This window comes from Peromyscus californicus, unplaced genomic scaffold, assembly GCF_007827085.1.
Source record: "Peromyscus californicus insignis strain IS unplaced genomic scaffold, ASM782708v3 Scaffold_4__1_contigs__length_199733344, whole genome shotgun sequence".
Lineage (NCBI taxonomy): Eukaryota > Metazoa > Chordata > Mammalia > Rodentia > Cricetidae > Peromyscus > Peromyscus californicus.
The window spans coordinates 55,056,824-55,193,453 of NW_026294562.1; the positions used below are offsets into that span (position 1 = coordinate 55,056,824).

The 136,630-nt window shown below is 52.1% G+C and overlaps 8 protein-coding genes across 15 annotated transcripts; 5 read left to right on the forward strand and 3 right to left on the reverse strand.

Moving 5' to 3' along the window:
- The first annotated feature begins 11,478 nt into the window (after nucleotides 1-11,478).
- On the forward strand, nucleotides 11,479-12,932 carry Znrd2 (zinc ribbon domain containing 2). The gene is made up of 4 exons (XM_052761271.1): nucleotides 11,479-11,612; nucleotides 11,705-11,856; nucleotides 11,975-12,059; nucleotides 12,524-12,932. The coding sequence occupies exons 1-4, from the start codon at nucleotides 11,594-11,596 to the stop codon at nucleotides 12,868-12,870; spliced, it is 603 nt and encodes a 200-aa protein (XP_052617231.1). The 5' UTR covers nucleotides 11,479-11,593; the 3' UTR covers nucleotides 12,871-12,932.
- Fam89b (family with sequence similarity 89 member B) lies at nucleotides 12,918-15,120 on the forward strand. The gene is made up of 2 exons (XM_052761272.1): nucleotides 12,918-13,990; nucleotides 14,382-15,120. The coding sequence occupies exons 1-2, from the start codon at nucleotides 13,700-13,702 to the stop codon at nucleotides 14,658-14,660; spliced, it is 570 nt and encodes a 189-aa protein (XP_052617232.1). The 5' UTR covers nucleotides 12,918-13,699; the 3' UTR covers nucleotides 14,661-15,120.
- Nucleotides 15,121-16,878: 1,758 nt separating this feature from the next.
- Ehbp1l1 (EH domain binding protein 1 like 1) lies at nucleotides 16,879-33,572 on the forward strand. The gene is given in 20 exon segments (XM_052711761.1): nucleotides 16,879-17,250; nucleotides 20,406-20,463; nucleotides 20,667-20,762; nucleotides 21,472-21,525; nucleotides 21,617-21,795; nucleotides 21,874-22,016; nucleotides 22,597-22,665; nucleotides 22,748-22,873; nucleotides 22,876-22,909; nucleotides 23,065-25,900; nucleotides 26,395-26,552; nucleotides 26,636-26,684; nucleotides 27,099-27,797; nucleotides 31,340-31,409; nucleotides 31,530-31,585; nucleotides 31,679-31,802; nucleotides 32,041-32,140; nucleotides 32,742-32,815; nucleotides 32,897-33,011; nucleotides 33,145-33,572. Coding segments are annotated over 20 exon segments (5,244 nt in total). The 5' UTR covers nucleotides 16,879-17,146; the 3' UTR covers nucleotides 33,245-33,572.
- A 774-nt stretch (nucleotides 33,573-34,346) lies between these two features.
- Kcnk7 (potassium two pore domain channel subfamily K member 7) lies at nucleotides 34,347-38,627 on the reverse strand. The gene is made up of 3 exons (XM_052714743.1): nucleotides 36,597-38,627; nucleotides 34,939-35,337; nucleotides 34,347-34,732 (listed from the first exon to the last, which is right to left on the reverse strand). Exons 1-3 carry the CDS (start codon nucleotides 36,913-36,915, stop codon nucleotides 34,506-34,508), a joined length of 945 nt encoding a protein of 314 aa, XP_052570703.1. The 5' UTR covers nucleotides 36,916-38,627; the 3' UTR covers nucleotides 34,347-34,505.
- Nucleotides 38,628-38,756: 129 nt separating this feature from the next.
- On the reverse strand, nucleotides 38,757-53,239 carry Map3k11 (mitogen-activated protein kinase kinase kinase 11). Of its 2 annotated transcripts, none has more exons than XM_052714741.1 (10): nucleotides 51,981-53,239; nucleotides 47,169-47,349; nucleotides 46,855-47,003; nucleotides 46,593-46,768; nucleotides 46,250-46,493; nucleotides 45,670-45,783; nucleotides 44,742-44,877; nucleotides 44,563-44,651; nucleotides 40,813-41,193; nucleotides 38,757-39,622 (listed from the first exon to the last, which is right to left on the reverse strand). In XM_052714741.1, the coding sequence occupies exons 1-10, from the start codon at nucleotides 52,720-52,722 to the stop codon at nucleotides 39,285-39,287; spliced, it is 2,550 nt and encodes an 849-aa protein (XP_052570701.1). In that variant the 5' UTR covers nucleotides 52,723-53,239; the 3' UTR covers nucleotides 38,757-39,284. The 2 variants fall into 2 exon arrangements, with proteins under 2 accessions (XP_052570701.1, XP_052570700.1); XM_052714740.1 differs by having other exon boundaries at nucleotides 44,563-44,654; nucleotides 51,981-53,236.
- Nucleotides 53,240-53,284: 45 nt separating this feature from the next.
- Nucleotides 53,285-78,523, forward strand: Pcnx3 (pecanex 3). Of its 6 annotated transcripts, XM_052714731.1 has the most exons (36): nucleotides 53,285-53,392; nucleotides 53,787-55,009; nucleotides 55,350-55,537; nucleotides 55,766-55,865; nucleotides 55,970-56,009; nucleotides 56,108-56,203; nucleotides 56,394-57,521; nucleotides 57,975-58,098; nucleotides 58,178-58,356; nucleotides 58,782-58,872; nucleotides 59,259-59,394; nucleotides 61,556-61,716; nucleotides 62,962-63,115; nucleotides 63,354-63,386; nucleotides 63,597-63,768; nucleotides 63,873-63,983; nucleotides 64,308-64,399; nucleotides 64,558-64,667; nucleotides 64,878-64,983; nucleotides 65,098-65,190; nucleotides 65,276-65,426; nucleotides 67,578-67,722; nucleotides 68,035-68,212; nucleotides 69,388-69,496; nucleotides 69,622-69,751; nucleotides 70,174-70,232; nucleotides 70,332-70,547; nucleotides 71,199-71,452; nucleotides 75,444-75,674; nucleotides 75,841-75,944; nucleotides 76,168-76,315; nucleotides 76,401-76,631; nucleotides 76,715-76,989; nucleotides 77,333-77,466; nucleotides 77,546-77,844; nucleotides 77,921-78,523. In XM_052714731.1, exons 2-36 carry the CDS (start codon nucleotides 54,857-54,859, stop codon nucleotides 78,113-78,115), a joined length of 6,126 nt encoding a protein of 2,041 aa, XP_052570691.1. In that variant the 5' UTR covers nucleotides 53,285-53,392; nucleotides 53,787-54,856; the 3' UTR covers nucleotides 78,116-78,523. The 6 variants fall into 6 exon arrangements, with proteins under 6 accessions (XP_052570691.1, XP_052570695.1, XP_052570697.1 ...); XM_052714735.1 differs by lacking the exon at nucleotides 53,285-53,392 and having other exon boundaries at nucleotides 54,333-55,009; nucleotides 61,574-61,716; XM_052714737.1 differs by lacking the exon at nucleotides 53,285-53,392 and having other exon boundaries at nucleotides 54,333-55,009; nucleotides 61,595-61,716.
- A 112-nt stretch (nucleotides 78,524-78,635) lies between these two features.
- On the forward strand, nucleotides 78,636-91,629 carry Sipa1 (signal-induced proliferation-associated 1). The gene is made up of 16 exons (XM_052714739.1): nucleotides 78,636-79,360; nucleotides 81,818-82,625; nucleotides 83,198-83,325; nucleotides 83,411-83,587; nucleotides 85,724-85,898; nucleotides 86,360-86,463; nucleotides 86,727-86,884; nucleotides 86,993-87,602; nucleotides 87,909-88,183; nucleotides 89,906-90,127; nucleotides 90,229-90,340; nucleotides 90,422-90,530; nucleotides 90,613-90,714; nucleotides 90,803-90,857; nucleotides 91,093-91,171; nucleotides 91,249-91,629. The coding sequence occupies exons 2-16, from the start codon at nucleotides 81,947-81,949 to the stop codon at nucleotides 91,393-91,395; spliced, it is 3,132 nt and encodes a 1,043-aa protein (XP_052570699.1). The 5' UTR covers nucleotides 78,636-79,360; nucleotides 81,818-81,946; the 3' UTR covers nucleotides 91,396-91,629.
- A 3,121-nt stretch (nucleotides 91,630-94,750) lies between these two features.
- Nucleotides 94,751-106,329, reverse strand: Rela (RELA proto-oncogene, NF-kB subunit). 2 transcript variants are annotated; one of them, XM_052712301.1, is made up of 11 exons: nucleotides 106,180-106,329; nucleotides 105,544-105,570; nucleotides 105,301-105,452; nucleotides 104,998-105,146; nucleotides 103,994-104,085; nucleotides 103,560-103,691; nucleotides 102,700-102,804; nucleotides 102,304-102,516; nucleotides 97,465-97,545; nucleotides 97,286-97,357; nucleotides 94,751-96,086 (listed from the first exon to the last, which is right to left on the reverse strand). In XM_052712301.1, the coding sequence occupies exons 1-11, from the start codon at nucleotides 106,184-106,186 to the stop codon at nucleotides 95,467-95,469; spliced, it is 1,650 nt and encodes a 549-aa protein (XP_052568261.1). In that variant the 5' UTR covers nucleotides 106,187-106,329; the 3' UTR covers nucleotides 94,751-95,466. The 2 variants fall into 2 exon arrangements, with proteins under 2 accessions (XP_052568261.1, XP_052568262.1); XM_052712302.1 differs by lacking the exons at nucleotides 103,994-104,085; nucleotides 105,544-105,570; nucleotides 106,180-106,329 and having other exon boundaries at nucleotides 105,301-105,428.
- Between the last annotated feature and the right edge of the window lie 30,301 nt (nucleotides 106,330-136,630).

Consider the following 136,630-nt stretch of genomic DNA (forward strand, 5'->3'; position numbering starts at 1 on the left):
CAGTGGTGGGCTGTGAGAAGCCTTCTTTCAAACAGGCTTTTCCACCAGCCGCTGAAGGGAAACCCCGGGAAACTGGGGAAGGTGAAAAGGAGGGGCGGCAGAGGGCCAGCCATGCCACCGAGGCAAGAGTGGGAAAGAAAATCTGTCCTTTATCCATCCCAAGTCTGAGCAAAGGCCGGAACAACAGGGCCGGAAGGGGAGAGGGCAGGGCAGTCTGGGTCCATGTAGGTCGTGGTGAGGAATTTGGGCTTAATTTTCATCAGCGGGCACTGAATCAGGGCAATCGGGGGCTGCTGACTTCACCTCTGGGAGGAATGTGACTGCTTGGATTTGGGCGTGTAATGTTAGAGATTTTGTGAGAGGCAGGTGATATGAATGAGTCTCAGGGTTTGGCCTGATCCCCTGGCTGGGTGGGAGAAAAGAGAGGAGAGGGGAACACTGGGAGGTCCGCTTCGAGTCTTCTCCTTTTTTTTTTTTTTTTTCTGAGACAGTTTCTGTGTGTAGTTTTGGTGCCTGTCCTGGATCTGGCTCTGTAGCCCAGGCTGGCCTCGAACTCGCAGAGATCCGTCTGGCTCTACCTCCCGAGTGCTGGGATTAAAGGCGTGCGCCACCACCGCCAGGCCACTTCAAGTTTTCTAAGCAGAGCCACCAGAGCCCAAGGAAGACAGGACAGAGGCTCAGTCTTCAGCACACAGGGAACAGTTACACTATGGGAAAGGGTGACTCGGTTGGTGTGAGGAAAGGGCCCAGAGAAACCAGGTAAGTCACCATTCCTGTGCACCAGGGAGGAGAGAGAGCCACTAAAAGACCCAGAAGGCATCAGAGTGACTGGAAAGGAGTTTGGTGTGGAAAAGCCCAGAGGAATGTTTTACAAGGGGGGCATGACCAGTAGAGCCTGGCGTTGTGAGAGTGGAGACAACCCTTGTCCGGGCTGCTGCAGGGACTCAGGGACAAGGGACAACGAGAGCAGCAGCTTAGACCAGCCGGCCCAGACGGTCCACACGTGATCACGGCCAGCCTCTTTAGGCTCCCAGGCCCTTAGCAAGAAGTGACTGGCACCCTTCAAGCAGGTGAGTGGAGCAGGGTGGAGGAACCGTCCAGGAAAGACCCCTTTCCCCTGCTGACTAATAACAGAGGGAAGAGCTTCTCGCCACCACCACCACCGAGGAGACTATGAGAAGAGCCTTTACATCCCCAAGCTAACCGAAGAGAACCCTGGAGGGCAACACTCAGACACGGTGGGTCTTCAACAGACACCTAAAGCTCCTGAGGCGCTGCAGTTAGTCAGAAAGGAACTTGAGAAATGAATCGGATCTCGTCTCCTCCTGTCCAGTTCCAGCTGATCCTGGGGGTGCAATACCCAGTTGTGACCACCCATCATGCTGTATGGAGATGGAGCAGACCTGCAGGATAAACTGAGACGGTTCAACATGGCATCCTGCTCTACCTGTCTTTTCTAGCCTCCTCAGCCTCCACGGCCGCCCGTCTTCCTAGAACACAAATTCTCCTGTAAGTCAGAGGAGATCAAGTTCATTCCAGACCATTATGGCTGCTAGCAGATCTTCCCAAAACTACTGTCCCTCCCGATTTGTTCTCCACTCAGTGTCAGAGCCACCTTTTATTTTATTTATTTTCTGTGTATATGTCTGTGTACTTCTGTGTATATGTCTGTGTACTTCTGTGTATATGTCTGTGTACTTCTGTGTATATGTCTGTGTACTTCTGTGTATATGTCTGTGTACTTCTGTGTATATGTCTGTGTACTTCTGTGTATATGTCTGTGTACTTCTGTGTATATGTCTGTGTACTTCTGTGTATATGTCTGTGTACTTCTGTGTATATGTCTGTGTACTGCTGTGTATATGTCTGTGTACTGCTGTGTATATGTCTGTGTACTGCTGTGTATATGTCTGTGTACTGCTGTGTATATGTCTGTGTACTGCTGTGTATATGTCTGTGTACTGCTGTGTATATGTCTGTGTACTTCTGTGTATATGTCTGTGTACTTCTGTGTATATGTCTGTGTACTTCTGTGTATATGTCTGTGTACTTCTGTGTATATGTCTGTGTACTTCTGTGTATATGTCTGTGTACTTCTGTGTATATGTCTGTGTACTTCTGTGTATATGTCTGTGTACTTCTGTGTATATGTCTGTGTACTTCTGTGTATATGTCTGTGTACTTCTGTGTATATGTCTGTGTACTTCTGTGTATATGTCTGTGTACTTCTGTGTATATGTCTGTGTACTTCTGTGTATATGTCTGTGTACTTCTGTGTATATGTCTGTGTACTTCTGTGTATATGTCTGTGTACTTCTGTGTATATGTCTGTGTACTTCTGTGTATATGTCTGTGTACTTCTGTGTATATGTCTGTGTACTTCTGTGTATATGTCTGTGTACTTCTGTGTATATGTCTGTGTACTTCTGTGTATATGTCTGTGTACTTCTGTGTATATGTCTGTGTACTTCTGTGTATATGTCTGTGTACTTCTGTGTATATGTCTGTGTACTTCTGTGTATATGTCTGTGTACTTCTGTGTATATGTCTGTGTACTTCTGTGTATATGTCTGTGTACTTCTGTGTATATGTCTGTGTACTGCTGTGTATATGTCTGTGTACTGCTGTGTATATGTCTGTGTACTTCTGTGTATATGTCTGTGTACTGCTGTGTATATGTCTGTGTACTTCTGTGTATATGTCTGTGTACTTCTGTGTATATGTCTGTGTACTTCTGTGTATATGTCTGTGTACTTCTGTGTATATGTCTGTGTACTTCTGTGTATATGTCTGTGTACTTCTGTGTATATGTCTGTGTACTTCTGTGTATATGTCTGTGTACTTCTGTGTATATGTCTGTGTACTTCTGTGTATATGTCTGTGTACTTCTGTGTATATGTCTGTGTACTTCTGTGTATATGTCTGTGTACTTCTGTGTATATGTCTGTGTACTTCTGTGTATATGTCTGTGTACTTCTGTGTATATGTCTGTGTACTTCTGTGTATATGTCTGTGTACTTCTGTGTATATGTCTGTGTACTTCTGTGTATATGTCTGTGTACTTCTGTGTATATGTCTGTGTACTTCTGTGTATATGTCTGTGTACTTCTGTGTATATGTCTGTGTACTTCTGTGTATATGTCTGTGTACTTCTGTGTATATGTCTGTGTACTTCTGTGTATATGTCTGTGTACTTCTGTGTATATGTCTGTGTACTTCTGTGTATATGTCTGTGTACTTCTGTGTATATGTCTGTGTACTTCTGTGTATATGTCTGTGTACTTCTGTGTATATGTCTGTGTACTTCTGTGTATATGTCTGTGTACTTCTGTGTATATGTCTGTGTACTTCTGTGTATATGTCTGTGTACTTCTGTGTATATGTCTGTGTACTTCTGTGTATATGTCTGTGTACTTCTGTGTATATGTCTGTGTACTTCTGTGTATATGTCTGTGTACTTCTGTGTATATGTCTGTGTACTTCTGTGTATATGCAGGGAACTTGTGGGGGTGAACGGGTATATGTGTGTTCACTTGCCAGTGGAGACCAGCAATAACTTCAGCTGTCATCCTCAGGATGGCTGTCCACCTATTTTTTTTTTTAAGAAATACTTTTGCCAGGTGGTAGTGGTGCATGCCTTTAATCCCAGCACTCAGGAGGCAGAGGCAGGCGGATCTCTGTGAGTTCGAGGCCAGCCTGGTCTACAGAGCTAGTTCCAGACAGCCAAGGCTACAAAAAGAAACCTTGTCTCCAAAAAAAAAAAAAAAAAAAAAAAGTAAATAAATTGTAAAAATTTATTTGGAGACAGGGTCTCACTATGTAGCCCTGGCTGGCCTTGAACTCACAGAGATCTATGTGCCTCTGCCTCCCAAGTGCTGGGATTAAATGCATGCACCACCATGCTTGGCTATGTTTGTTTATTTTTATTTGTGTGCATGTTGTATCTGTGTGTATGTCTGTGCGCCATGTGCATACCTGGTACTTTCAGAGGCTAGAAGAGGGCATTGGATCACTGGAGCTACAGATGGTTGTGAGTGCTATGTGGGTGCTGAGAACTGAACCTGGGTCTTTTGCAAGAGAAGCAAGTGTACTTTTTGTTTTTTTGAGACATTTTTTCTCTGTGCAGCCCTGGCTTTCTTGGAACTTAGATATCTGGCTGCATCTGCCTCCTAACTGCTGGGACTAAAGGTGTGGGCCACCATCACCCGGCTGCCTCTTGTTTTTAGAGTCTCTGGCCTCAAACTGCAGGTGTAGCGGAGGGTGACCTCTACCCTATCTGCAGGTGTAGCGGAGGGTGACCTCTACCCTATCTGCAGGTGTAGCCGAGGGTGACCTCTACCCTATCTGCAGGTGTAGTCAAGGGTGACTTCTACCCTATCTCCACCTCCCCAGTGCTGGGCTTGCACTCACCACACCAGGCTCGTGAAGCGCTGGGATCCAACACATCACACACGCTACGTGAGTTCACTTCCAACCCTGAAACCTTTCAGGATCGGCATGTTCACTTGCTCATTGTCTGTCTCCCCACCCTCTAAAGAAGGCGCAGCTTTGTCTCCAGATCCCAGAGCGATGATAGACAACCATGGGTGCTGTGGTTTGTTGACTGACTACATGAAGAGTGACGAGACCATCTGTCACTTACAATATACACAGCTAGGTAGTTCAGTCACTTCATCCATTCAGTGACAATGCACAGGGGAAAATCTCTGAAAGGTGAAACAATTTGACTCAGGTTACCCAGTGAGTTAGCTGCAGAAACCAAACAGAGCATGCCTGATTTTAAGGTTACTCATGATTCTAGAATGAAGAATGAGAAGGGAAACCCCACAAATGTCCTGAAGATAGGTGGGTGGGACTCACAGGTCAACAAGATGAAGCAGCAGCACAGAACCGGGTTCAGAGAATGTGTGGATTACTCAACTTCTTGAGCTAAGAGAAGGCAAGGGATTTGACTAAGGTTACACAGGCCACCATGGGGACATGACTGGAACCCTTGGTGTGTAGACTCCTGATGCCTGTAAGGACTGGCTAGAGAGAGATGAAGACAGGAGAGTCAAGGAGAAAGCCAACCACCGAGGCTACAGCCTTCGTTATCCTGGCTGCATGGGGCCAGGTGTGTCAATTAGAAAAATCCTTCAGGTTCTCCACGCCTCTGCTTCCTCAGTTTTGTTTATTTTTTTTTTTCAATTTTTTGAGACAGGTTTCTCTGTGCAGCTCTGGTTGTCTGGGTTTCAATCTGTAGACCAGGCTGGCCTCAAACTCAGAGATCCACATGCTTCTGCCTCTCATGTGCTGGGATTAAACTTGTGAGTTCCACCCACTTTCCTCAGTTTTCAACAGAGATCAGTGAATTAATATCTCTGTTAATATTCATGTTAGCTAGAGCTGGGCATATGTTATTTCTGTATTTTTATCTGGCTCTAGGAGCTACAATGAGCTGGGTGGTATTGGACAATTCAATAGGACTGACACATGCCTGGCTTTGTCTCTGGGAAGCTTCTAGACTGTGAGGAAAGACATGGTTCTGGGGATGGTGTGGGGGTGACAGAGATGGGGACTGTTCATCACATCATTTTTTTTTTTTGAAGCAGGGTCTCTTTACATAGTCCTGGCTGTCCTGAAACTCACTATGTACCCCAGGCTGGTCTTGAACTCACAGAGATCCCCCTGCCTCTCACTTCCGAGTGCTGGGATTGAAGGCATGTGCCACCACACCTGGCTGCTCATCAAATCTAAAGAAAAAGGATGACATTACAGGGGCCTGCAGGGAGACAACTCAGTCCTGAAGATCTCTCTCCAAAGATGGTACACTAAATGTGCCTGCCATTCTCTGTTGGTGATGTTTTTTGGTGGTACTAGGGGTCAAACCCAGGCCTTTGAACATAATAGGCAAGCAAGCTACCATTGAGCCACATTCCCAGCAGATTTTTATATTTTGAGCTAGAGTTTCATAATGTATCTGATTGGCTTTGAACTCAAAGCAATCCTCCTGCCTTAGCCTCCTGAATGCTGGGATTACAGATGCATGCTACCATGGCTAGCTCAGATGTATCACTTACTGTGGCTACTAAAATAATGAACACTGCTAAGATTTGATGATGAAATGAAATGAACTGTGGATTGGACTCAGAGCCTTAGCATCCTCAGCAAGTTCTTCCCAGCTGAGCTACACTCCCAGTCCTCTTCACACTGGAAGAACTGAAGCTGAGCCACACCCCAGGCCTCTTCACACTGGATGAACTGAAGCTGAACCACACCCCAGTCCTCTCCACACTGGATGAACTGAAGCTGAGTCACACCCCAGTCCTCTTCACACTGGATGAACTGAAGCTGAGTCACACCCCAGGCCTCTTCACACTGGATGAACTGAAGCTGAACCACACCCCAGTTCTCCTCTGCTGCACCATTCCTCTCCCTCTTCACATGCAGGAAAAGGCTGTTGATGAGAACTAGAGGAGCACAGTTCTCAGAATGGAGGCATGGACCATCCCAGCCAGGTGACCATGGAAACAGCTTATCTACCCCAAGCCTCAGTTTCCTTATCGGCAAGTGGAAATGATATGACCTAACTCAGTGTCCTCCAGAGAATTAAGAAGGATAGACAAGGCATGGTGGTGCACACCTGTGATCCTCGCACTTGAGAGGTGGAGGCAGGGGGACCCAAAGTTCAAAGTCAGTCTCCATTCCATAATGAGTTACAGCTGATCCTGAGAAATACCAGACCCTGGCAACAAAATTAACTGAGATACTTTCCTGAGAAGCACTTAGCTCAATGCCTGCTCTAAAGAAGACACACCATCAAGTGGCTGGGATGCAGCTTACTGGTAGAGTACTTGCCTAGCACATCCAGGGTTCTGGGTTCCACTCACATACTCCAAAAGTCGAGTATAACTCCTTATTTCAGTCCCATCAACTCCTGGCCTGTTTAGCAGAAAGGTCAGGTGAATTCATGTTGCAGGGAACAAGAAAAAGCAGGGTCAGGTGTGGTAGCCCATACCTTTAATTCCAGAGGCAAGGGAAATCTGAGTTTGAGGACAGCCTGGGCTCCATGGCAAGTTCTAGGCCAGCCAGGATTATGTAGTAAGAACCCATCACCAAAAGTAAATGAAAGAGAGGGCTCATCAGTTAAACGCACCTGCTGCTTTGCCAAAGGACCTTCGTTTCCTTTCCAGCACCCACATGGTGGCTCTCAACCATCTGTAACTCCAGTGCCAGGGAATCTGATGCCCTCTTCTGGCCTCCATGGGCATCAAGCACTCACATAGGGCACAGTCATGCACACATGCAAAACACACATACACATAAAATAAAAATAGTCAAATGAAGACAACTGCAAAGACGGTCCTGATCCACAAAGAAGGCCTAGCGAGTCTATGACCACACCAGCCTTGGTCAGTGATTTGGAGCTGACCGAAATGACCCTTCCGAGGACAACCCCTGCTGTTTCCCACCTCCTTGGAAGGTTGCTTAGAACAGCAGCCAATCAACTAGCTATCGAGGCACAACAGGCCCAGAAACTGGTTAAATCTAATGAATTTCTGATACCTCTAGGAGCAGTAGAATAAAGTACTTTCCTTGGTAAGGAATGGTCTGGGGAAAAGGGTTAAGGACACAAAGCTCATTTACGTCTTTCCTGCCATATCTTCTTAAGGCATCCCTTTCTTGGTAACAAGGTGATTGCTCTCCCTGCTCTCTCACAAAATCCACAAATTCCTTTCTCCCCGCCCCCTTGAAACAGTGTCTTACTACATATAGCCCTGGCTAACCTGGAACTTACTGTGGATCAGACTAGCTTCAAACTCATAGTCATCCAACTTCCTCTGGTTCATATATTCCTATTAGAACGTCACCATTTGACCCAAGCACCCCCAACCCAGACATTTCAACTGGGAGATTCAGGTGGGAGAGGGATAAGGGCATTTTTATTAGATGCCCCACTCTGCAAGTGGGCCGCCATTGAGGGACTCAAAGACAGAAGGGAACAAAACTCAGTACAGCAGTTATTGCCATGGTCCAGAGCCCATGTTGGTCCAACAAGAGAGTCCTGGTACCTAGCTCATCATTAAACTCCAATCTCCTGGGCACTCTTTGGGTCGTACTGCCACCTGAGATGATGCCAACCAGACTGGCCAGGGGTCACTGTGAGGCAAAAGAAGCAGCATACATGGGAATGGTAAATTCGAAGCCTGGAATTTTCTAAATTGCTCCAGATAAATCTACATGTCTCTCTTTTTTTTTTTTTTTTTTTTTTTTTTGGTTTTTCGAGACAGGGTTTCTCTGTAGTTTTGCGCCTTTCCTGGAACTCACTTTGTAGACCAGGCTGGCCTCGAACTCACAGAGATCCACCTGGCTCTGCCTCCCGAGTGCTGGGATTAAAGGCGTGCGCCACCACCGCCCGGCTACATGTCTCTTTTTATAATCATTACAAAGGATGTGGCTGAGAGGAGATTGTCCCTTTCTTGGGACAGCTAAATGCAGTGATGAGGCTTCCTCACTAAGGTACATGGATGAGGAGAAAAATCAGAAATCTTTCTGTGTTGATTTGAGGAAGTCATTTCAGCACTCAGCAATACAGTATCACAGAGCAATGACAGGCTGAACACCAGACTATACAGTATCACAGAGCAATGACAGGCTGAACACCAGACTATACAGTATCACAGAGCAATGACAGGCTGAACACCCGGACTATACAGTATCACAGAGCAATGACAGGCTGAACACCAGACTATACAGTATCACAGAGCAATGACAGGCTGAACACCCGGACTATACAGTATCATAGAGCAATGACAGGCTGAACACCAGACTATCAGCTATGGTTGAATGGTTTGTTGTTGGATATTTGTACACTGTGATGATGTATTGCTGTTATTGGTGTAATAAAAAACTAAACAGCCAGGCCGGACAGTGGCAGGGGCTGATGCCTTTAGTTCCAGCAATCGGGAGGCAGAGCCAGGTGGATCTCTGTGAGTTTGAGGCCAGCCTGGTCTACAGATCGAGATCCAGGACAGGCACCAAAAACTACACAGAGAAACCCTGTCTTGAAAAACAAAACAAGGCTGGGCGGTGGTGGCGCACGTCTTGAATTCCAGCACTTGGGAGCCAGGTGGATCTTTGTGAGTTCGAGGCCAGGCTGGTCTACAGAGCGAGATCCAGGAAAGACGCAAAGCTACACAGAGAAACCCTATCTCAAAAACAAAAACAAAAAACAAAACAAAACAACAACAACAAAAAAGACAAACCCTAAACAGCTAATAGCTAGGCAGGGAAGATAGGTGGGATTTCTGGGGACAGAGTGGAAGAAGAGGAGGAATCTAGGTTAGAGAATTATGCCAGTAAGATGCCAATGAGACACCAACGAGACACAGAGGGAGTCAGTCATATAAAATGAAAGAAAGGTAAAAAGCCACATGGTAAAATGTAGATTAATAGAAGCAGGTTAGTTTAAGTTATAAGAGCTAGTGGAACAAGTCTAAGCTAAGGCCAAGCTTTTATAATTAATAAGAAGTCTCCATGTAGTATTTTGGGAGCTGGCTGAACAGAAAAAGACTCATTACAGTGGCTTTTGGGATAAAAGACCCACCACTGTTAGCTGTAAATGGCATGTTCTGTGACATAGGTTCATCTCAAGAACTACAGTGGTATGGTTAGGGTTGTCAGACTGTTGCCGAAATAAAACCACTCAACCCAATACTGTGAGTTATCACCATAGCCTGCCAATGGGGAGCCGAAGGAACCATTCATCTCTCCGGAGTGGCAAGGGCAATGCAATATATATTGCGGTTCTCTCATCACAAGGTCATCTTCTGGAAAGTGCCACAAGTCTGGCATGGAGTGGTAGCCTGAGCACCATAAGCTTAGTATACTTTGTGTCTATATGTTTCCCTGTTTGCTACAATGATAGATCAGGCAGAAATGGAGACAATCTCAGAAGAGCAACCAGCAGTGAACGGAAAGCAGAAGCCTCATTTAAGACAGTCTCTGCAGAGAATGGGCATCTACTTAAGTGATACACAGTTTCTAGGTAGCTTAAAACATCATTATCTATAGCCATACATTTTTGAAGGGTTCTCTTTATTGACATTCTCTATTTCACATTTGGGAAACTGTATGACTTAGCTACTACACCATGACACTTTTCTTTCTTCTCACAAAAATCTACCTGCCTCTGCCTCCTGAGTGCTGGGATTAAAGGCATGCACCACCCCGCCCGACTCTTTTTTTTTTTTTTTAATTACTCGTTGCTCTCACAAAGAACCCGGAATTATGAGGAGGAATGGTAATTTATCTGCAATCCACCCAGACATGAGTATAAGCCATTCTCACAGGCAGGCACAGCTGAAGCTGGAATTGGAACCCTAGCGTCAGGCACAGCAATTTTCACTAAGACAAAATACTCCTGCAGGTATGCTGGCTAGATTTGTGTCAACTTGGCACAAACTATAGTCATTTGAGAGGGGGAAGCCTGGACTGACAAAATGCCTCCGTAAGATCCGGCTGTGGGCCAGCCTATAATTTTCTTAATTAGTGATTGATTAGGGGGAAGGCCCAGCCCATTGTGGATGGTACCACCCCCTCCCCCCCCCCCCAGGGTGATGGTCCTGGGTTCTCTAAGACAGCAGGTTGAAGGTCCGGAGAGATGGCTCAGTGGTTAAGAGAATTGGCTGATGCCCTCTTCTGGCATAAAGTTGTACATGTAGCTAGAGCATTCATATACATTGAAAAAAAAAATCTTAAAGAAAAACAGGTTGAGCAAGACAGTAAGCAGCACCCCTCCATGGTCTCAGTTCCTGCCCTTACTACCTTTTCTGGGTTTTTGTTTTGTTTTGTTTTTTGTTTTTTTTTTGGTTTTAGTTTCGAGACAGGGTTTTCCTGTGTAGCCATGACTGTCCTGGAACTCCCTCTGTAGACCAGGCTGGCCTCCAACTCCTCGAACCACCGCCTGGCACCCTCACTGCTTTTGATGGACTGTTATATGGAACTGAGTGAAATAAACCCTTCCCTCCCCAGGTTGTTTTTGTCATGGTGTTTCCAGCAACAGTAATCCTAAGACAGTAGTCTTTATACCAGTTCTAGGCATTGGTAGAGGTGGACAGACAAACGGACACCCGACATACCGATGGGTAGGGGTGTTGAAACAGGCAGTCCCCCGTGTAGCCAGCCTGGTCCGAGAGGCCTAAAGAGGTTCTGCACACTCGCAGAGGACCTTTTATTGCGGCGACTCTAGTGCGGACGCCACTGTCCAGCCTGCCTCCTGACCCACCTGTAAAAGGACAACCGCGAAGGAAGTGGGTATTTCTCAGACCAAAGGGCCACTCTATCTGCGGCAGGCAGAAAAGGAGACTATCAAAAGCCACATCCAAGTACCGAACTGTTGCCAGGGAGACGGCGGTCCGCTTCAATACTTCGAGCTAAGAGCCACGCCTCCTGGTCAGGGTCAAATGTGCAGCGGCCACGCCCTCTGTACGGCGACGCCCATGGGCCCCGGTGCGCCACTTCCGCTTTCATTGACCACGTGTGAGAGGCGGAACCGGAGGGGGGCGCGTCTTATTGTGTCACTTCCGGCGAGCCCAACAGTGACCACGGCAACATGGCCTTGAACGGCGCTGGTGAGGGCTCGGGTTGCTTGGGTCGCGGGCGTGGGGTGCGGGAGGCCGTTCTCTCCGCCCTGACTCCATCTCCTTGTGCCTCTTTTCCCCAGAGGTCGACGATTTCGCCTGGGAGCCTCCCACTGAAGCTGAGACGAAGGTGCTGCAGGCGCGACGGGAGCGGCAGGATCGCATCTCCCGTCTCATGGGCGACTACTTGCTCCGTGGTTACCGCATGCTGGGCGACACGTGCGCGGACTGCGGGGTGAGGCGAGTGACGAGGATGAGGCCTCGGACTAGGCCGCACGTCCTTTCCTCAGCTCTCTCCTCTGTGGAGCCTGTCGCTCAGGCTCACCTGTGTCCGTGTGCTTTCTGGTCCCCAGACGATCCTCCTCCAGGATAAACAGCGGAAAATCTACTGCGTGGCTTGTCAGGAGCTCGACTCAGATGTGGATAAAGATAACCCGGGTGAGGGGCCGATTGTGCACTTTGGGGAATGGACCGTGATGGTTGGTTGTGCAGGAATAGTAGGCCCCTGCGTGCGGTGGGATTAAGGTGCCTTCTGGTTTCAGCCCTAGAGAGGAGGGAAAAGACTACCTCAAGCCATCCCCACGTGCCGAGGGGAGGCGCAGCTTTGGGCTTTGCACATGCCAGGGAAGCGCTCTACCACTGGAGCACACATCCCAGCCTTCAGGCGCAGATTTGATGCATAAATGAGGTCAGGGCAGCTGTCAGTCAACTGGTGCTCGGGGTGTCAACTCAGCGGTACATCGCTTGCCTGGCATGTGTAAGAAAGAAGAGGAGGAACTCGATGTAGATGGATTGCCTTACACGGAGAACACCAGAAGCGCGGGAGGGGCAATGAAGGGCAAATGGCTTAGGGCAGCGGTGCAGCAGACCTCCTCACTGTTCCACCTGTTTTCTCCCTTTAGCTCTGAATGCACAGGCGGCCCTCTCTCAAGCTCGGGAACACCAGCTCGCCTCTGCTACAGAGCCTGCCACGGGCTCTCGGGCCACACCCCAGCCCCCTGTACCCCGCCCAGAGCACTGTGAGGGAGCTGCAGCAGGGCTCAAGGCAGCAGCCCAGGGGCCTCCTCTTCCTGCTGCTCCTCCAAATGCAGACGTGGTGGCTTCCACACAGACAGCCCTCCTGCAGAAGCTAACCTGGGCGTCAGTGGAGCTGGGCTCTAGCACCTCCTTGGAGACTAGTGTCCAGCTGTGTGGGCTCATCCGGGCTTGTGCTGAGGCCCTGTGCAGCCTGAAGCAGCTGCAGCACTGAGACCTCTACTCCAACCCGTGTTCCCTTGAGAAAAACCCTCTAGAAAAACAGCGATTCCTCTGTGTGGTTTGTTGCTTTCTTGGTTCGGAGTGCATGCGAGCTCCAGCTCTATTCACGCTTTTTCTTTTGGCATCTTACCTTTTCATGGCCTTTTCTGCCTGAATGGTGAGTTTTTTGCCTTCAGGACAAGGGGTAAATGGTAGAGGGATAAGTGACACCTTATTCCAAGGAGGTAACCTCAGCCTCCTCAAAGGCTTGGGCCGCTGGTATTGTCTGATCCAGTACCCCTTCCTCCACCTTCTGGACCTGAGTGCTGTTTGAAGTTTCAGTTGCCTTGGTGCTTGCTTCCTTCCCTCAGAGCATCTTGATTGCCCACTGGGATGTTGACATGTTGAGGGGCGGCCCAGCGAAGCACTTTTTAGAGCCAGGCACAGTCTTACTCCATTCTCTGGCTGCCACATCCCCACACTTTTAGAATCTTTCCCTTGGGAGAGGAATTGTGTAGAACACATTGTGTAGAAATGAGGCAGCACAAAGAGCAGCCCAAGACCCTTTCCTGACCCTTTCGGCCTCACCCCTCCCGTTCTCCTTTCTTTGGTGGGTTGCTCGGCCCCACAGCCATCGCCGTGTTAAGGGAAGCCCCGCCCATGCGGAGGGGGGTGGAGCATAGGCGGAGTCCGAGGAGTCTGGGAAGGAACAAAGCGCGGCCTGCGGGCGGCGGCTGGGTTCCCTCCGGAGGCTGGGCCACGGGGAGCAGGGCCTGTGGGCCGCAGCCCGAGTGAAACAGTGGAGGGGTCCAGGTGGCCTCGCGGTCCAATTCGACCGGGCCATGAACGGTCTGCCCTCAGCTGAGGCGCCGGGCGCCTCGGGCTGCGCTCTGGCCGGGCTCCCGCCTCTACCGCGGGGCCTCAGCGGCCTCCTTAACGCTAGTGGGGGCTCGTGGAGGGAGCTGGAGCGCGTCTACAGCCAGCGGAGCCGCATCCACGACGAGCTGAGCCGTGCCGCCCGCGCCCCGGACGGTCCCCGGCACGCCGCGGGCGTTGCCAACTCGGGCTCTGCAGCAGGCGCACGCCGCCCGGTTAACCTAGACTCGGCACTGGCCGCGCTGCGCAAGGAGATGGTGAGTAGGTGGGCGCCCCACCAGGGGTGGTGTGCTCTGCGGAAAGGGCAGAGATGAGTCTGGGACGGGTGTCCTAGGTCTCAGGCCAGCAGAAGGCATCCGGTCACAGGGCTTTAGGATAGCTGTGATAGTAACAATGTGTAGCAATTGTTGCATTTTAAAAACTTGCCTGATTTCATCCTGCTGGACGGTGTTGCACCGTTGTATAAATGAATGCCAGCGATTGGCTTCAAGGTTTCACGGTTGGCAAGTGCCATCTGTTGTCCCCAGAACTTCCACGTAAGAAGGTGCAGGAAATTGGATAGGGTTGTGGCTCCTGGTGGGGACTTTGGGTTTGGGGGCTGAGGGTGGCCTGGACCCCCAACTCCAGCCCACTGTCAGTTGTCTGCAGGTGGGGCTGCGGCAGTTGGATATGTCCCTGCTGTGCCAGCTGTGGGGCCTGTATGAGTCGATCCAGGACTACAAGCATCTGTGCCAAGACCTGAGCTTGTGCCAGGACCTGTCATCCTCCCTCCACTCGGACAGCTCCTACCCACCTGATGCCGGCCTGTCTGATGATGATGAGCCTCCTGATGCCAGCCTGCCCCCAGACCCTCCACCTCTCACCGTGCCCCAGACACACAATGCCCGTGACCAGTGGTTGCAGGATGCCTTCCAAATCAGCCTCTGAAATGCTGAGGTGTGGATAGGAATGCACCCATACAAAAGGCTCCAAACTTGCCCTTCAGCAAGTCCTTAGTCGACAGTGCCTGCTCTTTTACCAATACCACCTCACTTCACTTCAGGAGGGCAAGGCATATATATACCCTTCAGGCCAAGATTGCAGCCAATGCCCAGTGCACTGGGCTTCCCATTTGTCCCACACGTGTGCACCCTAGCTTGGCCAGCCCTTAGTCTGACCGTGGGGTCCAAAGCGTCTTGCACTCCCGTTGGCATCTCTGGGACTGGGAGCTGCTGGCTCAGGGGCATCCCTACCTGTGGCCCCAGGGTTTCACTGCCTGGGACAAGGGCTCCAGGACCTATCCCGGCAGCCACTCACAAGCCAGAAAGGCTAAGGTCTCTATGCCGGATACTTAAGTTTAGGGGTCAGTTCCTGGATGAGAAAATAAATAAATACTTTGAACATTGTATTCTGACTGCCTGGTTGATTGGTACTGGTTTGGGAATAGTGTTTTCTGGCAAGTGTGGCTGCCGGCAGGTGGCGCCCAAGACCCCCTAGTGAAAAGTTTAGAGGGCGCAGGGTGTGAAACTTCCCTCTCCGGGCAAGGTTGGAAGGTTTCCAGGCTGCTGGGGCTTGGCTCTGCAGCGTATGACAGCAGTCAAGTCTTGTCCCCTGGCCTCTAAGCTTTGGGTCCCAGCATCCCCTTCCCCCTTGCTTTGAGCCTTCCGGGAAGGAAGGAGCCGCCCATCTTGAGGAGAGAAACTTTCCACCTCCAGTGAGGGGCGGGGTTGCAGCGGCACAGGAAATGGGTGGGCCAGATCTGGCCGACCCAGGGGCCCATTGGCCTGAGTGGGGAAAGCTACAAGACTCTTGGAGTGGGTGCCCCGTGGGCTGTAGGGGGCGGTCGTGAGAGGGAGGGGTGTGGAGGCCGAAGGGAGTGAAGTTTGTCTGTAGACAAGCCCTGGAAGTGAGACTGCAGCAGGGCTCAGAGCTCCATTTCTAGAGACGCAGAGGAGAAAGTTGGGGTCGGTTGCAGTCTCGGGCCACTCAGCACTAAGGACTTGTAGCGGTGTACACAAAGGGCCTCCTCGAGGAAGCAGAGGACCACACCGATGGGGTGGAGAGGCAAAACCGGGTGTCCAGCCCACAGGAAGCCCGCACATTCTCCAGGTTGCACCCGGGCACCTCATCCCCGTTCCCTACCACAGTCACTTGCCTGCAGGAGATGCACCCAGCTGGCACTCCTGGAAGACCAGACGTCCTTTCCCACGTGAGGGTTTGCCAGACACTGGGGAGGGAGAGAACACATAGATGTGTTGCTCTAGGACACTTCTCTAACTGGCTGTAAGACACCTTGCAGAGGCTCATTACCATTCGAGTTGGATGGGTGAGCGATAAGGAGTAATCTAGGCGTTAACACAACAGCTAACGCCCCAGGGACTTCCCAGGGGAGGAGGGAAAACACCCATATACACATTTCCTCTAGCCCTGATAACGGATTGCATTTAATGAGACATGGCAAAATCAGCTTGACCCAATGCTAACCGCTTTCCCAGGTTTCAACCTTCTATGACCATAAAAAAATGGAACTATAATTGGCCCCATTTAACAGGCTTCAAAACTGAGGCTCAGAGTGTCAGTGCTTTGTCCAAGATGGCACTCTTGATTAGAAACTAATATTCGAAACTTTCATCGCTTGTGAGGAGTGAGGACTGTTTCCCCTCCTACCAGCTGGTAAGTCAGGTTTTGAGACTCTAGGTGCATCCCGCCAAGGCTGGCTCCCACCTCTGAACTCTTCTCTGGTTAAGAAGACATGAGTGTTACAAGACTCCCACCTAGAGCTAAGCACCGCTGGCTCTGGCCCAGTAGACACTCCGGACTCTGAGCAAGGCCGTTTTTCTTTCTAGGTCTCAGCTCTACAAGCTTGGGAAATGGGGTACCAAGCACTACCGCAGGGTTGCAGGCAGGAAGGGAGGCGGCTGGGCAAGCTCTTTGGAGGGCAGCACCAAGTTGAGGGTTGTCAACTCTTGGAGCGCACTCGTTTCCCCACCACCACCCTATCCGGCCCGCGGGCGCCCACCAAGCCCGCTTTGCGGTCGGGACTCGTTGCCTCCACCCCCAAGCCGGGTGTCGATGCCCCGGTCGCGACGCTAGGTCCCGGAAGCAAGGTCGCCCCGCCCCGCGCTGCAGCCCCGCCCGCCTTCAGACGGGGGTGCGGCTCCAGGAAACGGCGCGCTCGCAGCTCTGAGCTCCGACCAGCGTTCGACGCGCCGGGACGGCCCCGCAACTCAGCCAGCCCACCCGGCGGACCCCAGCGGCCGCCCCAGCAAGCACGGCCTACATCCAAATTTCACACACCTCTGCACGGACGGGGCGGACAGGACGGGCATAGCAGAAAGGGCGCCCAGAGACCATGGGGAGCCCCTCAGGACCAGCAGTGGCGAGCAAGCGGGATCCCCGAGCCTGAGAAGTGGGCAGCAAGAGCTGCTAGGGCCATGACTTCGGTGTGGAAGCGCCTGCAGCGAGTGGGCAAGCGGGCCGCCAAGTTCCAGTTTGTGGCTTGTTACCATGAACTGGTGTTGGAGTGCACCAAGAAATGGTGAGTAGAAGGGAGGCCTGAGGGAGTCCCCCAAGACTGACGTGGGACTCCATTTAGCTTGACCTGTTTGAGCCTGAGAAAATCGTTCCAAGTCAAACCGCTAAAGGGGTTCTCGTCGTAGGTGTGTCTTGCAGCTTGGGGGACTCCAGGAGTTGAGAGGTGGGGAGAGCCTTGTTGGAGGCAAGACTCAGAGGCAGGAGAAGAATCTGTGCTCACATTTAAATCAGCTGTGGTCAGAACTGAGGGAGGAGGCTTCATTCCTCAAGCCAAGAGCGGTGCAGGGTGGCAGTGGAAATCGGAACAAGTTTTGAGGTCTCCAGGTGGCCAAGGCTGGGGACCGACTTCATGGATCTTAGTCCAGTTCAGAGTGAAGATGTGGCCTTCTCTTTTTCTGCCCTCCCCCTTCAGCCAGAGTGGGCCCCAGAGGCTGAAGATGTTTCCACAATGTCCTTAAAAGGGGAAACTGAGCTTGGAGGGATGAAGGGGGAGGCGGGGAGAGGCTTAAAGGGGCCTGAGGTCCTAGGGATTGGTGGGTCCGGGAGGAGAGGATCTGTATAGGGAAAGGTGGCAGGCTGAGGGGGCAATCGCATGGAGTGCAGGCCTTGTCTTGGGCTGTCAAAGGGCCCTGGGGGCATCTGGCTCACATGCCCCCACGGGGCAGCTGCCCAGGTCCCTGCGTCACACCCTAAATATATGTGCTCGCTGGTGTCAGCTTCCCCTGGCTGGATTAGGGCACAGCTGTGGGGGCCTCACAGGCCAGGCGGGGCTAAATATAGAGTCCCAAGGGGGAAGAGCAGGGGTAGGCCGGAACCAAGGGGTTTAAGGGAGGGGGATGAGCAGAGGCTGGGGTCCTTGGAGCAGCCGCCATTACTCTCCTGAACACGCTGGACCTGCTGGGAAGCCCCTTACGCGATAAAGGCTGAGGGAGAATAGGAGCTAGCTGGGGTAACACAGCAGAGCTGGCACTTGAACTCTGGCCTCTGGCTCCTGCCCCAGCATTCTGGGTGAGGCCAAAGGGACGCTGGGCATGGTTCTGGTGAGTAGACAGAGGGTACAGACAGTGTCAGTGGGCCGAGTCACAAGCAGCAATGGGTAAGGCCTGCTGGATTTCTTAGCCAGGAGCCCAGGACAGGAAGCTGCCCCTGCCTAGGTCATAGCTTCCCAGGAAGGCGTGCCGTCCTGAGTCAGGCTGCCCAACCAGGCCACACCCTCCCTAGGCACCCCTGCTGTTTCCCTTTTCTGGGAAGGCCTTGCTGGGCCATTGCCTGTGGTTTGGGGCAGGGAATGGTTGCTTACTTCTGGGTCAGAGGACTCTAGACTTAGCTGTGTGACCTTATCTGGTCCATTTTTCTGTGTCTCAGAAACCTCAAGGGTTAAGAGCAAGCTGCTTGTCCTGTCTCAGCCTCCAGAGAGGCAGTGAGTTGGGCAGACCTAAGCACGCAGGCATGGGGCTGGAAAAAAGCAGGAAAGGTTCTCAGGCTGCCTTCACCTCGCCCTTTCCTGGACCAAGCCCACCCTCCTGGGCAGTGGTTAGACACTAACCCAAAGAGGCCCTGTCCCCGAGGCCCAGGCACGCATCAGCACCTTGTCAGGCACTAGCTCTGTGCAGCTCTCCTTGCCTGTCGTGCCTGCCTCTCCTGAGTCTGTGCAACACATGCTGCTGTTCAGCTTGGCTGAAGTCTCCTCAGACTTCCCTTGGGCCCCCGCTGTCATTGTCCCTTCAGAGCAATGGTCAGTGGATCTGGATTTAAGGATGTAGGAGTCCTGCCTGACCCTCCTCAGGCCAGTCAATGCCCCGGAGTGCAGCAGACCCTCAGTGTGTGGCGGTTGTCTCGTGAGTGGCTGGCTAACCCTGTGCTTCTCTGGCCTCAGCCCTCCCATTTGGCCTCACTCTGTCTCTGCCACTCCCCTAGCCTCAGATCCTTGCACTTGGCTGGTTCCTCCAGCTGGAGCCTTCTCTGAAGATGAAAACCACCTCCTCTACTCCTGCCTCTGCTCAGATACCCAGCCTCAAAGAGACAGCAGGCAGGCTCTTTCACAGCCCCCTAAAGGTCGTTACTAATTTATTTTCTTTCTTTTTTCTTTTTCTTTCTTTCTTTTTTTTTTTTTTTTTTTTTTTTTTTTTTTTTTTTTTTTTGGTTTTTCCAGACAGGGTTTCTCTGTGTAGCTTTGCGCCTTTTCCTGGAACTCACTTGGTAGCCCAGGCTGGCCTCGAACTCACAGAGATCCGCCTGGCTCTGCCTCCCGAGTGCTGGGATTAAAGGTGTGCGCCACCACTGCCCGGCCTAATTTATTTTCTTACACACACACTTTTTTCTTTTCTTTTTAAGACAGGGTCTCTAAAAAAAGGGGGGGGGGCTGGAGAGATGGCTCAGAGGTTAAGGGCACTGGCTGCTCTTCTAGAGGTCCTGAGTTCAATTCCCAGCAACCACATGGTGGCTCTCAACCATCCATAATGAGATCTGGTGCCCTCTTCTGGCCTGCAGGCATACATGCAAACAGAACACTGCATACATAATAAATAAATTAAAAAAAAAAAAAAAAAAAAGACAGGGTCTCACCATGTAGCCCTTGCTGGCTTGGGATTGCTGTATAGACCAGGCTGCCCTTGAACTCAGACCTGCCTCCATCTGCCTCCCAAGTGCTGGCATCTGTACCACCTTTTTGTCTCTACTTTTCTCCTATCTTCCTTCTACCTCAAAGGGTCTTGCCTCAGCCCCAGGGGGTCTTGCCTCGGCCACTGAGTCTGTCTTCTCCCTCCTTTACTTTGCCCTCAGAACAAACTGAGCCCCAGAGGTACTCCACAAATATTTGTGAATAAATGGACTTCTTTACCACCAAGTCTTCATCTTCCCATGTTCCTGTGTGAGCACACACGTGTGTGCATGTGGCTGTTCCTGTCTGTCACTCGTTTTCAAAGGCCCTGCTGGGCCATGGTGTCCCAATCTCCACTGTCCAGGCCTTTGCCCTTCGCTCCCTGCCCCACCCTGCCTGAACAGCCCCACCCTACAACCTGTGACCCTAGATAAGAAGCTGCCCATGCCCTCTCCTTGGGAAGGGGACCAGGGGAGACCCCCCAGGGAGTTAGGAAAGGAGGAAGAGAAAATGGGGAAGCTAGGTCGGGCCTGGTTAAGCAGCTCTTCCCTTTCTTCCAGGCAGCCAGACAAGTTGGTAGTGGTATGGACTCGGCGGAACCGACGCATCTGCTCCAAGGTAAGAAAGATGGGCAACTAGAACTCCATGTTGGGAGGTGGGACCGAGGGGGAGGTAGATGGGAGTTGAGGGGAGAGTGTAACCAGGTTCATGTCATCTCGGCGTCTGCAGGGAGAAAGGAAAATGGGGTGAAGGAGATAAGGGCCTGATGGTGATGGGGAAGAGTTGAGACTCAGGGGAGGACCCCCTGCTGCCTCTTGCAGGCCCACAGCTGGCAGCCCGGCATCCAGAACCCATACCGTGGCACTGTGGTGTGGATGGTCCCTGAGAACGTGGACATCTCTGTGACCTTGTACAGGGTGAGTCTCTAGAGCTTGGGCATAGACTAGCAATGCTGAGTCTGTGACCCCACTGGTACGCGCCTCACCCACAGGAAAGAACCAAGTGTTGGGACCAGACATTTTGTAGGTTTGTTGCAAGTGGCTGGAGAGGCCTTCTTGTTGGGGAGGGGGGGCAGCATTTACCCAACCTGTAGTAAGGAAGTCACCTGGGATCAGAAGCCAGGGCACAAGGACTGAAGAGCTGGCTCAGCAGTTAAGAGCACTGGCTGTTCTTCCAAAGAACCTGATTCCATTCCTAGCCCACACATGGTAGCTCACAACCATCCACAACTCCAGTTCCAGGGGATCCAACGCCTTCTTCTGTCCTATAGGGGTACTGCACACACACACACACACACACACACACACACACACACACACATACATGGTGCAGAGACATAAATGCTGGCAAAACACCCATACACACAAAATCAAAGTAAATAATCATTTTATAAAGAAAAAGAAAAGAGTCAGAGTACATGGCGGGCTGGAGCTGGGGCTCAGTTGTAGAGCATGCGTGGGGTTTGGGGTTCAATCCAGTACCACATATACATGCTCAGAGAAGCCAAAGCTCATTCCAGGAGGGAACAGCAGGTATGATGGCCCCGCCCCACCCCCAACCAGTGCAGATTGTCTTCTGGCATTGCCCACCTTGAAACCCTGTGCTCACCAGCACTCCCCTCTCCAGGACCCTCACGTGGACCAGTATGAAGCCAAAGAATGGACTTTTATCATTGAAAACGTGAGTGTCTGGGTAGGTTGGACTTCCAATTTCAGGGACCTCAGGACAGCACTGATACTTCTTCTGCTGTTACCCTACCCCCCACCCACAGGAGTCCAAGGGACAGCGGAAGGTACTGGCCACAGTTGATGTAGACTTGGCTCGTCACGCAGGGCCTGTGCCTGCTCAGGTTCCGCTTCGTCTACGACTGAAGCCCAAGTCTGTGAAGGTAGTGCACGCTGAGCTGAGCCTCACCCTTTCTGGGGTGCTGCTGCGTGAGGGCCGTGCCACGTAAGTCTTCACCTGTCCTCCCAGGCCCCGACCTGTGTTCTCTGACTCCAGCCCTTACCCCTGACTTCAAACCCGCAGGGATGATGACATGCAGAGTCTGGCCAGCCTCATGAGTGTGAAGCCTAGTGATGTGGGCAACTTGGATGACTTTGCTGAGAGTGATGAGGATGAAGCCAATGGCCCTGGGGCTCCTGAGGTCCGGGCACGAGGCCCCCAGTCAGGTGGGCTCACAGTTATCTATGGGTGGAGACTGCTAAGACCTAAGATGGATCACGTGTTGGGTGTTCTGGGGTAGGGCCGGCTTGTGCTCACCCAGAGAGGTCCTCATTACAGCAGCTCCAACCTGTCCAGCTGCTCTGATTGTCCAAGCTTGATCTTGGTCGTGTGGGTGCGTCAGTCTTGAGCAGAGTCCTATAGAATGGGTCCCCAGTATTTCCTCCTGTTCCGGGCCATCTCATCCCGGTGTGGATGCCCATTTGGTCCCTGCCAGGCCTGAGAAGCTGGGTCATATGAAGTGTGGGCTCTGTCCAGTCTCTTCCTCCCATCCAGTCTGCCTTCCTCCCTTCTGCTCTCCCTCCCTTCTCCTCCTTAAAGCCTTTTAGCCTTCATTTTTTGTGGTTCTTTCTCACTCTTTCTCTTTCTGCATCTGCGGGCCTCCCTCTTCTCCAAGGCCGGGGCTGTGCCCTGAGACTGGGGCGTTTCCCAGGTAGGCCCTGAACTCTAGTTGGGGGTCATAGTGGGGTTCAAACTGTAGAGTCCTGCCTTGGCCTGACTATGCCCCTCCAATGAATCCCCCTTCAGATCCTTCTCGAGAGCTGAAGACACTCTGTGAGGAAGATGATGAATGCCACACACGGCCCCAGCAGGCAGGTGAGACTTGGCCTGAGACTAGAGTTGGGGACTGGACCTATGTCACAATGCAGCCCTCAGCATCCTCTCCCTTTCCCCCTAGCTGCCAGACCCTTTAGTGCTGAAGATACCAGCCCTGCCCCTGTGAGTGCCCCTGCGCCCCCGGCCAGGGCCTCCCGGGGCCAGGGGTCAGAACCCGCTGCCATAGCCGGGGGCCAGGTGGGGCCTGAAACCCAAGGCCCCCACGGTCCCCACCAGAGGCAAGGTAAGGAACCAGCTCTGTTGCTGCCAGAAGCAGATGCACACCTCCCGGTCTCCACCCTCCTCTCTAATGCTCTCGCATTCTCAAGGGTGGTGGAGAGCTATGTCTGCGTCTCAACAGGAGACCGCCACAACACTTGTTCCTGCTTTTTCCCTCAGGTCCACCAGGCAACCAGGCCAGGACATGGTCCCCACCCCAGCCCCTCGTCTCCGGAAAGGCTCTGATGTATCTCGGTCCCCAGTCCCCTACAGTGGGGATGAGGATCCCAATAACTCAGAGGATCCTCTAACAGGAATGGGTTCTTCTGGGGAGACCCAGGTCCAGATAAGCTCTCAGGAAGGGACAGAGGCCCATGGAGCCAAGCCAGAACCAGACATTGAGGGCAGAGGCTCCAGGGAGGTTTTAGGAGGAGAAAGATCCGAAGTTGAAGAGGGCGACACTGGGGACAGGCCAGAGGCTAGCGGGGCAGGAAACAGAGAGAAGAACACTAAGGAGCCATGCATCACAGCTGGAGAGGCTGAAGAGAGCTCAAAACTTCATCACGTAGCTGCTGAGCAGAAGTCAAAGGTACAACATATAGCCATGGAGGGACCAGAGGCTGCAGGGCTGGTGCCTAAGGCAAGACTTGGGGAAACTCCTGAGGCTCCTCCCAGGAGTGCTCAGAGGAGTATGGGGGTAAGGACCCAGGAAGAGGCTCCCAGGGACCCGAACCAACCTCCAGCTGAGCCTGAAGGGCATCTCGGGCCCCTTAGGGGTACCGGGCCTGCAGACCAGGAGAGAGAAAGCACAGAGGTCAGGGGCAGACCCCCTGTTATTGGGAGGACAGGCCTGGAGCAGGGCTCCTTTGCTGGAGCAGCAAGCACTGGGACCCAGGTGAGCAGCTTTCAGGAAGTCCCCTGCGTTGGCCAGGGGGTAGTATCTGGAGATCTGAGGGCCCAGGAGGCAGAAGTAAGGGAGCCAAGGGTTCTGGAAACAGAGGCTAAGTGGGTACCTTGGAAGGTGATAGGGACACCAAATACAGATGTTGGGAGACCTGAATTTCAAGAAATAGAGACTGGCACATCAGAATCTGAAATATTGGAGGCCCAAGAGTCAGAGGCAGCAAGATCAGAGGCCCTGGAGTCAGAGGCTACTGGAACGGCACAGTCTGAGGTATTGAGGACCCAGGATGAAGAGATTGGGGTTCTGGGGATGCTGAGGACGGGGACTGAGATAAGGGAGTCTAAGGAATTTGGGGTCCAGAAAACAGCTGGGGGTTCTACAGTTCTAGGTACCAAGACAGTGACAGCAGAAACTAAGATATTGGAAGCCCAGGAGATAGCAGATGGGGGGGCTGGTGTACTGAAGATAGAGGCTGAGATCCTGGGAGCCCCAAAGACAGAGGCTGGGGAGGCAGGAGCTGGAATACTGGAGGCCCAGAAGGTAGTGGCCAAGGGTTCAGAGGTTCCAAAGGTGGAGGCCCAGATGGCAAAGTCTGATATATTGGGAATGCAGGAGACAGAGGTGGAGGAGGCTTGGAGTATTCCAAGGATAGAGACTGAAACAGCAGTAACTGAGATATTGGGGATCCACAAAATAGCATTTGAGGGTCCAGGGCACCCACAGATACAATCTAGCGTAGTAGGGACCCAGGCGACAGAGGTGGGGGGTTCAGGTGTTTCAGTGATGCAGACAGCAGAAGACGGTATACTGGGGACCCCGGAGGTATCAGCAGGTCATGGAGTACTTTGGGTAGAAGCTGAGAAACCAGAATCTGAGATTGAAGGGTCCCTGGAGACAGATGAAGGAGACTTGGGGATTCTGGAGGTAGACACTGGGCCAGCGGAAGCCAAGATCTTAGAGACTCCAGAGACAGTAGCTGGGGCTTTTGAGGTGCTCGAAATAGGAACCGAGGGAGCCAGGGTCTTGGATACAGGGACTGGCTCTTCAGATGTCCCAGAGAAAGAAGCCGAAGAGGCTGAGATACTGGAGACCAAGGAGCTACCTGGGGGTTCTGTGGCACTGAGAATAGTGGCTGAGATAACAGAATCTAGGATCTTAGGGGCCCAGAAGACCGAGGTGGGAGGCCCTGGGATATCACAGACAGAAGTTGGAGGGGCAGAGGCTGAAATACTGGGGACCCAGAAAATAGCATCCGAGGGTTCAGGAGATCCAGGGAGGGAAGCTAAGATGGAAGAGTCTGAGATCTTGGTGGCCCAGGAGACAGAAGTGGAGATTTGGGAGATCCCAGAGGTAGAGACAGAAACAGTGGATGCTGAGTTGTTTGGGACCCAGAAGGCAGAAATAGGAGGTTTGGAGACCTCAGAATTAGAAGTTGAGACAGTGAAGTCTGAGATTCTGGAGGCCCAAGAGATGGAAGTAAGGGAGTCGGGGCCTCTGGGGATAGAGGGTAAGATAGCAGAAGCTGAGATGCTGGAAACCCGCGAAATAGAGGCTGAGATAGACAGGGCCCAAGAAATAGAAGCAAGGGATTCTGGGGTCTCCAGACCAGAGGCTGGAACAGCAGAGGCTGAGGGACTGAGGGCCCAGTGGGCAGAAAGTACAGTTTTGGAGTCTGAGGAGGCAAAGGCTGACACTTTGGAGGTCCAGGAGCCTGGAGCTTGGGGGGCTCTCAAGTGTGAGTCCTTAAGAATCGCAGTGAGTAAGCAAAGAGTTTCTGGGGCCGAGGGAGTAGCACCTGAGGTGTCCAGGGTACGAGAGACAGAAACGAAAGTTTTAGGGATAGTAGAGGCCAAGTCTTGGACCTTGGGGCCCCAGGAAGCAGAGAGGGAGGGGTCTGAGTCTTCAGAGAATAAATCTGATATTTTTGAGGCCCAGGAAGCAGAATCTGGGCTCTTGGGAACCGTGAAGGGAAAAGAAGCTGATGAAAGCCTCGGAGGGGCCAGCCTGACTAAGGCACAGGTGGCCAGTGGGGCAGGGGCTGGGGTACCCAGGCCCTCGGGGGCCTCTTCCCCAGAGGAGCCTGAAGAGGACAGGAGGCTGCCGGGCAGCCAGGTAGGGATGGGGGCCACTGATGGCCAGTCTGCTGCTTCCACTAACCTGGGGCTGAGTGAACAGTGACTCTGCATGGACCCACCTGTTGGACCGAGATGTGGTTTTGGGAGGGGAGGGGATTCAGCTTCAAGAAGCTCCCTCCTCCCTCCTCCCTCCTCCCTCCTCCCTCCTCCCTCCTCCCTCAGGATGCCCTGGCCCTTTCACCCTGCTAGGCTGCATGGAGCTGGATCTCCTTAAGCTGATTTTCTGGGCTGACTTTGAGATGTGGCTACTGGTGACCTCTGACCTTGCCTGGGCACCACTGACCTTTTAGGTGACCTTGGCAGATAACGTCCTTACCCCAAGCTGGAAACCTAATGCTCTTGGCCAGTGGTCTCTGGTGATCCTTGCAGACTCAGAGCTGGGGTGGTTTTATGCCAGGCCTGAACTTCCCCAAAGGGCAGAGGATGTAAGTCATCAGAATGCAAACTCTGAATCTACCCTTGTGTTCCCAGGCACCACCTACCCCGGTCAGCTCCAGCCAGTCCCTGCTGGAGTGGTGCCAAGAGGTCACCAAGGGCTACCGTGGTGTCTGCATCACCAATTTCACCACATCCTGGCGCAACGGCCTGGCCTTCTGTGCTATTTTACATCGATTCTACCCAGACAAGATGTGAGCGGCCAGGGACACGGGGATGGGGGGAGCAAGCCTGCGGGGACGCCATTCTGACCAGCTCGCTCTCTCTCTCTCTGCAGTGACTATCTCTCCCTTGACCCACTCGACATCAAACAGAACAACAAGCAGGTGAGATGCGGGGGAGCCACGGCTCAGGAAAGGGTCTAGCTAGAGATCAGGCCGCTGCTGAGAATTGGAGAGCCCGAGGTGCAGGACCCTGGACTGGCTTTTTGGAAACTTTAAAATCTTTTTGGTTACCAAATTGTTTGTTTGCCCTAGATTTGTTTTGGTGTTTTTAATTTTAAAAGCATATTTTCCCTAGAGAGTTTCTTGCCAAAAATCATCCTTTGAGAACTGGGTGGGCGATGTGCAGTTGCTAGGTAACAGTGAAGGCGGGCCTTGTTGCCAGATTACCCTCTGCAGGAGGGTGAAGGCGTTGCTAAGCAAATCTTGGCTCCGGAGTCTCAGGGACCCCCTAGGCTGCCTTGGATCTGTAGTGTTGCTGGATCGCCGCTGCTTCTGACCAGAGTGCACCCTTTCTAGGCTTTTGATGGCTTCGCTGCCCTGGGTGTGTCTCGCTTGTTGGAGCCAGCTGACATGGTTCTTCTGTCTGTACCTGACAAGCTCATCGTCATGACGTACCTGTGCCAGATCCGAGCCTTCTGCACTGGGCAGGAGCTGCAGCTGGTACAGCTGGAAGGCGGTGGTGGCTCTGGCACTTACCGTGTGGGCAACGCCCAGCCGAGCCTGCCCGACGGTCTGGATGCAGGCAACCTGGCGCAGCGGCTACGGGAGCATGGGGCTGAAGCGCCCACAGAGCCCAAGGAGGCTGTGAACCGCGGGGCTGGGGCGGCACCAAAGGTGACCTCTAGGGACATGGACCTGGCCTGCGCCTCCAAGGATGGAGAGGCCGAGGCTACCCAGGAAGCAGTCCCCCCAGAGGCGCCCTCCGACGGCCCCAGAGCCCGGTCATCCACGTCCCCGGTGGCCCCCACAGAGGGGCTGGTAAATGGAGTGGGGGCACCAAGTGGTATGAGTGGTGTGAGACTGAGACGGTCCTCGGTCAATGGGGAGGCCGGGCCGGTACCCCCACCCCGAGCACATGGCTCTTTCTCCCACGTGCGTGACGCTGATTTGCTAAAGAAGAGAAGATCCAGGCTACGGAATAGCAATTCCTTCTCCGTGGACGACCCGGACTCTGGAGCTGCAGTCGGTGCAGGACCTGCAGGAGCTGGGGCTGTGGTGAGTACCCCAACTCTGCAGCTTAGGATAGTAGGGGGCTTTCAGAGAAGAGCCCTGAATGGTCCCAATGTCAGGGCTGGTGCAGGAGTGGCAACTTCAGAGAGGTCACTTCGCGCTGGATGCTGGGATGCACTTAGATCAGATGGACCCTGGTGCTGTGGAAGGTCCCCTGGTATATGGTACTGAGCACCCTGTCGGGGGACAAAGCCCACAGAACACCTAGACCGCCAGTTTTGTATATGTGAGTGGTTTCTAACATTTGGTACCCAGTTTGTAGAAACATGGGCTGTAGCAGGAAGTTCCCAGAAGGCTCCAAGTTCAGCCCCTGCTCTTTGGGCCTTTTCTTTCTCTGTGGGTGGCCTTGGGTGTCACTTAGCAACCACCTGACCCATAGCAAGAGGAAGGGATACTGTTCTCTAGTGGCCCCTATGGCTCCTCCCAGACTCCAGATCTCTGGCTTGAATTTTTAACCCCTGAGGCTTAATGGGAGTTAGGAGGTGGGACTTCTTGCCTGGGAGAGTGTCTCCACCCCTTTGTCTCAGGTCCTATCACACACACACACACACACACACACACACACACACACACACACACACTCCTCCTTGTACTAGAGGAGAGATGGCGATACAGGAAGCTTAGGGACCTGAGGTGAACTCTGGCCACAGGCTTTCAACTGAGAGCGACAGCAGAAGCCACTGAACACCTGCCCCCAGTGATGGTCCGATGGACAGTTCCCTGGTGAAAAACAGAGGACTAAGGAAATAACTCAGTGATAGAACATTTGCCTAAGAGGTCCTGGGTTCAAACCCCAGTGTCCCTACATCACAGCAAAATGCTGAGCGGGTGGCAGATGCCTGTAATCCTAGCACTTGGGAGGTAGAAGCAGAAAAATCATGAGTTCAAGCCATTTCAAAACCAAGCAAAGCATGACAGGGCTGGGGGTGTGCGGCTTAGTAGGTGAAGAGCTTACCGAACACATGAGGACCTCAGTTTGGATCCCCAGCACCATGTAAAAGGCCTGTAGAAATCTGGGTGTGATGGCATGTGCCTGTGATCTCAGTACTGAGAGGTGGGGACAGGAGGCTTGCTGGCCACCCAGTGTAACTTCATTAGTGAGCTCGAGGTTCAGTGAGAGACGATGTCTCAGAAAACAAGGTGGAGGACCGATGACTTCTCAGGTAAAAGTCCTTGTCACCTGAGATCTATGCCTGGGACCCACATGATGGAAGGAGAGAAGCCGTTCATACCAGCTGTCCTCTGACTTCCACACCTGGGCTGTGGCACACAACCTCCTCCCTCAATACGTAAATAAAGCTAAAAAAAAATAGGAAAGAAAACAAGGTGGCGTGTGATAGCGGAAGACAGCAGTTATCCGGCCTCCACACACACACACACACACACAGGCAGTCACACCCTCACACACATGCACACACAAGCATGCAACACACACATATCCATAACAAACAAAAACATAACATGGGAGAAAAAAGAAAAAGAAAATGGGAAGGTATGGTTCTCATGCGAGGAGACCCACACCAGCAAAAGGGGCATCAGGACATTCACACCTCAGATGCCAGTGAGGCCAGCCTGAGAATCGGAGCCCTGAGGGGCGGTCCAGAGACATGTGAAGCTGGGAATGAGAGGCAGAGAGGCATTTCCTGCAGGAGGAGGTAGCGCTAGGACTTGTAGCCCAGCTGGCTTGTAGGTCAGTGGCTCTTTAAGTCACAGAGGGGAGGGCTCAGGAGTCAGGCCGAGTCCCAGCATCTGGTCTTTCCAAAACAGGCCCTCCCCCTGCCCTTGCTGCACAAGAGGTATTTGACCCATGAGACGCGAGGAGGCTCTCTCATTGGCTGACTTTTGCACCTACTGCTTTGGGAGGGTGTTCAGCCTCACCCCACCCTTGGAAGCTCCCCAAGGCCTGGAGTAGGCTGAGGTCAGGCACCTCGAGGCTGAGGTGGGGTAGAGGCAGCGGCGTGAGAAACATGGGTGCTTCTAGGGCAGCCCATCAAAGAAAGTATAAAAAGAGGAATTTAGGTCAGACATGAGGAAGCAGCTTTGGAATTCCCACCAGGGCTGGTGTGAGTAAGCACAAATGCCGCTGACATTTGGTGTTCTCCATCCCCGATTCTGCCTACTCCGTCAGGTGGGCCATCCCCACGATTCCTCAGCTTCCCACGGCGCCCCTCACAGGAAGCCATGATTCCTGCCTTTTAAGGGTGGGAATAGTGAAGTTGAGGGAGATGAAGAGGCAAAGGGGGTGCTGTTGGCTGTGAACGTGGGTTCTGAGCTTGCATTACTAATTGGCGCCCTCTGCTGGGCTCCACACAGCTAACATCCCCCCATCCTCAGCAAGCCACTTAAACCTTTCTGTGCTTTGACCCTGAGGATAAGTATCAAAAGTGTGGACACCCTTTGCAAAGCGACGTGAAGCCACCACTGTATGGTGTCAAAATGGGGCTGAGATGGGGTGTGGAGAAAGCTTCACCGTGAGTGACTGTTCTGATATCTGTTTGGGGAAGACCTCTCTGCTCAAGGGCGAGGTGAATGGCAGGGCATGGTGGTGGCTGGTCTCACCACAACTAATCCAATCCAGACAGGATAGATAGCACCTGAGCCAGGAAGGCTTGTCTGAGAGGTACACACTGGAGTGAGCAGTGAGCGAATCTTATAGATTCCACACCTCTGACCCAGAAGAGGGGCTAGCAGTATCGAGAAAGGAGCCAGGCTGCCTAATGAGTTCAAAGTTAGGCCCCGGGGCTGGGCAGTAGGCTTAGGGGTTAAGAGCACGCTCTTGCAGAGGACTTGGGTTTGGTTCTAAGCACCACACAATGGTTCATAACTCCAGTTCCAAGGGATCTTCAGGCCATCTGACACCCTCTTCTGACCTCTGCAAATACTGGGCACCCATATGCTGCCCATACATACATGCAGGAAAAACACTCAAACACATAAAATAAACAAATCTAAAATATTTGTAAAAATAATTGGGCCCTAGTAACAGGGAATGGGGCACAGTGGGGCCCGACTTGGCCCTTGCAGGATGAAAGTCTTCTGTCAAGAGCGTTGTTACCTCTAGGTATGGGATCCTATCAGGTAGGAGGGTGCCCCCTTCTGGCCGGAAGATAGCTCCTGACTCAGGATAGCAAGGCAGTTCTCTGTCACTTCAGGGGCACTGGCTAAGTGACAAGAGCTAAATGACCCGAGAGGACTCTCTGAAGGAATGGGAAAGAGGGAGAAGACAGGCCTCTGCTGCGTCTTACCCAACCTCTTACCACTGACTTACCCTAAAATAGTTAGCAACTCAACGCCTCTGAAGGAGCGTTTGGTGGGTGGGCCCAGGCCCACAGATGGGAGTGAAGGCGTGGCTTTTCCTTGAGGAAGCCTTTCCCCTGAGGAGGTGCTCGTGGGACTGGAGAAGTAGCTGGAGCAGCTGTGTCTGAGACTAAGGATCCTCCCTCCCCTGTGTGTGAGAGGCTGTGGTTATCTGCACTGATTGGGACTGTTGGAAACCCATCCCAGCTCTCAGCAGACTTTTTCCACAGGAAGACCCGAACCCTGACTCCAGCCTTGACTCAGGCCCACGCACAGCCACAGCCCCGCAGCAGCCTTCCGGTGAGTGGTTTGGGAGATGGGGGTGGTGACCCAGCTTAGCTCTGGGTAATCACAAATCCTTCTGGGGATTCCTGGGGTCTTCTGCTAGCTGGAAGAACCTAGCCTGGTTTCTATCTGCAGGTGGGAAGGAGGCTTCAGAGGAGCCACCCCCCAGTCCAGGGGAAGAGGCTGGCCTGGTAAGGAGGGCTGCGTGGGTGGTACTGCTGCGGTATTTTCTGAGCAGGGCCTGTGATGAGCTCACTGTCCTGTCTTCCCCCCTTCACTCCCAGCAACGGTTCCAGGACACGAGTCAGTATGTGTGTGCAGAGCTCCAGGCCCTGGAACAGGAGCAGAGGCAGATAGATGGGCGGGCTGCTGAGGTGGAGAAGCAGCTGAGGAGCCTCATGGAATCAGGTGGGACAGGCATTTTGGGGTCCACTCCTCAACAGTCTCCCTAGGTCTGCCCAGCCCTGCAGCACTTCTGACCTTGGGAGGAGACACAGCTAGTCTCTCTGGTGGCTGGAGGAAGCCTTTTGGAGGCATTGTAACTCAGGTTTCTGAGGCCACTGGGAAACAAGAAGCCCCCTCCCCGATCCTCAGCCACTCTGCCTCGACAGGAGGCAGCTCTGGTGACTGTCCTGGCCTCATTCAGGTGCCAACAGGCTGCAGGAGGAGGTGCTGATTGAGGAGTGGTTCACCCTGGTCAACAAGAAGAATGCACTCATCCGGAGGCAGGACCAGCTGCAGCTGCTGTGAGTCCCGCCTCCTTAGGCCCCCCGAGCCTCTGCTGGCCCCCCCCAGCTGGCTCAGGACTGCCTCATAGACAGAATGAATCTTAGCTCTGCTTAGGGTTAGTCACGTCTTTCTTCTCTCTGCAAAGATCTTTTGGGAAAGATTTTGCTCAGCAATCTTACTAATATTTTGTCTTATCTAACTTACTGTATAAAAGCATAACACCCCTTTACTCTTTAGTGAGAAAACAGGCCCTCCAATTCGACCCTAGCTTTACAGTAAGAAAAACAGGTTCTGAAGTGGGGCAGCAAGCCGCTTTCCCCACGTTGCCTTTACCATCCTGCATGCCAGAGGCAGCTCTCGTTCCCCAGAACAATGTTAGCTTACTTTTTCATCCAAATATCCTTTTGGGGTATCTTTTGTATAAAAGGGATGTGGGGAAGGAGCGACAAACATCTAGAGTGTAACCGAGGGCAGCTTGAACAACTGGTAGCTCTGAGTGGGCACTGGGACAGAGCCCTGGGGTTCTCCCAGCCCGCCGTGGAAACTGATAGAGATGAAGTGGTCACAGCCTTGGGCGTTCCCATCCCACTCTGCCTGACTTGGCCCCCTCCCCGTCAGCATCGAGGAGCAGGACTTGGAGCGGAGGTTTGAACTGCTGAGCCGAGAGCTGCGGGCCATGCTGGCCATTGAAGGTGGGACATGGGACGGCAGAGGCTGGAGGTAGAACAGGGCTAGGGTGGGCACCCTCCTGACTCGGGCTCCTGGTCTCTTAGACTGGCAGAAAACTGTCGCACAGCAGCACCGGGAACAACTCCTGTTGGAGGAGCTGGTGTCACTAGTGAATCAGAGGGATGAGCTGGTCCGGGACCTGGATCAGAAGGAGCGAATGTGAGTCGGGGACCTGGAGTCGGTTCCGGGAATTGGAGAGGCCTCGGGGCGCACTCCTGGGATGCCATGTCTGGAATCTCAGGGCTTGCAAGTAGGGCCAACTTTGAGACTGACTTGAACCCCTTGTCCCCAGCGCTCTAGAGGAAGATGAGCGCCTGGAACGCGGCCTAGAGCAGAGACGTCGCAAGGTGAGCCGACAGCTGAGCAGACGGGAACGCTGCTTGTTGAGCTGAGCCTCCTGCCTGGTTCTCGCCCTTCTTTTCTCTGGTCATGGACCCGTCCTCGCCAGTCCCCAAGCCTGCACAGCGGAGGACAGGCCCCCCGCCCCATGCTCCTTCAGCGGGCAGAAACAGGGCAGACCAGATCCTAGGACTGGAGCAGTTGAGCCCGCCAGGCAGTATTTATTTATCCGAGTGTGTGTGAATGTTTTGGCGGTGGCCAGGATTCCAGGGGCGCTGCACAGAACTCTTCCCCTGTGTCTACAAAGCGATGGCGCGGAGACTGCCACCTACGTCCTCCTTCCCTTTTGTGTCTGGAGCAATAAAGTTGGACTGGGACAAACCAGCGCCTGCCCTTTCTCAGTAGGACTTCAATAGAAGGAAGAGGGTGGGACTTAGGCTAATAATGCAGTCTCTGTGATTCTAGCCAGCGGTTCACAGATGCAGCCTTCCAAGGATGAGGGCCAGAGGAAAAACTCATTTTGAAAGAAAATCTGAAACCACGGGCATGGTGGTGGTATACACCTATAAATCCAGTGTTTGGGGTGATGGCAGTAGTAAAAAAGATCAGGAGTTCAAGACCAGCTTTGACTGTTGGTGGTGGCTTTTTTTTTTTTTTTTTTTGGAGAGAGGGTTTCTCTTTGTAACCGTCCTGGCTGTCCTGGAATTCGCTTTGTAGACCAGGCTGGGCTCGAACTCAGAGATCTGCCTGCCTCTTCCTCCCGAGTGCTGGGATTAAAGGTGAGGCACATATTTTTAATCCCAGCATTGGGGAGATCGATCTCTGTGGATTCAAGGCCAGCCTGATTTACATTGTTCTAAAGAAAAAAAGTTGAAATGGGTCATTCAGATAGCCCAGTGGATAAAACCATTTGTTGGGCAAGCTTGAGAATCTGAGTTCAATCTCTGGAACCACCTAAAGGCAAACAGGAGTGAAGCAAATCCACAAACTTGTCCTTTGACCTCCAGACATGCTCCATGCCTCCACACGTGAGTGCAAACCCCCCACATCCCTACCCCCACAGTAGATTTTTTTTTTTTTGGTTGATGTACATGTACTCCCACATTTGAATTCTTTTCCTTTCCGGTGTGGGAAGATTGAGCCCAGAGCCTCCTGGTGGGTGTTAAGCAGCCCATTTAATTATTTAAATTAACATTATCCCCTGACATCCTGGTACCCACAACCCCTTCCTGCTGTGCTCCCCGAGCACCCCTCAGGGACTCCTGCTCAAGGTCCTCCACCGTAAGGAGCTGGAGCCCTGTCCCCCGATTTGTGTTAGCAAGCCGGGGTCTGTTCTGATGCTGGAATGGTTTGCTCCAATGCTGGGGGGTCAGGAGGCGTGGTGCTCAGAGCGAGCTCATCCTGGCCTAGGATGCCATCTTGGTCTTCATCTGTTCTAGGGCCAGTGGGCCCAAAGAATGTTACCATGGCACGGACCTGTGGCAGCTCTGAGAAGGTCTCTACCGCTAACAGCATGGCCAGGAGCCCCAGGAGCAAATAACCTGGGGAGAAGAGTTAGGGCAGCTCTTAGGATGCTCACAGTGCTCCCCACCCACTTCCCAGTGTGATGATCCACCCTGGTACTATTGCAACTCCCAGCATGGCCCCCAGAATTCTTTGGACTACAACACCCACTTTGTGCCCTAGGGTAGGATCTCGTCCTGAGTTGTAGTCGAGGCTCCTCTACCCTCCTCTTTTCTGGACTCACCAAGAAGGGCAAACTGTCCGAGATGGTAAAGGGCTGGATGCAGGCCACGTCCACGGCCAGGCAGCAAGTCCCCTAGGCCGATAGTGCTGAGTGAGCCGAAACAGAAGTAGACGGCTTCCAACAGGCCGCAGTCACCCTGGATAGCCCACAGCACCAGCGCTGGCAGAAGCACAAACACACAGACCACCAGGAGGCCCAGTCCTGCTGCCTGGAGCAGGGCGGCCTGGGCTGGCGCCAACCGCCAGCGAACAGCTACCCAGGCACCCGGGCGATTGAGCACAGGCAGCAGGCAGTGGCGCAGGGCAGCCACAAGTGCTAGAGAGGCTGGTAGCCCGAGGGCTGCATAGACCACGCAGAAGGCCTTTCCACCCGCGGACAGTGGGGCCATGTGGCCATAACCTGCAAAAGAGCAAATGCGGGCAGCAAGCTTTCGATGTGGGATGCCTGTGGGGGTCACATTTTTCTCCATCTTCTCCCACGGAAGTCTGCCTTTTGGTAGCCAAATGACATGAACGCTTCAGGCTGGGATCCTCTTTGACTGGATGGATGGATGGTGGGCAGGTCCCTGTTGTCTTTTCTGGAAAATTAATCCTGAAGACATTCCCCTAGGCCTTTTGCAGCTGGAACAACTTAGAACTGATGTTCTCTCTTTGATAGGCCCTTCCTCTCTCCCCGTACTTCAGAGGGAACCTAGAGAGCCTCGTGCATTCTAGGCAGGGGCTCTAAACTGATGTACTCCTAGCCTGACACCGCCATCCTGAAGCTTATCAGTTCTGTTCTTAACCAATACTTCCAAATCTACACCCCGTGGGGTGCCGTCTGATGTCACTCCCCACATGTGTAGCCATCTTTCTGTGTGCCGTATCTTGTGCCACATTGAATCTAAACCTGCCCGACCCTGGTTTACAGTGGGGGACGCAAGCAAGAAATTCAGAAGTTCTGAAAACCGCAGTCAGAGGCAGAGGAACAGCCGCAAGTGAAGGAGAGGTGGGAGAGTGGGGCACGCTGGGAGAACAGGATCAACGGGGTTTACAGGTTGTCAACTCCAGAGCTCATAGGAATCAGAGGTGAGGAAAGAGAGCAGTGAGGACTGGGTGGGCCAGAGGGCATGTGTTCTAGAGGCAGGTCCCATTCTGCTCCAGCCAGTTGGAAAAGAAGTTAGAAATACACATTTCACTTTAACAAGTGTTTAGACTATTTGCAGGACAACCAAACCAAACCAAACCCTAGGACTTTTATTTCCCTGTGCCTGAGCACATGCTGTTCTCCTAGCCAGGAACTTCATCAACCCTGGGCTCAGAGCACATCAGTACTTCCTCCCCTCACCCTCTTCAGAGGGTGCCTAAGCTGTGTTTCCTACAGCATCTCTCCATCCAAGAATCTCTCCCACCCTGCCGTCTTCTTTGCCTGGCTTCAGGCCCATGTGATCTGGGCTTCTCTCCTGGATTCAGAGTGCATAGGGGTGGGGTTGGGGAGGCCACACCCCTCCTGGCAGCTTAAGTGGAGGCACCAGTTGGGGTGTGTGGTGTAGGGGAGCCCCAGTTGTGATGTCAGGCCTGATAGAGCCTTGGCTTTGTCTGGAGCTTTGGGATGGGGGAAGGGCGGCGCTCTAGGGCCCTCAGAGCCTCCTCCTAGGTTGCCTGGTGGTGGTGGCCTACCGGTGGTGGTGAGGATGCTGGCAGTGAACAGCAGAGCTGAGGGCAGATCCCAGTTGCTTGCCTCTGAGTCGTTGCCCAGGCTGGAGACTCCGTGGGCCTGTGCTCTCAGGACGGCACCTAGCAGCTCCGCCAGTGCCTCAGGTGGCAAGCAGGCCCTGTGCTCTGCCTGGAAGGTAGACAGCTCAGCCTGGAGCTGGGCCTGGAGCTGGAGTGCTGGGGGGCCCTCCAAGGCCTGAAGCACCACAGCCCCAAGGCTCAGGGCCAGCAGGTGGGCCACAACCAGGAGCAGGTATCTGGCCCATGGTTTCAGACTCCCCATGGCATGGAACTGAGTCTGGGGTGGCGAGGGAGCTGGCTAAGTCACCAGAGCCACCCAGGGAGGGGTGGCAAAGGGCGTGGCTGGGAGGAGGTGCTGCGTGGGTAGGTGGCTGAGATGACTGGGGTGTGAATGGAGGGAGGTGAGATGGAGCCTCCCAGTTTCTGGGGCCAGACATGGCAGCCAGGCACTGGGGGGAGGTGGAGGGAGGCGCTGTGGTGGAAGAGTGGGTGAGAAATGCTGCCTGGAGAGAGCCTCACACCTGCTCACAGTCACAGTCCCTCAGCCGTGTATCCACTCCAGTTCACTCATTCAGGGAAGAGGGCAGACACGGGTTTCTCCCCTCCTGGTGCTCATACAAGAAATCTGCTGAGAAACCACCAGGGAGAGCAAGCTTCTCAGGAAAACTCTTTGAAGGAAGTAATATTTCAACCAGAGAATAAGAAGCCAGTTAGGAGCCGGGCTGTGGTAACGCACACCTTTGATCACAGCCCTCGGAAGGCAGAGGCAAGCCTGAGTTTGAGCCCAGCCTGGTCTACAGAGCGAGTTCCAGAACAGCCAGAGCTACACAGAGAAACCCTGTCTGGAAAAATAGAACAGAACAAAAGCCAGTTGTGGCGCTGAAAAGATGGTTCCGCTGTAAAGAGCACTGGCTGCTCTTCCAGAGGGCCTGGGATTGATCCCTGGCAGCTCACAGCCGCCTGTGACTCCAGTTCCAGCTCTGACCCTTCTTCTTGCTCCCTCCAGTTTTAGGCACACTTGTGGTGAAGACATACATGCAGGCAAAACAACCATCCATATGTATTTTAAAAAAGTATATAGGGCCGAGTGTGATGGCACACACCTTCAATCCCTGCTCTTGGGAGGCAGAAGGGCAGATTTCTGTGAGTTCGAGGCCAACCTGATCTACATAGTGAGTTCCAAGTCAGTTAGGGCTACAGAGTAAGACTGTCTCAAAATAAAATTAAAAAATTTAAAATTTCATAAGTCAGTCATAGTAATCAAGAGACTAACCATAAGGAAGGGTCTGAGGACATAGGCTTTTGGGGACAGTGGACCCAGGGAAATCTCTAGAGGGTTCTATGGCACTCTGGGGGGAACAGTGGTGGTCTAGGCAGAGGGTGGGAAAGAATTGTGGGATTAGTTGGAAGTAGTTGTGGAGAAAATGAGGTAGCAGCACTCTGGCAGGTGCCAAACTTCCTACCCCAGCTTTTGCTGGGGACCTCCTGCCTCTCTGCCTGGCTGGACCACAGACCAGGAATGGCTGCCATGTGTCCGTGGGTTCACTCATAAACCATGGAGGGACCCTGGCCTAAGGCAGTGGGTGGGAGTAGGTGAGACAGAAGCTCCAAGCAGTGTTGAGAATGCCAGGGTAGGTCACTGCCATACCTGGTGGGCGTGCGATACCTGGTGGGCATGCTTATTCTGTCTAGATCCAGGCCATAGGCAAATCCAGGGCAAACCCTCAAGATATTTCCCAGAGGCTATGGGCATGAGATCTACCTAGTGTGGGGACAGCATGGCTTGAGAAGGATTGCTAGAGATGATGGTATTGCAGCTGGGCCCCCACTGGCAGTGACCACCCAGCAGGGAGCAGCAGGGTGAACCTTCACTTGAATGGCGGAACTGGCTCAAGTGAGAACGTGGAGTGGACAAAGGCTGGCGATGGTCAGAAGGTGGAGGAGATCGTCGGTATTTGTAGCGCTGGGGAGGCTGAGATGGGCCCTAGGAGAGAAGTGTGGTGCAGGCATTCTAGATTTGTCTCAGGCTGTTTATCTGCTCATTGTTTTAGGGGCATAAGGACAAGGACACTGGGTTACCTCCAAGAAAGGTGACAGACTGCATTTGGGGAGACAGCTTACGAGTTTATTTGGCTTCATTGGCTCCCCAGGCCAAGGCCCCAACCTTGGCTGGGGCAGGAGAAAGGCACCCAGAGGGCCCCGGCTCTGATAACCTCCAGGGAAGGGGGTCCAGGAACTAGGCCTTGGGGACAGGGGCCACAGTAACAGGACTTGGTCAAAAGTGCTGGTGACACCTGAGGTCAGCCCCTCTCCCCTGTACCTCCCCCTCCTCCCTGCACCACTTCCGGGGCAATTCCCTGAGACAGGCTCTGGTCCTCCCAACCAGCTAGGTACAGTGTCAGGCCCCAGTGGGGCAGGTAAGTCAGGGGGCCTACAGGTTGTAGGTATGTGGGGTGTGGCCCCCCATCCAGTGTGAAGGCTTTCTGTGCAGTGTAGTGTTCCTGACCCCCCCAAGGGGCCGGGGTCCCTGGGGGAAACCAAAGCAGCCACAGAGGCCTGCCTGGCTCCTCTTCCAGTGTATGCTATGCCTCCTCTAAGGCAGCTGGAGCGCGGGGGTGTGGCCTGGCCCACTCAAGGCCCTGCTTCTGGTGCCCATGGGGCCTGAGCACCTATATCTTTGGTCTGCGTCCTGCAGTCCTGGGAGCCTCCCCGGAAGGGGTTGGCAGGTGGGGAGTCCCAGAAGGGATCTGAGTCTGGGAATAAGGTCCAAGGTGCCCGTCGGGGCGCAGGCTGTGGAGAGGGCAGGGGTGAAGGCCGTGGCCCAGCTGACACGAAGCTCCACGGGTCAATACGGCTACGGAGTGGTGAGGGCCGAGGTCGGCTGATAAGGCCCAAGGGTGGTGATCGAGGGGTTCCAGGGGTGCCAGGAGCAGAGCGTGATATTCCTGGTGGGGGTGAGACAGTTCTTCCTATGGAGTTTTGAAGGGGTACACGGTTAAACATCTACTAACAGTTCCCCAGAAGGAACTGCCCTGCTCCGATCTAAGCTTCTAGCTATACTGTAAGCTATGATTCTAAGGTGCTTCATGCTCTATGACGAGTCTGTCCATTACACAGTGTTGCAGAACCAGGCTGTTCTAGACTGCTCAGGGCCGTGGGAGCCCTGAGCCTTTACATCTATATGCTCTGTGTTCCTTAACTTTTCCTCATCTACGCTGCAGACAGCTTATCAGTTAAGGGTGCCTGCTGCCGAGACTAACGACCTGAGTTCAAACCCTGGAACCCAGGTGGTGGCAGGAGAATACCTGTAAGTTGTCATCCATATTTGCACTGTGGCGTGTGCCCCCCACACTGAACAAACACATGTCAAAACAAATTAATTTCCTCATTTAGCCTGGCATGGTGGTACATGCCTGTCATCTCATAACTTGGGATGCTGAGACAGGAGGACTGGGCTATACAGGGAGACCCCACTTCAAACAATCAAATAAAAGTACTTCATCTGAAAACTGGGTATAAGAATGTTTGAGGGGCCAGGCGGTGGTGGCGCACGCCTTTAATCCCAGCACTCGGGAGGCAGAGCCAGGCAGATCTCTGTGAGTTTGAGGCCAGCCTGGGATACAGAGCGAGATCCAGGACAGGCACCAAAACTACACAGAGAAACCCTGTCTCGAAAAAACAAACAAACAAACAAACAAACAAAACAATAAAGAATATTTGATACGGGGCTGGAGAGATGGCTCAGGGGTTAAGAACATTGGCTGCTCTTCCAGAGGACCCAAGTTCAATTCCCAGCACCCACATGGTGGCTCACAACCGTCTGTGACTCCAGTTCCAGGGGATCTGACACCCTCACACAGACATACATGCAGGCAGAACACAAGTCAATGCTCATAAAAATAAATTAATTAAAAAAGAATGCTTGATACACAGATTATAAGTACTGTAATGGTTACAGTACCTGGCCTAACTAATCAATGAGTCTGGCACCATTAGGGAGGTTTCTATTATTTCACAGCTGAGCCTAGAGCTCTACCAGTGGTCCCAGCGCCTAAGGCTCTGTTTTGGGTCCCCATCAGCTGCCTGAGATCCTCTAAGTTCCTAGCCTCCTCCCTTTTCAGAGGGCCTCTATCTCACACTCAGTCTTAGGGTCACTCACCACGTGTCTCTTCCCGCCGAGGGCTCTTGGCTGACGGCTGGCCTGAGGGAACACCCAGGTCCAGCAATAAGGGTGCAGGAGTGGGTGGGCCACGGACATTGGGTGTTGTGGGTGAGAGGCGGATGAGCGGGGTGGAGGGCATCTCGGCTGGGCAGGGTGAGGGCATCTGTGCAGGGGGTGGTGCTGGTGGGGGCTCCCCGCGTTCACGGCTCAGGCCTCCAGGAGGCTGCAGGTCACGGCCAAGACCCAGGGAAGCCAGCAGAGCCGTGCCCCGAAGCAGCGCACGTTGGATCAGTTTGGGAGTCCCCGAGCTGTTGCCCCGCTCAGTGGGCCCGGACCGCCGTGGCTCCTCTGGCTCCGGGCTAGGCCGTGGAGGGTTACCTGTGGGCAGAAGTGGCACGGGTGGTTAGATGGAGGCTAGTACGCCTGCCGGGCGAGCATCTTCCGGACCCCTCGGTGACCTTGGAACAAGAACCGAGTTCTGCTTCCCACTGCCATCTTCCTGGGCTCTATCCGTAGAGCAGCTCTTGCGGGTCTGCAGAACCTCCCTACCACACACACACACACACACACACACACACAGTCGGCCAAGGGGAAGGGGGCTGAGGGCGGGGGCAACGGCCTGGAGCAAAGTCTAGAAGGAACTGTTGTGGAAGCTATCCTCCAAGTGGAACAGATCACTGCCTCGGAGTAGATGTAACTTCTCATAGGGCACCCCCTCCAGTCAGGCTTGTTTAAAGCCCTACATAGGAGGGGTCTGGAGGGTCACGTGACCGTCACCCGCCCTTCTCAGGTACTCATTCTCTCCTGTACCTCCTGGCCAGCTGTCCTGAAAGTCCTTCACTCTGCATTATCATCAAACCCTCCCTGCTCTAACCCCTTGTCCTCCCTCTGGGTGCCAGGCACCTAGCTGACCAGTCTGGAGATCTGGGTTGTCTAGACACAGAAATATAAGGCTGGGGAATGTGAGCTTCTGCTATGAACAGGATTTAGCTTGGAGTTCTGTTGGCCCAGGGAATCTTCTTTTTTAAAAAATATTTTATTTGTATGAGTATTTACTACTGTGAATGCCTGGTGCTTGCAGAGGCCAGTAGAGGGCAATGGATCTCCAGGAACAAAATAGTAATAAAAATGTAAAAAAGAATCTACAAGTATTAAAATAAGCAGGAGAAAAATGAAAAGAGGGAAGCGAGAGTGGAGCCTGGAACCCAACGGGGTGAACGGAAGTTCCTGAAGTCAGTTCTGAGAAACAGAGGTCCCCCGAGCTAAGTGACTTGTCCACGGTAACTCGCCTAGGATTTAAATTTGCCTCTAACTTCCTGAATGTCAGAGTTAGCAACCCTGCTATTTAGGAGAAGACAGCAGGATACGCTTGACCTGGAGACGAAGGTGAACTTGCTTCCAAGGGGCTGTAGGCTGGTGAGTGGCTCCTGCAATACCCTGTAGGCAGTTTTCTGTCAATGTAGGCTGACTGCAGGCTGCCAAAGAGCAACTCACTGTGACCAGGTTCCTAAGGGCCAGAACCTCCGTCTAGGGATCCCTGGGAGTGGCCTATGCATGAGATGCTCTGTGTGGGGGTCCTCTAAGAGACCCCAGTTCTTAGGTCTCAGCCAGCTTCCTGACTGTGGGTGTTTGGAAGGTAAGGTCATTGCTCTTCTCATGGACCCAGATGGTAGCAAGAGTACAGGCCCGGGAACCACAGGCTTGGTCAGCAGTTAGGCCGGGATGGTGGTGTCCTCAAAGAGTGACCAGGGGAGAGGTGTAGGAGTGAAGTCTTGTGTCCCTTCCTCTGGGAACTCAGGGAAGCCATGGCCAGAGGGCCTGGCAGGACGTGGACAGGACTGATCTGACCACCTGGGTTCAGAGGCCCTCCAATCCTCCCTTGGTCCTTCTGGCCTGGTACATTCTAGAACAAACAAATTCAGTCCCCTAGTCTTCCAGTTTTCAGTTCAACCCTCATACAACAGCCAACTGTGGGCCGCAACTGCTGGAGCAAAACATGTGGGGGCTGGAGAGACGGCTCAGTGGTTAAGAGCACTGGCTGCTCTTCCAGAGGACCTGGGTTCAGCTCCCAGCACCCACATGAAGGCTCACAGCCATCTGTAACTTCTGTTTCAGGGATCTGATGCCCTCTTTCCTCTTGTGGTGTTCACAGGCAATGCGTGCACACAGTGTACATACACACTTTCAGACAAAACACCCACACACATAAAATAATAATTAAAACCAGGTGTGGCTGGGCGGTGGTGGTGCACACCTTTGATCCCAGCACTGGGAGGCAGAGGCAGGTGGATCTCTGTGAGTTCGAGGCTAGCCTGGGCTACAGAGTGAGTTCCAGGACAGGCTCCAAAGATATACAGAGAAACCCTATCTTGAAAATAAAAAAAAAAAAAAAAAAAAAAAAAAAACAACCCCCCCCCAAAAAAAACAAAAACCAACCAAACAAACAAACCAGGTGTGGTGGCACACACCTTTAATCCCAGCACTCAGGAGTTAGAGGCAGACAATCTCTGTGAGTTCGAGGCCAGCCTGGTCTAACAAAGAGAGTTCCAGGACAGCCAAGGCTATTACAAAGAGAAACCCTGCCTCAAAAAATCACAAACACACACACACACACACACACAAAAAGAAAACAAAACCTTAGTAGAGGGAAGCTGAAGAGCCTGCCTCCAGAGTCAGATCAGCCAGGGTTCAAATCCTGGCTCTGCCAGTACCCTACAGCAAAGCACTTAACTTCTCTGTGCCTCCTGTGTAAAGTGAGCCAATGATGCTATCCACTCAGCAGATAGGAGAAAGCCAATATCAGCTGTTGTTACTATAGACACAGGTAGAAGGAGGTGATGGCTATGTGTGTGAGTGCTGAATGGGAAGGGCCCAGCTATTGGGCACAGTTGAGTGGGCAGGGCTCTAGTCTCAGAGCTATTAAAATAGGGTCTAAGGTCTACATTCTGCTGTGTGCAGCAGGCAGGGCTGGGATCCCTTTGAATGGTTCCTAGGTTGGAATAAGGTCCCACAGACAAACCACAACTTCCTGGCTCTGTGGAGTCTGGGCAGTGTTGAGCTGAGCCCTCTTCCCTCTGGTGTTGGAGCCCCACTTAGCTTCCTACGTAGTCTGTAGAGAGAAGGAAAGCTTCCCAGGAAGTCAGTTGAGAATATGGAAGCCGCAGGTTCTCTTGATTAGAGTCCTTAGCTGGGGTTGAGGTAGCGTACTCCCCTCTTAGAGCCTCAGTTTTCTTGTATCTAACATGGGGAGAATACTGGTTCCCCACTCACAGAGCTAGACATGTCGTCTCCCTCACAGGGAGGCAGTTATCATCACAGAGACCGAAGTCCTGACTCCCCAAGATGCAGATGGGGGTCCCAGATCTCTTCTAGCCTTGTCTTACTGTCCTCTTCTCCACCCATGGGTCCGCAGAAGGGACTCTGAAAAGCACTGTGGAAGTCATCAGTATAGCTCCACCTCTTCTGAGGTTACAGTGCTACCCAGAGCTGCAAAAGTCCTTAACGGGAGGGCTAGTCTCTAGCAGCCCGAGGCCTCAGGCAAGTCTACTTGTGTGAGTCTGGAGGCCGGAACTGGTGACCTGGGCTCCAGGTCTGCTTCTGTGCGGCTTTGGCTTCAGTTTCCTAGTCTTGAGTGAGAGCTCTAAAGGCAGGATTCCATCTCTGCCCGTTGGCTTCTCAAAGTCTACCCAAGTGCCCGCAGAAAGAGTTAAGCAAGATCCGATAGGGGAGACAAAGTTACTCACTCACCGTTGAGTGTTGGGGGAGTAGAAGGAGATCCTAATGGGGATGAATCATCTGAATCCAGGTACCACGTGGCTTCATCCATGCGGGACCTTCTTCTGGACAGGGAGGGGCAGAGAAGGCATGCTCTGTGAGTCTTAAGCCTCTAAAGAAGAGTAAAGAGCAGGATGGGGACACTCACTTACCTCCCATTCTGGGCCTCCCCAGGCTTGGGGGAACTGGGACCCCAGGCCCAGCAAGCACGCCTCTCTCCATTGCTTGAATCTTCTAGACGTCTAGGGGACTGGCGACCCCAAGTCTGGCCTGACTCTGCAGGTTCCACTGTAAGGGAACACCACGGGGTCTGAGTCCACCCTTGTCCTTCTGCACCATAACAGCCAGGATGGAGGGGCTGGGTCGGGCTTTGGTGGGATAGGTAGGTCTAGGCCTGGGCCAGCAGGGAGATGGAAGCAGGTACTTAATCCCTCAGCTGACCTTCGCTACTCATCAGTTAGCAAATCACCTTCAACTGCTTGAGTGTGAATATTTGCTCGGCCACTTACTGGCCATGTGGCAAATTACTCATTTCAATGTTCTCATCTACACTTAGCAATCCACTAGAATTACTGAGTTAATATTTGCAAAGCATTCAGGAAAATAAAGACTGTATGACCCGCTGAGCGGTGGTGGTGCCTTTAGTGTCTTTAACCCCAGCTCTTGGGAGGCAGAGACAAGTGGATCTATGTTAAGTTCAAGGCCAGCCTGGTCTACAGAGGAAATTCTAGGACAGCCAGAACTGTTATACAAAGAAACCCTGTCTCGAAAAAAAAAAAAGGAAGAACCAAGTGTGGTGGCACAGGCCTTTAATCTTGGTACTCAGGTAGATCAAAGTTAAGACTGTCTCAAAAACAAAACAAAAAAAACCCAAATCATGATATTATATAATTACCTCATTGGGGGGAAAAAGTAAAGTTTTTTTTTTTGGGGGGGGGCCAGAGAACTTAAGGTAAAAGTCTAGATGAAGAGGAGGGAAGTCTGGAAGCAGAGGGCAGAATACAGTGAGGGGGGCGGATCCACCTCCTGACGGGTAGTTTTAGGGGCTGTGGGGAAGGCAGGGCAGACCAAGTTTCTTACACTGGATGGCTCGGAACCGAGGGAAGGTGGGCGAGTCCCCAGCCCCAACCTCGAAGACGTTTCTCCTCCGGTCAAGGCCAGGAGAGGCCTGCACAGTGATGCGGTGTTTGAAATCTGGGTTTGGAAAAGGAGAGGGCGGGTGCAGATTTGTGAAGAGGAAGCCCTCAAAAACCTCAGGGACCCGTGGGAGGCTCCCAGGCCTCTCCGGTAGTGGCCACAGTGGCTGTGTGCTTGGGGGTGCTTCACTGCATTCCTGCCTCGTGGCTTTCAATAAAGAGCCAAGTGGTTGACCCCCATCCCAGGTAGATAAGTTAGTTTACTGTGCAGGCAGGCCGGCCCCACCCTCTAGTCCTCAGAACTTTCAGGAGCACCGCTGGCAGCCGCTGGCAGCCACTAGCAGCTGGACATGCAAATATTCCCGTCAGGACCCGCCCACAGGAAAAAAAAATAAACCCCTCCCTATTCCAGCCTTCCACCAATACCCCAAACCAATCCCGAAGCGACCAGCGGACAGGCTTGACCACACCCCCTGACGCCCACAGCCAACGGCAGATAGGCGTCCCGGAGCCCCGCCCCTTACCCAGGGGCATGCTGATGCGCTCTCCACCGTCGCGCGCCCGGAGCTTGCTCCGCTTGAAGGTGCCGCGGCGGCGGCGCACGTGTGGCCGCTCGCGGTCCACTTGCTGCAGCAGCAGCGTCAGCTCGCGCTCAAACACCTCTAGCTCCCATTGGGCCAGCAGGTGCTCGCGCCGTCGTAGCTGCTCCGCCTGGGACCGCTGCTCGCGGGCTGCACGCGTCAGCTCCTCCTCGCGGCTCAGTAGTTCCTGCGCTCCGGACAGTTAAGGAGGTGGGGTCAGCCAAGCATTGACCCAGACCTCCCACCTCGTCCTCTGCCCCATCTTGTATCGCTGGAGTCCTCCCACCTTTTCCTTGGCCCGCAGTTCGTCAAAGAGGCCTTGGATCTCGCGTTTCCAGCCCTCCTGCATGGAATGGAAGGAGTCCCGTGGCATCTCCCGTAAGACCTGCGCCTCTAGCGCCTCCAGCTGCTGCAGGATGGAGGCGAAGTCGGGCCTGCGGTGGGGGTCCTGTGCCCAGCAGTCTAATGGGGCGGGATAAGAGGGTCTGTGGGTATATGTGTCTGGGGCTAGGGAGTTTACCCCTCACCCGCCCAGCCCGTCCTCTTACCGGCCATGAGTTGTGTGAAGGGCTCAGGACAGGTAGACGGGATGGGCAATGTTAGCTTGTTAACAGCCACACCATAGGCTACTGCAAGACAGTCTATGCCACGGTAGGGCACCTCCCCAGTCAGCAGTTCCCACAGCAGCACCCCAAAGCTGTAGGGGAGACAAGGGATTTGTGTGTTCTCTTCACTCCGAAGCAAGGAGTAATTAAATGGTTTGGGGCCCTTCCGGCTTCAGCCTGTCTGGCCACCCCTAGTCTTACGCACCCCTTCTTACCTGCTGCAGCCCCAGACCGTCCAGTCCCAACCCAGGCTGTACCTCCAGACATCGCTGCCCTTTGAGAAGGTGGAGGCCTTGATAACCTCAGGAGCCATCCACGCATAGGTCCCCGCAGCACTCATCTGGGTGGTCTTGTGCCACTCTCTGGCGAGGCCGAAGTCGGTGATTTTGAGGGTCTTTTGCTCCATGTCGTCACCCTCGATGGGCTGCAGCAGCAGAACTGGGGAAAAAGTGGAGCAGGACTGTGGGTGTGGAAAAGAGGGCTAACAGCTAGGGGAAGAGCATGTGGCACACACATCTGATAGAGGTCCGGGCCAGGTACTGAGTACACAGAGGTGACTGATGAGGATCTGGCTTCCAGAAGCTCACAGCTGGGGGTGAGACTTAAGAGATAACAACTGTGGCAAGGGATTTCTAAGTTGTTTTTTTTTTCTCCTCCTCTAAATGATAGAGCTAAATTTTAACACTTAGTTCTAACTAAAATAAACAAGCCAAACTAAACCAAATGAAACAAGCAGGTAGGAATTCTTTTTTCTTTTGGGGGGGGGGGTTTGGAGACAGGGTTTCTCTGTGTAGCTTTGGAGCCTGTCCTGGATCTCACTCTGTAGCCCAGGCTGGCCTCGAACTCACAGAGATCTGCCTGGCTCTGCCTCCCGAGTGCTGGGATTAAAGGTGTGCACCACCACCGTCAGGCAAATTATTCCCATTTTACAGGTAGGGAAATGTCTTGATCAAGGTCATAGCAAATAAAGTTGAGATTCCATTCAGCCTAGGGCTGCAAAGCTAATGTTCTAGCTTTTTCCTGACAGTGAATGAAATAAAAACTGTAATGTGGTAGATTCTCAGTGTTGGTGGTTCTGCTTTCAAGAAAAACCTAGCCAGGCAAGGTGCCTCAGGAGGCAGAGGCAAGTGAATCTCTGAGTTCTAGGCCAGCCTGGGCTACAGAATGAGTTCCAGGACAGCCAAGGCTGTTATACAGAGAAACCCTGTCTTAAAAAACAAAAACGGAGAGAGAGAGAGAGAGAGAGAGAGAGAGAGAGAGAGAGAGAGAGAGAGAGAGAGAGAGAGACCTGTTGAATGTCTTGCCACTTTGCTGAGGCAGGAGTGTGGACTGGAACCTAGGCTGGGGAACAGGAGGGAAGCCCTCAGTGAGCAAAAGCCTGCAGGTGCTGGAGCCCCCAGCACTGTGACTGTCACAGCGTCTCACAGCAGAAGACTCCAGAAGGTATCTACAGAGGGAGCTGGGTGCGAAGAGAAAGGGAGGGTGACGGCTCTTGGTCACACTTAGCAGGGCTGTCCCCGGGCTTTGATCCAAGTGTGGCCACCACTCTCAGGACTAGGAGGAGAGGCAGCAACTTAGAAATCTCTTGCCAGGATAAAAACAGCTCAAGCAGCAGTGGTGGCACACATCTTTAATTCCAGCACTCAGGAGGCAGAGGCAGGCGGATCTCTGAGTTTGAGGCCAGCCTGGGCTACACAGCAAGTTCCAGGACAGCCAGGGCTACACAAAGAAACCCTGTCCCTGTCATGAAAAACAAAGCAAAACAAAACAAAACCCACCACCACCAATAACAAAAAACCCAGCTCAAGTGACAAGTTTTAGAGCAACAGGAGGACAAAGTCACAGAATCCTCAAGGGTCCATTCCTGGTGAGCAGGACCACCTGTTCTGAACATGTGTCAGGCACATCCTCCAGCTCTCCTGCACAGGATGTCAGGGCCGCAATGGGGACATGATAGGCGCTGAGAGTGAGGGAGAGGGGAAGGGCACCTATGTGGCCAGGTAAGCCAGGGAGGGCTTCTCGGCAGAGGGGTCAGACCAGGTTTTCATCTTTGAAAGCCTGAATCCAGGACCCATGTTTCCACTGCTGGCCAAGCCCTGAAGTTTCATGGATGATTTGGTACTGCTGCCTAAGTCCTTCCCAAACCCTCCATTTGGGGGGGTCTCTCTTTCCTTGCAGCCTCTCCCATTCTCAGACTCTCCTTACCACCCCTGGGCTACCTCCGTCTCTTCCAGTGCCAGTCCCACTCCTGCATGGCATCTTTTAAACTTGGCATCTAGGCGAGACAGCAGTGACACGCTCTACAGAGTATGGCTGTTTGTCTGTCTGCCCCCACGCCGGGCAGACTCAGTCTCTCCTAATTCAGAGTAGGGTCTTGAACTACACCTGCCCCTCTTCTGGACTGGGACTGAGTCTGGCATAGACAAAGCATAGGATGACAACAAACGTATCTCACAGGGTTGTCAAGGAGTCTCAGACCAGTTCAGACATTCCAAAGCCTGGAGCCCGACAGCTGGCAGACCGTTCTTACCCCCATCACCTGCCTCCGCGATCTCCGCTCACTGCTGTGAGAGTCCACTCCTTCCTCTCCACCCTCAATCCTAACTCCAACCTCCGGCCCCAGGTCAGGCTGTTGAAGGCAGTGGAACCGTTGCTGGGCCTGTGAACGGCCACAGGCTGGGGCTCTGTGGAGCCAGGACCCCCCCTCACTGAGGACCTCTGCCAGCCTTTAACCTGGTCTCTAGCCACCTGTGGGTGCCCACAGGCAGGCAAAGTACTTTCTGCACCGTTTTCTCAGCAGGGGGAGCCAGCCTCCCTCTTTTTGGCTGGGGAATCTGAATTTCAAAAAGAGGTAGCAGTCTCAGGACTTTGTATCTGTGGCATTCCGCTACCTCCCCACTCTCCACTCTGGTATTTGCCAAGCATCTCACTTCTGCATCCCCAGTGTTTCCTCCAGGTTGTTTTGTACCCTGCCTGGGTCCTGAATTCCTCACAACCTAAGTTACTGTTCTGATGCCTGACTGGGACCTTGGGCATGGGAGGTCAGTGGCCACCTAGGGGGGCGAGAGAGCCCAAGCCTTGGGGCAAGTCTGTAGTCACCTCCTTACTGCCCCCCACCCCCTCCCGGCCTCTGTCAGCCTAGGGAGTAGCCTGGCCAGCTCACACCTCTTCCTCTTCCCTCTCATGGTCCCTACTTCTCCTTTCTAGGAGGCCTGGGCTAACTTAGGGGGGTGTTCTTTGGGGGCGAATTGGGGGAGGTCAGGTCCAGGCCGGGCTGGCTGGTCAGTCCTGTGACTCGTGGGCCTAGAGAATTCCCCCTTCTCTCCCAGCCAGGCTTTCTCACAAGGCCCCCATTGTCCAGGAAAATCATGCCATTGTTTACTGCCTGAGCCCCCCCCCCAAGCCCAGGGACTCCCCCCACCCCAATCCCACAGACAGCAACTCAGGCCTAGGACCGGGTCTGTGAAGTTGGATGCCAGACTCAGGCTTGAGGGCACCTTGCCTGCCCTTCACCACCACCCAGACTGAGAGGGAAGCAGGGAACTAGGTCCCGGGCTGGGGGCGGGGGGCGCAATCCCTGGCTCCTTCCTCTCCTGAAACCCTGCCACCCCCAGCTCTTTCCTCCCCTGCAGGCAGCTGGGCTAGGGAGGGAACAGGGGCTGGAGCTGGGGCAGGAAGCCAGCCCAGGGGCAGCAGGAAACACAGGAAGCGGTGTAGAGGGTGGGGAGCAGGGGCCCGGACTATTGTTCCATTTTTTTCTGGAAAGAGAACGGAGGAAAAACAGAAGACAGGAGCCCCCACCCCCTGGGCCTTTGGGGAATCCCCCTCAGGCTAGTGCAGGGAGTGGGGTCCCTGGGTGGCTAGGGTCCACTCTGCTCTATAGATGATGGGGGGGCGGTGCTCAACTCTGGCACGGACTTGACTATCACTGGTTCTGCTATTTCCCTCTAGCTCCTGCTTTACAGTAAGTAAGCCACGGCCAAGAGACTCAAAATGCCCGCGCTGACCCCCTCAAGGCTCGCCACGCCTTTCCTCTCCAGCCATCCCCCTGAGCACTGTTCCCTCTGCATCCCCTGCCTTTCCCCAGCTGTACCCTCTGCTCCAGCAGACGCAGGTCCTGGTGTCCCCACATTGCTGGACTGCCTCTGAGCCTGCACTGTGGTCAGGCCCTGCCCGGACACCGGACCAAGCACCTCACTAAATGCTGCCTGTTTTGGACTGGCTTGAGACCTGCCCACTTCAGGAAGCCGTCTGCACCTGTCACTGACGTGTCTTGGGCCTGTGATAACTCCTATGAATGGGAGTCTGAGAGAGTGAGCAAGGAGTCTCCCTTCACTAGGCACTACCAGCCCTACTTCCTGATTCCCTCTTGGCCATCCTGCCAGAAAATATCTGCATCACTGGCTGAGGACCCACTGCCCATTGGGCATCCTGTGTCAGGGCTTTTGAAGGCCATTTGAGGCTGCTCTGGCCTCCTCATCACTCTCTTTTTTTTGAGGCTCTGAGTTGAAGCAATCGGCTTGTGACCATGTAGTCAGGGAAGAGTGGGATGGAGCAGCCTTGATCTCCAAGCAGGGAGGAAGGTCTTCCCTTCTGAGATCTCTGTCCTGAAGGAGCTATTTAAGGGAGGGGGGAGAGCAGCAACATCATGTTTATGAATTTCAGGAAAGGGGAAGGCTGGGAGTAACAGCCTCCAGGGGACTTCCCTGAGGTGGTGACCATGGTTAGGCAGGATGCTGATGGCCCACCTGAGAGCTGTCTGTCTGTTCGTTCGTTTGTTTTAGCTTGTCCAAACTGCAGCTGCAGGTTGGGATCACGGACTTCTAGGACAGAGGCAGAAATCTACCAGGTGCCTGGGGTTCCTGTTTTGGGGTCACTGATAGGCTATGGGTATCCCTGGATATCTAATACTCCTTTCAGATAGGAGTTCTTGACTTCAACACCTCCCCAACTAGGCTTAGCTAAGAGTTAGGAGGAGATGTGCGCACCTGGGCCTTGGCTGGGCAGTGCCCCTGGCCGCCCATGCCCCTGGCCGCCCATGCCCCTGCTTCATGCCCCTGGAAACTCACTGTTGTTGGACTTGAGGTCTCGGTGGATCACGGGCACCAGCGCCTCGCAGTGCAGGTAGTGCATCCCACGGGCGATCTGCACAGCCCAGTTGACCAGCACATGGGGGGGCACACGCCGACCAGCCAGGGCCCGGCTGAGAGGCCCACCAGCTGCATACTCCATCACTAGACATAGGTTTGGCTCCTCCAGGCACACAGCTTTGAGGGCGATGATGTTGGGATGTGCCAGCATGGCAAAAAGCCGGGCCTCCTGTCGAACACTTTCAGCTGTTACACTTATGTCCTCATCAGGGTCCTGGCGAGCTGCTTTCACAGCCACCAGCTCCCCCCGCCAGCTGCCACGGTAGACCTTGCCGAAGCCACCGATGCCGATCACCTCCTCCAGTCGCAGCTCCTGGAAGCTGGCCACCTCACAGGGGGGTGGGCCTCCACCCCGAGACACATAGTTGGATGGGAAGATGCCCACCTGGCCACCCACCTGGCCCGCCCACCAGCCCTCATCTCCGGAGATGGCTGCATCCCGGGACAGCACCTCCACACGGTCGCCCTTCCTCAGGGCCAGCTCGTCCTGCCCATTGGGCTCATAGTCGAACAGGGCTGTCCAAACAGGGTTGGCATAAGCTGCTGCTGCCTTCGGGGACCCCTCCGGCCGGACTCCACCACTACCCCCGCCGCCCCCACTGCCACTGCCATTCCATGACCCCAGCGGGCTCTTGAGGAAGAGGTTCTTCAAGGGCTCCATGGCCGGGAGCCAGCTTTGGAATGTATGGGGGACTTTCTTCGGGTGCCCGTGGTCTCCACCCCCGCTGGCTTCTGAGGCCCTAGTGCCGGAACTTGGGCATACGGGCCCTGGCCCTCAGCCCCAGACCCACGCCTCTCTGGGGAGCCAGGAGTGTCGCCTCCCGGCCCCCCGCATCTCGGGCTTCTGGAGGAGGGCACCGAGGGCAGTGTGGTCAGGCTGGAGGGGTGGGGCCCCCTGGCCTCCGGCGCCTCACCATGGCTGAATTGGAGCGACAGAGAGAGTCCCGAAGTAGTCCAGGGAACCTGGCTCCAGCGCCCGCCTACTGTAAGGTGGGGCCTGCCGGGGTCAGCGCCCGGACTCGGCTTGCGTCTTCAGGCACAAGAGGTGAAAAGTCCCCAGTGGAGCCGAAGCTACCTCTTGTCGGGCTAGTGCCTTTGGCCCCAACAGCTCCGACCCCGTTCCCTTCTTCCTCCTCCCTTTGTACTTTGGCCCCGGGGGCGGGAGGCAGAGGTGGAGGGTGGAGTTTCACTTTTTTCCGCTCTTCTCCCTCCTGCAGGAAACAGCATCAGATGACGCGGGCGGGTTGCACCGCTCCCCTCCCGGAGGCTCCCGGCGGCTGGGACCGGGAGTTCCCGGGGAGATTGGCCAAGAGAAGGAGAAGGCGGCCAAGGTAGTCCCGGGCGCCCCCCTCACACACCCACACACCATCACTACTCTAAGAAGAAAAGCCTTAGGTTATGACCTCCGCTCCTCAGGGTGGATCGCAGTGGATCTCTGCAAAGACAGGCAACAATCCTTGTGTCTGAGTTCTCATCAGCAAAATCGCGCTTGCGATTGCCCCCAAATCCGAGTCTGGTCTTGGCTATGAAGTTGCAGGACTCTTTAAGCTTCATTCTTTTCATATATGAAATAACAACATACCCTGCTTTGCAGAGCTAGAGGGGGTGGGGACAGGGAAGATCGGAACTTCAGAACTAGCTACACCTCAAGCTCTTGGAACCATTTAAAATTCTCTTCCTTTCACCTGAGAGACAATTCGCTTTTTCGTGTTCTTGCCCCAACAGGTAGAAACCTGAAACTGTTGTCCAGAACTCTGCCCGGGATTGGGCTGAGAGTAGAAGAGCCTTCAACAACCTCTTCCTTGGTTAAACTCACTTGCCTTGTGTCTGTCACTTTAAGAAAAACTATGCCATCCTGTTCGACTACTCAGGCCTGTTCCGGAGGAGTCCCTCTCCGCTTCGTCCGGGCTCTGACCCGGAAGTAGAGGGGGCTCAAGACCAGCGACGACTACGACTTAGGGTCTAGCACTAGGAGGGGCGGCCCAAGTTGGGGGCGTGACCCGGTAACGCAAACTGGAAGTAGCCGCGAGGAGTCCCAGCCTCCTGTAAGGCATTAGAAAAGCGCAAAGGCCGTTACCCAATGGCGAGTCCCCAGGGCGTGCGCATGCGCCAAGTCGCTTCCCATTTTGGGGGCTCTCTAGATTTAGACTGCGTGCACGCCTGAGACACCTCTGCAGCCAGTCACTTCGCTACTTCTCTGCGCTTGCGCACTTTTGCCGCCGGGTTTTTCCTTTTCCGGGTCCCTACTGGTTCTAACGGGCGCATGCGCCAATGCAGGCTGGCAGCTCGCGGCTCCTTCTTCCGGCCTCCTCTTTGCGCCGGCACCGGTAGAAGCGGGGCGAACGCAGAGCCCCAAGAGAGTGACCTGCGACCCCGGAAGTGGACCTCAGTGTCCCAAGGCATTCCCCGGTTCGGAGCCAAGAGAGCTATCACCAGCACTCCGAGAGCACCCACTCCACGCCCACCTCTGGATGCCGCCGACGGGTGCCCAGCCCATGCCCTGCGTCTGCCTTCAAGCTCGGCCCTTCACAACAGTTCTGGGCCTCCAGAGGGGGCCCAGGCCCCGCCTCTGATGCAGTCCCACCCCTGTATCCCGGCCTGATCCGGCTGACTGCCTGGGCCGGCCCCGCCCCCTGCCCGTGCCCTCGCCCCACCGATACCCTCCCCCGCTGGGGGAGGCCATGGCGTGAGCCCTCGATCAGATCCCGGGACCCTCGGGCGCCAGGCGGGGCATGGGCCGGGGGCCGCCCCCATGAGGGTCCCGGGAGGAGGGCGTGCGCAGCAGCGGCTGGGCCATGGGGTCTCAGGTGTTGCAGATCCTGCGCCAGGGGGTGTGGGCCTCGCTCACTGGAGGTTGGTTCTTCGATCCGCATCAGAGCACCTTCTCCAACTGCTTCCATCTCTATGTCTGGATCTTCTTGCTCATCTTTCCCTTCTTGCTGTACATGGTGAGAGCCTGCCACCACCTGTAACCACTGGGAGAGGGAGGGCAGCCTGGCAGGGATGGGCACCATGTCTTGAGCCCTGGGGTGTTAGAGTAAGACTAGTCACTGTATAGTTTGGGCGTGTGTAGAGGGAAGACTAAGTCTTTCCTACATAGGGTTACCTTGAGTGCCTCATTGAATCTGTTTCTCCGGTTGAACAGAAAACTGCTCCTAACGGGGTCTTTGTTGCATGAGGGTGATGAAGTTTGTAAACTCTGAATCCTAGTCATGACAGTGGTTGCAGGTACACCCTCAAGGGAGCGTGCTTCTGTGAGAAGGGGCCTGACCGAACTGTCACCTCCAGGTCCTGCCCCCCAGCCTGATGGTGGCTGGAGTGTACTGCCTGGTGGTAGCTGTCATCTTCGCTACCATCAAGACTGTGAACTATCGTCTGCACGCCATGTTTGACCAGGGTGAGATCGTGGAGAAACGTAACTCTACCATGGGGGAGCAGGAAGAAGAGGCTGCCCAGGGGGACAACAGTCTTCCCAGGTGGGTAGGGCATTGGCTGCCCCAGTGATTGTCGTTTCTCTGTGCCTGTGTCATGTCTGTGTCTTGGAAGTCCGAGAGGGCTGAGGAAATATTGGTCCCAAGCCCTGACTACAGGCAGTCTTAGAGCTGTAAAAGGGAGCCCTGAGGAGGAAGGAGTGTTGAGGGTGTTGAGAAACAGTAAAGAGAGATTAGCTGAGAGCTTACTCTCAGCTGTTCTCTCTGTTGCAGGGACCCCGGTGTGGAGATGACGGTGTTCCGGAAAGTGAGCTCCACACCCCCGGTGCGCTGCAGTTCCCAGCATTCCGTGTTTGGCTTCAACCAGGTTTCGGTGAGTCGGCCCGTCTCGGACTCGTCTTGCTGCTGTCCGGGGCCAACTCCAAGCCTGCTTCTTGCTCTGTTTGTTTATTTGTGTCCTCTCTCCTGTCTCATCAGGAACTGCTGCCCCGGATGGAGGATTCTGGGCCCCTCAGAGGTAGGTGGCTGCTGTTCTGGGCTGCTCATGGTGGTGTGGAACAGGAGGACATAGAGGACCCCAGGGTCCTGGTGACAATCTTGGTGCTGTGGTTATAGACATCAAGGAGCTGGTACGGGAGCAGGGCAGCAACAATGTGATTGTGACCTCTGCCGATCGAGAGATGCTCAAGCTCAGCTCTCAAGAGAAACTGAGTGAGTGCTGAGACAAACTTGTGCTTGTCTCATCCCAACTTTGGCTACGTTGCTCCTGGATGGGACCCCCCTGGTGTTCCCCTCCTGGTCGTACCCTTGGGAAAGTAGAGGTTGTGAGGTCCAAGCCTTAACCACCATATTGCCTTTGCCATATACCCTTCTCTCATCCCATCTTCCTTTCTTCTGACAGTTGGAGACCTTCCCCAGACACCCCCAGGGGTTGTCCCAGACCCCTCTCTCCCCAGCACGGACTCTTCGGAGCGTTCTCCCCTGGCTGGAGATGGTGTTCCCTGGGGTGGGAGCAGTGTGGCAGACACTCCCATGAGCCCCTTACTGAAGGGGAGCCTCAGCCAGGAGCTAAGCAAGAGCTTCCTGACCCTGACCCGGCCTGACCGGGCTCTGGTGAGGACCAGCAGTCGACGGGGACAGTGTCGAGGAACTGGAGGCTACCAGCCCCTGGACCGGAGGGGTTCAGGTGACCCCACCCCCCAGAAAGCTGGCTCTTCAGATTCCTGCTTCAGTGGCACTGACAGGGAGACCCTGAGCAGCTTCAAGAGTGAGAAGACCAACTCTACACACCTGGACAGCCCCCCTGGTGGGCATGCCCCGGAGGGCAGCGACACAGATCCTCCTTCGGAGGCTGAGCTGCCTGCCTCCCCAGATGCTGGGGTCCCCTCCGATGACACGCTTCGCTCCTTTGACACAGTCATTGGAGCAGGGACGCCACCGGGCCAAGCTGAGCCGGTCCTGGTTGTGCGGCCTAAGGACTTGGCCCTGCTTCGGCCTAACAAACGGCGGCCCCCAACGAGAGGACACTCTCCACCTGGCCGTGCCCCGAGACGGCCCTTGCTTGAGGGTTCGGGCTTTTTTGAAGATGAAGACACCAGTGAAGGTAGTGAGCTGAGTCCAGCATCCAGTCTCCGGTCTCAGCGCCGCTACAGTACTGACAGCTCCTCATCTACTTCTTGCTACTCCCCTGAGAGCTCCCGGGGTGCAGCAGGGGGTCCCCGGAAGCGGCGGGCCCCTCATGGGGCTGAAGAAGGAACTGCTGTGCCCCCTAAGCGACCATATGGGACCCAGCGGACTCCCAGTACTGCCAGTGGCAAAACTCATGCCCGTGTGCTGAGCATGGATGGGGCAGGAGGTGATGTCTTGAGAGCTCCCCTGGCTGGCTCCAAGGCTGAGCTGGAAGCCCAGCCTGGAGTGGAGCTGGCTGCTGGTGAAGCTGCTGTGCTGCCTGCTGAAGCACGGAGGGGTCCTGCTGCCAACCAGCCTGGCTGGCGGGGGGAGCTGCAGGAGGAAGGTGCTGTGGGGGGAGGTGAGTGTGGGCCCCAGGGGTGAGGGTGAGGAAGGAGACCTGGGAGGGTTGAGTTTGGGTAAAGGGCAGGCTGCAGCAGACCTAGTCAGCATCAGCTTAGCCTCCATGTCGGGAGGCAGATGGATGTGGATTTAGTGGTTAAGAATGGAGGCTCAGCAGAGCCCAACTTACTGCCTGGCTCCAGGTCCTGTGGTGAGCACCTGAGCGTCTGTTCCCTGAGGACATCATCTACCACACTTCTCCATCTGCCCACCAGTGGGGCAGGGCAGATCATTGTCATCCTTACTTCTAGATGAGAAAGCTCAGGCATGAACAGCTACTGATGCCCTGGCAGGGTTCCTGAGACCAGGTGTTGCTGTACTAAGTCTAACCTTTAGCTCCATGCTGGAGCACCTGTCCTGATCCCAGCCCAGCCAAGCCTGTCACTTATGCTTGGGGCTTCTTTCTGGGCAGCACCCGAGGACACAGGTCAGCGGGAATGCACAAGCAACGTGAGGCGGGCTCAGGCTATTCGGAGACGACACAATGCAGGCAGCAACCCTACTCCACCAGCCTCTGTCATGGGCTCGCCACCCAGGTGAGCATCTGCCCCTCGCTGCAGGGCAGAGGGGCCAGCTGGCTCTTGCTGGTGCTAACTTAGGGCTTCTGCTGTCCAGCAGCCTGCAGGAGGCGCAGCGGGGCCGGGCTGCCTCCCACTCCCGGGCACTGACTCTGCCCTCGGCTCTGCACTTCGCCTCTTCCCTGCTGCTCACCCGAGCTGGCCCCAACGTCCATGAAGCCAGCAATTTTGATGACACCTCCGAGGGTGCCGTGCACTATTTCTACGACGAGAGCGGTAAGCCCTGCCCAGGCCAGCCTAGCATGTCCTCTGTGCTTCCCCACATCGCTGGCTCCGCACTCACCCACAGCACTGGTGGTCGATGAGTTCCCTTGGCTCTGTGGCAAGTGCTTTACCTGGGCTGCCTGACGTCATCCTTGCAGCATCTCTGAGGTGTGGGTGTCTCCATCCCTGCTCTGCTGATGAGGAAGCCAAGGCACACCTGAAGCCACAGGCTGAGCTAGTGGTAGAACAGAGCCATATCCAAGGCAGGCTGACCACAGGGCCCAGGCTTTGGATCTTTAGGCCCCTTCCTGTCTAACACTTGGTCCCCAGGGCTGGGCTGTCACGGCAGGGGACATACCACAGGACTCCTCCTCGTTCGTTGGCCCTGATGCCCAGTTAGATCCGTCCTTGACAGTGCTGTTGTGCCTCTGTCCCAGGTGTGCGGCGGTCCTATACCTTTGGCCTAGCTGGAGGTGGTTACGAGAACCCTGTGGGACAGCCAGGGGAGCAGGCAGCCAATGGAGCCTGGTGAGTCTCCAGGCTGGAAGGCCTGGTAGGCTGTGTTTCTGGGGAGCACCTGAACCTAGTGTTCTTGCTATGGTGGGGCAGCACAGGCCTGGGAGGGGAAGACGATAAGGAGGCTGGGACATGCAGTCACGCCAGGCTTCCAAGCCTAGGAAGCATAGTACTGGCTTCCTGGGGGGGGAGGGCAGAAGAAATACAGCTTTCACATGTCGGCCAGGGCCTACAAGAGAGACACTTGTGCTGTCTCCCTTCTTCTGACTCCGGTGTGCTTGCCCCTTGGATGTCCCAGCCATGGGGCAGGCATCCCCACTTGCCTGGCCTTGGTTTCCATCTCACCAAGTTGCAGGGTTTGCCCATGGCCTTCACCCTCATTGCTGCTGTACCCACAGGGACCGTCACTCACATTCCTCCAGCTTCCACTCGGCTGATGTGCCTGAAGCCACAGGAGGCCTGAACCTGTTGCAGCCCAGGCCGGTGGTTCTTCAGGGTATGCAGGTGCGCAGGGTGCCCCTGGAGATCCCAGAGGTGAGGAGCAGCTTTGAACGGTTGTGAGGAGGGAAGGGAACAAGGTGCATGTAAGCAGATGACTAAGGCTGGCCTGGGTAGATAGCCTGCCTGGGCATCCCAGGAGGGATAGATTACCCTCAGGAAGAGCTTGGGGTGCCACTGTGTCCCCATCTTTAATGGCTTGGCAGAGGTAGCACAGGCTTGGAGCTGAATGGTGCGTGAAGTCTTACGTTTCCTTACTCTGGGAATGTGTCTGCTGTGTCCCTCTCTGATCCTAGAGTGGGAGCAGCTAGCAGGATAATGGATGTTTCACAAAGGTACTTGTAGAATGGCAGTTCAGTTTGTCCTGTGCCTGGCAGTCTCCAAGTGTGATTGCCTGAGGTCACCTGTTAATGCCCCTCATCACAGCATGGTTAGTGATAGTGTCCTTTACTGCTAATCGATGATCACTTACACAGTCATTCCAGTAGTAACAGAAGCAGGAAGAATGCATAAAACATGACCTCAGCTGTTGTCCTGGCTTCTCCAGGGACTGAGACAGGAGTACCACATGAGCCCGAGAGTTGAAGGCCAGCCCTGACAACCAAGTGGGATCCTGTGTCTATTAAAATACATGCACACTCAGATCAAAACAAACCACCACCCAAACATGTTCTCAGAGTTCAGAGGATAGTCCTAAAAGGACTAACTAACACAAAATGCCTAACACCCAAGATCACTGATGGACCTGGAGCACTGCTGGAATCCGCCACGTGCCGGCCTGTGTGTAGGTGTTTGTGTGTGAGATAATGGGGTTGAATGCTGGGCAAACATTCTGTGACCAGGCTATTTTCCCAGCCCTCTCTTATTGTTATTATTATTTATCTTGAGACAGGATTTCACTAAGTTGATTAGGTTGGCCTTAACCTCACTCTGTAGCACAGGTAGGCCTTGAATTTGGGATTCTCCTGCCTCAGCCTCCCAAGTACCTAGGATTATAGGTCATTGCTGCCAGCCTGGCTACCTTTTCTTGATTCGTTTATTTTATGTAACCATTATGTAGAATCAGCAGCAGCAGCAGCCTTGCTGTCTGTGTACTTGTCATTTATGGGCAGAGCTGTGCATCTTTGGGCTCTCCATTGTATCCTGCAGATGTTGTGTGTGCATGCCTGCCCCTCCTCCCCCGCCTCCCGTGTGTGTGTGTGTGTGTGTGTGTGTGTGTGTGTGTGTGTGTGTGTGTCTGTCTGTCTGTCTGTCTCTGGGTGTGTGTGTCTGTCTGTGTCTCTCTCTGGATGTGTGTGTCTGTCTGTCTGTGTCTCTCTCTGGGTGTGTGTGTCTGTCTGTCTCAAGTATGTCTGTCTGTCTGTCTTTCTCTGGGTGTGTGTGTGTTTTTCTCTCTCCCTCTGGGTGTGTGTGTGTCTATCTGTCTGTCATTCTCTGGGTGTGTGTCTGTCTGTCTTTCTCTCTGTGTGTGTGTGTCTGTCTTTCTCTGGGTGTGTGTGTTTTTCTCTCTCCCTCTGGGTGTGTGTGTCTGTCTGTCTTTCTCTCTCTGTGTGTGTCTGTCTGTCTTTCTCTTTCTCTGTGTGTGTGTGCGCGCGTGCATGCATGCACACTCGTACAGCATATCACAGTGTCCATGTGAAGGAGTCAGTGTTCTCTATCCACCGTGGAGTTCAGGGATTGAACTCAGGCCGCCAGGCTTGTGTGGCAAGTGCTTTTACCCTCTGAGCCCTCTCAACAACTGATTAACACTTGTTGAATGAAGTGTCCACCAGCCTAAAGAAGCTAAGTACTTTTCTCTGGGACACACAGCTCTAGTCTGTCCTCAGGTGTTCTGTGCTCCTGAATGGGTTGTCACAGTGACAGCAGTGGCTCCATGTTGAAGGAGATACCATTTGTGCTAGGTCCTGAAGGACAGAGTAGACTTTATTGAAGAGTCTGCCTGAGTGGGGAAGATGGACATAAGATTTGGTGACTCTGGCACCTGGCAACCTGTAGCAACAATTCAGTCATGTCCTAGGAACCTAGAGCTAGGAGCAAGCCCTTCTGATTGAGAGTCAGAGCAGCCATAGGGCCACTAGACAGTGTGACCTTGGTGTGCTAAAGTACATGCTCAGTCATCTGACCAGTGGGTTGGGGGAGGGATGATGATAAGTCATGGGGGTGGCGGGGCTGATGGCCGCGGCTGTGGGGACTGCAGTTTGACCTGCTGGACCAGGACTCCCTGCACGAATCCCAGGAGCAGACACTGATGGAGGAGGCACCGCCCCGGGCCCAGCACAGCTATAAGTACTGGTTTCTTCCTGGCCGTTGGACCTCTGTGCGCTATGAGCGTCTGGCCCTGCTGGCTCTGTTGGACCGGTGAGTACCTGCAGTCATTGTTTACTAACCCCAGAAAGTGCTGGGACTCTGCTCTTCCAAACTCGGAACCTGTTGAGATGGCCATGCTGTCAGAGGTCCTGAACGGCGCAATTGCTGGAGGCTGTGTTGGATTTTTGTTGTTGTTGTTGTTTTGGGTTTTTAAGAAAGGGTTTCATAAACCAGGCTGGGTTCAAATTCAATAGGTAGCTGAGGCTAGCCTTGAACTCCTGGTCATCTTCTTTCCACCTGCCATGCTGAGGTTACAGGGGTGCACTACTGTACCTGGCTTGGTTTCTGTTTTTGAGACAAGGTCTTGTTTGTAGCCTAGACTGGCCTGAAATTCACTCTGTAATCCAGGCTGGTCTAGACCTCCAGTGATCCTTCTGCCTCAACCTCGAAAGTTCTAGAACTAGAGTCGTGAAGCACCACTCCTGGCTGCAGTGGGTTTCTTTAGGCTCCTCTGGAGTAAAAAGGGGTTGGGGTACAGGGCTACCCTTCTCTCCAAGCCTTCCTCAAAATGAATGAGTCCTTACTGTTCTCCCTTTCCAGGATCAGGTTTTTCTTTCCTTCTGTTCTGTTTGCCTGAGTGTTGTAACCTAAATAGGTTCATAAACTTGATTGCCTCAAAAACCTTTCCTGGGGGCTGGAGAGATGGCTCAGTGGTTAAGAGCACTGGCTGCTCTTCCAGAGGTCCTGAGTTCAATTCCAGCAACCACGTGGTGCCTCACAACCATCTGTAATAGGATATGATGCCCTCTTCTGACCTGCAGGTATACATGCAGAGCACTCATACATAAAATATAAATAAATAAATAAAAATTTTAATTATTTAAAAAAAAAAAACTTTCCCATGTTCAGAGGGGAAACAAAGGCCAGAAAGATGAAGTCAAAGGACCTTTGTTTGCCATCAAGGAGTTGGGCCTGGTTCCCCCAGCCTGATTTCCTGTCTATCCCCCTTGTTTCAGCCTGCGACTGGGGACAGGTAGGATACTGCCCATGTACACATCATGGCGCTCCTGCTGTGTGCACACTGTAACTCATGTCAGCATGAACAGGAAGTGGATACAACCAGTGACCCAACAAGATGGTTTTTGAAAGCAAATGTCACCTGGTCTCTTTCCTGTGAGGTCAGAAGTTTAGCTTTTCAGAGGCCCAGAGGTGGATCTTTAGGACAGAGTCCTGTCTCCCCAACTCTTCTTAGAAACTGGGGTGGGAAGCCGTGCCCTGACTCCCATTTCTTTGTAGGACGAGGGGGATAATGGAGAACATTTTTGGCGTTGGACTGAGCAGCCTGGTTGCCTTCCTGGGATACCTGTTGCTGCTCAAAGGCTTCTTCACTGACATCTGGGTCTTTCAGTTCTGCCTGGTCATCGCCTCCTGTCAGTACTCCCTGCTCAAGGTCAGACCTGGCTCCCTGAATCCACAGCTTTCCTGGGCCATCCCTTTCCCTTGTTCCAGGTCTGAGGGGAGGTATGGATAATCTGATTAAGGTCCCCGGTAGCCAGCTCCCCATCTGACAAGTCCAGGGTCCTCCTTGGTCACTTACTGCTGCCCCGTGGTGGAGCTGGCAGCTCTCAGTGCTTTGCTTCTTGTATGGGCACCAGCTCTTGTTGCCAACACAGCCCTGTCTCTTCCAGAGTGTGCAGCCCGACGCAGCATCTCCCATGCATGTGAGTACCTGTGGGGCAGTGCTCTGGCCAGAAGGCCTCAGTGCAAGGCCATGGTGGGAGAGGGGCAGAGCTCCCTTACTACCCGCTTTGCCCCCATCTTCCCCAGCTTTCCAGCTTGGATGTGGCCAAGTCTGGGGCGTGTTGAATATGTGCACATGCCAGCAGGGTGGTCATTGGGAATGCCCAATTCCTCACTGGCCCACTCCCTAGGGCCACAACTGGGTGATTGCGTACAGCCGGCCCGTCTACTTCTGCATCTGCTGTCTGCTCATCTGGCTGTTGGATGCCCTGGGCACAGCTCAGCCCTTCCCACCCGTCTCTCTCTACGGCCTCACGCTCTTCTCTGCCTCTTTCTTCTTCTGTGCCCGAGACGTGGCCACTGGTGAGGCAGGGCAGGGCAGGGATGACCCAAGGGAGTGAGTCTAGAGGGTGGGCTGGGGGGGAGGGTGGTAGACTGACTGGGCCTTCACACCCCCTTTTGAACAGTGTTCACCTTGTGCTTCCCGTTCGTCTTCCTCCTGGGCCTCCTGCCCCAGGTCAACACCTGCCTCATGTACCTCCTGGAGCAGATAGACATGCACGGCTTTGGAGGCACAGGTATTGTGCCCACAGGTGGCTTAGGGGCCAGGAGGGTCCACCCACAGATTGGGTCGACAGCTGGAGTTTTTCTAGAGCCTTCCCTGCATCCATATCGTGGCTGCAAGGGCCCTGTGCTTCCTTTCCTCTTTTTCCCTCTCCTCCTCTTTCATCTCCCTTCCCCAGGCAAGTGGGTTTAGCCCAGAGCACTAGAAACTCTGAGAGCCTCTTGGAGGAGGGTGGTGTCCTGGGAGGTCTTGTGGGAATTGAGGAGCAGTGGGACTGGGTGAGTTGGAGATGCCCAGAGGCCAGAGCTGGGCTTTATCTACTTCTCCCTGCTCCCAGCCGCCACCAGCCCACTCACTGCGGTCTTCAGCCTCACCCGGAGCCTGCTGGCTGCTGCCCTGCTCTACGGCTTCTGCCTTGGGGCCATTAAGGTAGTGCTGGTCTGTGGGTTCTGGGCTTGCTGAGCCTTGTGGGTTTGTTGGGACAGGGCTGTGAATTGAGTTCAGCAGTGGCTTCTCACTGGGACACCCAATGTCTCTTCCAGTACTTATCTTCCCCACCCCTGACCAGCATGGGTTCTTTCCTTTAGACACCTTGGCCGGAGCAGCACGTCCCTGTCCTCTTCTCAGTCTTCTGTGGCCTCCTGGTGGCATTGTCCTACCATCTAAGCCGGCAGAGCAGTGACCCCACTGTGCTCTGGTGGGTGCTGCATGTGCCTGTCTATGTGCATACATGTGTACTCGTGTGTGTGTGTGTGTGTGTGTGTGTGTGTGTGTGTGTGTGCGCGCACACGCGCGTGTGCATGCATGCCTGGAACTTGGACGGTCAGTGCCCGTGCCTGGGACTGACAGAATCTGTAAGGAAGGGACAGCAGCACCTGCCTTGGTCTCTGACTCTTCTTCCCTCCAGGTCTCTAGTCCGGAGTAAGCTCTTCCCTGAGCTGGAGGAGCGGAGCCTAGAGACAGCCCGGGCAGAGCCCCCAGACCCGCTGCCCGAGAAGATGCGCCAGTCGGTGGTGAGGGACGGGAACTGATGCGGGTGCAGGAGTATGGGCCTGGCCGGTCTGGGCCTGGGAGGGGCATGCGACCCCATGCAGCAGGCAGTCACGCTGTGTCTCCTGGCTCTGCAGCGTGAGGTCCTGCACTCCGACCTGGTGATGTGTGTGGTCATCGCCGTGCTCACCTTTGCCGTCAGTGCCAGCACCGTCTTCATTGCCCTGAAGGTTTGTGTGCTAAAAGTCACCCCCTCTTGGTTCTGATAAGAGCCTGCTGGGCCTGAGTCCGTCTTCTGCCCTCTCCCTCCTACAGTCGGTGCTGGGCTTCGTGTTGTATGCACTGGCAGGAGCCGTGGGCTTCTTCACACACTACCTGCTGCCACAGCTCCGCAAACAGCTGCCCTGGTTCTGCCTCTCACAACCTGTGCTGAAGCCGCTGGAATACAGCCAGTATGAAGTGCGGGGTGAGTGCCGCCTGCTCCCTTCTTCCCGGGTGCCCAGGCTGGGCAGAGTCTGGTCAGAGAACATTGTGATGAGAAGTGTGGTCCTCTGGGCTGAGGGTGTCAGCAGAGGGCACCTGCTGCCCACCCTGCCCTCTGTGCCTACTCCTTTCCCTGTCCTGGTGTGGTTTCTGCTGTACTCTTAACCGGTGCACCGCCTTGTCCTGCCTCCCTGCTGTCACTAACAGCAGAGGAATTCCAACACTTTCAAAAGGGATTTCAAATCCTGAATTGCCACCTGTGGGTCACAGCCAATTAGTGCCTGTTGTGGCAGTATTTTCTTAAAAAAAAAATCATCTTCCAGGCTGTATTTTAAAATATTCTACATGGTCCATGCCTTTAATCCCAGCACTCAGGAGGCAAAAGCAGGTGGATCTCTGTGAGCTTGAGGCCAGCCTGGGCTACAGAGTGAGTTCCAGGCCAACTGGGGTTCATAGTGAGATCCTGTCTCAGAACAAACAAAAAGCTCCTCTAGCCTCTAAACATCTTGGTTGGTGGGACTGGAGAGATGGCTCAGCAGTTAGAGCACTGACTGCTCTTTCAGAGGACCTGGGTTTGATTCCTAGCACCCAGGTGTTGGCTCACAATCTGCTGTTACTCCTGTTCCAGGAGGTCTGATGACCTCTCTGGCCTCCAAAGGCACTGCATACACATGATGCACAGATATTCATGCAGGCAAAACACCCATACGTGTGCACTTTTATCTATCTGTCTGTCTGTCTGTAGCTGGAGAGTGTTCTCTCGGGGTCCTGCCAAGGCCCGGCAGTCCGACAGCCCACTTATAAAATAAACACATAGACGCTTATATTATTTAAACTGTTTGGCCTAATGGCTCAGGCTTCTAGGTATCTAGTTCTTACATCTTAAATTAATCCATTTCTATTAATCTATACCTTGCCATGTGGCTCGTGGCTTACTGGCATCTTCACATGCTGCTTGTCCTGGCTGCAGCTGGCAGTGTCTCCCTCCGCCTTCCTGTTCTCTCAATTCTCCTCTCTGTTAGTCCCACCTATACTTCCTGCCTGGCCACTGGCCAATCAGTGTTTTATTTATTGACCAATCAGAGCAGCACATTTGACATACAGACCATCCCACAGCTTCTGTCTGTCTGTCTATTTTGTTTTTCAAGACAGGGTTTCACCGTGTGGTTTTGGTCCTTGCCCTGGATCTTGCTCTGTGGACCAGGCTGGCCTCAAACTCACAGAGATCCACCTGCCTCTGCCTCCCGAGTGCACCACCACCCGGCGATGCAAAGATCACATTACTTACTGTTTTATTAACAATTGTGTATGTGTGCACACTACACACATGTGGAGGTCAGAGAACAACCTCCAGGGGTTGGTTCTCTCTACCATGTGCTCCTGGGACTCGAACTCATCAGGTTCGGGGCTGACTATTTTGCCACCCCTTGTTTTCCTTTTTGAATAGTTTTTTAAACAATTTTTTATTGTTTGAGATTATACATTATTTTCACTCTTCCCTCTCCTCCTTCCAGACCCTCCCTTGTGCCCATCCTCCTGCTCACTCTGAAATTCATGGCCCTGTTTTCTTTCATTGTTGTTACCCACACAGACTGCTCTGTCCATATTTGTTATTTGTATGTAGTGCTTGTTTTTCTCAAACAGTGGGCAGTTTTGCCTGGGCCAGCATCCCCATCTGTCTTCCTCTCATTAGCTTAAACCAAGAGCTTGCCCCTCAGAAGGGCCTGCAGCTTGGGGTCCTCTTGACCCCCTCAGCCTATTCTACATAACTTTTGCCTATCTCTGGTGGGTCTCTAAGAGGTTTTTTTATTTGTTTGTTTTGTTTTGTTTTTTTTATCAGGTTTGTTTCCATGGACCGTAAAAACAACAAAGTCCCCCCATCCCCACTCCCAAGCCTGTGACATGCTAAGTGGCATGTGGAGCCCATGTCCTGCTGGGCTCTTCGTCCTCATTCAGAGCTGTCAACAGTCTTCCCTCCTCACTAGCCAAAGTCTCCGGGAGCCCAGGACAGCGCAGCCCAGCACAGCGTCTTCAGGGTGCTTTCTGGCCCTGTGGTGGATAGTCCTCTGGGTTCCTCCACATGGGCCATGTGGAGGGCCAAGTGTCAGCCAACCACCCTGCTTTTCCGTTGCAGGTGCTGCCCAGGTGATGTGGTTTGAGAAGCTCTATGCTGGCCTGCAGTGTGTTGAGAAGTACCTCATCTACCCTGCTGTGGTTCTCAACGCTCTCACAGTGGATGCCCACACGGTTGTCAGCCATCCAGACAAATTCTGCCTCTAGTGAGGACCACTCACTCCCCTCTCTGCCATTCTCTGTCTGCATCCTCATTGATTCCCACTGAGGAATGGGTAGTACCTAAGCAAGGCAAAGTAGGATTGCGGCTCTTAATGAGCTGTCATTTGAAGCAACTGGGTCCCCATCACTTCATTCAGAGGTACTGAACCTAAGAATCATTGACACAGAAAAGGGGGTACTATTCTAGTCGACAGCAGGTGCCTAGAGTTGCATTCAGACCTATTGGTGAGAGATGTGTGTCTATGCCCACTCCTCCCTAAGGCCCTGCCATGTCTGAATGCCTGCCCCACCCACAGCTGCCGGGCATTGCTGATGACTGTGGCTGGGCTGAAGCTGCTCCGCTCAGCCTTCTGTTGCCCACCCCAGCAGTACCTGACCTTGGCCTTCACCGTCCTGCTCTTCCACTTCGACTACCCTCGGCTCTCACAGGGCTTTCTGCTCGACTACTTCCTCATGTCCCTGCTCTGCAGCAAGGTAAGCTGCTGGCTTTGACTCCGACTCCAGGTTGACCAGCATTCAGAGCAGAACTGTTGTGTCAGAGGGGGAAAGAATGTGCCATGGATCTGCAGTCTGTCCCCTGCCATTTTGTATGGCTTCGGTTGTGGGCCTTTGCAGTGGTCTGAGGAAGGGATTCCTCCACCTCGCCCTGCAGAGAGCAGGTTGAGGCTTGAGGGGGAACCTGCATCAGGCCCTCTTGGGATTTGATGGCCAGTCTGACCTCACAACCAGCTTCCTCAGGATCAGCAATGTCAAGACCTGACCTTGTCGCCTGGATGTTGTAAAGCCTCTGAGCTCTGCCCCTTTACCAGCCCCCACTGGAACCCAGTTCAGAGCTGAGAGTATAGATCCTAGGGCCTGGGTGTATAGCTATTCGCTTGGGCCATGGGATCCCCCAGTCAGGCTTGGAGGTCATGTTGATCAAAGGACCGTTCTCCACATCATCATGAAGGCCTACCATCTGTCATGGTCCTGGGACTCACAATTGGACCCTAATTATTTTTCTTACTTTGATTTTTGTTTGTTGGCAAGCTTCCGTATTAGGTCGTCTTCTACTTTTATTTATTTGTTTGTTTGTTTGTTTGCTTGAATTTGAATTCAAGTTGAATTTGGTTGTGCTGGGCAAACGTTCTACTGCTGAGCTGTTTGATTAGCCCTCTTTGGACTCTTGGGATAGAGTCTTACTACGTTACATAGGCTCACCTGAACTCACTCTACAGCCCAGGCTGCCCTGAAACTTGTGATCCTTTTACATATCTGAAACTATTAGAAACCGGCCCACCAGGCTTGCCTTAGACCCTTCTGAGGGTAGGGCCCAGGGTCATCTCTTGAAATTCTCATTAGTGACTGAGCAACATGACCTGAGAAAGTCATTTCCCTCCTCTGCCTTTATCTGAACTGGACCTTCCCCATCTGTGAACCGGGAGCGATAGGAAGCCCCCACTGCTCTCATGGGAACTGACTAGCTGATGTTCTTTAGAGCCAGGTAGAAGTTCCCATGATTTCAGGTGTTGCCAGCCAAGTCCAGAAAGAAAGGGCTGGGAGAGGGCTTGATGTCCATCCCATGGGACTGGTGTCTGGAGGTTTGGCAGATCTCACCACCATGTGTGACCCTGTCTGTGTTCTGTCACCTCCGCCTTGATGACCTGCAGCTGTGGGACCTGCTGTACAAGCTGCGTTTTGTGCTGACCTACATTGCACCCTGGCAGATCACCTGGGGCTCAGCCTTCCATGCCTTTGCCCAGCCCTTCGCTGTACCACGTATCCAGCTTCTAGCTGTCCTTTGGGGGTGGGATGTGTGTGGAGAGCAGCAGTCTGGGGTTGCAGAGGGAAGAGCGGGAGGCAGAAGGTCCCATGTGCCTGTCACTTCCTTGACTTGTGCCCAGACTCGGCTATGCTGTTCCTCCAGGCCCTGCTCTCAGGGCTCTTCTCCACACCGCTCAACCCCCTGCTGGGTAGTGCCGTCTTCATCATGTCCTACGCAAGGCCCCTCAAGTTCTGGGAGAGGGACTACAAGTAAGTCTTGGGAGAGAGGATTTGGTGACCAGCAAGATGAGTCCCTGGAGTCCTGGCCAGAAAGCACCCAGAAAGGGGTTCTGATACCCACAGCAAGGGTATGGGTGCTTGACCTCAGTGGGGATACTTGAGGTAGTGAGTCTGGTAAACCCCAAACGTGTACCAGGCCAAAGCCTCAATGGAGGCTGCCTGGCCTTAGAACCCATTCCTCTCCAGGTCTCCCTCTCCTTGTGGTCCTGTGTGAGTCCCTTTATGTCCGTGAGATTTGGCCTCCTTATCTGACAGCTACAGTGGGCTGTTACAGGTGGCATCTGCTCATAGCTCAGGGATGTGGGTTTAGAGAGGACCAGGATGGCACCTGGGCAGAGAACATGCTGGTGGACTGCCTGGCCCTGGCTGATACATTGTTGCTCTCTGAACAGCACTAAACGTGTGGACCATTCCAACACCCGCCTAGTGACACAGCTGGACCGGAACCCAGGTGGGTAGCCACTTGTCCGGGAGCGTACAGGCAGGTAAGGTGTCCCCTAGAGGGTGCCCTCTTTCCTGACACCTTTGCCTGTGTGTGTTTATGTCCCAGGAGCTGATGACAACAACCTCAACTCCATCTTCTATGAGCACTTGACCCGCTCGCTGCAGCACACCCTATGTGGGGACTTGGTGCTGGGCCGCTGGGGCAACTATGGCCCTGGTGACTGCTTTGTCCTGGCCTCCGACTACCTCAACGCGCTGGTGCACCTCATCGAGGTTGGAAATGGCCTCGTCACCTTCCAGCTGCGTGGCCTTGAGTTCAGGGGTAAGCCATGCAGCTGAGCTGGGGGGTGAGGAGCAGAGTAAGCAGAGCCTGAGCTGGGACACAACATTTCATATCGTGTTGAGACTCGATCCTAGTCAAGCTCTTGGTAATCTCAGGCAAGGCTCTCTTCTTCCCTGAGCCTGGGTTTTCTACCCTGGCTGCTCACTCTCCAGTGACACCCGCCACAGGCACACACCACCTCTGTCCTCACAGGGAGTCCAGGGATGAAGCTGAGACCCTGGGCCCTGATGCCAGCTTCCGGCCCGCTCTGGATCTTAACTGGGTGCCTGACAAACACCTGCCAGCATTGTGGGTAGCTGGTTCCTTGTTCTCAGAGCTCATACGTGCTATATGCCAGCTTGAGACAAGTCTCTTGGGCAGTGAGAGAGGCTCCATGCATAGCACACGAGCACTAGGACCTTGAGAAAGGCACTTTATAAATTTTGATCTTTGCCTCATGACATGGGGGAACTGAGCCCATTTCTCTCTGTCAGTTGAAATTGTGAGGAGAAAGGGTCTCTTTGTTAACCCATTCTTTTAGTAACCTTTACTCAATGTCTTAGGGTGGAAGCTGAGTAGCAGTGGGTCTAGTGACGTGCCGGGCAAGTAGGGATTACCTAGTGGCCCTGACTGGGCAACCCTGTCCCACAGGCACATATTGCCAGCAGCGTGAGGTGGAGGCCATCACTGAAGGTGTGGAGGAAGATGAGGGCTGCTGCTGCTGTGAGCCTGGCCACCTGCCACGAGTCCTGTCCTTCAATGCTGCCTTTGGGCAGCGCTGGCTGGCCTGGGAGGTGACAGCCAGCAAGTACGTGCTGGAAGGCTACAGCATCAGCGACAACAACGCTGCCTCCATGCTGCAGGTGTTCGACCTCCGCAAGATTCTCATCACCTACTATGTCAAGGTATGGCGGGTGCCTGCTCCCCGGGAGTGACTCCTAGTGAGTTCACCCACTGTGAGCATGCAGAGTGCTGTCTGTCGTCGGGAATGTTGGGCGCCTGTTTTGGTCAAGAGAAACATAGGACTCAGTTTAAGCGTTCTTCACAGTGCTACCATCAGACAGCAGGCGACAGAGGCCTTGGTGAACAGGTACCCAGAGTAGGAGCTCCCTGGTGCCCCTTCTTCCAGAAGGCCTGTTTCAGACCCTGAGTGTGGAGGGTGGGTAGGCAGCACAGTCGTGGATCCCCTCCCAGGTTGGTGGGTCCAGCTGTGGTAGTGGCCTGAGATGTGTCTTCAGGGCCACAGCTGGGGCTATGAGTGTGGTAGAAGGTATGCCTAGCGTGCCTGCGGCCCTAGACTCAATTCATAGTGCCCAAACCAAAACAATAAAAGCCACCAGCCTTGCCCGTCTCACAGTGATGGTGCTTGCTGACGGGCGTCATGAGGTAGCCCCAGGAGCCCAGCAGCACTGCACATTGCAGGTGGGCTGTGTGCCAGGCATCTCACCTGAGCTGGATAGACTCCACACAAACATGGAGAAGCCTCTGGTGTCCCTTCAGAGACGCTGGGTCCTGCTGTAATTCAAGCATTTGATTGGTGGAGGCAAGAAGGTTAGGATTCAAGGCCAGTCTGGACTATGTGAAAGACTCTCAAAAAAGTCCTGTGAAAGCTGGATGTATTGGCGTGACCTATAATCCCAGATCTGAGTAGGCAGATAGAGAAGGAGCTCTGGGGCTTGCTGGCCAAGAAGTTCAGCCAAATTGGTAAGCTCCAGCCAGGTTCAGTGAGATACCTTGACTCAGAAATAAGGTAGAGAGCAGTTGAGGGAGATAATGGATGTCGTTTCTGGTCTCCACATGCACATGTGGACAAATGGTTTGCAGAGGTGAAATAATTGGTTGGGACTTTGGCATTAGAATGTGACAGAGCCAGGTTCTAGGCTCAGGCCTGGCATCTCAGTCACTAGGTTTACTGCCTTAGCCAGGGGGCTCTAAGTCAGGCCGGAGGGTCTGAGACCTGTTGAGTGCCGAGATGGAGCACTGGGCAGGGAGTTGTCGGGCTTCAGGAACCTGGAACAGTGCCTCCTTTGTCCTATCTCAGTTCACCCCTTGGGAAGCGGGGCTTTCAGGCTTTGGGGATGAACGGAACAAGAAGGTTTTGTGACACTCAGAAGAGGGGCACTTTGCAAGTGTCTCACTTACTGTTCTATTGCTGTGAAGAGACACCATGACCAAGGCAAGTTATAAAAGCATCTGATCAAGGGCCTGCTTAGAGTTTCAGAGGGTGAGTCCACATCATCATGCAGGGAGCACGGTAGGAGGCAGGCTTGCAGTGGCTGAGAGCTTCTGTCTTAGCCACATGACACACCCTGTGACACACAGCCCTGTGACACACCTCCTCCACAAGGCCACACCTCCTAATCCTTCCTAAATAGTCCGCCAACTGAGACCCAAACATTCAAATAGATGAGCCTCTGCTGGCCATTCTCATTCAAACCACCACAGACTGTGATGGGTTGGTGGTCACAGTCCAGATTCTACATGCTCTTAAGACCTGCCCTGAAACTGTGGTGACATGCTGGGGCTAGATGAGCCTTCCTCATGAGGTTCCCTTTAAGGCAGACTCATACAACCCAAGTCTGTCCCTCTACCCCAGGCCCTGTGGACATCCTTCAGTGTCATGTGTTGGAAAACCTGAGACACCGTAATTCCTGCTGTTCCTTCTGTCCTCTTAACCACTCCTAGGGAAGAGTTTGTAAGGCTCTGCCCACTCTCCACTTTACCAAGAAGCAGGCCAGAAGTAATCCAGAGGTTCATTTCTTTTTCTTTTTTCTTTTTTGGTTTTTTGACATGGTTTCTCTGTGTAGTTTTGGTGCCTGTCTTGGATCTCGCTCTGTAGACTAGGCTGGCCTCGAACTCACAGAGCTCTGCCTGACTCTGCCTCAGAGTGCTGGGACTAAAGGTGTGCGCCACCACCGCCTGGCCAAAGGTTCATTTCTAACCCCAGATCACTCCGCTGTCAAGGTCCTGTCTGCCTTCCTGAGCCTCTGAAGAAGAGAGCTTCTGTCAGGCCACCCCACTGCTTCCCACGAGTCTGATCAGACCTGTATGTGCCCTAGACTGCTGTGCACCAGGCACTAGTCAGGCTTAGGCTGGCAGACGGAAACGTGCTTGGCCTGGGCTAGCTTTACTGTCCCCTGAAGATGCAGTTTGCCTTAGCCTCAGTACCTGAGCAGCTGGGCGGAAGCAGCTTGGAGACGTGACAAAGGCATGTAGGAGTAAAGCTTGGGAGGACAAGGCAGGGCTCAGGGAGTGGCAGCTGTGCTAGGAGCCCAGGCCACGGCACTGCTTGGACCTTCTGGATGGGCCAGACCAGACTCTGCCTTCCCATGCAGCTTTGACTGTGCTACGGTATTTCTGCTCATGTCTTGCCCTTCCTGTGGGCATCACTTAGTAGTGGGTAACAAATAAAATACAGTCTCTGGGCACAGAGCCACCAGCTACCTGCAGCCACCTGCAGCCAAGCCTCATCCTCAAGGTCTTAGGTTTTACATGTTAGGTTGCATTCTTTGGTGGACCTTGGGAAAGATGGCGCCTGTGTGATGGCCCCATCACAGTTGAAGAGTCAGCTTTCAGACCTCATATAGGCAGTGGGCCAAGTGCAGGAAGGCACCAGGGTCCTGAGGCCCATGCATGGTCAGTGAAATGTACCCAGGCAGCATTTTGAGTACAACCAGCTACAGAGAATGTTCTAGACAGGAGCTCTTACTCGGAAGTCTTGGACTTTGGTGTCATCTTGAGAATCACTCAGAAGGCATGTCATAGAACACAGTGAGCTTCATTAACACGTGCCAGGCCAGCTCCTCCCTCACCCAGAAGCAGTGCTTTTGGGTTTTTCTCAGGGGCTCTGGTGGTACCTGGACTTTAGCGATGCTCTCTAGGCAGGAAGGTTAAAGCTCACTCATTCAACTCCTTTTCCTTCCTTTTAGTAAGATAGAAGTCAGCAGCCAGTCCTCACCAGACTTCCTTCTCATCAGCTTGTGCCAAAGCCACATCATTGTAGGGATCCGATGGACACACAGCATGACTCCGTGCTCTCCACCTGGGGAGCTGTTCGAGTTCAGTTCCTCCTAGCTTGTACCCTGGCCATTTTACCCAGGCTCAGCCTCCCATTGTCCCACACAGTTACCTGCTTGGTTGCCTGCTGTCTGAGGCTCCTGTCCATGGCGGCTACACCTTGGGCGTTAGTGAACCTTGGGAGCGGTTCCCCACCACTTACCCAGGCAGAGGGCCAACCCCATCAGCTACAGCTCAGGGTGGCACATGGAGTCCCCATAACCTTGCTCTTTGCCAGCTGTCCCAGCTTTACCAGCTACCTCCTTCCCCAAAGCTGCTCTCCACTCGCCCGGCCAACAAGGTGTCTTAAGAATAGCCAGACACTGAACTTAGGTACAGAGTGTGTGCCTCTGGCTTTCTCAGAGAAGGTCTTATGTCTGTCATAGTAATTTGCCTAAAGGGACCCATGAGCCAGGTCATGTAGGTTCCCTGGGCTGTAGGCAACACTTCCAGCCTCTGACCTTCCTGGCCCTGAGATCTAGATGTTGCACAGTGTCTTCACATTCCAGCCCAGTTTCCCTCTTAGGTGACATTGGGCAAGACTGTCATCTATGTGAGCCTCCATTCCCCTTACAGATGGGCTGGGTTCTAGGAATGGCAAGAAGAGGACAGTGAGCAGGTCCACCTACAATGCGGGAGCACTCTGAGTGGTGCCTCCTGCTGGTTCCTACTCTTCGTCCCAGGAGAGGAGTCCCGTGCCTGCTTAGCTTCAGAGAGCTGAGCTGAACTGCGGAAGCTGCATCATAGGAAGCATTGTAGCTCAAGGCTGGGGTGATTTCTCCCCATTGCAGGGGTTTTGGGGTAGAGTTGTACCCCTGACACCTGCCCCTCCTCTCCCAGAGCATCATCTACTATGTGAGCCGCTCTCCAAAGCTGGAGACCTGGCTGAACCATGAGGGCATCACGGCTGCCTTACGGCCTGTGCGAGCCCTTGGCTACGCTGATTCAGACCCTACCTTCTCACTGAGTGTTGATGAGGACTATGACCTTCGCCTGTCTGGCCTCTCGCTGCCATCCTTCTGCGCTGTTCACCTTGAATGGATCCAATACTGTGCCTCTCGGCGCAGCCAGGTCAGGCTACCATTCCCTTAGATCTACCTCTCCCCTAGACTCTAAGGACTTGGAGTTCCTGGTCACTCCCTTCCCACCTAGTGACAATCAGTGTAGACTCCAGCCTCAACCCCAAGTTTTCAGTCCCACACTGAGCTGTGCTCATCCTGGGGTCTTTGTGCCATAGCCCGTGGACCAGGATTGGAATTCACCATTGGTCACACTATGCTTTGGCCTGTGTGTGCTGGGTCGCCGAGCCTTGGGGACAGCCTCACACAGCATGTCTGCCAGGTGAGTGCCCACAGCCAGCTGGGCCTGCTACTCTCTCTCTGCCCTTCCCTGAAGAGCTCTAAATTCCTGTTGATGTGCCTCTTGTCTCACATGGACAAGACTCTGACCGGTCCTGGCCTCGCCTGCTCTTCACTGCTCTGTGAGGGAGAGATTGGCTTCCTTGGCAAGGTGGGGAGCAGTCCCTCCTGGCTCTCCCTGTTGCTAATGTCCTCTCCCCACCCAGCCTAGAACCTTTCCTCTATGGTCTGCACGCCCTGTTCAAGGGGGACTTTCGAATCACCTCCCCGCGTGACGAGTGGGTCTTCGCTGATATGGACCTGCTTCACCGAGTGGTGGCACCTGGGGTTCGCATGGCCCTCAAGCTTCACCAGGTAGGGAGGAGTGTGCCTAGGCAGAGTGGGCAGGTGAGAGATGAAGCCTTTCCCTAAGCTTTCCCTGTCCTCTCCTCCCTACCAGGATCACTTCACATCTCCTGATGAGTATGAGGAACCCGCAGCCCTATATGATGCCATTGCGGCCAATGAGGAGCGGCTGGTCATCTCGCATGAGGGCGACCCTGCCTGGCGTAGTGCCATCCTTAGCAACACCCCCTCCCTGCTGGCACTACGCCATGTCATGGACGATGCTTCTGATGAGTACAAGATCATCATGCTCAACCGGCGCCATCTCAGCTTCCGAGTCATTAAGGTGGGGCAGATGGTCTTACTCCACCTTGCAGCCCAGGCCCTCCTTGATGTCACTGCCCTGACCTTTGGTGTGGCCCTCCACAGGTAAACCGAGAGTGTGTGCGTGGGCTATGGGCTGGGCAGCAGCAGGAGCTGGTGTTTCTGCGAAACCGCAACCCTGAGCGTGGCAGCATCCAGAATGCCAAGCAGGCACTCCGCAACATGATCAATTCCTCCTGTGACCAGCCGCTGGGCTACCCCATCTACGTGTCACCTCTTACCACATCTCTGGCTGGCAGCCACCCCCAACTGCGGGCGCTGTGGGGTGGCCCTGTCAGCCTGGGTGCCATTGCCCGATGGCTCCTGCGCAGCTGGGAGAGGTGAGCCCTGGCTGGCACCTCTTACTGAGGGCCTGATGCTCTGGGATTCCAGGGTAGCAAGGGCACAGAGAAGTGAATGAAACAGCTCCCTCCAAGACCACAGAGATGAAGTTCTGGAGTCAGTGAGCTTGGACCCTGAGAGATGACCCTTTACCCAGAGAGAGCCCCGACCCCCTAAAGCTGACTTTAATGTTTAAGCAAAAGACTTTGAAAAGGAGGCAGCACAATTTCTTGAGAGATGAGAGTCCTGAGACTCGGATGTTAGATGACTTTTCCTAGGGCTCAGAAGACCTCTGGCCTCAGCCCTGGTCTCCCTTTCTCACGTCTCTGCTTTTCCACCCAGACTTCACAAGGGCTGTGGCGCCGGCTGCAATAGCGGTGGGAATGTGGATGACTCAGACTGTGGTGGGGGGGGCGGCCTGACCTCCCTCAGCAGTAACCCCCCCTTGGCACACCCCACACCTGAAAACACTGCAGGTAAGCAGGCAAAGCTGGGCTGAACTGTGGGGGAGACTGCAGCCCGGCTGACGCCTTCGCTCTTATCTGTCTCCTACAGGCAGCAGTGAGCAGCCCCTCCCGCCAGGTCCTAGCTGGGGGCCACGGCCTTCCCTTGGTGGCTCTGGTGATGGGCGGCCCCCTCCTCTGCTGCAGTGGCCTCCCCCTCGGCTTCCTGGACCACCCCCTGCCTCGCCTGCTCCCACTGAGGGTCCCCGGCCCTCAAGACCTACTGGCCCTAGTCTCCTCAGTTCTGAGGGACCCAGTGGGAAGTGGAGTCTAGGGGGTCGGAAGGGACTGGGAGGATCTGATGGGGAGCCATCCTCAGGGAGCCCCAAAGGAGGCACCCCCAAATCTCAGGTAAGGGACCTGTGGGAGGTTGAGATCCCAGGAGGCTCAGGTCTGCTTGTCTGCTCACCTCTCTTCCTTTCCACAGGCCCCTCTAGACCTCAGCCTCAGTCCTGATGTCAGTTCTGAGGCCTCACCCGCCAGAACAACCCAAGACATTCCTTGCTTGGACAGCAGTGCCCCTGAGAGTGGCACACCCACCGGCGCCTCAGGTGACTGGCCTGTCCCTGTTGAGGAGCGAGAGAGCCCAGCTGCCCAGCCCTTGCTGGAGCATCAGTACTGAGCAGCCTGGCCTCTACTGGATCTCATCCCAGGACTCAGTAACTCAGACTCTGCTGGACCACAGAATTGACTGGCTTTGGCGACTGCACCCTGATCTCTGGCTACTTCAGGCAGAGTCGGAACTGAGTGACCAGACTCTCCCTGACCTACGGCCTGGATGCCCCAAATTGAGGCAGCAGCCTCCTAGCCAGGCCTAAGAGCCAAACCCATGGGCTGGTCCCTCTTTGAGCCCATGGCCAGGACTGACTGTCCCTGGGCCTGCACTGCCTACAAGGCTGGTCTCTTTAGCCTGGACCTGGGCCCTGACATGTGGCAAGGGTGGTTTCCTTCGTTCTTTTTGTCATTTTTCTTTTTTTTTTTTCCTCTGTGCTTCAGAGACACCAAATTAATAACACTATTTTTGATTTTGGTTGGCAGTTTCTTTAATGTGGGACTAGGTGAGGTTGCTAGAAGTGGCTAAGGTAGGGAGAATGAACACAGAGAGGGTGAAGAGTGTGGGCTTACCCCCAAGTATGGATCAGCTAGAGTGGACAGGCTCCCAGCCCTAGTGGCTCACATAGTCATCAACCTTGATCCTAACCAACACCTTACCCTGAACCTCAGCTCGTCCATGCTTAAAGAGGATCACACCTGCATAGAAAGGGTTATTTTGTTTTTGAGACAGGGTCTCACTGTGTACTGCTTATGTAGATCAGGGTGGCCTCGAACTCCGATCCACCTGCCTCTGCCTCCAAAGTGCTGAGATTAATGGCGTCCATCACTATACCTGGCGTAAATAAGTTTTACAGACAAATGACAACCTTTGTAGAAGATTTACTAAGGCCCGGCCCTTAAAGAGTGAAATAGTTTCTGGGCCTGAACACCTGCTGTCTGCTGAGCCACAGCTGGACACTAGGTGGCCTCTAGCACTCCGATTGGTCTGGAAAGCCGGTTCATTTGTTCCCATTTCTGTGTGGACACGGATTGGCCTCCGACCGGGGAGTTAGAAGGGCGGATGGAGCCTGGGACAGCGCTCTGGGCTTCAGACTGTCCAGGGCTGCCTAAGGCCCTGCCGGAGGTCCCCACCCGCCGTGCTTCCCGCCTTAGACAACTCCCGGGTAGTCCCGCCCTCTCCCACCCCCACCCCTGCCATACACCGCCCCCATCCTGGCCCCGCCCCCAGGCGGAGCGGCGGCGCCGGGAGCGGTGAGAGCAGGCAGCGGGACCCTGGTGCGGAAGGCAGCGGCGGCCAGCGGGAACCCAAGAGGTACTGGCGGGATCAGGGAATGGGAGGCACCAGGTTAGAGCTGGATACCCAACAAAGTGACTTGGACGTGGACCCGTGTAGTGTGGGGAGGGACGGGACTGGTCGCTGCTTTCACTGCCGGCACCCCCAACCTCCTGCCCCAGTCAGCACGCTCAGAGTTCTGTCTCCTGCTGGCAGCTCCCACTCCCTCCTCTGCACGAGCTGATGAGTGGATTCATTGGCTCAGAACTTCTCTGAGCAGCACCTACAACTGCTTCTGCTGCTGAGATGTTTGGGGTTCCCCATCTTCTGGGGCACCCCTTCTCCCAGTATGACCTCTTTCCCAGCCTTTGCAATACTAGGTCTGGCCTAGGAGGAAACATCTGCAACAGAAATGGGGTCATGACCTCCAGATGTGCTGGGAAACATCCAGCGCCTCCTCCTGGGGCAGCCAGGCCTTCCGGATCTGTGGGGGCGGGGCGCCCCCTTTCCCCCTCAGTGACACAGGCTCCGAGGAATGTCCTGGCCTCAATGGACCTTGTGTGAAGATGTGGGATGGGGGGCAGAGCCCAAGTACACCCCTTAAGGCAGGGCCAGAACAAGAGGCAGCTCATGGGCTGGGCTGCACACATTCACAGAGCTCAGCGCATGTGGAGAAGGGCCTTCACAGACCCTCCCTGGTGTTTGCTCTCCCTCTACTCGCTACATTGTAGCCTGAGTCCAAGCCTGCATGTGCCCGTAGCTTGTCCATGGAACTGGGACCTGTATAGTCCACGTGCAAACACCTGGCTGCTCTTTAAGTTTCCTAGCAATCTTTTTTGTTTTGTTTTTTGAGACTGGGTTTCTCTGTGTAGCTTTGGAGCCTGTCCTGGAACTCGCTTTGTAGACCAGGCTGGCCTCGAACTCACAGAGTTCCGCCTCTGCCTCCCAAGTGCTGGGATTAAAGGCGTGCGCTACCACCGTCAGGCTTCCTAGCAGTCTTTGAAGAAAACAAGAAGTTCAGCATCAGGGCTCGTCTTAGGAGAAACCAAGTCAGGAAGAGCCTGAGGAAGAGGTCTTCTCATGTTTGGTTCTGGAGACCCAGCTGAGTGGTACCATGGAGTGGCTCCCCATCCCCTTCTGGCCTAGCCCCACTTGATGGCACTGGATGATGTACAAAACCTCACCAACAGATGCCTGCACCCGCACTGAGAGTTCTCATGCCCCTGCCCTGGCTGTTGACTCCACACCTAGTTCACCCAGAGGTGGACCTCCGTGTTCTCACACCTTTGCACCTGCCTCGTCTGGCTTCAACCACATTTCCGCACTTAGCAGGTCCCTGGGGCCTTGGGTGTCTCAGCCTTACATCCTGTGGGACCTTGAGCCTGAGACCTCCCCTTCTCTCACAAACCCGCCTCCCGCCTACACATACAAGGAGAGTGGGCAGGTACAGCGCTGCCAACCCCTAGAGCAGTAGTTCTCAACCTGAGGGCCGTGACCCCCTCCCGGGTCAAATGATCCTTTCACAGGGGCCGCATATCAGATATTTACGATTCACAACAGTAGCAAAATTACAGTTATGAAGTAGCAATGAAAATGATGTTATGGTTGGGGTCAGCACACCATGAAGACTGGGCTAGAGATTCTCAGACCAGGTTCAAATTCTACTTTGAACGAGGAACTAATTCAGGCAAGCTCATCGTAACCAGGCCGCATTTTGAACCTTCTGTCCCACTGGGTTCAGACCTCCCTGTCCACGTGAGGCCAGGTAGACAGACGTCCCTGGGGTTCTGCCAGCGTTAGGCCTTCTCTGGCTCCCAGGCATGGGCATAGTAACCCACGAGAGGTTAGTGCTAGTCCTGTCTTTAGACCTGGGTGTCTTGGGTCCCGTGACTGAGCTGTTGTGACCGGAGCACCTTCCTCAGGATATAGGGGCCAAGCGGAGGGCTGGGCTGAGTTGGGCCCACTTCCTGTCTTCCCCTGCTGTCATGCAGCTGCCCCAGGAGCCCCTGTGTCCTTGAGGTATTGAGGCTACGGGAACCAGGGCATTGAGACCAGGTCTTGGGTGCTCAGCTCCTCGGGGACCCTGGAGGAAGTGGGAGGTCCCAGGGAGGAAGGTCTCTGGGGACAGGACGTCCTCCCTTTGTCAAGCGGGCAAGACCCAGACACCAGTGGCCACATTGACTTCCGTCCCAGTGGAAATTGTCTGTCCAGAATTTGGTGGCTTTGACTGTGGAACTAGGCCCAAGGTGTACAGGTGGGAACTGGGAGGCCCTGGTGCCCCCCCTGCTGCCCAGGCATTGGGACCCTCAGAGGCAAAGCTCAGCCCCTAGCCTTGTCCAGCGCTAAGCCTGGGAGGGGGCTGGAAACCTCAGCCCCAGGCAGACAAGGAAGTGGCCAGGAAAGCGGAAGCAGCTTTGATGGTACCGGAGGGGGCCGGAAGCCAACTGGGGTTGTGGAAGACTGGGCTGGGGGCCTGAGTTCCTGTTTTCTCCCCAGGCCCATCGGAGCAGCTCCCTCATCCTTCAGGGCAGGAACCACTCACTGAAACCTCAGCCTTCTGGCTGGGCACCAAGGACCCGTGCCCACCAATGCGACCCGGCCCTCAGAGAGTCAGGCCCACAGAGCATGCCCATGTGGGCCGGCGGAGTGGGGAGCCCTCGGCGGGGCATGGCCCCTGCACCCACAGATGACCTCTTTGCCCGGAAACTGCGCCAACCCTCCCGACCTCCACTGACACCACATACCTTTGAGCCAAGGCCAGCTCGGGGCCCACTCCTGCGCAGTGGTAGTGATGCTGGCGAAGTCCGGCCCCCTACCCCAGCCAGCCCCCGTGCCCGTGCCCACAGCCACGAGGATGCCAGCCGTCCTGCTGCAACCCCCACACGGCTCTTCACTGACCCTCTAGCACTTTTGGGGTTGCCGGCTGAGGAGCCAGAACCCACCTTCCCGCCAGTGCTGGAACCCCGGTGGTTTGCCCACTATGATGTGCAGAGCTTGCTCTTTGACTGGGCTCCACGACCTCGGGGGACAGGAAGCCATACAGAGGCCAGCTCTGGGACCCTGGCCTTAGCTGAGGACCAGACTGCCACCTCCGATCTACTGCTTGGGGCACCTGGCTTTGTGAGCGAGCTTGGCGGTGAGGGTGAGCTAGGGCTGGGTGGACCGGTGTCTCCACCTGTGCCCCCTGCTCTGCCTAATGCGGCTGTGTCGGTCCTGGAGGAGCCACAGACCCGAACCACGGCGTACAGCCTGGAGCACGCAGATCTGGGGGCAGGCTACTACCGGAAGTACTTCTATGGCAAAGGTAAGGAGCAGGCGAGCCTGGGAGAGGCAGGAGAGGGTCTGGGGGTAGAGGTCTCTGGGGTCTCCAGTGCACACAGGAGGAGGCTCATGGGCTGCCCTTTCTCTGTAAAGTCCCTGGCTGGACCAAGGAGCAGGAGCTGAACTGAGTTCTGATGGCTTTAAGGCCAAGCTCTGGTGTCACACCTGAAGTCAGGGAGTCCCCCTTCCATCTAGTTCATCCTCGTAACCCTCCAGGCCAGTGAACGATTTCCTATCTCCATACCTGTTTGACGAAACCTTGTTCTCACCATTATCGGGAAAAGAAGCTTCAGTGCCCTGAAAGCGAGAAGTTGTTGAGATTTGATGGAGCCAGGGGCAGCATTTAAACCTGGGAGCACTTGGGCGACAGTTCCCAGGGGCTGGGACAAGGGTGCTGTGGGTGGAACTGCAAAAGGGGACGGGAGTAAGCTTCTCTCAGGTTCAGCACTTGGCGAGAGGGAGCCCAGGGTGGTACTTCTGTGGTGGGCGTGGTCGAGAAGGGATAGGGCGGTCTGTGGGCTTGACGGATCACCCCCCTGCCCACCCCCACCCCAGAACACCAGAACTTCTTTGGGCTGGATGAGGCGCTGGGTCCGGTGGCAGTGAGCCTGCGACGGGAGGAGAGAGAGGGCAGCGGAGGGGGCACCCTACACACCTACCGGGTCATCGTGCGGACCACGCAGGTGGGCTGGGGTCACAGGCTCAGAAGGTGGGCTCCCTCCTCCGCAGCCTGTACAGAAACTGAATGTCTCTACAACCTGTCCCCAGCTCCGGACCCTCCGTGGCACCATCTCGGAGGACGCATTGCCTCCTGGTCCCCCAAGGGGCCTATCCCCGAAGAAGCTTCTGGAACATGTGGCTCCACGGCTGAGCCCGACCTGCCTGCGCCTAGGTTCAGCTTCTCCCAAGGTGCCCCGCACGCTGCTTACTCTAGATGAGCAAGTGGTGAGTTCCTAGGAGGTAGGAGGGCTCAGCTTCCGAGGGAGACCAGTCTGAACTCAGCCTGATTGCTCCCAGCTCCCTAACCCTGACCTGGGCACTGACCTCAGGAGAGGTGATCCACCTCTAGCATTTCAGAGAGAAGGGTTAGAGGTCATCTGAGCTTCACTTGACCAAGGAGGCCTTATAAAGCAGCCATAGCTTGTTAGGAATGCAGGATCTGGGGCTGCAGCCCTGGGCTCCTAACTCAGGCTCCACACTTTTTTTTTTTAAAAAGAAGACCTAGGTTCTCAGTACTAGAATACCCTGTCTGACTGACCCTGCCGCTCCGCAGTTCCCTCATCATCCCTGACAGGCCCTGCTTGGTCTCCTCCCCATATGGGAGGCTCACACCTTCCCAGAACTTCCTGTTCCACTTCAGGACACCCAAGCTGGTTGGAAGTCCTCTACCCTGTGCTGAAAGCTGTCCAGAGGCCCTGACTATCCTGTTGTTTCTAAGGTCATTGAACAAACACATCTCATATCTTCACTGTGTCAGGCTCTAGACCAGATGCTGAAACAAGTCCAGATGAGGTGCTGTCCCTGAGTATGGGCAAGAGCTCCTGCTGAAAGACGGAGCAGCAGGGTTCCTAGAGGGCACACAAACGGTGCTGAAAGCAACCAGGCCAGCGGGAGCCTGTGTTGTCTGGGCAGAAGGATCTAGAATGCTGGTTTAGAGGTCTGATGCATGCACGTGATGTTTCGTGTGTTTCGTGTGGGTGGAGGGCTTGTGGAACCAGCATGGGGGAGGCTTTTTTTTTTTTTCTTCTTATAGATATTGGGAGCCACAGAGGGATTCAGAACAGATCTGAGAGGCACAGTGGCTCTCCAGCTGCAACATAGACCTAGGCTGGAGGGAAAACAGGCCCAAAGCTGAAGTTGTTCAGGTTAGACGTGGTCATGGTGATAAGGAGGTGACTGACGGTCTAGAGTGGCCAGCCCTTTGTGGCTGACTGAAAGGTGGGGAAAGTTGAGATCCCCAGAGTCTTAGTCCCTGGGAGTTGTGGTTTTTTGTGGGCCCAGGGACTCTTGAGGAGGGATAGAAGGCAGAGAGCAGAGGAGTCGTAGTTGAGAGGTCAAGATATTGGAAAGGGCCAGGCCTGGTGGTGCACGCCTTTAGTCCCAGCACTCGGGAGGCAGAGGCAGGAGGATCTCTGTGAGTTCCAGGACACTGAGGGCTGTGTAGAGAGACTCCGTCTCAAGATGAAAAAGATATTGAAGGGCACCTGGCAGCTGGTGAACCAGACCTGGAGTTGGGGAAAGGGTCAGGGCTGGACACTGCCATGGAGGGAGGAGGGAAACGTGGAGAGGACAGAGGTGGAGAACTTCAAGCAAGAAGAGGTTCTTGTCCCCGCAACACCAGGGCCAACAGTGCCAATGGTGCTGTGGGCTCTGGGTCTGGTGGCTTCTGTTGTTTGCTCCCTCCACCTCCCCTAGGGGACAGAAGCCTGGACCTCAGGCATGCTAGGCAGGCCCTCAACCACAGAGGTCAGCTCTGAAGGAGGGAGGTGAGCACTGGGCAGTGGGAGGTGAGATTACATCAATGGGGTCCTATGTCATAGCGCTGTACGACAGGAAGACACTGGGAGAAGAAAGTGTGTAGAAAAGCCAGCTGTGGTTCCAGCATTTAGGAGGCACACAGGAGGATCAGGAGTTCAAGGCCAGTCTTAGCTATATAGTGAGTTCAAGTACAGCCTAGGTTATGTACAAAACTATCAAAAAGACAAGGGAAAAAAAGTGGGCATAGGAAGGGGACAGAGATGGCTCAAAACCTCAAAGGTAAGGCTATGTTGGAGTTGAGGGAGAGCACATTAGAGCCTTGAGTTGAGGAGGAGAGTGTGGACATTTGTTGGGAGTGAAGGCATTGTCTGTAGGGTCCTTTCTGTGAGGCATCTCTTCTGTCACTGAAAAAGTAAATCCTCCACCCCCTGCCCCCTGAGCACAAGAAGAGGGGCAGGTTTGATAGGCAAAGCCGCGCAAATGGCTCAGAGTTCCTACCAAGGCAGCCCAGCCCCCAGGCCAGTGTTACTGTTCTCCCTCAGGCAGTGGTGGGGCTGGCAGAGTACTGAAGCATTTGTCTTCTGCTGTCCGTGACTCCCTCAGCTGAGCTTCCAACGCAAGGTGGGCATCCTGTACTGCCGGGCCGGCCAGGGCTCTGAAGAAGAGATGTACAACAACCAGGAGACGGGAGCGGCCTTCATGCAGTTCCTCACCTTGCTGGGTGACGTGGTGCGGCTCAAAGGCTTTGAAAGTTACCGGGCGCAGCTGGATACCAAAAGTGAGGCGCTGGGGGGGGGGGGTCATTCCCGGGCAGAACTCTGTCAGCATTCTTTAGTGTTGGCGGGGAACTGGGGCTGAGGGTGGGAAGAATTGAGCTGCAGAGCCCAGCTATGCAGCAGGGGTGAGGGGCTGGCTATGCAGCAGGGGTGAGGGGCTGGGAACCCTGCTGATGTCCTCCAAGACCATTTGTCACTTCTGGGGTTTGTTCTATTTCAGCATCCCTGTCCTGATCCCCCTTCACCCTGGTGTGGGGTTGTAGCCCATGGGGGAGGGGAGGGAATTCACCAAGGATGAGGCCCTTGGACTTCACTGCCTGGGCATAAGCCGGTGGCTTGAGAGGGTTGTCTATAAAAGTGGCTGGGGCATAGAGAGAAATAAGTTCAGGCAAGGACGACTCACCCCGTTAAAGTCACCCACGCTCCCCATGTTCTCTTTGTGTCCCCAATTGTCTGGATACAGCGGATTCCACCGGCACACACTCACTCTACACCACCTACCAAGACCATGAGATCATGTTCCACGTGTCCACGATGCTGCCTTACACGCCTAATAACCAGCAACAGGTGTGAGAGGGGTTGGGACAGGCCAAAAACTTTTCGGAAGCCATGGAGGGTGCTACTTGATTGGCAATATCAGAACTTTGGCATGAGCTCTGCCGATCCCCAACAACCCTGCCCTCTGGCTGTACCACCTTCCCAAATACCTTCCTCAGGCCTTTACCAGAGGCAGGTGAGGAACTGCTGGTGCCCAGGCTTGGCCATGCCTAAATGAGGAGAGATTTGGGGGTCACAGAGCCCATCTCACATTCCCTATCTTTATACCTCAGCTCCTGAGGAAGCGTCATATCGGCAATGATATTGTGACCATCGTGTTCCAGGAACCGGGTAGCAAACCCTTCTGTCCCACAACTATCCGCTCGCACTTCCAGCACGTGTTCTTAGTGGTGCGCGCGCATGCTCCCTGCACCCCACACACTTCCTACAGGTGGGTGCTAGGGTGGTCTCAGGTCTCCCATGGGCACCAATTCTTGGACCATTCCCTGCCCCCTCCGGCCTCTCGATCCATCCCTTATTACAGCCATCCTCCACACAGGGTGGCAGTGAGCCGCACCCAGGACACTCCTGCCTTCGGGCCAGCGCTGCCACATGGCGGAGGCCCCTTCGCAGCCAATGCTGATTTCCGGGCCTTTCTGTTGGCCAAGGCACTCAATGGTGAGCAAGCGGCCGGCCACGCACGCCAGTTCCACGCCATGGCCACACGCACACGCCAACAGTACCTGCAAGACCTGGCTACCAATGAAGTGACCACTACATCGCTGGACTCGGCGTCGCGGTTCGGCCTGCCTTCTCTGGGCGGCAGGCGGCGGGCCACCCCTCGGGGCCCAGGCGCTGAGCTGCAGGCGGCGGGCGCTCTGATGTGGGGCGTGCGCGCGGCTCCAGGGGCGCGGGTCGCGGCGGGAGCTGAGACGGGCGGTCCGGAGGGCGCCGAGGTGCCTTGCTTGTTGGGCATCTCGGCAGAGACGCTGGTGCTGGTGGCCCCGCGCGACGGCCGTGTCGTCTTTAACTGTGCCTGTCGCGACGTGTTGGCCTGGACCTTCTCGGAGCACCAGCTTGATCTGTACCACGGGCGCGGGGAGGCGATCACGCTGCGGCTCGATGGGGCCCCGGGGCAAGCGGTGGGCGAAGTTGTGGCACGTCTGCAGGTGAGCTCTAGAGGGGAAACTAAGGCCGTGGGGTGTATAAACTCCAAGAGTGGGCATGAGCCTCCCGAGGTCTGGTGCGTGTTGGGGGCACTGGAAACCCCGTTAGGCTAGTCCGAGGCGGGAGGGGTAGGTAGGGGCTTGTACAGGAGACTTCTAATCGCAGAGCCTGGGATGCTCAGCTGTCTGGTGGACCGCAAAGGCTCCACAGGCGTGCTGTGTTAAGTACAACGAGTCAGGGGTGGGGCCAGGGGCTGGCTCTGGGGCGCCACGCCCCCAGGGGCGCTCTCACCGGGTCCCTTCCCTCAGCTGGTGAGCCGTGGCTGTGAGACCAGAGAACTGGCCCTGCCCAGAGACGGCCAAGGGCGCCTGGGCTTCGAGGTGGATGCAGAGGGCTTTATCACACACGTGGAGCGCTTCACGTTCGCGGAGACCACGGGGCTTCGGCCCGGAGCACGCCTGCTGCGAGTGTGTGGCCAGACGCTGCCCAAGCTGGGGCCCGAGGCTGCTGCCCAGATGCTGCGCTCCGCGCCCAAGGTCTGCGTCACCGTCCTGCCCCCAGACGAGAGCGGCCGGCCGCGAAGGTCAGTTAACCCGGGATGTGGGGAGGGGGGAGGACTCGGCAGCTGGTCCGTTCTGTGCCTCCCGTGTCGGCATCGCCAGCATGCTCAAGATTCCACGACTCTTGGTCTCTCTGAAGCGTGCTTTACTCATCTAGAGTGAAACTGATTAAGCCCGTGCTTTCCCTGCTCTAACGGTCAAAAAGCAGCTTCTGTCATTTGAAGACATTAGCTCCCTCACCCCATGTACACACTAATTGATCATTTACTATTCTGAACCCAGTATAGGCAAACTTTCCCCATAAAGCCCCAAATAGTGAATATTTTTAGGATTTTGGAGCTACTTGCTCTCTGCCACAGTTACTCGACTCTTTTGTAGGAAAATGAATGTGTGGCTGAGCATCCACTAAAACCATACAGACTGAAATTTCAGGATTTCTTATAGACACTCTTTATCTTGTAAAGATAAAGGTTACTGCTGGTAAACCCAGTGTAAGGTCAAAAAATTCCAAGTGGGAATACATTAAGTCCGGATGGTAATATGTTTTTGTTGTTGTTGTTTTGGTTTGGTTTTGGCTTGTTTGAGACAGGGTTTCTCTGTGTAACAGTCCTGGCTATCCTGGAACTCACTTTGTAGACCAGGCTAGCCTCAAACTTACAGAGAGATTTGCCTGCCTCTGCCTCCAAGTGCTGGGATTAAAGGCACACCCCCCCCCAATCAGACTAATTTTTTTTTCTTTCTTTTCTTTTCCTTTTTTCTTTTTCTTTTTCTTTTCTTTTTTTTTTTTTTTTTTGGCTTTTCTGAGACAGGGTTTCTCTGTGTAGCTTTGGTGCCTGTCCTGGATCTTGCTCTGTAGACCAGGCTGGCCTCGAACTCACAGAGATCCGCCTGGCTCTGCCTCCCGAGTGCTGGGATTAAAGGTGTGCACCACCACCGCCCAGCTTCAGACTAATGTTTACATGTCACAAAATATTATATTAATGTCTTTCAATTACTTAAACATCTAAAAAAACTAAGGCTGGAGAGATGGCTCAGTCATTAAGAGCACTTGCTGCTCTTGCAGAGGACCTGAGTTGGATTCCCAGCGCCACAAGCCCTCTTCTGATTTCCATAGGCACCTGCATTCACATGTGCCTGCCCCCTCCATACACACACACACACACACACACACACACACACACACACATACACACATACATACATACATACACACATAAATACAAGTTTTAAGACATCTAAAAACTATTCTTAACTGATGAGAGTTTCAAAAACTGGTATGTGTGCTAATAAAAAGAAAGGAAAGAGAAGAGAAAAGCATGGACTGGATTTGGCTCCAGGCACTGCTGTTGGAGACGGCTTGGGCAGGTGTGTGTGTGTGTGTGTGTGTGTGTGTGTGTGTGTGTGTGTGTGTTCATATCCCAAAGAGGATGTATGGACACACCACAGTGCACTGTGGATACTAATCAGTTTACATTACGTTGTTTGAACTCTCACAGCCTACAGTAAAGTCAGTACTGTTAGTACATTTGACAGAAAAATTGATAGGGTAACTGTTTAGGGTACATGGAGCAGAGCAGTGATGTTAGCCTAGATCTGGGAAGTGCTCTGTCACAGACAAACGTTGGTAGGGATGCATGGAGCACTCCTCCTTTTGGAAGCCTCTGGCAGTCGCTGGGGTGGTGGGTTTGATGATATGGAGGTGCTGGAGGGGGCTCCCTGATGATGCCCCCACCCTCATCTTCCAGGAGCTTCTCCGAGCTGTACACGCTGTCACTGAAGGAACCCAGCCGCCGTGGGGTCCCAGAGCCAGTACAGGAGGAGGCCATAAAGGTGGTCCTGTTGCCCCCCACAAAGCAGCTGCTGCATTTCTGCCTGCAAGACAGCAGTGGCCCCCCTCCAGGGCCTGGGGATCTGACCGAAGAGAGAACGGAGTTCCTACACAGCCACAACTCCCTGTCGCCCCGCAGGTACACCCTCTGGGCTTCCCCGTCTCTGGCCAGCCTTTTAGCGCCTGGAGGCACAGCTCAAGGAACGGCTCTCAGTTCTGAGCCACCTCTCCCCTCCTTAGCTCCCTGTCAGATGAGGCTCCAGTCCTGCCCAACACCACCCCAGACCTCCTCCTTGTCACCACCGCCAACCCATCAGCACCTGGTACTGGCAGAGAGACACCCCCCTCCCAGGTAAGCAGAAACAAGGCTCTGGAGATTAATTGCAGCAGTGACATTGGGTGTTACAGCCTTGCCATTCACTTTTGCCCCCAGGACCAGTCAGGCAGCCCCAGTAGCCATGAGGACCCCAGTGACTCAGCACCTGAACTGAGGGCCTCCATCCTGCCCAGAACCTTGTCTCTGCGGAATTCCATCAGTAAAAGTGAGTCTGGAGTCAGGGAACAGGCCAGGAGAAGGTAGCCGGTTCTAGGCTCCCCTCTAAACCTTTCTCCTTTAACTGGCAGTTATGTCGGAAGCTGGCAGCGAGACCCTGGAGGATGAGTGGCAGTCCATCTCAGAGATTGCCTCCACTTGCAACACAATTCTTGAGTCACTGTCCCGTGAGGGTGAGGCCACTAGGGCACAAGGGAGAAGGGCTGGAGTGGGGTTCTTTATCCCTCTCAGACCTGCCCACACAGTCTCTCTCTCCCACAGGACAGCCCATCCCAGAGAGCGGAGACCCCAAAGGAGCACCAAAGTGTGATTCTGAGTAAGGCTTCTACCCTCACGTAGCCCCCTCGTGTGTGTGTGTGTGTGTGTGTGTGTGTGTGTGTGTGTGTGTGTGTCCTTCCCGCCTGTCCACTGGAGTTGAATGATATCTAGGCTCTGCTTCCACAAATGTCTTAAGTCTCAGAAGGCAGAGTTGGGTTTATTCTCAGTCAGGAGTGTCTGGGAGGTAGCCTGTGGTGCTGGCTACATGGTGAACTCTGACCACATGTCCTCAGGCCGGAACCCAGGAGCCTGTCAGAAAAGGTCTCACACCTGGAATCCATGCTCAAGAAGCTCCAGGAGGACCTGCAGAGGGTGAGGAGGGGCCTGGGGTCGACCTGAAGCATGAGGCTGCCCCAGGAAAGGGTTCTGACTACTGTTCCTCACCCTAGGAGAAGGCAGACAGGGCAGCCCTGGAGGAGGAGGTTCGGAGCCTTCGGCACAACAACCAGAGGCTGCTGGCGGAGTCCGAGAGTGCTGCCACCCGCCTGCTCCTGGCCTCCAGACAGCTGGGCTCACCCACCGCTGACCTGGCCTGAAGCTCACCTCCTGCTCTAGTCCGATTCCGGACCTGTTTGGAACTGCCTGGCCCTTCAGGGCACCTGGGCCACACTAGTGAACTTCCTCAGGACTTCCTCCCTGCGCTCAGGCGCGTCTTAGCACTGCCCCCACTCCCAGCCATTTCGGTGGCTGAAGTGCCCCTACCTGTCCCTGTTTGTAAATATTCTGTAAAGAAGAGGAGACATCAGAGTTGAAAAACAAAACAAAACCTATTTGTGTTTGTTTGAGATACACGGGTAGGGGGGTTGTCTCCAAGGCCACGTCAAGCTCCCAGGACCAGTAAGAAGGACAGGTCCCAGGAACATTGACTGAGGGCTGCTCTGACCTGGTACCAAGCAGAGGGTGGGAGCTGGGGAGGGTAGGCCACCCCTTCTCCTCTTCGTTTATTGGGTTCTCTTGGGAAGTGGGTGGCCATATTCCACATCTGCCTGATTTAGAGCAGGAATGGGAATAGAGCAGGCCTGCAGGGTAGGGCAAGGAAGGGATGGTGTCTGGCCATGCCTGTGGAGTCCCATCGCCCCAGACAGGCCCCGATGTCTTCAGTGGCTGAGCTAAAGAGCATCATTGACTCTGCCACCTGATCACCTCTTGCAGGCCCCAGTTCCAGAGGTGGTAGCTCCTCTCTGTATTGCAGAGGACAGTGGCCCTCAACCCACTTCTCTCTCCCTGGCATGACACCCACCGACCCTCGCCAGGCTGGGCCTTTCCCCTTACCGGCATCATCTGTTCAGACTTGGTCTTTGTCTTAACGCCCTGCTTCAGCTGAGGGCCAGACATGGCACCTGCCTCATCAGCCCCTACCCAGGGGGTACTCTGTTGAAACCCAGGCCCTAAATTGACTTACTCACAGTGGTAGATTAAGCTAGAATAAGTAGCAAAGTGGAGGACAGGAGCAGAAGGAAGGCTTCTTGGAGGAGGTAGTGTGAGGACTGCATTTGGAAAATTGAGTTCACCAGATGTCAGGTATTCCAGTAGGACCAGACTAGGGCCCACTGGGCTGAAATTAGGGGACATGAAGGAACCCAGGGTCAAAGAGACTGGATCTAGGTCAGAAAGGGTCATGAGAAGGTGCACTAGGGATCTGGAATCAGCAGTTCCTGCATGTAGTCTAACCTTTCCTGGTTGGTGACCAATTTTCTCATTACTGTGATTAAAATATGGGACAAAAACCACTTAAGGAAGAGGGTTTGTTTAGGCTCTAGTGTGAGGGGATTCAGTCCATGGTGGTGGAGAAGTCGTGAATGGGAGTAGATACATACATTGTATCTAGTTAGGAAGCAGAGAGAAAGGAAAGCCAGCTAGCTGAGCTACTTCCTCCTTGCCTTCTTATTCCCTGGGACTCCACTCCTTGGAATGGTACCACTCATAATCTCCCATTGGTTAAACTCACTGGGATTCCGGCTCAAACATGACAGACATGTCTTCTAGATGGTCTGAAATCCTGTCAAATTGACAACGAAGCCTAACTGTCCCAGGGACTGTAGTGAGCAGCCTCGTGGGGCAGTGTGGAAGAAGGGAAAAGCCCTGGCCACTCTGGGGTTGTGTCTGCAGAGCTCTGGGATGTGACCTTGTGGTTGATGTTTAAAGGGAGAGTAGTAAGGAAGGTCTGGGTGTGAGCTATTTGGCTGCAGGGAGGCTAGTGAAGAGAAGGCTGTAGCAGCTGTCCTGGAGGCAAGAGACGCTGACAACCGGGAGGAGTGGGCGGATTTCCCTGGACCTCGTTAAAGGCTGGGTGCACACTGGTAAGGCAGAAGGGGTGATATCTACAATGGTGGCCAAGTTTCTGGCTGGAGCCCCTAGTGGGTGGGAGGGTGATGGTTGAGACAGAGGAAGAAAGAGGTGGACACCCTAGGGTGACTGCGGTCACTTGGAGCAGGGCAAGTTTGAGTAAAACTGTCCAGTGGCTAGCGCCCAGGGAGACAGAATCCTGGGTTAGAAACAAAGACTTCGGACGGATGAGCCATTAGTATGATGAGGTCATTCAGGGAGTGTGGGAAGGACTAAAACAGGGCTTCCGGGGGTCACCGGAGGCTACTGCAGGACACTGGGAAAGCCAAGAGCAAGGAACTGCCTAAAATGAGGCTGAGAACCTATACTAAGCAGGATGCCCTTGGATTTCAAGCCTTCTCACTCGCGGGGTGCCGCCCCAAGTGCGGTGGCTAATACCAGTGCCATCTCTCGGCTTCTCCAGGGCAAGTTCTGGGGTCTGATCCCAAGCCAGCGGCTCTGGCCCAGCTGGAGTTGTGTTTAGCCAGGTCCTTGGGTAGTACACCCTTGCTTCAGGCCCGCCCCTGGGCCCGCCCCCTAAGCTTGTGCACCCAGCGTTTCTGTAGGAGACCGCAGACCAGCTGCCCAACACTTGCTGCTCCTCCGCAGGGAGGAGTCTTCACAAGGGCCCGTTGTTCCCAGGGGTCTAACTTTTGCAGCTCGCCCGTCACATACTTAAAGCCTCTCAGCACAGGGGTTTCCCCACAAGCACGCCGCCACACCACCGGGCGCTAAGTTCTTGCAGAGCGCGTGCGCGTCCGAAAAGCCTGGCCCTCTGGCCCGTACCATTAGCTGCTAGGCCTGCGCGCAAAACAAAACCGGAAGTGTATCCAGCTTTAGCACAGGAGCCATCGCCTGGCCTTTGTTTAGGTTTCTGGGGCTGTAGGTTTTAAAGATCCTCTCGGAACATAGTATCAAAAGTACTGGGGCAGGCTTGAGATTTTTGTTAGTTTTGCTTTTGTGAAACAAGGTCTCCCTGTGTAGCCATCAGGGGCCTTGAACAGATCTCCCTGCCTTTGCCTCTGGGGAGCTATGATCAAAGGCATGCACCACCAAGCCCAGTTTTTTGGGGAGCGGTGTGGTGGATTGAACAAGCTGTTCTGAGACAGTGTTGCACATAACTCAGGTTGGTGTCAAACTCAAAGTCCTCGAGATGACCTTGAACTGATCACCAGGGATGCAAAGTAGCTGTTTCGTTTCAGCCTAAGCTCCTGCCTCAGCCTCCCAACTGCTATGCAGGGTTCTTCATCATTCCCGGGGTAATCTCAGCATCATCTCCTTGCCAGGCTGTGTATCTCTGCTAACACAACACCTGGAACAAGTGGGATCTCCAGCACCGGAAGGGACTTCACCCCACAACTCCTGGGCCCTATTGGGCCTTTTGCGGTGGTGGTGGGAGCCCTGCCCTAGTAGCTGGTACATCTACCAGATGGGAACCAAGACTTTCGGGGGCATCCGCAGGTCCCAGGCCTCTAGACGACAGTACAAAGTCACTCAATTATTTCATCATTGTCAAACCTAAAATGATCAGCAGTGTTCAGTGTTTGCTGAAAGACTGCGACTCTCTTGCCAGCATGGTAACACATTTATTAGTTCAGAGTTAGAAAGAGCAAGAGTCCAATAGCTTTCTCAAAGACCGTCTTGTGGCTGAGCTTCTAGCCTGCCCTCCTGACTCCACACAATTTGCCCTGCTATTAAGGCACTTGAGAAAATCGGGAGCAGGGATGTCTCAGACCAAACTCCCTCAGGATCCTGAAGGTGGCCAGCACTATCCCACCTGTTCCCCTCAGCCACAGCTCAGCATGGAAAGAGCCGGCGGGGCAGGAGTGCCACAGGAGGGAATCAGGCCCTCATGTGCTGGTGTCAGGCAGCGCCACACAGGGGCTGCTCTTAGGAGCATTGCTTTGCATCAAGGTGTACAGGAATCCATGTTGAGGAAGACACTTGATAATAAGGCTTTATGGCCTTTAGGCCACAACTCCAGCAAGCCCCCCTCTCTAGGAGAGTGCTAGAACTGGAGGATGGAAGAGAGATTCCAGAGGCATGGGAGAAGAGTCAGTCCTCCCAGCTCCATCCAGAGAAGTTAATGCTTCTGCTTAAGCACCTCCAAAAAGAGAGTGAGATACTGCCAATAAAAGAATAAAATGTGCCACCCCCAGAAGATATCACCCAAAGAAGTCAGGGGCAGTTGGAGCATGCTCCCCAGAATCAGTAAGTGCTTCGGGAAGGCTCCAATACCCTGAAACCTGGTGCTCTGAGCAGGGCCGGCTGGCGTCAGCCCCTTAGGAGCTGATCTGACTCAGAAGAGCTGAGAAGTCCATGTCCGCAATGGAGGAGAAGTCTTCATCCCCTGAGAGGCCATTGGGAAGCCCCGAGGTCCCCAGGGATGTGGGAGCTGGGTCAGGGGGCCTCTGGGACCCTGTCACTAGCCGAGTTATAGCTTCGGGGTACTCCATCAGCATGGGCTCAGCTGTGGGGTGAGACATGGACACGCCCTGGTTCAGGAGCTGCTGAAACTCTGAGTTGTCGACAGATGCCAGGTCTGAGAACACACCCGGGTCTGTGCTGCCGCCAAGCAAGGCCCCCAAGTCTTCATCAGCATCAAACTGCAGGTGTAGCAGAGCTTCGGACAGTGTGCCTTCCCCGGCCGGGGTGCTCTTTGGAAGAGGTGGGGCCAGGCTTTGGGGAGGACCTGGGGCTAGAACTGAGACAGGGGTTGGGGGCTGTGCCAGAGCTGGTACCATGGCAGAGGAGGGGACCAAGGTTTGGGCCAGGACTGGGGCAGAGGATGGGGCCAAGGACAAGGCCTGGTTTGAGATCTGCCCAGATGGTAGCACCATGGGGGAAAACTCCTCAAAGCTGATGGTGCTCAGGGGTGCTGGAAAGGTATAGGACTGGGGGGCTGGAGGAAAAGACAGAGAGGGAAGGGTCAGAAAAAGTACTAGAGACATACCTACCTACCCATCCTCCACAATCAGCCCCTCACTAGAATGCTTAGACTCAGTCCCCTTCTAGGGGATCAAAAGCTGACCTGTAGGGTCCACTTCCAAGGGCCACACTGAGGTGTTCCCTGACTACAGGAGTTCACAAAGCTCTCACCCCTGATGTTTAAAGTTCTCCTCACACAACAACTACAAAACCAACCGAGAGGATGAGCCCTGGAACCTGGGTTGGTGATGAACATGTGCCACTTTCTGAGCCACACACCAGAACTCAGGACCTGTTGTTTCGTTTTACTACACTGTGTGTGAATGTTTTGCCTGCTCTTATGTATGTGCACTGCATGAATGTGGTGCCCTTGCAGACCTGAAGAGGGCAGTGGATCCCCTGGAACTGGAGTTGCAGACAGTTGTGAGCGACCATGTGGGTGCTGAGAAAAGAACCCAAGACCTCTGCAAGAGCAGCCAGTGCTCTTAAGCACTGAACCATCTCTCCAGCCCCATAACTTCTATCTTTGGAGGTGATTTCTTCTTTCTAAATTCAATCAAGAGTCAAGGGCAGAGACTATCCATTTCCAATGTCTGTATCTCAAGGTATCCAACTCAGGGTTTATTTAGCCCCTTGGTACTGGGTATTGAATCTAGGGCCTCATGCATGCCAGGCAAGCACTCTACCACTGAGCTATATCCTAGTCCTGCTTTTACTTTTTAATTTGAAACAAGGTTCTTCAAGATGGCCTTGAACTAAACCCTGTAGTCCAGGATGGCCTTGGACCCATGACCCTCCTGCCATACCCTCCTGAGTAGCTGGGACTGCAGGCTGTTAGCACAAGGCCTGGACCTAGCTCAGACTTTAACTGGATTATGGCTGCAGACTTCCATGGACACTAACACCCTTAGGAAATTGCTGGTTACCGTGCCACACTTTCAAAGCCTCAAGTTTATCAATCTGTGTGGAGCCCAAAAATCCACACCTGCACTGCTCCCTGGATGATCCTGACAGAACCGCAGGCCTCATCCCTGAAAAGCATGGGTCCTAGAGAGGGTAGGCTTCAGAACTCTGCAGGTGAGACCAATGTCTGCTCAGTTCCCCTCCAGAAGACACTGCAACTTCAGTCTGAACAAACGTGACCCTCATTCAAGTAGGACAGGGGTTCCTTACCTGGCTTGGGGACAGTTGCGCTTCGAGAAGGCACAGCAATACGCCGTGGTGGAGGCCGGGGTTCAGTGGGTCCTGCAGGACAAAAGCTAGGTCAGCTTTAAGACTCCAGGTGTCTCTCACCTCTCACCGACTCTAGAGCTTGGCCCATCAGCTCACTCCCCTCAGGCTCCTCATCTCACCACTGAAAGGACTTTTCTTCATGATGCTCTTGAAGGTCTCATAGGTCCTTTTGCGTTTTTCTTCAATCCGGTGGCGGTCATCTGGGAAAACAATATGGATGGTAGGGTTTACACTCCTTAGCTGGGCTCCAGTTCTCCCTGGGGCCCTTTCAGGAGGGCAGTAGGGTCATATTTTCCTAAGACCTATTCTCCCAACAGTAAAGAAGGGATATGTGACTTTCTGAGAAGGGTCTGAATGGATCTCCCCGCTCCCCTTTGGGTTTTTGGAGACAGACTCTCATTATATAGCCCTGGCTGTTTTGGAACTCACGATGTAGACTAGGCTGACTTCAAACACTGACATTCACCTGCCTTTGCTTCCAGAGTGCTGTGATTAAAGGCCTGCATCACCACAACCAGCTTTGTTGGTTGAATCTTGGCCCCTGGGTGATGCTAAGTAAGGGACCCCTGCTCCAGGGGACAAGAGGCTGCCGCTCATCTATCACCTGTGCTGCTCACCTAAGCATCCACCTAGGCCTAGAGGGAAAGAGTGTACTGAGCATCGCATGTCAGCCCAAGACTTCCACAGACTCATCTCAGGTAAAGGCTCCAGCCTTCAGCTTGAAGCTTTCAGAACTGCCTAGAGTGCCTCAGTTTCTTTCCTCCAGAGGGAACTTCATCACTTCATGTCACACAATGAGTTCTTTTTCCTGTGTCTCCCTCCCACTGTCTGTCCTGGCACCCAAACTGGAAACTGTGGAATTATCCTGACCATTATCTACCAATACTACCTCAACACAACTGCCAAGCACATCACTCTGCTGGCTTTCCTCCTAGCCACTGGAGATGGGTAAACACAAGAGGCTTAATCCTCAAAAACATGACCTTAAAGAGTGCCAGGATGCCCATTCTAACCTTTGGGCTAGTGAGCTGGCTCAGCAGATAAAGGCGAGTTTAGTCTCTGGGACACCGTGGAGGAAGGAGAAAACTGAAAACTGACTCCTGCAAGTTGTTCTCTGACCTCCACACATGCGAATAAATAAAAGATAAAAATAAATAAATAAATAAAATTTAAAAAAAGTGCTGCCAGGTGTGGTAGCACATATATTCAGAGGTTGGCAGATCTCTGCAAATTCAAGGCTAGCCTTGTCTACATAGCAAGTTCCAAGGAAGAGAGGACTGTATAGCAAGATTCTGCTTCAAAACAAAACAAAACAAAAAGCCAGGAGCACCAAGGACGCTCACACCCATGAACAAGATAAGGAGCAGCCCCGGAAGTGAGGTTGGGAGGTCTGACAAGAGGTGCCCAGGAAGACAAGTGGTGTGAGATGGTCAGGAACGCTCAGGCCAAGCATTCCACGCAGAGGCCATGGCAACACACACATCCTGAGGTGAAGCTGCTCCTGTCTGTCACAGGCAAAAAGGCCACGGTGCCGAAGGGTGACCTAGGAGGACAGCGACAGACGTGGGCTTCACCTTTGCCATACCCTCTACAAGGCACACACTCCATCTTCTTTTCCTGAACCACTGCACTGTCTTCCAAAATGGCCTCCCAGCCTCAGTGTCCCCCCCCCCCCCCAAGACAGGGTTTCTCTGTGTATCCCTGGCCGCCGTAGAACTCGCTCTGTATACCAAAGAGATCCGCCTGTCTCTGCCTCCCAAGTGCTGGGATTAAAGGCGTATACCACCACTGCCCCTCAGTCCCAGATTTTTAAAAACTAATTTATGGAGGCTGGAGAGATTGCTCAGTGGTTAGGAGCACTGGCTGCTCTTCCAGAGGTCCTGAGTTCAATTCCCAGCAACCACACGGTGGCTCACAACCATCTATAATGAGATCTGGTGCCCTCTTCTGGAGTGCAGGAATACATGCAAATAGAGCACTCATATACATAAAATACACAAATAAATAAACCTTTTAAAACAATTAGCTGGGTGGTGGTGGCGCACGCCTTTAATCCTCAGCACTGGGGAGGCAGAGGCAGGCAGATCTCTGAGTTCAAGGTCAGCCTGGTCTACAGAGCAAGCTCCAGGACAGCCAGGGCTACACAGAGAACCCCTGTCTCAAACAAACAAACAAAACCACTAATTTATTATGTTTAGTGTGTGTGTGTGTGTGTACCACAGCAAGAGTGAGGTCAGAGGACAACTTGAGAGTCAATTATCTCCTTTTATCATGTGGATCAAACTCAGGTCATCAGGCTTAGTGGCACGTGTCTTTAGTCAGAGTCATATTGCCAGCTTTCTTCTTCTTTTTAAGACAAGATCTCATGCAGCTTTGGCTGGCCTCAAACTTACTATGTAGTCAAGATGACCTTGAATTCTGATCCTCCTGCTTCCACCTCCCCAGTGCGGGGATTACAAGTGTGTAGCACCATGCCTGGTTTAAGTGATACATAGGATTGAATTCAAGACGACCCTCTATCAACTGAGCTGTGGCCCTGCTCCAAGTCTCTCCATCTCTAACACTCTGCTCAGAGAAGCCAGACTAAGCCTCCAGCTCAGCTCATGTCAAGTCTCTTCCCTGGGGCTTTCAGAATGAAACCCCAGATGCAGCTAAGCCTAACAAGACCACCCTTTGTCTGGGCTTGCTCACTGCCTGAAGACAGCTCCCGCCACAGATGTCTCTGAATAGGCTGTGTGCTCCCCAACATCCCTGTCCTTCCAGGACTAGGCCACTGACCTGAAGAATACACTTCAGGTCCTTCTCCCAGGTAAATGCCACCTCCTCCATCCTCAGCTCCCTGCACCTGCACTTTCTTAGCATTCAAACACATCCCCATTTGGTGTGTCATTTACATATCTGCCTGTCTACTGACTGAGCTTGTGAAGGGCAGGGAATTTGTCTCATTATAAAACAAAACAGCGGGCTGGAGAGATGGCTCAGAGGTTAAGAGCACTGACTGCTCTTCCAGAGGTCCTGAGTTCAACTCCCAGCAACCACATGGTGGCTCACAACCATCTGTAATGAGATCTGGTGCCCTCTTCTGGTCATACATGCTGTATACAAAATAAATAAATAAATCTTTAAAAATAAATAAATAAATAAAAAATAAAACAAAACAGCAGAGCCTGGTGTGATCCCAGCACTCAGGAGGCAGAGGCAGGGGGATCTCTGTGAGTTGGAGGCCGGCCTAGTCTACAGAATGAGTTCCAGGACAGCTAGAGCAACACAGAGAAATCCTGTCTTGAAAAAAACAAAAACACAGCCCCCGCCCCATTTAGTTATTTACTTTCTGTGTGTGGTTTTGCTAGCATGTATGTCTGTGCACCACGTGCATGCCTGGTGCCCTCGAAGCCCTGACACTGGAATTATAGTGGTTGTGGGCTGCCATTTATGTGCTGGGAATTGAACCCGGGTCCCCTGGAAGAGCAGCCAGTGCTCTCAACCACTGAGCCGTCTGCAGCCCTGTCCCGTTTGCTTTTTCATGTAGCGCACAAGGCATGGGCCCTGACTGTGCTCTAAGCCTCGAGCAAAACGAAGCTGGGTTACATGGTAGTGGCAAGGGACACAGGTGGCTCGAAGTCCACAAGCCAAGTGACCTTGGTCCAGAAGCACCACTGCCTCTACTGCTAGGGAGTTCAGTTAACTCTCTCCCTCAGAAGGTGACGAGAGGTTAAAGTCAAGTCATTTAAGGAGCTGCTCACAGCAAGGGCAGATACAGTACACAGAGCTGAGTAAGTTGGGTGCCACAATTAAATAAGGGAAGAAATGGATTCTGACTATAATTCTATGTTGCTTAACAGTGGGGACAATCTTAAGACATGCTGTTTGGCAAATCTGTCATTGTATGAACATCTATTTTACTATTACATTTACTTATGTGTGTGTGGTGCTTGCACGTGTTCATGTAGATGTATGCATGTGTGTGCAGATGTGTACATGAGTGTGTCAAGGCTCAATACTGACTGTCTGCCTCTACTACTCTCTACCTTATTTTTTTGTTTTTTCCCCGAGACAGGGTTTCTCTGTGTAGCTTTCTGCCTGTTTGTATGTGTGTACACCACATGCTGCCTAGTGCCTGCAGAGTTCAGAAGAGTGGCAGATCCCCTGGAACGAGACATGATCTGAGCCACCATGTGGGTCCTGGGAATGAAGCCTGGGTTCTCTGGAAGAACAGCAAATGCTCTTAACCACTGAGCCATCTCTCCAGCACCACCCACCTGATTTATTTAGTTATTTAGTCATTTTATTTATTTATTTATTTGAGACAAGATCTCACCATATAGCCCTGGCTGGCCTGGAACTTGTTATGTAGACCGGCTTAGCCACAAACTCACAGAGATCTGCCTGTCTTTGCCTCCCAAGTGCTGGGATTAAAGGAATTCACTGCCATGTCCAGCCCACTTTTTCTTTTGAGCCAGGACCTCTCACTGAATCTGGATCACCTTGATTCAGCAAGGCTGCCTGGCCAAGTAGTTCTAGAGGTCTGTCTGTCTCCATACCATCCACAGGCTCATTATACATGCTTGCTGGAGCACCCAGCTAGTTATATGAACATCTTAAAGCATCCTTACACAGACTAAGACACTTACGTCATTAGACAATGTAGTCCTCCCCACACCCACAAGACAGGGTTTCTCTGTAGAGCTCTGGCTGTCCTAGAACTAGCTCTATAGACCAGGTTGGCCTCGAACTCAGAGATCCATCTGCCTCTGCCTCCCAAGAGCTGGGATTAAAGGCATGCACCACTGCCCATGTAGTCTTATGTGACCACCATGGTATGTGTGGTCTTTGACAGAAATAGTATGTGCAATGAATATAGTATGTATAAATCCTAAGTGCTGGTTCTAGACATCCAGCCTGGTCTTTCTCCCAGCTGTGGTACAGAAGCCTTGGTACTGCCCTCCCTAGCTTCACACCTGTGTCTGGCAGGTACTGGAACTCCATGGGCTCACTGAGCTCCCGATCAGAGGGCCGCCGAAGCTGCATGGAGACACGCACAGGAGCCTGCAGGCTGGGGTCAGCATATGGAGGCGTTCGGAACACAATGGCCACTTGCCGGTGCACATCAGCTTGAGAAAAGGAACCTCGTGCCTCCCAGCCTGGTCCGGTGAAATATACCTCGATGTCTTCTGCAGGAGATAGCAGCAGTATGGGTCAGTATGTCTGAACCCCAATAGACCTCGGTCCCCAACTCCTGATACATTTTCCCTGAGACATCACCCTGTTTCCCCTGAAGCCACTGAGAGTCCTGGCACTCGTCACCCTACTCAGCCTCACCCCTCCCCTCTTGGTGCACAGAGCCCAGTGTGTACCTTTCTGCACCTTGTCACACAGCAAGAAGATCTCATCCCCACCAAGGCAGCTCCCAGAGTTTCGGTTTACTCGGCAGATCTTGAGCTCAGCAGTGTTGGGGGCGCCTGAGAGTGTGACAAGAAAAGAAACCCTGGGCCATCAGGGTTCTCCAGCATACCTCACAGGAGAGGTAACAGCCATGCCCAGCAAGCTCTATGCAGTTTGCTGACCAGTCTGCAGACCATTCTACCTGCTCTTCACCTCAACCAATTCAAAAACTATGTCCCTGCTGTGGGGGGCACGGCTTTAGAAAAAGGGACACAGCAACACAGAGAGCAAGCTGCGGTCCTTCAGAGACCGGACAGCCCAGAGGAAACAGTCTGACCACACCTTGTCTCCCTCCAGCCAACCAAGCATATTTCCAGCTTTGCTTCATCCCTCCTCACTCCCAGTTTGTACTGGTTTCCGGTCCTTGGGGCTCCAGAGCCCCTCTGTTTTCATTTACCCTGCTGCCTGTTAAAGACTGCAATCCATCAGCCCAGGTCATCTGACAGCTTCCTGTGAGCTGCTACTGTTGAAGCATCACTGTCTAGCATTATCTGGTTCCTGGGAGTTTGCTTCCTAAAGTCCTGAGCACAGTTCCTGGCACACTAGCATCTCAACACAAGATACGGAAAACAGCCACTCCCCATCAGGCTCCTGGGCATCCTGGAAGCTTCCAGTGGAGGGCAGCTCTGGGTCTTCTCTGCCCTGTCCCCTGCCAGCATAACTGGAGGACTAAAGGGAGGCCAGACCCCCTCTCACAAGCCACACCCACCCACCCCAGCCTCCTTTCTCTTCCCAGGCCCTCCCTTTCCCCTCACTGTAGATGGCCACTCACGGTTATCAAAAATCGGATGGGAGAGGACAGGGGTCAGGCGGAGGGGCCTGCCTGATGGGTCCCGCACCGTCACCTGGAAGCAGAGGCGCACTGCATTCAGGTCATAGTCCCCACGCTGCTCCTCTATGGGAACTGTCGGAAAAACAGAGTCAGGGCGGGCAGGGCGGTTCCGAGTGAAGAGGAGGCCCGTAAAACACAAGGCTTAGAGAGGAAGACAAAGTGTAGACCCATCACTGGCTCCACTGACACATGGAAGACAGGACCCCTCTCCAGGCCTGACTCTCAGTGGTAAAATGTGAGCGTGTACCACACTGGCACCGAGATTCCACTTCACTGTCTGCCTGGCCATGGAGGGAGATGAGTGCCAGAGGCCCTGGGGAGGTGATGGGGATGCGGGTACCCCAGGTAGGCCTATGTCTCTGCTTTGCTCCTACCTTGAAAGGGGTTGTTGTTGGTCTGGATGCGCTGGCTGATGGCTTGCTCCAGGTCTCGCTTCTTCACACACTGGATCCCCAGGTTCTGGAAGCTATGGTGTCTCAGGCATCAGTTTGCTGCCTTCGGCAAAGCCCCTTCCTCCTTTCCCCCTCCCCAGGTCCCGGGTCTAGGTTTTGCACGCTCTATCAGCTTCCCACTGTGCTGCGATGAAACCCACTCCTTTGGCAGGCCTCTGTGGGACCCGGGCCGCCAAGTCTCCAGGCCAGTGTCCCACCCCCAGCCACAGGGGCCTCTTTTCCCACTCCTAAGCACACTACACTTATTCCCTCCTCAAGGTCCCTGCATTTCTTTCTTGTGCATGGAATGTTCTTTTCGCCTCGTCTCCTTTTTCTCACCACTTAAGTGTTAGCAGAAAGGCCTTCTGTAACCTTCCAACCCAAGTCATGAGACCAACAGCAGGACATGGTGGTCCATGCCTGTTATCCTTGGAGTTGAGAGGAAGAGGCAGGTGAAATCTAGTGAGTTCAAGGCCAGCCTGGGCTATATGAGACTGTCTCCAAGTAATGAGGCCATCCTCCTCCTTCCAATTTATTCCTGTGTTTTCTTTTCATCATAGAAATTATTATTCTCTAGTGGTATCTTGTCTATCTGTTTGTACAATTATTTATCACCTGGTTTTGCCAGCTGGTATTTAAGCTCCAGGAGAGTCCGTTATGGATATCTTTCTCATACAGGAGACACTAAGGGACTGGCCTGTCTAGCCTCAAGGGTCTGTGGCTCTAAGGTGATAAGGTGATCCTTATCTCATGGAGTTCCTGTCTGTCAAAGAATTTAAGACAAAGGAGACCTGTTTGCAGAGCCAGGAACAGAGAGAGCAAGGACTCAGAACTCTGCCTGTGTCTAGAAAGGGGTAACACTGTAACAGCTGCCTGGCCCTCTGCCTGCCCCTACCCTGCCTCCCATCCCCTGACCTCACCCCACCCCTGGCCTGTAAAGAACTCACCTATGGATGCAGCGGTCTGGGCAGAGCTCAGCCTCATAGAAGCCATCCCGGCAGTCTTTCCCCACAAGTTCGTGCGGATGCGGCCGGTGAGGTGGGTCCTTGGTGACCAGGGAGATGCGGACTGTCCCCGGCCCCGTGTAACCATTGATCTGTCCAAAGTACAGAGTACTCTAGGGGCCAGCAATCCCAAACCTGGCTCCTAGACACAGGGCACGGTGGCAGGGAGGCAAGTCTGCCGGGGGGCTCCACGGTGCCTTCCACCACATCGGTCCCCAGCTCCCGCCCCTGGGGGCTGGTGCCTACCTTGATGGTGGGGTGCGTCTTGGTGGTATCTGTGCTCCTCTCACCGGGGATGCTGCCTGCCGAGCGACCCTCGCACTTGTAACGGAACCGCATGCCCCGCTGCTTGGGCTGCTCGATGATCTCCACATAGGGCCCAGAAGCCTGGGCTGGCTCTGTGGGTGACAAAGTCGGCCATCAGGTGCTGCCCCCATGACCCCTACTCCAGGCCAGCCCCTGTCCACTGAGGAAGGATGGCCCACTTACCTGAGGGGAAGATGAGGGGAAATAGATCTGAAAAGGAAAGGCACGTTGTCAGTCAACTCCATTGCCCATCCTCACCAGGGAAGGCGTGACAGAGCCAAGCTCCCTCCCAAGGAAACTGAGCCAAGCCCCCACAACCTGCCTCGATAGGGGCCCGGTAAAGAAGACAGCAGCATCTCTCTACTAGAGGAAAGGGGGCAGCGGGGAAACTGAGTCAATGCCTATTTTACGTTCATAAGGGACACTGAGGAAGGACTCTACCCCTCTCTCTTCTTCAGGGGACACTGAGTCAGATACTTTCTCCCTTACAAGGAAAGGAAGCCAGAGCTAATCGCATCGACACGGTGTGTGTGTGTGGGGGGGGGGTAGGGGGCGCCGAGGAAACTGAGTCAAAATTCACCCGCACTCTCCCACCCAGGAAGGACACCGAGTCAAGCGGCCCTCCACTGCGAGGGGTAACTGAATCAGACCCCTCGCAGCCCGCCCCGCCCCGCGCCACCATCCGGCCTGCGGCTCCCTGCGCAGCACCCCGCGGCGCAGAAAGGGGCGGAAGGCGGCGCGGGGTGGAGGGGGGGGGCTCCCGGCGCGGGCCCCGGGGCTCGAGGACAGCCAGCCCGCGGGGCCGGAGGGCCGCCTCACCTTCCATGGCCGGGGTCCCGGGGGCGGGGCCGGGGTCGCAGCTCAGCCCGCCGCGGCGCGCTAAAGCGAAGCCATTCGCCAGAGGCGGAAATGCGCGGCGCGCGCCCGCCCGCCGTCGCGTCACTGCCCGGAATCCGGCCGCGCCTGCGCGCTGCGCGGCCGCCGCCGCCGCCGCCGCCGCCGCGCGTGGGGGGCCCGCGAGCAGGTGTGCCGCTGGCGCCCGGGCACGGGAGGTGTGCGGCGCTCAGGCGGGGACACCGGGGCGCGGAGGGAGGGCGCCGAGGCTCTTCGTCCCGAGGCCCGCCGGGCTGCAGGCCGCTCCCCGGGGCTGCGCAGCGCAGCTCGCTCGGGGTCCCGGCCCCGCCTGGAGGGCGGGCCCGCGATTACTCACTCTGTTTTTAGGGGATTTCGGGTCCTGCTCCCCGCCCCGCTCTGCTCGCAGACGTTTGGTGATGTCACCCTGGCCGGCTCTGGAGCAGAGCCAGGGCTGCTGGCAGGCTGCGGCCCTTCGCCGTGAGCAGGGAGAGGCCCGGGCCTGCTGCGCCCGCACAGGCCGATGACTGAATGCCACACGGTTTCCTGACCGGGCCAGGCCTTCTGGGGATCGCGGCGCGTTATAGGCCATATGCTCCCCAACCTAGATCCAGTGCGCGCGGGGGTCGGGGAGCCGTGCTCCGCGTTGCCCGCTTCACCGTGACTGAGGCCGTGGGGTGAGGGCTGGACACCTGTGCCTCTCTAAGGACTTGATTCACGAGTCCCGGAGGGCAATGAGTGCTGGAAGACGCCCGGGGTCAAACCCCAGGGCTTCGGCTCTGCAGATAGGTGCTGCCTGCTAAAGTCTAACCCTTAGGGATCTCCGGACCAGCCAGGGTCACACCTTGCTTGCATCTCCTGAAGGCCGACTTGGGCCCAGGCTCCAACGATGAAAGCATTTGCAGGGTGCGAAGATTGCCACCTAGGTGTGCCGTGGAGTGTGGGGACCCGGGCTGGAGTACTCTCCACCCCAGGCTGCTTTCCCAGTGCCAGAATGAGAAGGCTTCAGCACATGGAGAAAGACTTATTTTCTCTGAATTCATTCTAAATTAGGAAATCATGTGGGAATTGGAAAAGACTGGAAATTCTGACTTGCTTTCCCAGGCTCTGAAAAAAACAGGAAGACAAAAGTGAAAATAGTTACCGCCCCTCCCACTCATTTCAGTCTCTCAGTTGGCGAAGAGTAGAAAAAGCAGTTCACTGCTTTGCGGGGGCGGACTTCAAGGCGACAGAATGAATTATGATCTCTGATTAATGGCACACAGCCATCATTGAACCTCGCATGTACCACTTTTAAAAACTGACATATAATTCAAATCAAAACGAATACCAGTGTGTGTGGGGCCATCCCACCCCCACTTTTCCCCAGAGTACTCTTGAGTAGAAGTACCAGGAAATATTAGATAGAAGGATAGAGGGGAGAGAAACAGATAGAAAACACAGGATAAACTGGGTGGTGGTGGCACACGCCTTTAATCCCAGCACTCGGGAGGCAGAGGCAGGAGGATCTCTGGGTTTGAGGCCAGTGTAGTCTAGTCTACATAGCAAGTTCCAGGACAGCAAGGACTGCATAGACCCTGACTCAAAATAAAAAAATAATAAAAAGAGCTTTGTTTACATAGGGAGTTCTGAACCAGCCAGGGCTACACAGTGAAACTTTGTCTCAAAGTGCTACAACACTTGCCTAGCATGCTGGAGAACCTGGTTTCCATCCAATACTCCAGGAAAAAGTCAAGAAAATTAAGGGAATAATACATAGGACACTGACTTCACTCATGGTCACCAATGTGCCCCTCACTGTCCATTCCTCTATTTAATCTCTTTAGTTCAGGCTCCTCCCATGCAGATTTCTGTATTTTAAAGAAAAACCTGTTCACATATACACATCGGTGTGGGAGCATGCTACCATCACGTGGAGGTCAGAGGACAATTTGCCAGAGTCAGTTCAGTTCTTTCTTTTCACCATGTGGGTCCTGGGGATCAAACAGACCATCAGACTTGGTGGCATGTGACAAGTGCCTTTCTTTCTGTCTTTCTTTGGGGGAGAGGTTTTCATGACAGGGTTTCTCCATGTAGTCTTGGCTGTCCTGAAACTCACTATGTAGATCAGGCTAGCCTTGAACTCAGAGATCTACTTGCCTCTGCCTCCTAAATGCTTTTACCACTACTGCCCAGTGACAGGTGCCTTTCTAATCCTCTGAGCCATCTCAGCCTGTTTTGTGAAATGGGGTCCTGCTATGTACCCCAGACTGGCCCAGAACTCATTGTGCAATTCAAGGTGGCCTCACTTTGGACAATCCCCTTGCCTCAGGCTCCTAAATGCTGGGACTGTAGGCATCACCAGCACAACCAGTACTGCTGGTTTAGTTTTTGGTTTTTTCATGTTACACATTTCCAAAGTTTATCTATCTTAAAGTTCATTCATCCCCTGTCCTCAAAAAGGGTACTTTTTGAGACAGGGTCTCCACTATGTAGCCTTGGCTGGCTTGGAACTTGCTGTGTACACAAGGCTGGCCTTGAGCTCCAAGAGCTCTGCCTGCCTCTACCTGCCTCTCCTCCTGAGTGCTGGGATTAAAGACACACACCAGCACACACAGCAGAAATGACTGATTTAGTTTAGAGTTTATTATTACTGTGTGTCATGCCATCTATGCACGTGCGGGGCAGAGGCGGCTTGTGGAATCAGCTTTCTTCTTCCATCACTCCGTGGGGTCTGGGGATGAAAGTTTGGTCACTGGGTTTGTAAGCAAGCAGCTCACCCACTGAGCCATCTCACAAGCCATAAATCGGTTTTTCAAAGGAATGGACTTTGAGAGAATGAGGAGAAAAGAAAAAAACCACAAGGCAGAGAAGTGTGGAATAGAAAAGAAACAAAGACATTAGCTGTTTGGGTAGTTTTCTCTTGTGAAGGAGTAGAGAAAGTCAATGCTATGTGCTAAAGACAAAAGTCCAAAGATCATGGTGTCCCCTCAAAAGGCTGAGGACTCCGGTCTGGGACTCCAGATATAGGATGCAGTCTTTGTTTCTGGGTGGACCCTGGACATAGATAGGTACACCACACATTCACTCAGATTAAGGAAAACAATGGCCACTAAGTCCATGGTGAGCACTACCGTGGACTTCTGGTCCCCCTTCCTCCACCTCTGATTGCTAGGGTTTCAAACCCCGAAACCCCATGGTAGAAGGAGAGACCGACTTCCAACCTCCACATGCCAGGGCACGCATCCTCCCCCACCACTAAATAAATAAATGAAGAAGTAAATCTAATGAATGCACATTTTTACGCATATTTAATGTGCTTCAGTTGATTATGAAGTTAAAATTGTTCATTGTTGGCTAGTGGAGACCTCTTCAGGTTGGTTCTTTAGCCCTGTTGACACTATCCTGGAAGCCTGGTAGCTTCCTTGCTGTCTGGTGTGAAATAATGTTCCCAGGCTTATTCGGTAAATTTTCTGCCCAGAGCTCTGACTATTTTACTTATTTATTTATTCCTACAGGTCAATCCTAGAGCTTTGCAGCAAACTGTTAGAGGATTTTTATTATATTCTATTTTATTTTAGTTAGGTTTTTTGAGACAGAGTCTTTTATTTTGTTTTCTGTTTGTTTTTTGAGACAGGGCTTTTCTGTGTAGCCCTGGCTGTTCGGGAACTCTCTCTGGCTGGTCTCCTCCCTCTCCCTCCTGAGTGCTGGCGTTAAAGACGGGTGCCATCACCACCTGGCTTGAGACCGAGTCTCATGTATGAGTTTGTGTGAACTTGTGCATATGAGTGCAGGTGCCTGCAGAGTCCAGAAGGGGATGACAGGTCCCAGAGCTGCAATTACAGTCACTTGTGAATGTGAGATGCCAGATGTGGGTGCTAGAAACCAAACCAGGATTCTCTGCGAGAACAGTACCTGTTCTTAACTGCTCAGCCACTGCTTCCTCAGGTCTGACGGCCTGAGTGAGTCTGCTGCCTGGTGGAAGGAGAGAGCCAATTCCTACAAGTTATCTTCTGGTCTCCATCCATGTGCTGTAGAATGTGCTCATACACACACACACACACACACACACACACACACACACACACACACACGTAATAAAAATTTTAACGTAGTATGTCAGGTGTTCATTCCAATTTATGATTACAGACTACAGTTGAACTTAGCATTATTTGTTTCCTTATGTATTTATTTTGTGGTACTGTGGATCAAACTCGGGCCTTGCATAGCCTAGGCACGTGCTCTATCATTGAGCTACATTCCTAGTGCCTTCATTATTTTAAACATTTCACTTTTGTCAAAAAACAGGCAAACCAGGTGGTACAGGTCTGTAATTCCAGCTTCTTAGGGAGGTTGAAGTCGAAAGATTAAAAGTTCATGTGGTGATATTTTGTTTGTGATCTAACAAATAAAGCCTGCCTGAAGATCAGAGGGCAGAGCCAACCACTAGTTACCCTTAGAGGCTGGGCAGTGGTGGCACACACCTTTAATCCCCATGCTCGGGAGGCAGAGGCAGACAGATCTCTGTGAGTTCAAAGCCACCCTGGGATACTCAAGACTGATCCAGTCTAAAAGAGAAACAGAGCCAGGCAGTGGTGGCACACACCTTTGATTCCAGCCCTTGAGATCTCACACCTTTAATTCCAGCACTAGGGAGGTGGAGACAGGAAGTGATATGTCTGGGAGGAGAGAGGAATATAAGGTAGTTGGAGACAGGAGCTCACTGAATTTAGTCTGAGGATTCATGGAGACAGGATCTTGCTCCCTTTCAGGCTAAGGATTGGGTAGAGGTAAGAAGTCTCTCTAGTGGCTGGCTCCTTTATCGATCTTTCATTATTTACCCTGATATCTGGCTCCAGGTTTTTTTTTTTTTTTTTTTTTTTTTTTTTTTTTGGTTTTTCGAGACAGGGTTTCTCTGTGTAGCTTTGCGCCTCTCCTGGAACTCACTTGGTAGTCCAGGCTGGCCTCCAACTCACAGAGATCCGCCTGGCTCTGCCTCCCGAGTGCTGGGATTAAAGGCGTGCGCCACCACCGCCCGGCCCCAGGTTTTTATTATTAAGACCAATTAGGATTTGTATACAAGTTCAAGGCTACCTGGGCTACAGAGTAAGTTCAGAGCCAGCCTGGATAATGTAGTGAGACACTGGAAATGTGTGGTTCAGTATAGGACACTTGCCTATAATGTTCCAGGTCCTAAGTCTATTAACATACTCTCTCTCTCTCTCTCTCTCTCTCTCTCTCTCTCTCTCTCTCTCAACACTAAATAAATAAGTGTACAAAATGTTTTAAGTTAGTGTAGTGGTTTAAATACAAATGGCCCCCATAGGCTCATATTTCAATGCTTGATCATCAGAGTGGCACTACTTGAGAGGGATTAGGATATGTGGATTAGGATGTGCCTTGTTGTAGTAGGTGTGGCCTTGTTGTAGTAGGTGTAGCCTTGTTAGAGTAGGTGTGGCCTTGGTGGAGTGGGTGTGGCCTTGTTGGAGTGTGTCACTGGGGTAGGCTTTGGGGTTTCAAAAGCCCAAGCCTGACTTAGTGGCTCTCTCTTCCTGCTGCCTGCAGATCTAGATGTAGAACTCTCAGCTACTTCTCTAGCGCCATGTCTGCCTGCACGCCACAATGCTTCCCACCATGATGATAACAGACTAAACCTCTGAAACTGTAGGCCGCCACCTCAGTTGAATATTTTCCTTTATAAGAGTTGCCATGGTCATGGTGTCTTTTCACAGCAATAGAATAGTGACCAAGATAGAAGTTGGTACAGTGAGCAGGGTATTGTGACACGCCCGAAGGCATGCTGCTTGTTGGTGGAATGTGGATTTTGGATTAGGAAAGCAGTTGAGTGCATTAAGCAGAGCTTATGGGCCATACTAGTGGAAGCATGAAAGACAGCACTGGGGATGATTTGAACTGTGGAGGCCCAGCTCAAGAAGTTTTCAGAGGGGGAGAATATTAGTAAGTATCCTAGACACCATTCTGGTGATATTTTAGTGAAGAATGTGGCTGCTTTATGCCCTTGTCCAAAAGAAAAAAAAATCTGCCTAAGGCTAAATTAAAGAGTTTTGAATTAATAATGTTGGCAGAGATTTCAAGATAGCTTAGTATTGACTGTGTCGAGTGGTTATTAGTGGCCAGTCCTATGAAGGTCTATAATGAGAAGGAGTAAGCTGAGAAAGGAAAAATACAAAAGGTATAGTTTGAGGAGAAAAGGAGTGTCAGGAAAAGTAATGGAGCTAAGTCCTGTGCTCAAGAAGATAAGAAGTTAAGGGGGGAAAAAGCCTGATGCTAAATGGAATAGAGGGAGTAGTGACCTCAGGACAAAATCCCACCCAGCTAAGCTTTCAACTTGTGAAAGGGATTAAAGAAAGCTTAAGCAGTGAAGGAAACTATCAAAAACAGAAAGCTAGTGGAAATGTGTTTGAACGAGGGGACCAAGTTCCAGCCCCAGCAATCAGAATTACTTGTTAACTTCAGCCATGAGGTTGTGGCTTTAGAGATGCCAGAGCCATGGGATACCTGCTGAGGAGAGCTGCTAACATGGAGTGGATCCAGCCCAAGAGAGAGAAGTGTGCTGCAGTCAACAGAGTTGAAAGGAGTTGGAGATCTGAAGAGCAATTTGACATCAGACATGGTGATGCAGAGTTTGGAGTTTGCCAAGTGGTTTTTGATCTTGGTTTGGTTCAGCATTTCCTCACTACTAGGCTCCCTTTCCTCCCTTTTGAAATGGTGATGTATATCCTGTGATCTGCTTTTTGATTATGATTTTACAGGGGGTTACAGTTAAGTGGTTGCCATGGACTCAGAAGAGACTGTGAGCCTTGGAATCTTAAATAGTACTGAGACTTTTATAGATTATGGGGACTTTTGAAGTTGAACTGAATGCATTTTTGCATTATGATGTAGGGGCCAGGGAGTAGAATGTTGTGGTTTGAATAAGAATGACCTCCATAGGCTCATATATTTGAATATTTGATCATCAGGCAGTGGCACTACTTGAGAGAAGTCAGGAGGTGCAGCCTTGTTGGAGTATGTGCAGCCTTGTTGGAGGAAGTGTGTCACTGGGGGTGGGCTATGGGCTTTCAAAAGCCAAGCCGGTCCCAGTGTCTCTCTCTTCCTGCTGTCTGTGGATCTGGATGTAGAACTCTGAGCTACTTCTCCAACACCATGTCTGCCTGTGTGCCACCATGCTTTACACCATAATGATAATGGGTTAAACCTCTGAAACTGTAAACTGTAACCAAGCTAGTAACAGCACTCCTCCAAGGCCTCTACATCAGCTCCTGATTCCAGGTTCCTGGCCTGTCTGAGTTCCTGCCCTGATTTCCCTCAGTCATGGACTGTTCCTTGAAAGTGTAAGCTAAAATCAATTCTTTCCTCCCCAAGTTGCTTTGGTCAAGGTGTTTCATTGCAGCATTAGTGGCCCTAAGACAGTTAGATTTGAGGGCTGGGGAGATGGCTGGGAATCCCCAGCATCCACATCAATTCTGGGCAGGAATGGAGGCACAAAGGAAATTCTAGCTTCCAGCACTCACTTAGGAGGCAGGAACAAGGAATCCTGGAGCAAGCTGCCTAGAATGACTTCCTGAATGGTGAGCTCCTGGTTCAGTTGAGAGACTACCTGAATCTGTTAGAGGAGCATTGTAGGAGCACAGCTTGGACTAAGCATGGGAGAAACCAGGACTGTCAATCATGCAGGCCTATTTTCTTCAGTGGAAGGAAATGAATGATGCCTAGTCACCTGGAATGTCAGAGTGAAAAGTGGTCTACCGACCTGGTGATTCCTTGCTACTGTGTTAGGAGCCAGCCTCCACCTGAGTCCCCCATAGCCTGAGCACTGTTCAGGCCCTAATCCTAAACACATCCCTGTGAAATAGCTCTCATGTTCTTTGTATCCTCCACAATAGACTCTATCCTTACGCTTATCATAGATGCTTCTCTAGGCCCTAGCCCTGAGCTCTGTGTATCAGCCAATAGAATCTACTTTTATTGGTAAGGTCACATATCACAAGTTCAACTGTTTTTAAATGTGTAAGGAAAGTAAACCCCAAGGTCAGTCTCTGGAAGGCTATGACCCAGTGTCTACAAAGATAGCACTGTCCCCAATTTCCTTCTTCACCTCTCACAGATCGTCCTCCACTCCTTCCACAGGCTGTGGTCAAGGAAAACATGTCGTGTCAATCTCCATATGCCTGCACATTCAAGTGCATGTGTACACACAAACACCTACACGGGAACCTGAGTACAACACATGCACACACGTGCGCTGGCTAGTTTTCTGTCAAGCTGACACAAGCTAGAGACATATCTAAGAATAAGGAACCTCAGTGGATTCAGCCCTATTTTATTTTATTTATTTTTTAACTGCCGTTTCTATGAGTTCTAGGCCAGCAAAGGCTATACAGTGGGTCCCTGTCTCAAAAATAAAGTAAAATAATGTGTGTGTGTATATGTGTTTGTGTGGGAGTATACACACTTAAGTGCCCTCATAGGTCAGAAGTGCAGAACTCCTAGAGCTGGAGTTACAAGCCCTTGTGAGCAACCCATTGAGAGTGACTGGAACTGAATATGGGCCCTCTGCAAGAGAGCAAGTACTCGAGGCCACTGGGCCATCTTTCCAGCCTCCCATGTGTCTTCTTTACCCACCGCTCCCTCTTGATCACTATAACTCGGTAGTAAGTTTTGAAATCAGGAAGTGCTACTTCTCCAAATCTGTTCTCTTTTTCAGATTGTTCTGGCTATGAGGAGCCCCTTGAGATCCCCTCCCACTCTACAGACCATACTCCCAATGTGGATTCAGATTCAGTCACTGTGAGCCAGACAAGATGAGCACTAGGAACTGAGCCCCAGTTCTCTGCTCTGTCTGGACTACCGAGCTGTTTCTCTAGTTCACTCTTCACGGGTGCAGTGACCTAATATTGACAAGAAGACCAACAACCCCTCCAAACAATTCAAAAATGGATGTGGAATTTAAATAGACATTTCTCCAGAGAAGAAACATCAATGGCCAATAGGTCATGAAAGGATGGTTGAGAACATTAGCTATCAGGGAGACAAGACCCACTGAGAGCGTGCTGGGATGGCGTTATCAGGAAAACAGACAATAGGAAGGATGGAGGAGATCTGAACCACATAGACTATGAGTGGGAATATAAAAGAGTGCAGCCACTGAGGGATAAGATAGCTCTCCGGAAAAAAGATAAGCAGACTTATTACACAATGCAGCATTCTGCTTCTAGATACAGACAAAAACCATTGGAAAGCAAGAAGCCAAATATGTTTGCACCTCCATCATTATAATAATCCAAATATTCATCAATGGACAAGCAATGAGTAGCTTCACTTGTCAACATGATGGCCCAAGAGACGTGCAGATGGCTGAAAAGACAATTCTGAGTATTCATGTGAGGGTGTTTCTAGAAGACGTCAGCACAGAATCAGTAGACTGAATGAAAACAATTAGCCAGGTATGGTGGCCCTTGCCTGTAATCCCAGCACCCAGAAGGCCGAGGCAAAAGATATCAAGTTTCGGGACAGTGCGAGCGAGCTATGCAGTCAGACTCTGTCTCATAACGGCAAACAAACAAACAAACAAAAATCCCAGCAGGCTAGGGAGATGGCTCATGGGGAAAGTGCTCACTGTGTAAGCATGAAGAGCTGCGTTCGAATCCTCAGAGTCCATGTGGTAGCAGTAGCACCTGTAATCCCAGCACTTAGGTGAGAGCCAAAGGCAGGAGAATTTCCAGAAGCTCAAGGGCCAGCTATAAACAGCAACATCTTCAAACAAGAAAGGGACTGTTATGTGGTATTTTGTTTGTATTCTGACAAATAAAGCTTGCCTGGAGATCAGAAGATGGAGCTAGCCACTAGTTAACCATAGAGGCCAGGCAGTGGTGGCACACACCTTTAATCTCAGCACTTGGAAGAAGGAAGCGTGAAGATCAGGAGTTCTGTATGTCAAGTGTGTTGCTGATTGGTCAATAAATAAACACTGATTGGCCAGTGACCAGGCAGGAAGTAGGTGGGACAAGGAGAGAGGAGAATTCTGGGAAGTGGAAGGCTGAGTGAGGGAGTCACTGCCAGCCACTGCCAGGACAAGCAGCATGTGAAGACTCCGGTAAGCCATGAGCCACGTGGCAGGGTATAGATTTGTGGAAATGGATTAATTTAAGCTGTAAGAACAGTTGGCAAGAAGCCTGCCATGGCCATACAGTTTGTAACCAATATAAGTCTCTGTGTTTATTTGGTCGGGTCTGAGTGGCTGTGGGACTGGCAGGTGAGAGAGATTTGTCCTGACTGTGGGCCAGGCAGGAAAACTCTAGCTTGTGGCGTCCAACGTGGGGCAAGAGTTTCCACCTAAAAACTGAGAAAAAAAATTCTAAAATGGAGCTAAAATCAGTTCCTAATTGTCTCTCTCAAATGAGTGGCAGCTGCCGGTTTGAGCTACTGGCAGGTTCCTGGTGTGTGCGCTCGACCTGCAGTATGGCGGGAATGAGGCCTCTGCAAGTGGCACATTAAGCTGCATGGTAGATTTAGACTTTGCTAGTACAAAACAAAAAAAGAGGTTTCTGGGCTACACGCTGCTTGGATAAAAGCATAGACCCAGCCGGGCGGTGGTGGCGCACGCCTTTAATCCCAGCACTCGGGAGGCAGAGCCAGGCGGATCTCTGTGAGTTCGAGGCCAGCCTGGGCTACCAAGTGAGTTCCAGGAAAGGCGCAAAGCTACAAAGAGAAACCCTGTCTCGAAAAACCAAAAAAAAAAAAAAAAAAAAAAAGCATAGACCCACGATAGCTCCCAGAGCTGGCGGCCACGTTGGGAAGCTGAGGTGGGTGGAGCCAGCAGCCACAGCTGCTGCAGTTTAAAGCAATAGATTCACAATAAGACAGATTCAGATGTAATAGTTTACAATGTGTGTAAAATATACGTAGGCTTGAAAGAGACAAAAAAGGTGATATATGGTGATATATACAGTAATGCTGTGGTATGGTCTGTATGTCAAATGTGTTGCTGATTGGTCAATAAATAAATCACTGATTGGCCCGTGGCCAGGCAGGAAGTATAGGCGGGACAAGGAAGAGAATAGAGCTGGGAAGTGGAAGGCTGAGGCAGAGAGACACTGCCAGCCGCCATGATGACAAACAGCATGTAAAGATGCCGGTAAGCCACGAGCCATGTGGCAAGGTATAGATTAATAGAAATGGATTAATTTAAGCTGTAAGAACAATTAGCAAAAAGCCTGCCACGGCCATACAGTTTGTAACCAATATAAGTCTCTGTGTTTACTTGGTCGGGTCTGAATGGCTGTGGGACTGGCGAGTGAGAGAGATTTGTCCTGACTGTGGGCCAGGCAGGAAAACTCCAGCTACACAGTTATATAAACAAATACATAGTTTTAAAAAATAAAGTCTTTAAAGAGACAGTAAAATTAATATAAAAAATAAGCCACGTGAAGATGAATATTACACAGAGAATCTGGATTGTGTTGTCTTTGGGATTCTTAACTGCAGAGAGATATTTGATTGCAAAGGAAGTTGAATTAAACCAATATGTATATATTTTTTTATTTTTTATTTTTTTTGGTTTTTCGAGACAGGGTTTCTCTGTGTAGCTTTGCGCCTTTCCTGGAACTCACTTGGTAGTCCAGGCTGGCCTCGAACTCACAGAGATCCGCCTGGCTCTGCCTCCCGAGTGCTGGGATTAAAGGCGTGGGCCACCACCGCCCGGCTCCAATATGTATATTTTAAAGATACCTTGACTTCAAAATTTGGATGTAAGGATGTGTTGCTTTGGAAAAGAGTCTCTGCTTTTGTTTCCACAGAAAGCAAGAGGCTATGGATTTGTTCCAGATTAAGATACATCAAGTTTGACCAGCCAAGACCCCCTGAAAGGTCTCCGATGACACCATGGCCCAAATGATCCAACATCCAGAACGGTTTGAAGGCAACTGGCTCAGACAATACAGCCTCATGGACTATTCCATAATCCTAAAATTTTCTTTGTGTCCCCATAAGATACAGCGCCCCCCTCCAGCAGGAAGTAGTTAGAGAAGCTACGCCCAAATTCCCAAATTATATGTAATTTTACTTTGTTAAGGTTAAAACCTTCCTTTTTGAAAAAAAAAAGGGGGGGGAAGTGCTGTGGGATGGTCTGTATGTCAAATGTGTTGCTGATTGGTCAATAAATAAAACACTGATTGGCCAGTGACCAGGCAGGAAGTAGGTGGGACAAGGAGAGAGGAGAATTCTGGGAAGTGGAAGGCTGAGTGAGGGAGTCACTGCCAGCCTCTGCCAGGACAAGCAGCATGTGAAGACTCCGGTAAGCCATGAGCCACGTGGCAGGGTATAGATTTGTGGAAATGGATTAATTTAAGCTGTAAGAACAGTTGGCAAGAAGCCTGCCATGGCCATACAGTTTGTAACCAATATAAGTCTCTGTGTTTATTTGGTCGGGTCTGAGTGGCTGTGGGACTGGCAGGTGAGAGAGATTTGTCCTGACTGTGGGCCAGGCAGGAAAACTCTAGCTACACACCTGTCTATCTAAAATAGATATCTGTTTAACCTTGAAAACATACCTAACTTGACTACAAGTTTGATTGTAATAAGTGACTAACTACTATCCTTCATTTCTTTATTTTCCTAAATAGTTTGTAATAATGTTCAAGCACTAGAAATTTATATTACATTGTTAAATGAGCTATATAGGTATAATACCTTGAACAAGAGTAGAAATGTATGTACAGTACATTCTAACAAAAATAACCTTAAATTTGTATCAATATACAAAAGTACCTTAAACAAGAGTAGAAACATATATAGTATAACAAAAATAACCTCAAATTTGTATCAATAAACAAAAAGCCATATTAATGTAAAATATTTAAGACTAGTAGTTGGATTTCTTTTTTTTTTTTTTTTTTTTTTGGTTTAAAAGTAGATTCAAGCCAGGCAGTGGTGGCGCACGCCTTTAATCCCAGCACTTGGGAGGCAGAGCCAGGTGGATCTTTGTGAGTTTGAGGCCAACCTGGTCTACAGAGTGAGATCCAGGACAGGCACCAAAACTACACAGAGAAACTCTGTCTTGAAAGAAAAATAAAAAAGTAGAGTCAATAATCTACCCTTTTATCCTATTTCTGTACCTTCCTTTTTCTTTTTAGAATGAGATCCCTGAATCTAATCTCCTTTGTTCAGCTTTTTCCTGAATTACCAATAACAACTTGGAACTAATGCCCCTAAATGATGACAAGTGTCCATAGCCCACTGAATGACTAAAACCCACCCACCCCACTGTTAGAATTCCTAGCCATGCCCCCATGACTGCACATGCGCTTTCCAGTAGCCAGGCAAGATGCTTAGTCATCCCAGGGCCTTATGTCCTACGTAATCCGTGTGCTGTGTGATCACGTAATCTGCGCATGGCGTGGTCGTGTAATCTATGAGCACATGTGGTGTAGCTACGTAAGCCCATATGCACATGTGCGGGGATAACCTATAAAAGTAGGTTCCACCTATTCCTCCCCGCTCTTCCTGCACTGTCGTTCCATAGGCCTGTGCACCCTTCTGTTCCCTTCTCAATAAACTCTTATAGTGGGTTTTGTTGAGCCTCATGGCTTTTCTTCATGGTAAACAGTGCCACTTAATGAATAACATTGCACCGCTTAATAACACCCACCTCTTAGGAATGTGGATGTTGTATTCTTAAAATTACTTCCTGCTGTCTGGGGGTGATGGCATCTTTAGGGGACCCTGAAAAAATTGATATAATTGTCAAGTCCTGGGAGAGCTAGCTGTATCATTTGTTGTCCAGTCTCTGTGATGGGAAAGTGCAGGGCTTGTCTCAAGTCCTGGCTGGAGTAGTCTCTGAGGCTGGACCATCTCAGCTAGCCACCCTGAAATTGTCTTTAGCTGTTTGTAGTCCCAAGCCGATCTTTGGGTGGTGTTTGTCAGCTTAGTGGCATTACTACAGTGCAGGAGGAATCGTCCTTGTGGGGCCCCATCCTCCTTCTGGAGACTTCAAAGGTCACTGTTAGACATGACCATGGTTCACTGCAGAAAACTGAAACATTTTAAATGTCATATGCAGCAGGTCTCAGAGAGGTTAAAGAATCATAATTTGTTATATACAGAGTACAAAAGCTTAATTCCTAGTTACCTGATAGAGACTCAAACCTGAAATCATGTACAGGATGTTAAATAAAGTCTTTTTCCACAATTAGTTAGTACTCTATATGACCATTAATATCATGACAAAAAGTCTTTTAATATATATATATATATTATAAATTTTTAGATAATATTTATACCTTAAGAAGTTTTTTTTTTTTTTTTTTTTTTTCCGAGACAGGGTTTCTCTGTGTAGCTTTGCGCCTTTCCTGGGACTCACTTGGTAGCCCAGGCTGGCCTCGAACTCACAGAGATCCGCCTGGCTCTGCCTCCCGAGTGCTGGGATTAAAGGCGTGCGCCACCACCGCCCGGCATACCTTAAGAAGTTTTAAAGGGTCAAAATATAAAACCAAAGACTTATGAGATTAGTGGTAATAGAACAGTCTCTTATTTTGGTTTTTCTTCTGTCCCACATCAGGTGGCTCTTCTGACATGAGACAGAGATTTTTGGATTTTCCTTTTAACAAGCATGCTTCAGTTTAGAGAAGGAGAGAGCCACACTACAACCCCAAAGCCAGCTTTAATTTTTTTGTTTCTTTTTGTTTTGTTTTTCAAGACAGGGTTTCTCTGTGTAGTTTTGGTGCCTGTCCTGGATCACACTCTGTAGATCAGGCTAGCCTTGAACTCACAGAAATCCACCTGGCTCTGCCTCTTGAGGGCTGGGATTAAAGGCATGTGCCACCACTCCACTGCCCGGTGTCAGTTTTAATTTTTCATTGAATTGGGACTACAAAAAGACCATTTGCCTTATATGTTTTTAGAGAACAGCAGAAACAAACATTTGGGAAGATTTATGAAATTTTATCCTGTTGGAAATGTGACAGATCAATAGGCCAATTTACTCTTTTTCTTGGGACATTTTCTCTGGATGATTCATTCTTTTTCTTCGGATATCAAATTTGTCCAGTGGTCTTCAGATTCCATAGCTGGTTGCCTTCATTCTCCTGAAAGACAAAAACAAAACCCTGCCCCAACCCTAACTTTGGGGAGTTTCCCTATTGACAAGTTATTTCTGATCAAATGAAAAGCATTTGTTAGTTTATAAGTTAGTTTAGATTGAATGGTCATGCTGGGTGATGAACTATTGCCTCTTCTAATCAAGCGGTCTCTCCTGTTTGAATCTAATCTTTATCAATTTTGATGGTATCCATAGCTTTTCTTCTCCTGTGGAAACAAAAACAAAACCTCTTCCCCAACATAACACATATCGTGGTTTCCATTCTGAGGTCAACACATCTTTAAAGTATACAGGCTGATTTAATTCAGTATTTTTTTCTATTAACCAATGTCTCTCCTCAGGTGTCGTTCCTTTCTCATTAGCATTTAGAAAGTTTAAAGTTAATAAAGCATCATGCAATCTACCTCTGGGGGTCTTTATTACCCCTTTCTGTTTATTAAGCATATTTTTGGAGTTCGATTAGATCTTTCTATAACTGCTTGCCCTGTAGGATTGTGTGTTATACCTGTAATATGCTTTATATTGTAATATGCAAAAAACCTGTTTCATTTTAACAGAGACATATGCTGGAGCATTGTCTGCCTTAATTTGTACAGGTATTCCCATAATGGCAATAACTTCTAACAAATGTGTGATTACAGAATCAGCCTTTTTAGAACTCAAAGCAGTTGCCCATTGAAATACTAAATATGTATCTATGGTGTGGTATACATATTTTAATTTTCCAAACACTGCAAAATGAAACATGTCCATTTGCCAAATTTCATTTCTTTGAGTACCCTTTGGATTACTTCCTGCAGTTAGTGGAGTTTGGTTATACAAGGAACAAGTAGGACATTTTCTTATAATTTCCTTGGCTTGTTGCCAAGTGATAGAAAAATCTTTTTTCAAACCCTTGCTATTGACATGATGTTTTTTATAAAATTCTGAGGCTTCTAGCACATTTTCTACCAATAGTTGATCAATTTCATCATTACCTTGTGCTAGAGGGCCTGGCAGATCTGTAGGGGATCTAATATGTGTTATATATAAGGGATGATTTTTATTTCTGATTATTTCTTATAACTAAATAAATAACAAAGTCAATTCTATGTCGTCTGTAATAAATTCAGCAATTTCAATATGTAAAACAACTCTTTCTGCATATTAAGAGTCAGTAACTGTCTTAAGAGGTTCTAGAAAATCTAATAATACCATGAAAACAGCATATAATTCTGACTTTTGAACAGAATCATAAGGGCTTTGAGCCACTCAATATCAACCAACTTTTTCAGAGATAAACTGAAAGGATGGTAAACGGCGCTGATTGCGGCACGCTGCACTGGCAGCGTTTGGAGCCCAAGTGACTGTGGACTTTGTTGCTGAGAGGCTGCAACAGAAAAAAAAAAATAAAAACCCAAATCCGCTGGGCGGTGGTGGCATACACCTTTAATCCCATCACTTGGGAGGCAGAGGCAATCAGATCTTTTTGAGTTCGAGGCCAACATGGTCTACAGAGTGAGTTCCAGGACAGCCAGGACTGCTTCAGAGAGAAACCCTGTCTCAAAAAACCAAACCAGTGGCGCACACCTTTAAGCCCAGCACTCGGGAGGCAGAGGCAGGTGGATCTCTGTGAGTTTGAGGCCAGCCTGGTCTCCAAAGCGAGTACCAGGAAAGGCGCAAAGCTACACAGAGAAACCCTGTCTTGAAAAAAAACCAAAAAAAAAAAAAAACCCAAAAAAGAAAAGAAAAATCCCAACCTCACTCAGAGGGCTTGGGGAAAAAAGAAAGGAAAACCTAGCCAGCGAGGCAGTAACTCTGGCAGAAGCCCTGTCCCCCCATCTCCCTCCTGCCCCCCTTCTGCCTCCCCCCCCAGCTCAGGCATGTGCCAGTGGCTGCAAAGCCACCTGCCAGTGGCTTTTTCACACATTTGTGCCCCAAAACTTGGATGCCAGATGAAGCATGATCCTAAATAGTCTTAACAATACAAGCCTGGAGTCAGATATTAGGGTGAAAGCTAAAAGATCAGAGAAGCAGAGCAGCCAGTACTGTGACACTTACCTCTACAAATCCTCAGACTGAATGGGATGAGATCCTGTCTCCACCCACCTTATATTCCTAGCTCTACCTCCCTAGTGCTGAGATTAAAGGTGTGTTCCACCAGCACCTGGCTCTGTTTCTCTCTCTCTGTCTGTCTCTCTGTCTCTGTCTCTCTGTCTGTCTCTGTCTCTGTCTATCTCTCTTTGTTTTTTTAAGACAGAGTTTCTCTGTCTAGATGTCCTGGACTTGCTCTGTAGCCTAGGCTGGCCTCAAACTCACAGAGATCCTCCTGCCACTGCCTCCTGAATGTTGGGATTAAAGGTGTGCACCCCCACTGCCCGACCTGCTCTGTTTCTCTTTTAGACTGTTTCAATCTTGTGTAGTCCAGGGTTGTAGCTAGAATTTTCCTGCCTGGCCCACAGTCAGGACAAATCTCTCTCACCTGCCAGTCCCACAGCCACTCAGACCCGACCAAATAAACACAGAGACTTACATTGGTTACAAACTGTATGGCTGTGGCAGGCTTCTTGCCAACTGTTCTTACAACTTAAATTAATCCATTTCCATTAATCTATACCCTGCCACATGGCTCATGGCTTACCGGAGTCTTCACATCCTGCTTGTCCTGGCAGTGGCTGGCAGTGACTCCCTCACTCAGCCTTCCACTTCCCAGAATTCTCCTCTCTCCTTGTCCCACCTACTTCCTGCCTGGTCACTGGCCAATCAGTGTTTTATTTATTGACCAATCAGCAACACATTTGACATACAGACCATCCCACAGCACAGGTGGTCTTCAAAAACTTCAGAGATCTATAGAATATGGCATTTAGGATGTATTAATAATGTAATATTTTTTATGACAATGCGACAGGTCTGCTCCTGCAGCACCAATCTACTTCAAAGAAAATCATGGGCATCAAAGAAATTCCATATGGAGTTTACTTTCTTCTTGGCAAAAGTTAGCCACTGGGCAAGAAACTGCTCTTGCCTTGACTGCTGACAGTATGCTGCTGGACAAGCAGGACACAAAAGAAAGTGACTGCAGAACTTTGCTAAGACAAGGGGGACAGTCCTTCAAAAATCCTGCTTCACAGTTAAGTCTGTCAGATATTCTAGGCCTGCAGGCTGAAGATGGATGCTCCAACATTGCAGAGGAACCTTGGGTGACTGTCCAGGCAGCCAGCTGTTTCTGTCATTTCTTAATGTTGGAAGTTGTTTGCTCTGTACTTCCTGTTTACTCAGGTAATTTTATAGCCTTCTCAGGTCTCTGATATAGTTGAAGACTAGATAGTTATAGTTTTCCTTGTCAACAAATTCAGAAAAGAAACGCACAAGAGGTGTAAAGTGTATGAAGTTGAGAAACATTAAAAGATAGTTTCCGGTTGGTAATGCAAGTTAGGATAGAAAGTAAATTAGGTACAACACTTTGAACTCACCAAGATAAGATAGATAATGGAGTATTTTCTCTGAAGTTGTCAAATGCTAATGGACTAGACCTTGTTAATGTAATTATGGCCTGTATATATTTGTATAGTTATTGTACTTATTGTATATAGTTTTTCTATGTTAGTTAAAAACCTCTTTTTATGTAGACAAAAAGTGGGGGAAATGTGTGATATTTTGTTTGTGATTTGACAAATAAAGCTTTCTTGGAGTCAGAGGGTGGAGCTAGCCACTACTTATCCAGAGAGGTTTGGAGGACCATAGAGAGAGGGACAGGAAGCATTAAGGTAGGGCTGAGACAGGATCTTGGCCCCATTTGGTCAGAGGATCTGAGGAGGTAAGAAGTCTCTGGTGGCTGCTCCTCTGCTCCTCTGACCTTTCAGGTTATTACCCTGATATCCGATTCCTGGTTTTTATTGATAAGATTAATTGGATTTATGCTTCATCTCTGTGTAGCCCTGGCTGTCCTGGATCTTACTCTGTAGACCAGGCTGTCCTTGAACTCACAGAGGTTTGCCTGCCTCTGCCTCCCAAGTGCTGGGATTAAAGGCATGTGCTACCACCACCTGACACTGTCTCAATTTTGTGCTTGTCTTGTGTGAGTCAGCTGCTGAAAGTTCTAGAGTGCAATGATGTCATACCAGGAAGACAGTATTCCACACGACTGTACCCCTTCCTCCAGCTCTGTTCCCTTCCACATCCTCTTCTATGAGAGTCTCTGAGCTTGGAGGGGTGATACAGATACTAATTCTCTTCAGTGTGCCAAGCTATAAGTCTCTTCAGCCACAGCTGCCTACTACAGAACACACACACACACACAAAAGCAAACATTGAAAAAAAAAACATAGCCAGACAGTGGTGGTATATATCTTTATTCCCAGTACTCTGGAGGCAGAGGCAGACTGATCTCTGTGAGTTCAAGGCCAGCCTGGTCTACACAGCTAGTTGCAGAGCTACACAGAGAAACCCTGTCTCAAAAAACAAACAAACAAAAAAATCAATGTGTCTCTGATTAGAACTGATCAAAGTTGTAATTATGGGCAAAAGTGTAAACATTTAGAAGGCATTGTGACAGGCATGTCCATTTAATAAAACAACATCAGACATGGGATGTGGCTGCACATGCCTTCAATCCCAGCACCTAGGAGACATAGGCAGAGGCAGGTAGGGTTCTGTAAGTTTGAGACTAGCCTGTTCACATAGCGAATTCCAAGCCAGCCAACACTGCATAGTGAGACCCTGTAGTGGTTTAAATGAGAATGACTTCCATAGATCCTTATATTTGAATATTTGGTTCCTAGTTAGTAGACTGTTTAGGAAGGATTAAGAGGTATGGCATTGCTGGAGGAGGTATGTCTCTGGAGGTAGGCTTTGAGATTTTAGTCCAGGTCTAGTTAGTCTCAGTCTCTCTCTCTCTCTCTCTCTCTCTCTCTCTCTCTCTCTCTCTCTCTCTCATCATCGTCTCTCCTCTCCCTCCTCTCTCCCTTACTGCTGTGTACAGACTGGGATGTAAAGTTCTCAGCTACTGTCCCAGCACCACACCTGCTTGCGAGCTGCCATATTGTTCACCATGATGGTCACCCACTGTAATCCTCTGAAATGGTAAGAAAGCCCCCACTTAAATGATTTCTTTTATGAGAGTTAATTTGGTCATGATGTCTCTTCACAGCAGTAGATCAGTGAATAAGATAGACCCTTACGCAAACAAACAAGTAACTTCCCTAATAGGACATGACATTCCCAGCCCCATGTTTTTTAATTAGGTTTACAATAAATTTATTTATTCATTTATTTTTGAGATGGGTCCTCTTATAGCCCAGGCTGGCCTCCAGCTAGCTATATAGCCAATGATAACCTTGAATTTCTTAATTTACTGTCTCTAACTCACAGGCATATGAAACCATGTCGGGTCTATGTGGTTGCTGGGATTGAACTCAGAGCTGTGTGCATGCTAGGCAAGCACAAGCCTGATCCTTTACATTCTAATTAAATTAGAATTAAATTTTAATTAATAGCAAGTTCCAGGCCAGCCAGGGCTTGAAGAGAAAAGAAGAAAAGAATGAACACGAAGAATGTAGCTTAGTAGTAGAATGCTTGCTTCTTTTAATTCTAATGTTAGTTTGTTATCATTGTGTGTGTATGTATGTGTATGATTACTAGCTTGCACATTCCACAGCATGTATATTGAGGTCAGGGGACTTTTAGGAGTTGGTCTCTCCTTCCATTATGGGATCTGGGAGTCATCACAAGTCATAGTCCTTGCCGGGCGGTGGTGGCGCACGCCTTTAATCCCAGCACTCGGGAGGCAGAGCCAGGCGGATCTCTGTGAGTTCGAGGCCAGCCTGGGCTACCAAGTGAGTTCCAGGAAAGGCGCAAAGCTACACAGAGAAACCCTGTCTCGAAAAAAACAAAACAAAACAAAACAAAAACAAGTCATAGTCCTTTTACCTGCTGAGCCATCTTCATGGTCCTTATTCTTTTAAAATTACATTTTAAATGTGTGTGTGTGCGCGTCTGTCTGTCTGTCTGTCTGTCTGCGGTCAAATGCTTGACATGGATTGTGTGTGAAGGTCAGAGAACAGCTTTCCAGAACTGGGTCTCTCCTTCCACCCTCTGAGTCCTGGAGCTGGAACTTGGGTAGTAAGGCTTGGCAGCAGGCACCTTTACCTGCTTGCTGAACCCTTTCCCTGGCAGCGGTCTAGTTCTCACAGGAGGAAGTCACGTTGCAAGGATGTTGCCAGAGAAGGAAAAGACTAGGGGCCATTGTTATAAACAATCTACCACAAAGAGTCCGGATCCTGATTTTAGAGATTGTACACGATGTTGATTTTTCCAAAGATAAGTGTGTGATTTCAAGGAGCTGATGACAGTCTTTCCTAAACAATCACACAAATTAAAAGTTTTCAGTGGAGATTGTCTAAATTTGGAATTCATGCCCATGATCAGTTTATTTTAATTTCTTGTCCTATTTATTAAGAATGTTTGTGATAAAATGAGTATTGATTTTATTAACCACTTTCCTTTTATCTACAGAGGATCCGTGGTTTTCTTCCTTATCTCCTACTGTGGAGAATGGCATAATTTTCCTAATAGTACCAACTATACCACCTCGTAAAATGAAGCTGGCCCTAACTTGGTCGTGGTGCATTGATCACACTATTGAATTTAATGCATTGGTATTCAGTAGGGGCTTTAGCTTCGCTGTCATATTTGTAAATGAAATGGCAGCAGTTTTACTCTTTTGAAACTATTTGAGGGGAGCTGGGGAGATGGTTCAACAGCTATGAGCACTGGCTCCTCTATCAGAGGGCCAGATTTGATTCCCAGCACCCATATGGTGGCTTATAACCATCTACAACTCTAGTCCCATGGGATCCACTGCCCTCTTCTGGCCTCCACAGGCCACTATTATATGGTATGTTGTCATGCATGAGAACATTACACTCATACATAAAAAAATTAAATAAATCTAAAATAAAATGAGGCATAGAGGCAAGCATTGGGCCTGAGTTAGAGACCCAGAGCCTATGTAAAAGCTGGACATGGCCTGTGTCTATAAGCCCAGCACTGAGTGGGGATGGAGACAGGAAGCTCCTGGAGGGTCAGTGTTTAACCAAATCCGTCAGTAGTAGGCTCAGTGAGAGACCCTGTCTCAATACAAAGCAAGGTAGAGGGGCTGGGGCTGAGATGGCTCAGTTTAGGTGTTTGTGGAGCAAGACCAGAGTTTTTATTTCCAGAACCCAATGGCTATCAGGTGTGTGTGGTGAGTCACCTGCAATTCCAGCCTTGGAAGGAAGAGACAGGATATCCTGGGAGAACGCTGGCTAGTGTTCACAAGTCTGGATTGGTTTTAGAACTTCTGCCTCAAAGAATAAGGTGGAGGGGCTGGAGAGATAGCTCATCAGTTAAGAGCACTTGCGTTCTATTCCTAGCACCCATATCAGTCTGTGCAGGGGCAGCTTGAAGGGATCTGATGCCCTCTTCTGGCCTCTAAGGGTACCAGCATACACAAGCACATATTAACAAACACACATAAATAAAAATATTTTTTTAAAAAAGAATAAAGTGAAAGCGTAATTAAAATTAGGGATATCTAATACATTACCTGTCCTTTCTGCTTTTCCCCTGCCCAATGCTTCGGAGAACCCAGGTCCTTGCTAAGCAAGTACTCTACTACTGAGCCACATTCTCTGTATTCATCCTTTTTCTTTTTCTCTTTCCTTCCTTCCTTTCTTCTTTTCAATACAGGTCTTACTATGTAGCCCTGGCTGGCCTGGAACTTGCTATGTAGATCAGGCTGGCCTCAAAATATTGTATTTTGTTTTGTTTTGAAGGAAACAAAAGGCAGCTGGATGTTGGTGGTACACAACTTTAATCCCAGCACTCAGGAGGCAGAGGCAGGTCAGTCTCTGAGTTCCAGGCCAGCCTGATCTACTGAGTGAGTTCCAGGACAGCCAGGGTTACAGATAAACCTGGTCTTTGAAAAAACAAGAAACAAGAAAAAAAATGGGGCGGGGGGGGGGGGGGGGGGGGGGGGGGGGAGGCACAACAAACCAAACCCCACCACATTTATTAAGTGCTGACAACCTATCAAGGCCTGTTTCGCAGGCGGGACTCTGTGTACAGAGTCATAATGTGAGGATCCAAGTGAGGTGCTCCAGCTTCTCTGCATGGCCTTTCTTGCCAGCTATGGGACCTCTTTGGTGCCAGAGATTTGTGACATTGGACTTTAATCTTTTTTTGCCTGAGGACTTGCCTACTGGCAAATATGGATGGGGACCCTGGCCCAGCTTCAGGCCCTTCCCCAGTTTGAGTTTGTCCAGCCCTGTGCCAACCAGGGCTCCTCAGCACCAGCACAGCCTCTGGGCTGTCTTTGGCAGTCAAGTGGAGACCATGTGTGAGGGAGTCCTCCTGTCATGGGAGACACAGATGCTGTCAGAGATGGTCAGTGTGATGGCCTGAAAGAGATTAGAGCTGGCGTTTCCTGCAGAGATTGAAAGATGCCACAGGACACAGGAGAGGATGTAGGATGGTGAAGTGGCCAAGAAGAAGCTAAAGATGGCTCCATCGGGGAAGAAATCGGTGTGGAGGGTCATATCCCCTGCTGCTGGGTAGGACTTGAAGATGGGGATGGCAACAATCTGGATGAACACAGAGGAGGCGGGTTGCTCCTTTGACTTGAGAGCAAATGGACAATGTTGAAGACGATCAGCCCAGAAGGATGCTGTTCAAACATTTCTGTAGACAAACCAGGAAAGCTGACGTCTGGAGCAGGATCTGGAACAGGAAGTAGGGAAGTGTAGACTGCAGGGAAATATTGGGAGCTGAGCCGAGTGAGGAATGAAACTATCACCACCAGGCTTCCCGCATACACTATGCCATAGTCCCAAGAGAAGACCCAGGGGCTTTGCTCTTTACTCCCACGTGTCTATACTGCCGCTGGAGAAGATAAAGAATTCCTGGGACAGACACAGGCATGGTGGCACATGCCTTTAGTCAAAGCACTCTGGAGGCAGAGGCAAGCAGATCCCTGTGAGTTCAAGGCCAGCCCGGTCTACAGAGTGAGTTCCAGGACAACCAGGGCTACACAGAGAAACCCTGCCTTGAAAGACCAAAAATTAACTAATTAATTAATTAGAAGAATTCCTGAGACAAACAAGGTGATTGGTGGCAGAGACTAGTATGTTTCTAAGGCAAGAGAAATAACACCAACGAGTGCACTAATTATTTTTCTTTTTTTCCAAGACAGGGTTTCCCTGTGCAGTTTTGGTGCCTGTTCGAGCTCTCTCACTCTGTAGCCCAGGCTGGCCTCGAACTCACAGAGATCTGCCTGGTTCTGCCTCCTGAGTGCTGGGATTAAAAGCATGTGCCACCACCGCCAGACTGAGCACACTAATTTTCATCATGGTGTTAAAATTAAGAAAACAGCAAGCCAGGCAGCGGTGGCGCACACCTTTAATCCCAGCACTCAGGAGGCAGAACCAGGAGGATCTCTGTGCATTCCAGGCCAGCCTGGTCTACAGAGTGAGATCCAGGATAGGCACCAAAACTACACAGAGAAACCCTGTCTTGAAAAAGACCAAACTAACCAACCAACCAAACAAACAAACAAAAAAAAAAAAAAAAGAAAGAAAGAAAGAAAAGGAAGCTGGAGAGATTGCTCAGTGGTTAAGAGCACTGACTGCTCTTCCAGAGGTCCTGAGTTCAATTCCCAGCAACCACATGGTGGCTCACAACCACCTGTAATGAGATCTGGCGCCCTCTTCTGGCCTGCAGGGACACATGCAGGCAGAACACTGTATATATAATAAATAAATCGTAAAAAAACAAAACAAAAAAACCCAGCAAAGGTGTTGTGGATAACACAGGTAGATTTAGCAACACAATACAATTTAGGCCATGTCGGAATTTAGCAGAGGCAGGTGAGTTCGATGACAGCCTGGTCTACAGAGTGAGTTCCAGGACAGCCAAGGCTACACAGAGAAACCCTGTCTCAAAATAAATGATTTTAAGTGTGTGAGTGTTTTGCCTGCATGTATGCATGTGAACACATGTGTTCCTGGTTTCCAAGGAGTACAGAAGAGGATGTTAGATTGTCTGGAATTGGGAGTTACAGATGATGAGCTGCCATGTGGGTGCTGGGGATCAAATCCAGGTCCTGTGGAAGAGCAGCAAGTGCTTTTAACTATTAAGTCATCTGCTGTGGGATGTTCTGTACGGCAAATGTGTTGCTGATTGGTCAATAAATAAAACACTGACTGGCCATTGGCTAGGCAGGAAGTGTAGGCGGGACAAGGAGGAGAATAAAGCTGGGAAGTGGAAGGCTGAGTCAGAGAGACACTGCCAGCTGCCACGATGAGAATCAGCATGTGAAGATGCCGGTAAGCCACGAGCCATGTGGCAAGGTATAGATTAATGGAAATGGATTAATTTAAGCTGTAAGAACAGTTAGCAAGAAGCCTGCCACGGCCATACAGTTTGTAAACAATATAAGTCTCTGTGTTTACTTGGTCGGGTCTGAGTGGCTGTGGGACTGGCAGGTGAGAGAGATTTGTCCTGACTGTGGGCCAGGCAGGAAAACTCTAGCTACAGTCATCTCTCCAGCACCAAGTTAATAGATATTTGTCTCCCCAGGCTGGGATTAAAGGCATCTACTACCATATCCTGTTTTTCTTTTGTTGTATTTAGATGACAATGTAAGTCATCTTGGAATTCTACTCTGATCCATTCCCTGGAAAGATGCCAAGTTTGAGTAGGACCCAGAGAAAAGAGAGCTCTACTCATGTTCAGAAGGCGGCAGCTGGGCCCCTGATCATCATAAATTAGGGCCTATTGGCCTTACCAAGTTCCATGTGATGTATCAGGCTCGGGAAGATCCACAAGGCCCAAGTTTCACAGCCATATGGCCTGAGCGCTACGTGTCTCTGCTGCCTCAATACCTCTTCCGTAACTCTTGGAGTTCCCGATGACCAACTAATGGAGAAGAAAAACGCGGGATGCGCCACTGGAAAGCAGAAGGAGCCAAAAATGGTCTGCTTGGGTTCTTCAGTCTCAACCAGGGTAAAAAAACAGCAGTGTGTAAGGAAATGTTTAAAAACTTCAAGCATCAGACTTGGTCATGTACTTGGTGTGCAAGGAGAAATAAGTGGCCTGGAAGAGGGGTATGCATGGAATCCTGAGCAGTGGTGAATGCTGTAGATGGTTAGTCAGGGGCCTGGAAGTGCAGGATTGAGAGATCAAAGTCAAGTGGACCTGGGAGAATGATGGCAGTGTATGCATGTCTGAGTCTCATCATTTTATTGTGGATGCTGGCCAGCTTTTGTTTGGGTCCATCCTAAAGTTATACAATTGGTCCACAAGTGTAGTACCATGATGACATGAGATGCAGGGTATATACAGCTTAATAACGGGCTTCCCTTTGATCACAGATGGTGCCAAGTTAATCGCATTTGAGGTCCCTTCTGCTCTAGGGTTTTTGTGATTGGTTTATAGTGGAACCAGTGAGTTGTGGGAACTGTGAGGAGCGAAGGAAGCCCTGAGTGGATATGTGCTGCTGACATCAGCATGGCCATGTTAAGGACAATTGCCTCAGACCCACGGGAAAAATGGCAAAGCCTTCCCCCAGGAGTGAGCCTCAGAGGGCTGACAAGCTTCCCCCGGCCCATGTTCAGATCTTGATAGTATGTGCAGAAAACGTTCACCATAGCTTTCTCCCACCTCTCATATTTACAGCCTAGTACTGCTCCCCTACAAAGACTACTCCTACTGAAATTAGCTAACCCTGCTGTTTGAGCAAAACCCATAAAACCCACCTCCTTGATTCATCTGTAGGTATAACCCCAATTATCTGTTCACCTATAGAAACACTGAGCTTCCAGGGGACTGAGGCTTCTCCATCAGAGAGCCCAGGTCCCCTGATCCCAGATGCTCTGTCTGTGCATCTGTCTTTTCTTCATTCTCTTACTACTCTAGTCAATTCCCAGGGCACACAAGGACTCAGCAGGCCATGGATTGCCTCCCCTGCTTGTATGCTTTTGGGAAGGCTTACCTGGCTCTACCAAACTGTCCTTGATTTTTACCAAAGTATAAGGTAGCAATGGCCACATCACCACTGAAAGATGATGCCACTGACTTGACAGGATGCTGGAGTGACCCAGGCTGGAGAACTGAGATGTGAGGATGGAAATGGTGCCTGTCACCTCCCAATGGCTATCTGGGACAATTTGTGTTCCCTGTCCTCATAGCTCTCAACCCTCTGGATGAGTGCTCCTGGTTGGGGTGGTGAGAGAGGTTTCTAGCAAGGATGAAAGCAAGCTTCTGCCAAGGAGCCCGTGGCTGCTGCTTAGTCATGCTGAGATTCAAGCCCGGTAGCTAAGCAACCAGCAGAAAAGCAATTCTGGGTTTGGAGGGCTAGTGCAGTAGGTATCAGTACATACTATTTCTGTGGAGAAAATGAGTTCAGTTCCCAGTACCCACAACCACCTATAACTCCAGTTCCAAGTAATCTAATACCTCTTCTGGCCTCCTGAGGCACCTGCACACTTATGCACATGTAGATACATACATAATAATAACAATAAAAAAAAGGCTAGGTGGTAGTAGCACATACCTTTGATCTCAGCATTCAAGGCAGAGGCAGGGAGATCTCTGTGAGTTTGAGGCCAGCCTGGTCTACAGAGAGAGTTCCAGGACAGCCAGGACTACACAGAGAAACCCTGTCTCAAAACAGACAAACAAAAACATATCTCCAAGAAGCAATAATAATAAATACTTTAAACTCAGTTAAATCAAAAGACAGAGAGAGAGCAAGACTAGTCTGTAAGACCCCCTCTTTAGGTACAGGATTTCGGAGTCAAGCTGTCAGTTTCTCTGAGAAACATCTGTACTGTCAGGATTTGACTTCTGCCTCTGGTGCTCTCCTAATAATGGCACCTTCCTGGATCCTGGGGTAGTACCCAATACTGACAGGGAACTGTCTAACTCCAAAGTACACCACACTAGAATTCACTTTGGATATTTAAGGATAGCGCAACCAAGCATCTTTGTACCTGCTAACTGGTTGGTTTACCTTGCAAGTGATCTATCTTAGTTCCCTGGCCCTGGGAACCAGCCCTTGGGCTCATGCCCAGCATGGTAATGATAGCCAGTGTTTATTGGGATGGGCTGTGTGCCAAATGTTGAGCTAAATACTGTTCAAATGTTATTATCACTACATCTAACGATTACAGCCAGCCTTTATAGTACCGTTAATATCACACCATTATAGGTCAGTTGATATGCTGGATATCAAGTGACATGTCAGGCACACAGCTTAATTGGGGGCAGGGGTGGCAAGGAGATGACCCAGTGCTGTCTCTCCTGACTAGTTTTATGTCAACTTGACACGAGCTAGAGTCATCAAAGAGGGACTCTGAACTGAGAAAATGCCTTCTTAAGATTTGTCTGTAGTCAAGTCTGGAATGCATTTTCTTCATTAGTGATTGATGTGAGAGGCCCCAGGCCACTGTGGGTGGTGCCATCCCTGAGCAAACAGTCCTGGGGTCTGTAAAAAGTAGGCAGAATAAGCTACGGGGAGCAAGCTAGTAAGCAGCATTCCTTCATGGCCTCTGCATCATTCCTGCCCTGACTTCCCTAGATGTTAAATAAGTTGTAACATGAAATAAACCCTTTTCTCCCAGGGTGCTTTTGGTCATGGTGTTTATCACAGCAACAGAAACCCTAAATAAGACAGTCTGATTCCAGAGATATCGAACATGCTCCTATAATTACAGTTCTTGGGAGGCTGAGGCAGGAGGATCATGTATTTGAGGCCAGCCTAGGACTCAGGAACAAAGCAATAAAAAAGAGAGGGAGGGCAAAAGTTCCCTTCTAAACGGTAGCTGTCAGAGTGACGGACGTGCTGGACGGAGCCGCGGGCATGTCAGAATTCCTTCCGTCCTCCCTCTGGCCCCACAGCACTCAGCTCAGGTAATGGGATGCTGCTCTGAGCAGTGTTGGAGACCAAGGTCCTTAATATAGTACAAAAATCTACTTCCCTTCGACTTCGTGGGATGGTCAGCTTCCTGCCTGATGGGGTTTTATAAAAAAACAGAGGCTGGCGGCTCCCACCCTAGGGAATCCTCACACTGGTATTTACCTCAACTGGTATTTACAGCAGCCCTGGATATAGCAATATAGGTAAGCTAAGTGGTCACCCAGGTAGAGTGACATTTATATTTTATTTTACTCTCCCCCAACAGAATCTCTCTGTGTAGCCCAGGCTGTCCTAGAACTCTCTGTAGATCAGGCTGGCCTCAAACTCAACTTACAGAGATCCTCCTGCCTCTGCTCCCAAGTGCTGGCATTAAAGGTGTATACACCCAGCTATTACTTTACTTTTTTGTTGTTGTTGTTTTGGGTTTTTTTTGAGACAGGGTTTCTCTGTGTAGCCTTGGCTGTCCTAGAACTTACTCTGTAGACCAGGCTGGCCTCAGACTCACAGAGATCTGCCTGCCTCTGCCTCCAAAGTGCTGGGATTACAGGTGTGTGCCACTACCACTCAGCTTTACTTTTTGAGACAAGTCTTATTATATAGTCCTGTTTGGCCTAGAATTCATTAAGCAGACCAGCCTGGCCTCGAAGTCAGAGCTCCCCAGTACTGGGATTAAAATACAGCTTATTTTATTTTATATAAATTCTCACTACATAGCCCAACCTGGCCTTGAATTTGATAGCCTCTTGCCTTGGCCTTCCTCTTATTGGGACTGCAAATATGGGCCACCACACCTGGACAGAGATGACATTTTAGAGGGGAGACAGCAAGTTTCCATGTTGACAACCCCTCATACCCTGTTTCTGTGATCTTTCCAGCTTTTTGGAACTGACAGCCTTTGGATATGTAGTCCTAGATAAGATAGCTACACAAAGAACAATACTTTGGGTTTGGGTTTGACTCTGATGACCCCATAGTGTGCCCTCCCTCATTCCCTGGGCTTGGAGTGTCCAAATATACAGGACAACCTTCACGATTCGCTCTGGCCATATGCTAAGTAAGAAGGAAAGAAAACCCTACTTCCCCATCAGGACACAGCCAGTAAGAAGTCAGCAAGACAAGCCCAACTCGTGGCCTCCCTTCCTCTTCCGAATCCCATTCTGGTTGATCTACTTTTAAAGGGTGTCCTTGATGCTGGAGAGATGGCTTAGTGGTTAAAAGCACTGGCTGTTCCTTCAGAATACCCCGATTATTTCCCAGCACCCATATGCTGGCTCACCATCTTTAAATCCAGCACCAGGAGATCAGATGCTCCTTCCTGGCTTCTGCTGGCATCAGGCAGTCATGTAGTGCACAGACATACATGAGGCCAAACACCCATACATATA

Coding starts and splice junctions, on each gene's coding strand:
- Znrd2 (XM_052761271.1), top strand. Junction 11,857..11,974: donor ACACGTGCGCGGACTGCGGG/GTGAGGCGAGTG, acceptor TCTGGTCCCCAG/ACGATCCTCCTCCAGGATAA. Junction 12,060..12,523: donor TGTGGATAAAGATAACCCGG/GTGAGGGGCCGA, acceptor TTCTCCCTTTAG/CTCTGAATGCACAGGCGGCC.
- Fam89b (XM_052761272.1), top strand. CDS start 13,700: ATGAACGGTCTGCCCTCAGCTGAGGCGCCGGGCGCCTCGGGCTGCGCT. Junction 13,991..14,381: donor CCGCGCTGCGCAAGGAGATG/GTGAGTAGGTGG, acceptor AGTTGTCTGCAG/GTGGGGCTGCGGCAGTTGGA.
- Kcnk7 (XM_052714743.1), bottom strand. CDS start 36,915: ATGGGGAGTCTGAAACCATGGGCCAGATACCTGCTCCTGGTTGTGGCC. Junction 35,338..36,596: donor CAGCATCCTCACCACCACCG/GTAGGCCACCAC, acceptor GCTCTTTTGCAG/GTTATGGCCACATGGCCCCA. Junction 34,733..34,938: donor CGGACAGTTTGCCCTTCTTG/GTGAGTCCAGAA, acceptor TCTTCTCCCCAG/GTTATTTGCTCCTGGGGCTC.
- Map3k11 (XM_052714740.1), bottom strand. CDS start 52,722: ATGGAGCCCTTGAAGAACCTCTTCCTCAAGAGCCCGCTGGGGTCATGG. Junction 44,655..44,741: donor GGGGAGGCCCAGAATGGGAG/GTAAGTGAGTGT, acceptor CTCCCTGTCCAG/AAGAAGGTCCCGCATGGATG. Junction 41,194..44,562: donor TACTCCCCCAACACTCAACG/GTGAGTGAGTAA, acceptor TTCTGCCCACAG/GTAACCCTCCACGGCCTAGC.
- Pcnx3 (XM_052714731.1), top strand. CDS start 54,857: ATGGGGTCTCAGGTGTTGCAGATCCTGCGCCAGGGGGTGTGGGCCTCG. Junction 55,538..55,765: donor GGGGACAACAGTCTTCCCAG/GTGGGTAGGGCA, acceptor TCTCTGTTGCAG/GGACCCCGGTGTGGAGATGA. Junction 63,116..63,353: donor GTCAGTACTCCCTGCTCAAG/GTCAGACCTGGC, acceptor TGTCTCTTCCAG/AGTGTGCAGCCCGACGCAGC.
- Sipa1 (XM_052714739.1), top strand. CDS start 81,947: ATGCCCATGTGGGCCGGCGGAGTGGGGAGCCCTCGGCGGGGCATGGCC. Junction 83,326..83,410: donor TCATCGTGCGGACCACGCAG/GTGGGCTGGGGT, acceptor ACCTGTCCCCAG/CTCCGGACCCTCCGTGGCAC. Junction 90,858..91,092: donor GCACCAAAGTGTGATTCTGA/GTAAGGCTTCTA, acceptor ACATGTCCTCAG/GCCGGAACCCAGGAGCCTGT.
- Rela (XM_052712301.1), bottom strand. Junction 102,517..102,699: donor GTGTGACAAGGTGCAGAAAG/GTACACACTGGG, acceptor TATCTCCTGCAG/AAGACATCGAGGTATATTTC. Junction 96,087..97,285: donor CGCAACTGTCCCCAAGCCAG/GTAAGGAACCCC, acceptor CTTTTCCTCCAG/CCCCCCAGTCCTATACCTTT.